A 111,671-nucleotide genomic window follows, 5' to 3' on the forward strand; every position below is an offset into this window, starting at 1 on the left:
GTGAGTATGTTTTTGTACATCACAATTTAAAGTCTCTTTCAGCTGAGTTTTTTACCATGTATGACTCGGACAAAAATGCAGTCCATTAACTGAAGCTTTTGCTTGGGAATATCACAAGTCTAGAGAGGAAATACATTACCACATAAGAATTCCCATTCACTAGAACTTTCTCAAGCATGGCTCTCCGCATACCAGTTTGGAAGTAATCTATTGGATTCTTACTCTGTAACCTATATTCAGATTTGGAAAGGGGCCCTTCTGGCACATTATGGCAATTATAAATGTATAGCTTTTCCGGAAAAAAAATCTCAGAGGGTAAGGTGACAATGGCAATTGTGCCAGCTGTGGAAGTGCATAAGGGTCCAACTCTTTTAAGCACTTAAACAGCAACTTTGAAGAGTGTACAACACTTGTTTTCCTTCCTGAATGAAACTGTCCAGCTTTCAAGTCTCCAAGCTAAATGCACAGTGGATGGTTGCCTGGGTGACAGCCCGTAAACTAAGCAGTCTCTTTGCAACTAAACTGAAGGGCTTGTGCACACAGAACCAGCTTTAATTATCTTTTTTTTTTTTTTCAAGTACTTTGGGAAATAATCAAAGAAAAAAAATCTAAATCTATGTTGCTTTTAAATGGATCCCTTGTTGAAGTGTGGGGGTTGACAGCTGTCCCAGAAAATCAGGGCCACGGTGAATTAGGATGATGTTGACTGATGTTTGGCTTGGTGTTTCTTCCATGGTATACCAACTTCCTCGGCAAAACATACCACAGGTAAGCCAAATCTCCACTTTTCATTATACTTTAGATAATACCCTATGCTAAAACTTTTTTTTTCTCCCCAAATGATGTCCCATAGGAGGACTATCAGGTAAACTGATACAGGAAAGTGTGTCTTAATCTCAAATAATTATATACTTAGAGTTGTTGTAATAAGGATACCTATTTACTTATGAGACAGATACTATTTTTGACTTTTCAAATATTGACATGATCCCTTCCAATATTTTATACAGACCATAGGCTAAACTGGTAAGGATGGGAAAAGTACACAAAAATACTGGTGTCCATTGAATTATATCCAGGGACCACCTTTTTTTTCTGTGCAAGGACAATCTTTTATTTTAGTTTAATCGCCTATATATGTGTTAACTTAAAGTGACATAAATTTTCTTGTATCACTCAGTATTGTATGTGTTCTTGGACATATTTTCTCAATATGAAAGGAGATTCCCATTGCTTTAAGTCTTAATTACATACTATTCCAAATCAAATGTACAGTGTAATAAAAAGATTTTGTTTTACGAGTAGATTAACCAGGCATGCAATTGAGGATAAAAGAACCAGGCTTCAATAAATGCCAAACCAGAAATCCCTGAGGAATGAAATGTCACGGCTTAAAAAAAAAAATCATTGATCAAAACAATCCTAAAAGAAAAACTGAGAAAAGTTTTTTAGGAAAAAACTTAAGACGGAAATGCACAGATTGAAGCTCAGAAGAGGAAATGGAGCTCACTAATAAAAAGCAGTATGGGTCTCTCTACATTAACCAAAAGAGCTACCTATGTATAGGATGATGCTATATGTCAATTCAATCTTCACTGTCTCCCTCCAGTCACTAGAGTGTATGAGACAGTAGATGTCACATAATGAACACATTGCTCAATATTGTAGCGATTTGATTTGATAACTCTTGGGTTGCCGTTGGTTTAAATCTTAATTTCATTTTTTACTTATGAGATAGATACTACTTTTGAAATGCTCTCACATAAAGGTTATATTATAGAGTTAAACCACAATACATTGTCATTTCATTGCTAGGGGTAATGACCTTGGGGGAAAAATACCTTTGGGTTTTATTTCTACTTTATAAATAAGCTGGTGCTATAAATATGTGGTTTTTTTGTCTCATTATTGTTTGACTATCTGATTTGCAGCTTAATTATCCTTTGTTCAGTTCATTTCTTTTAACTGAAATGATACTACAAATATTGTTTGCAATAATAAGGTGTATAAATCCAAGTTGCTGAACAATTTGCTGGGACAGACCTGTATACTGGTTTTAAATTTTAGCGTGGCCTAATTTTGGAGGTATCATTTACTCCCCTGCTTAATCTAACACTCCTAATGTTAATGATTAGCATAATGATAATTTAGTGACAGCAATCAATCAAATGTCTACTTCATTTAGAAGAGCTCGAAAGAAATAGACAAGCATTGCTGGATGAGGCGTAAATTAGTAAAGCTATTCTGGAGAATAATCCAGTAATATTTAGTGAAATAGGATACACTCGAACCATTCACCTTAGAGAAATTTTGCACAGTGCATAGTCAGGCCTGAACCAGGAATGTTTATCACAGTGTAGTATTCACATGTCAAGTTAAAAAATAAGTAACAAGCAGCAGGAATTAATACATTATAAATCAACTATACTTCAAGAAAAATAGCCATCAAAAAACCCAAGATCTATAGTACAATATCATTTGTGCAAACTTAAAATATGCACACACATGCAGTAACACCATATGCCTAATAAATATATCTATATAAAGATATCTATATCTAGATATATATCTGAGGATATGTCTTAGGCACATTAGATTGGGTTCCTGTGAGGCAGAGAGGAGTGGGAGAAAGGATCAATCAGAGCTGAAGGGGAAAAATATGAAATGAAACAAGAGGAAAGTTGGACATGACCCAATACTGCTAATGAGGAGTATGATTAACCCAACGACTTTTAAAGTCCAAACAAGGAAATAAAAATAGGCCTATTTTTACAAATAGTCCTTTAAATACTAGCTGCATTAAATCTTTGGAGCACTCACACCCATATCTCTCCAGCATAAAATTTCATTTTGCCTATGCCTTATTTTCCAGACTTACAAAATATAGATAATAATGCTACTGTTCTGATGATGTTGTTTGAAATTAAAAAATAAAATATATGTAAAGCATTTAGAATAGTGTACAGTATGTAGTAACCACTCAATAAATGTTGGATGTTATAGCTCTTATTGTATTATTGTTACTATGTCACATCACTTGAGCAAAGGTAGAGAAAAAACTGAGGAATTCCTTCTAAAGTTCACTTTGCTATTTATTAGAAACTTGGAGGAAAAACTGATTTTCTCCTAGGAACTTTAAATCAAAAGGAATACTTGGAGATGATAAATGCCAATTAGAAAATAAAGTGAATGGCAAGGAAGGTTGTGGACCAGATTCTTTTCACTAAGGCTAAGAATCAGCTGATTGCTCGAGCAAAAAAAAAGATACATCCTAGAGACAATAAAAAGATCAGTGGTTGTTAAGGATTGGAGGGGGCTTGAATAGGTAGAGCACAAAGGGCAGTGAAACTATATTATAATGGTGAATACATGTCATTGCACATTTGCCCAAACTCCTAGAATGTCAACACCAAGACTGAACCCTAATGTAAATTCTGGACTTTGGATAATACCGATGCATCAATGCTGGTTCATCACTTGTAACAAATGTTCTGTGCTGGTGCTGTGTGTTGATAATGGAAGACTGTGTGTGTGTGTGTGTTGGTGGGGGCGGTTGTCAGGGATGCTATGGGAACTCTCTGTACTTTCCACCAATTTTGGTGTGAGCCTAAAACTTCTCTAAAAAATAAAGTCTATTTTAAAAGAGTCTATAAAATAATTTTTAATTAAAAAAATGGAGTTCCTGTCATGGCTTAGCAGGTTAAGAATCCCACTATATCCATGGGGATGAGGGTTCAATCCCTGGTCCAACTCAGTGGGTTAAGGATCTGGCATTGCAGTGAACTGTAGTGTAGGTTGCAGACATGGCTCAGATCCTGCATTGATTGCTGTGGCTGTGGCATAGGCCAGCAGCTGCATCTCCAATTCGATCCCTAGCCTGGCAACTTCCATATGCCATGGGCGTGGTCCTAAAACATATATATATGTATCTTCCCAGCTTCATCCCAGACCTACCAAGTCAAAAGGAGCTTGGAAATCTTTGTTTACAACAAGGGGAAAACACAGTTCTGGTTTGGGGAACTGCACTGAGCTAAGGCCACATTTCTTTGAAATCCATGGAGACAAGACACTCTGCTTATGTTTTGGCTCTCCAGCTGACCTCATTTATTATGATTCTGTAAAAGCAAATGCCTGCCACCCCAACATCAGGTCTTCCCTAGTTTCCAGCTACATCCTTTTGGACCCATCTTTCATTTTCTATGGCCAATCAGTCACAAACCCTGTTAAGCTTTACTTTCAAATTTTTGTTTGTGCCTTCCTATTCTCAATCATTATAATCTTACTAAAGTATCATGTTCCTAGAAGGGACTACCCAAAATATTCCATGGGCTTCCCCACCTATTCAGGAGTAAAAGGATAATTCATACCGGTCCTCTTTCTCCTCCTTGGCCCTGGGTAACTTTTACTCATGCCCTTCTCCTAATCAAAACTGCCCTTTCTCCTTCACTCTGGCTCTCCAAATATTATTGATGCTTTTCTTTCCAGCCACATAGCCATTTCATTTCTCTGAAATCTATAAAATTCTTTGTTGTTTTACACCTTTTTTTTGGTATTTTATCTTAACTGTTTTATGCCATGTTCTATTGTGCAGGTCAGTGAAACTTCTGAAGGACATTTATCCTCTTAAATGAATGGATGAATTTATCAAATAGTACCCTATCTGGGGTGAAGTATATATTCTCTTTGAAAAAGAAAGCTTAAGTAGTCTGGCCCATGAATTCTGAAGGCTATTAGAATGTAAGACCAATTCTAGACATTTTCTTTATTTTTCTTAGCTTTTCTCCATAAAGTTGTACTATGAAATGGCCTTTTGTTCTTTTGCTTTCAGTCAAATACCAATTCACTGCAAATGCCCATTCAAGGAAATAATAGCATGTCCCTTCAGACAGTGACTGTTGGAATATAGAGTCTGACAAAGGATTTTGTACTGTTTCCAACAGTAAGAGGCTCCATGGGAGGAGGTAGTTTGGTGACTTCAAAAACTGCAATTTAGGAGATATTTCAATGATTTGGAAAACTGAGATGGGATATTTTAAAATTAGAACTTTCCTGGAAAACCTAGAATGGTCTCCACCATACTCTTTGATGACTCACACTGTACTAGAATTATGGTGGACACAAAAGTATAAGGCATGCGATTTTTGAAGTCGCCCATGCTACTGGGGAGTTTACAGTATTATTGGGAAGATAAGACTTTCCTAAAGAAAATAATTATAGGGATTTTAATAAACAACACTAAAGAAAATAAAATCCTATAATAATTTTCAACAACAGGATGTGCCACTGTTTTGCATATAGTATTTCAGATCCTCACCAACCATTTGATGGGATCTTATCATCTCCATGTTGGAGATGAGAAAATGAAGCTTGGAGAAGCTGAGTGAAAGGCCAAGGCCACACAGTTGGTAATCTGTGGCGGGGGGATTTGAACCCACATTCTGTCAGGCTCCAAAGGCTGTATTCTTTCCATTCTGGTACCCATCCATCCTTTCTTATTCTGTACATAGCAGATCTGCAAAGTGATGGTAAACTTACTATTGTTCCTAATTTAAAACATCTGTATAAAGAATCAAGAGTGATGGAAGTATAAGGTTTTTCCCTCTTTTCAAAATTATCTTTAAATCTGCTATAATATTTTACATGTAAAAGAAGGAAACAGGGACACTAAAGACAGAATATGTTATGTTTGAACCACCCACTACTTTGCTGGCTCTCATTTAATTACTTTGTTTCTTTTCTCTTTCAGGTGATTACATGGAACTAAAAAGATGAATAAAAATAAACTGATTCATGATTTCCTGGAAGTAGTTTCAAGAGGTGATGTGAAACTCATCTGTGACCATATTAGTAAAGTCCATTCCACCCTCGGAAACCTTAACTTTCAGCATCCAAAGACTGGGAATACACCTCTCATTACTGCAGCAGCAGAAAATCTAACAGAGGTAACTTGTGGTGTCTGAGACCCACGGGTAGTCTTCTAAGCTAAGGATTCCAAGAATGAGATGGTTAGGAACAGCACAATCACCTACCTTCATGAAAGAATGCCTCAGGGCACAGAGCAGGGGTGTGTAGTAGAAGTGGGGTGGGGATGGTGGGATGGGGACTGGTGGGAGGGAGCACTAGGAAACCTAAGTAATCCAGACATCACCATCTTTTTTCATTCCTTCACTCAGTCAAGAGACATTCCCGATATACCCAAAGAAATGTATTAGACTTCATGTTGGATACGATGGTGAATCAAACACAGATGTCACTCCTGAGGATCCTGTGGTCTAGTGGGACCACATCATGGAGCCTGAGTTTTTTCCTCCTTTTCCTCCTCACCCCTAGGCCCATCAGTATCTGGAAATTCGTTCCCTGTTCTAACAGATGCACATAATCCTGAAAGTAGGGAAAGAGGAGTAAATATGTAATAAAAGACCTAAAAAGTCAAAAGATTGTCCTCTTTGTTCTAGTTATCTATCCTGCTAAAGTGCCTGACACATCTGGGTGTTGGGTGTTTGGGTTTTTTTTTTTTTTTTTTTTGCTTTTGCTTTTTTTGGGAGGGGGGGACTGCACCTGTGGCATGCAGAAGTTCCTGGACCAAGGATTGAACCTGTGCCACAGCAGTGACAACTCCAAGTCCTTAACCACTAGGCCACTGGGGAACTCTAGGATATTTAATAAATATTTATTGGAGTTCCTATCATGACTCAGTGGTTAATGAACATGACTAGTATCCAAGAGGATGCAGGTTCAATTCCTGGCCTCGCTCAGTGGGTCAGGGATCTGGTGTTGCAGGGAGCTATGATGTAGGTTGAATATACAGCTTGGATCCCACATTGCTGTGGCTGTGGTGTAGACTGGCAGCTGTAACTCCAATTTCACCCTTAGCCTAGGAACATCTACATGCCTCGGGTTAGGCCCTAAAAAGCAAAATAAATAAATAAATATTTATTTATTTTATTAAATAGATAAACTAATGAATACATACTTCATTTGGGTCTTTGATCACTTATAGCATTTTGTGTGGGAACTTAAAGTATCCTTTTAAAGAATAGGTGAAAAAAAAGAATGCAAGTGATAGCAATATGAGCACTTGGAATTGGGAAGGAGCAGCAAGGAGGAGGCTGCAAAAGAAATAGAAAAGGGCTTAGAATGGGAAACTGGGTGAAAAACACAAATTTCACCCAAATGCATCCCTGAGTGCCTCTATAAGTTCTTAGGAGGCTGAAGGCAAGTAGACCCTCAGCCCTGATTGGCCACTTTTGCTTCCTCATTTAGCCTCTCTCTTGATTATAGTCTTAGCACTGTTTCTATTTTGACTCCTTTCTATTAACACTTTTTTTTTGTCTTTTTAGGGTCACACTCATGGCATATGAAAGTTCCCAGGCTAGGGGTCGAATTGGAGCTGTAGCTGCTGGCCTACACCGGATGCTAGTCAGGTTCGTTATTGCTGAGCCATTATGGGAACTCCATACTAACGCTTTTTAAACAAATTATAAAACATAGCATATATGGTTTTTTTAAAGGCTCATGTGGAGTTACTGCTGTGGTGCAGTAGGTTAAGGATCCAATTGCAGTGGCTTGGGTTGCTTGCAGAAGCAAGGGTTTGATCGCCAGCCCTGCACAGTGGGTTAAATGATTCAGCATTGCCGCAGCTGTGGCATGGGTTGTAGCTGCAGCTAGGACTCATTTCCTGGCCTGGGAACTTCCATATGTCTTGGGTGCTGCCAAAAGAAAAGAAAAGAAAAGAAAAGAAAAAGGATCCCATATGCACAACTCAAATAAAAATAATGACACTAGCACCTATGTATTTACCATCCAAGCCAAAAATTAGAGTATTACAGTGCTTCAAAAGCCCTCTAAAGCTCATCCTGGATTGTGTCCCCCACCCTTCATAATTATAATCTTGAATTTGGGGGGATACACAGTTAATACTCTTATACATTTAGAGGTAGAAGCCACAACAATAATAGTACATTGAATGGTCCAAAAGGCCAATCCCATTAGCTTTCCTTCCCCACTGCGAATCTTGCCCAAACCTCATTAGCTGAATTCAGATGACCACTTCCCCCAAGGGACTGGGCAGAGTGATGACTTGGAAAATCTGAATCCAAAGGAATCATAAAAGTTTGAATCTCTCCTCTCCCCAAAGCTCACCAACACACTCAGGTGGGTGGCTACAAACTCAGTTCCCTTTGAAGATAGGGCAGCTGAGGTTGAGGTATAGGGGGAAAGGAGGGGTATATAAAAGAGAGTGATTCCAGATCAGTAAGAAAGATATGCATACATTTGGTTTCCAGAAGCATGTTGCTCAACTAAATGATCTCCCAGTGTTTTTGGTTCATACAAAGCCCTAGATCAGGTGGCCAGGTCATTATTAGTGATACCATCCATTTCGTCTTCAGGAATCCCTTGACTCAATGGCTGCAGCCACATTGCTTTCTGACTGAAGCCGGGGTTTGTAGCCTTTGGTTAACTCAGGCTTAACTTTTATAGCAGGACTTTTTTTTTCTTTTAGGATTCTACCTTAACCTGAATAGTTTGCTGACCCATTGTCATGATAGCATTTTGTAAAATGCTGGTTTTAACACAAAGGCCAGGGGAATTTTCTGGGGCAGCAGGACTAATAATAAGAATTTTTTGTCTAGATTTCTTTGTGTCAGTTTCTCCCTCTTTAGTGGGTGATTTCTATCACCATTGTAACCCAGTTCAGGCCAGAAAGAACCTGAATTCCAGTTAATGCCTCATCCGTGGTTTACCATGAGAGTTTGCCTGTCTCAAATCTCCCCCAAAGGAGCAGAGCTCTCTTAAAGTAGCTAAAACCCACTGAAGGAGTTCTTTTTTTTTTTTTTTTTTGCCTTTTTGCCATTTCTTGGGCCGCTCCCTCGGCATATGGAGGTTCCCAGGCTAGGGGTCTAATCGGAGCTGTAGCCACCGGCCTACGCCAGAGCCACAGCAACGTGGGATCCGAGCCGCATCTACAACCTACACCACAGCTCACGGCAGCGCCGGATCCTTAACCCACTGAGCAAGGGCAGGGACCGAACCCGCAACCTCAGGGTTCCTAGTCGGATTCGTTAACCACTGCGCCATGACGGGAACTCCCTGAAGGAGTTCTTGTGTGGCTCAGCAGGAATGAACCCGATTAATATCCATGAGGACGTGGGTTCGATCCATGGCCTTGCTCAGTGGGTTAAGGATCCAATGTTACTGCGAGTTGCAGTTAAGGTTGCAAACTCATCTTGGATCCCATGTTGCTGTGGCTCCGATTCAACCCCTAGCCTGGGAACTTCCAAATGCTGTGGATGTAGCCCTAAAATAAATAAATAAATAAATCCCACTGAAAAAAATTCTGAGACCATCATGGATCTAAGGTTGTCAGCAGGAGGGGCTGAGCTGTAAGATAATTATTATCACTCTTCCTTAACAAACTTGGTGCATCCATATCCCAAATGAATAGGCGAAAGTTCAAAGTTTGCCTTGTTGTTATACATATCAGTCATGAATTTTCCTCCTTTCATGTTTAGTGAAGAAATGCACCTATGTAACTGTTGTCCAAAGGCAGAAGCATCTTTTGCCTGCCTGGGACAAATCTCAGCATTATTTCTTACAGTGGCATGGACCTGAGGCTGATTGACAGATTGGGGGGGAAGATAACACCCACAGAAGAGTTATTAAAAACCAGAGAACAGTTGATTTTGAACTTATTTCCTGTACTTAGCCTTGTAATGACCTCCCAGTTTCTTTCTTTCTTTCTTTCTTTTTTTTTTTTTTTTTTTTGTCTTTTTGTCTTTTTGCCTTTTCTAGGGCTGCTCTCTGAGGCATATGGAGGTTCCCAGGCTAGGGGTTCAATCAGAGCTGTAGCCGCCGACCTACACCAGAGCCACAGCAATGCCAGATCCGAGCCGCATCTGCGACCTACAACCACAGCTCATGGCAATGCTGGATCCTTAACCCACTGAGCAAGGCCAGGGATCGAACCCTCAACCTCATGGTTCCTAGTTGGATTCGTTAACCATCACACCACCACGGGAATTCCCTTCCCAGTTTCTTAAAATGCCATTTGTAGTCAATTAAGTGGAGGATCATTTATTGCTCAATTGATCAGGCATTTGGTCAACATATTTGATAACATTTCCCATGACATTTCCTTGAATCCCATTAATTCATCTTTGAAGCCCTCATTCTTCCTCTTTCATTCACTCATCATCTAATCTTTTGCAAAAATTATCAACTGTGAAGCATCTCAGATTTTTCCTTACTTGCAAGCTAATAAGTTAGCCTGCCACAGTTTCAGAGTCTAGCAGAAGACACAAGATTCCCGGGTCAGAGAAAATGGCAGTTTGTTATTCACAATAGTTATAGCCAAGGCATCATCATTTACTTTGGTTCCCTGATCTCCAGTTTCCACAGGGCAACATGCAGGGATGATACTTGCACTGAGCTTAGCAAACCTGAATCTTTTATCATGGACAGTAAGTATGTTTTTCCAGTTTCCAGAGGAAGACACTATCTCTAGCTTCCAAGGTTTTTCACTATACAATTATCTTTGAAAACAGTCTAGAACAAAAGCAGTCAGTGCCTCTGCTCACAAGACCTACATAAACCCCAATTTTTGGAGTTTCTGGGGACTTTTCTTTCAACAGTCTCTTTAAGGAATATCTCCTGGTCAATCCTCACTGCCTTCCCTTCCTCATGTCTTCAAACCACTGCAGTCTGGCATCTTTTCCTACCACTCCATTGAAACTTCCCTTGACAACATAACCTAAAACGTTGTTGATAACTGTCAGCTCTTAGCAGCACTGGAAACCAATTTTTCTTGAAATGCTTTCTTCTATTTTCCTCCTCACCTCTCTCGCAACATCTTAGTCTCATTTATGGATTCTTCCTTGTTATCCATTAAATATTGGTGTTCCTCAATAATGTGTTAATTGTGTAACTCAGCCCACATCACTCACCCAACTATACCTCCACTTCCATGTCACAGACATCCCAAACACAGCACATCCAATTTGTCTTCATTATTTTTCTTTCCAAATCTAATCCTCCCGAGGAATACCTGCATCAGTGTTTCCCGTTTTATTAAATAGAATCACCATCTATTTGCCTTAAATCATTCATTCACTCATTCACAAAATATTTTTTCGCATGGTAAGATCTCTTGACCTTATTAATTTACATTCTAATAAAGGTGAAAGACAACAAGTAAGGAAACAAAAAACACTTACTTAGATTACAAATTGATATTAATGCTTTGAAGTAACTAATAGAGTGAATCCTCTTTTGTGAAGGTGATCAGAAAAGTCTTCACTGATGTGATTACATTTATACTAAGACTGAAACAGTGATAAGGGGTGACATTTGAAGAGCAGTTGGGGTAGAGGGAATAACAGAGACAAAGGCTCTTGGTTAGGAAAACTTGCATATTTGAGTTATAGCAAGGTTGACTAGAGCTTGCAGAAAGAGGGCAAACAGTGGCACAAGATGGGGCTGGAAAGGAAGGCAGGGGCCAGCTCTTTCAGGTCCACAAAAAAATGTAAAGGAATTTTTTAAAAAGTCTTTTTAGGGGAGTTCCCGTTGTGGTGCAGTGGTTAACGAATCCGACTAGGAACCATGAGGTTGCGGGTTCGGTCCCTGCCCTTGCTCAGTGGGTTAACGATCTGGCGTTGCCGTGAGCTGTGGTGTAGGTTGCAGACGTGGCTCGGATCCCGAGTTGCTGTGGCTCTGGCGTAGGCCGGTGGCTACAGCTCCGATTCGACCCCTAGCCTGGGAACTTCCATATGCCGCGGGAGCGGCCCAAGAAATAGCAACAACAACAACAACAAAGACAAAAAGACAAAAAAAAAAAAAAAAAAAAAGTCTTTTTAGGACCACACCTGTAGCATATGGAAATTCCTGGGCTAGGGGTTGAATCGGAACTATGGTTGTTGGCCTACACCGCAGCCACAGTAACACTGGATCCAAGCCTGAGCCCCATCTTGACCTACACTGCATCTTGTAGCAATGCTGGATCCTTAACCCACTGAGCCACAGTAGGAACTCCTAAACAATTTTTTTTAATTGAAGTATAGTTAATTTGCATTGTGTGTTATTTTCGCAAGTACAGCAGTTTCAGTTTTATATATATATATATCCATAAAGAATATATATACTATATTCTTGTTCAGATTCACAAAGTATTCTTTAAAACCAGCTCTATTGAGATATAATTCACATACCAAACAATTCAGCCATTTAAAGTATGCAATTCAATGTATTTTTCAGTACACTCATGTGCATTTTAAAATATTTATATCACCTCACAAAGAACTCCCTTGGGATTTCCTTGGTGGCTCAGTGGGTTAAGGATCTAGTGGTATTGACACAGCTGTGGCATGGGTTTGATCTTTGCCTTAGGAGCTTCAGTATGCCATGGGTGCAGCCAAAAAAAAAAAAAGATAAAAACCTCATAAACTTCAACTGTCACTCCCTCTCCTTCCTCCCTAAGCAACCACTGATCTACTGTCTGTATAGATTCTTCATATGAGTGGAATCATACAGTATATGGCTTCTTTCACTAAGCATAAAGTTTTCGAGGTTCTTCCTTGTCATAGCATGAATCAGTACTTCATTTCTTTTTATAGCTCAAAATTTTCCCATTATATGGATATACCACTTTTAATTTATCCAGTTGTCCATTGATGGAAATTTAGGTTATTTCCATGTTTTTGGTTACTGTGAATAATGCTGCTGTAAACATTTGTGTACAAGTTTTTGTGTGGTCATATATTTTCATTTCTCTTTCATTTGACTCCTAGAATTCTTAGGAGTGGAAAAATTGGGCCATATAGTAACTCTATGTTTAATCATATGAGGAACTGCCAGACTATTTTTCAAAGTGGCTGCACAGCAGTTCCCATAGTGGCTCAGTAGTAACAAACCTGACTAGTGTCCATGAGTATTCAGGTTCAATTCCTGCCCTTGCTCAGTGGGTTAAGGATCCAGCATTGCCATGAGCTGTGGTATAGTCTGCAGACTCAGCTCAGACCTAGCATCACTGTGAGTGTGGAAAAGGCCAGCAGCTGCAGCTCCAATTCGACCCCTAACCTGGGAATTTCCATATGTCGCAGGTGCGGCCCTCAAAAGAAAAAAACAAACAAACAAAAACCAAAGTGGCTGCACATTTACAGTGGTGTGTATAAGGGTTCATCTTTGTTAAAACTTACTGCTATCTGATTATTTATTTATTTATTGTCTATTTAGAGCCACACCTGTGGCATATGGAAGTTCCCAGGCTACGGGTCAAATCAGAGCTGCAGCTGCTGCCCTATAAAACAGCAGCAATGTGGGATCTGAACCACGTCTGTGACCTGCACCACAGCTCACGGCAACACCAGATCCTTAACCCACTGAGCAAGACCAGAGATCAAACCTGCGTCCTCATGGTTACAGGCCCAATTCATTACTGCCGAGCCATGAAGGGAACTTCCGCTATCTGACTTTTTAGATTTATTTTATTGAAGTATAGTTGATTTGCAATGTTGTGTTAGTTTATGCTGTACACCAAAGTGATTAATTTATATATATGTATAATATATGTACACACAAATATTCTTTTCATTATGGTTTATTACAAAATATTGAATATAGTTCCCTGTGCTATACAGTAGGACCTTGTTTATCCATTCTATGTATACTAGCTTGCATTTGCTAATGCCAAATTCCCAATCACATCCCACCCACTGCCTCTACCACCCCGTGGCAACCAAAAGTCTGTTCTCTATTGACTTTTTAATTCCAATCATTGTAATGGGTTTTGTGCAAAAGTATTTGGAAATGGGAAGACCTATTAGAAGGCAGTTGCATTGTTTCAGGCAAGAGATCATGGATAGTGGGGAAGATAGTACAAAAGTGGACTGAAGTCAGAAACCTGGCAGTTATCCTTAATTTCTGGCTCACCCTCAGCTCCCACATCTAATCTACTTCCTAAATGTCCAAGATTATGCCCTCAGCCTCTCCATTTCCACAGCCACTTCCATTATTTGGTCACTATCATCTCTCCATGAGGCTATTGCAATAATCTCATTGGTTTCCCAACTTCCACTCTCACCCACATCAATCAATTTCAGCAACAAGAGTAATTGAATATTTGAAAATATTGATCTGATCATGTCTTTCCCTGTTTAAATCTTTCACTGCCTCCTCATTGCCCTGAAGATATAACTCCAATTTTTAAAAGAGGTTGGTTGGCAAGACCTTTTGGGATTTAGCTACTGCTGACTTCTCCACCACATTTCCTACCTCTCTCTCCTTCCCCTACCCTGAGCTCCAGTCATGCCTAACTCCTTCCAGAGTTTTGAATGTTATCTGGCCTCTTATCCACTGTATTAGACAGCTCAGGCTTCCATAATAAATATATCATAGCTCAAGAGGCTTAAAGAATAGAAATTAATTTTTTTATGGTTCTGGAGGCTGGGAAGTCCAAGACCAAGGTTCTGGCTGATTTAAATTATGGAGAGACATCTCTTTCCAACTTACAGATGGCTGTCTTCTCTCTGTGTCCCCACTTGGCAGAGAGAGTAAGCAAGTTCTCTGGTGTCTCATCTTATAAGGACACCAATCCTATCAAATCAGGGCCCCATCCTTATAACCTCATTTAAGCTTATTACTTTCTAGAGGCTCTCTCTCCAAACACAGTCACATCGGCATTTGGACCTTCAACATACAAATTTTAAGGAGACATTAGTTAGTGCATAGCATCCACACTTCTTAGTTCACACTATATTCTTTTTTTGAAACAATCTTTCTCCCAGTCTTTGCCTGGGACATGTAGTCTGATTCCTCAGTTCTCAGCTTAGGCATCACTTTCTCCAAGAAATCTTCCTGGATCCTACAAGAAACTTAATAGATTTTTTCTAAGTGTTTCCATCAGCTTCCTGTATTCACATCTTCGTTGCATTTATTACACTGGGTTGCAATTGCCTTTTTATCTGTCTTTCTTACTAAATTGTAAATGCCTTAAAGGCTGTCTACCTGCTTATTCATTGTTGGAGTCTCAGCACTGAGGACAGTTCTCAACACACACACTAGTCACTCAATCCACATTTGCTGAAAAAAATTACACCTTTACCTTTTTCTTTTCTCTGTTTTCTTTCTTTCCTTCTTTTTTTTTTTTTTTTTTTTTTTTTTTTTGGCTTTTTTAGGGCCACACATGTGGCATATGGAAGTTCCCAGGCTAGGAGTCAAATCAGAGCTGCAGCTGCCAGGCCTACACCACAGCCACAGCCACGCCAGATCCGAGACACATCTGCAAGCTACATCACAGCTTATGCCAACACTGGATCATTAACCCACTGAGCAAGGCCAGGGGTCGAGCCCACATCATCATGGATGCTAGACGGGTTCATTACCACTAAACCACAATGGGAACCCTGCCTTTACTTTTTTGAATACAGTTTATTCTCTCCTTAAAAATACTGTGGCAATACTTGCAACATTCAAGAGTCTGTAAGCCTGAATTGGGGTTTTATATCCTAAATAATAGATGATACTAATAGGAAGACTTAAAGGATTTATGTGGGTTTAACATAAAATATTCACAGACCTCTAGTTTAAAAAAAAAAAAAAAGGTATCCCTGAAGTATCCATATTATGAGATTTTTGTTTCCCAAATTTTAAAAAGGCACCTAGTAGTCACCTGAATTCAAATCAATCCTTCATTTTTATGCCTCTCTTACTCTCCTTTCCTATATCATGAATTAGAGTTGCACCCAGCTAAGTTTTCTACCCAACCCATAAGGCACTATTGTTTCTCAAAAATGCTAAATAAGAATGCTGTTGTGTTGCAGGTTGTTGGATTTCTTCTGGAAAAGGGAGCAGATACCACCCTTTGCAATTACAGCAATAAAACCGCAGTCCATGTGGCTAAAAGTGATGTTCAGAGGCAACTCCTGGCCATGACTGGAATCCAGGCTCCCCAAATGCAACTTCTACGAAGTTCGTGGCAAGGCGATCTTGAACAACTTCAGCACTTGCTGGTCAGTTAAACTGATGTTTGCTTCTGCCTTTGGGTGGGTGAGTGGGTGGGGGTGGGGTGAGAAGGGCACAGACCACATACAACTCCTTTAAAGAAAAAGAAGTTCTTTTCCAGAGCAGTCCAAGAAAGTTTCAGGCAGGAAATCTGAGAGAAAAAAGGGTCAAATGGGAGAGTGGGGTGGAAAACAAGATAATAAAAGAACATAGCAGCAGCCTATTTACACCTTCCTCCAGCTAGATGCTAGGAGAAGTCATGCAGCACCGCTGGGCAATGATGTGCTCCCGTGGATGCCCCTGGAGAACCACTGTCAACTTGCTCGGAAGAGTTCCCTTGACATCATTGCCGTTTGTACAATTGCTGTTTAGATCCCTGTGGACCATTTGCCGTTATTATCGTTGTCCTGAAAAGGGAATCAGAGAGCCTGTGTTTTGCGTAATATTTAGTGGTGACTAAAGAAGAGTATACATTTTTTTTTTTTTTTTTGTCTTTTTGCTATTTCTTGGGCCGCTCCCGCGGCATATGGAGTTTCCCAGGCTAGGGGTTGAATCGGAGCTGTAGCCACCAGCCTACGCCAGAGCCACAGCAACGCGGGATCCGAGCCGCGTCTGCAACCTACACCACAGCTCACGGCAACGCCGGATCGTCAACCCACTGAGCAGGGGCAGGGACCGAACCCGCAACCTCATGGTTCCTAGTCGGATTCGTTAACCACTGCGCCACGACGGGAACTCCAAGAAGAGTATACATTTTTAAACACTGTCTTTTCAGAGTATTGATCTTCTGGTTTAGATTTTCTGCCCAGATATTCTTTTCCAAAGTAAGTTGTAAAACTACATCATAATCGAAGACATTAATTATTGGTGAACAGCAACTGCCTACTCTCGGCATTTACCTTTGGAGATACTGTCAGATCACATGACCTTTCAACGGAAAGAAAAATCAATTGCTGCTAGGAAACAGTTTCTTCCATTCCCTTATGCTAGAAATTCAAACAAGTAAAGAAAAAGTAAAAGATATTCTGGTCACCTAGAGTTCAAGGAAATATACAACATAATCCAAAGGACTCAAGTTCTTTTGTTGTACTAAACAATAGTCTAAAATTGCCATACATTATCAACTGAGCTTAGAAATATTTTTGGAAGCCATTAAATTTTATTTTAATGGCATTTTCAGCAGTTGCTATAATTCAGTGTCTGTTTTCTCAACCACATTTTTCACTTCTAAAGATAAGCAGCCAAATTTTTGAAAAAACTGGTATCTGTACCTAGATCCAGAGCTTAATCCACAGATGCTGAGTTAATGTGCTATTGTAAGACTATTCTCAGCTCAAAACTTTCATGTTGGTTCTAACTAATAATAAACATTGATAGAAGAGGTGGTTTCTTTTCAGAGACTGAAAAAAAAAAAATACTAACTAATTAATTCCCACAGCACCCCTCTGAGGTAATATCATTATCTCTAGTTTGTCCCTGGAGAAACTGAGATAGAGACACTGATTGTATTGACACAGCATAAAGTGAAATAGAGATGGAAATTCATGAGTTACTTAGGTCTATAAAATAAATAGTTTTGAGAATTTGGTCTTCCAGTAGCTTATCAGTTCTGAATTATCCAAATTAAATTTTACTTTCATTAAAACAACAAATAACATCTATAGGTCCACCTCTCTTTGACTATATAAATACTGTTGAATAAGCTGTCTTATTACTGTAAACCATTCATTCATTCCGCAAATATTTATTAAGCCTGTATCAAATACTTTGGTCAGTGCTTTTCATAGTCTATCTCCAATCATCAAAACAACCCTGCAAGGAAGATATTGTTATTCCCACTTTGCAGCTAAAGACCCTGAAATTCAGTGAATAAGGTTGCCAGATTTTGCAAATGAAAATACCCTTATTTAAATTTGAATTTCAGATAAATACCAAATAAATTTTTAGTATGATTATGTCCCATGTGGAAATGATTCATTATTTAACTAGATGCCCCTTATATTATCAGGGCAATTTTATCAACCTTTAGAGTGTCCTTGATATAACCCTGTCGGGGGTTAAATAATCAGTTAAGAAGTTAAAATTCAAACACGGACTTATCTGAGTCTCAGGCCTGTGTTCTTTCAATTCATCAGCTCCCTCTCAAGACATTGAGGAAGAATATCTTGAAGTTAAAATGAGAATTTGGAGTTCCCGTCGTGGCGCAGTGGTTAACGAATCCGACTAGGAACCATGAGGTTGCGGGTTCGATCCCTGCCCTTGCTCAGTGGGTTGACGATCCGGCGTTGCCGTGAGCTGTGGTGTAGGTCGCAGACGCGGCTCGGATCCCGCGTTGCTGTGGCTCTGGCTAGGCTGGTGGCTACAGCTCCGATTCAACCCCTAGCCTGGGAACCTCCATATGCCGCGGGAGCGGCCCGAGAAATAGCAACAACAACAACAGCAACAACAGCAACAACAACAACAACAAAAAAATAAAATAAAATAAAATAAAATAAAATAAAATGAGAATTTGGCCAAGCAATGAAAATGCAAAGATTAGTATTAATAGTCATGCAGTAAAGACATACAGAATTAAAGCTTCATGTTTTTAAAAGGCATCCGAAGAGCTCCTAGATATAAATTTCCCGAACCAACATGGCTTGACTCCTCTGATGCTGGCTGTGAGAGATGTGGATCTGTTTGAGAGTCTTGATATGTTCACCCTCTACAGACCTGCAGAAGTTCTGTCTGAGCTTCTCAGGCATCATGCGTGAGTACAAGTGCTCAGTCAGCACCTGTGGGAGGGTGTCTCTGCCTGTATTACTTTCAAAGTCATTCGCGAACTTAGATATATAGATTGCTTTATATACACACACACACACACACACACATATATAATACATATTAAATTCTTTTTTTTTTTTAGGTTTGTACCAGGACATATGGAGGTTCCCAGGCTAGGGGTCAAATCAGAGGTACACCTGCTGGCCTACAGCACAGCCACAGCAATGTGAGATCTGAGTCATGTCTGCGAACTACACCACAGCTCGTGGCAAGGCCAGATCTTTGACCGCTTAGCGAGGCCAGGAATCAAACCCGAATCCTCATGGATACTTGTCAGATTCATTTCTACAGCACCACAATGGGAACTCCTTAAATTCTTTTTTTTTTTTTTTTTGTCCTTTTTTGCCTTTTCTAGGGTCGCTGCAGCAGCATATGGAGGTTCCCAGGCTAGGGGTCGAATCGGAGCAGTAGCCACCGGCCTACACCAGAGCCACAGCAACGCAGGATCCAAGCCGCATCTGTGACCTACACCACAGCTCATGGCAACACCGGATCCTTAACCTACTGAGCAAGGCCAGGGATCGAACCCGCAATCTCACGGTTCCTAGTTGGATTCGTTAACTACTGCACCACGACGGGAACTCCTTAAATTCTTTATATATAAAAATACATAATGTATATAAGTGCCTTATATGTAGCATATAATGTATATATATGTATTACATATGTATTATATATATATGTATTATATATATATTGTGCCTTATATCTAAAATACATAAAGAATGTACATATATGAAATGCACATGCATGTTCATAAAAGGGACTCTGCAGCCGCAAAGTGATGTACAGATGTTAGAGGTTACTATCTATTATTCTTATGATATTGGCCCTTTGTTTTATTTGTTTAAATACTTAACTGTCTTGGTTGTTCCTGGGAATGTCAAATAATTCTTGAATATGTAGCTCTCTACTCCCAAAATATTACTGATAATTTTGGAAAGCATTGTCAATTATCAAAAACAATTTATAGTAGTGATTCCCAGTTATCTAAAAATTACATGTCAGCATGCTCTTTTGGAAAGGGGGAAGTAAACAAATAACTTTTTTTTTAAAAAAAGTGGGTTAATTAGCAGTCTTTCATGTCAGAATCTCAATTTCCTAATGCTATTTGTTACCTATTTCTCTTGTCATAAAATAAAAAGAGATGGCCAAAGCTCTTTCTCAGAATTTCATATGAATTTTTTGGGGGGAATAAAAAAGAAAGAGGGAACTTCCAGAACATATAGTCAAGAAGGTGACCTATTGTACAAGAATCAGTTAGTATAATAGGATGAAGATGGAAGTCTGAAAGTACCTCAGACTTCAGTGTTAAGCAACAGCTGAAGAGAGTGTTAAAAATGAAGATTACTGGACATCACCCCAGAATGGTGTTCAGTAGGCCTGGAGTGGGGTTCAGAATACAGGAGATCAAAGGACACCACCTGCAGAAACATTAATCAAGGCAGACGAGCAAACTGCAGTCCCAATGATTTATACGACTTGCTCAAGACCACATGTTAAGGTAGTGGCAGTCCTTTGATCCTTTGTTAATTCTTTTGAATCATGACATTTGAAGGAGAAAAGACCATAAGAATATTGTTGCAGATCGTAAAACATCACTCTGTCCCATGGAAATAAAGAGCTTCAATTCAAAGGTGTTAGGTTGGAGACTGTGATCAAATCACTCCTGGTCTGAGAACGTGACTAGTGAAGCAAGTTTAGTCATTTGTTTTCCTCACAACAATCTGGTAATAGAGTTATCATTTATCCTCTGGACCTCTCTGAGCTGATGTCTAATTCTAGGATTCAGCACAGAACAGAGAGGAGATTTGTGCTGATTCGGAAGAGCCTTAAGATCAGCCAGGTGGGCTTAACAATCACAGGGCGAGGCAGAAGGAATGAAAAAAAAAATCACAGAAACAAATTTTATAAGATCACTCCGCTCAACCAAGAGCCTGTGAAATAAGCATATCGGTTTACTTTCAATGTGAGATTCTATGCCATTCCACTGTTTTGAATAAGAGCTACCTGTTAGCACAAAGGAAAATAAAAATAAAAAGCAGTTAGCGAAACCGTTAGAAAGAAAAAACCAATCAAGCCAGCTATTTGGGATGATAAGACAACAGTTTATCAAAATATTTTTATCTTTACATGATATATGCATTATCAAATAATTATGAGATTTCTTATCCAAAATTGGGAAGTTCTGCAAATATTAGAATGTTTTTTAGAAGAGGTGTGGTATAAGATATACAGTATTTTCCTTTCATTGAAAAATCCTGAAAATTTGTTGCTTTCTATCTCACATATTTTGAAGTCATTATCATCATTCCAAAACTATGTTACTTACAAAAGATGTTACAAAAGATTACTTTTACTTACTTGGTGTTAATATTTTTCCACTCATGTTAGTCTTATTTTTCAATAGATTTAACTAATTAAATTCTATTCTTCCTAGAGATCCTAAGCTCTGTGACTTTAGTGGAAAGTCAGCAATACATTATGTGTCACAAATAGAGAGTTTCAGGAAACAGCAGTTATTGGACATTCTAATGAATTCTATGCCAAAACCAGGTAAATATTTCTATTCCACCTGCAGAATTCTCTGACTCTAAAATCTCTTTTAGAATTCTTCCTTTTTCTACATGTATTTAATGGATTCATTTAAAGAAACCAAGTTCACAACTGTTTATTGAGCAGTGATTTTGTGTAAGACCCAAGACTAGGTACTCTGAGGCATGCAAAGAAGTTTAAGACATGGTCCAAACTTTTGAAAGCACTACTAAGAAACCATAGAAATCCCTGAAAGTGCTCAGTACAGTCAGGTACGCATCACATAAGTCAGAGGAGAAAGCTTGTTGTGACCTGGAAAGGAGAAGAGGGACTTCCAGTGGTTCTTAAATGCTCAATAAGATATGGAAGGAGGAGAAAAAGAAAGATTTGACACACGGGGAGAGAAAGAGTCTGAGCAAGACAAAGAAGCAGCCACAAAGAAAGTGTCACTGAGCCACATGTTATTTTGACTTTGTTGTTCGATTGGCTTTCTGTTTGAAGCTTCTGGGCAGGGAACAAGGCTATCCCCAGGAAGTTTTCATGGAAAAAGTGAGACTCAATCTAGTCCTTAAAAAATGATGAGATTTGATTTTGTGGAGCAGAGGCCTCATGCGGAAATTGAGCATGGCTCAACCCAGAGGCAAATGGGAGACTAGAACCAGCAATTCATGTCTGGGAAAAGCAATACAGAAGATCAGATACATAAAGAAGCTGGGTCCAGGAGTTCTCCCTGTGGCGTAGCAGGTTAAGGATCCAGCATTGTCCCTGTAGCAGCTCAGGTTGCTGCAGAAGCTCAGGTTCAATCCCTGGCCCAGCAGTGGGTAAAGGATCCAGCATTGCTGCATCTGTGGCAGAGGTTGCAGCTGCAGTGCACATCAGATCCCTGGCTTGGGAACTTTCATATACTGAGGGTGCAGCCAAAAAAAAAAAAAAAAAAAAGAAAAGAAAAAGAAACTGGGTCCATTGAGGACTCATTAAACGTCAGGCTGAAGGACATCATTTTTTTTCTCAATTAAATGGAATCACTGAAGAATTTTAAGCCAGGGAATGATGAAAGCCATGTTTTAGGAAAATTAAGTCATTGGATAAATATGAAGGAAGAGACTTACGACAGGGAAGCACCACTAAGAAACTATAGAAATCCCTGAGTACAGTTATAAGGACCAGGAAAAGAGCCCTCTGGCATGGTGTTTAGTGGGCCTGAGAAGCGCTGGGTGTGGTGAGTCTAAGAAACTGTGAAAGAATAAAGATTGTATATATATATATGTATAACTGGGTCACTGTGCTATACAGCAGATATTGACAGAACATTGTAAATCAATTATAATTAAAAAGTTTTTAAACAAAATATTTAGAAAAAAGAATTCACAGAATTTCATGATGTAGAGTTGATAGAGGAGACTCGGAGACAAAAGTTGAGAGAGTTGAGTTAAACATGATTCCTGGAGTTCCTCTTATGGCTCAGTGGCAATGAGCCTGACTAGTATCCATGAGGATGAGGGTTTGATCCCTGGCCTTGCTCAGTGGGTTAAGATTCCAGAGTTGCCCTGAGCTCTGGTGTAAGTCACAGACGAGGCTCAGATCCTACATTCCTGTGGCTGTGGCATAGATTGGCAGCTGCAGCTCCAACTGGCCCCCTAGCCTGGGAACTTCCATATGCCACACCTGCGGCCCTAAAAAGACAGAAAAAAGAAAAAAAAAGGAAGAGAGATTACAAAGTCGATGTGAGAAGTGAGAGTTTCAATATCAGGATAGAGGCAGAAGATAGGTTGCAAAGAGCAAAGAAAGAAAATACAGTGAAACAATGTGATATGAGCATAGATCACTTGTTGAATTTTATTTCAATTATAAGATCAACAGAAAAACTTTTGCCAGGGTAGGTTTTCAAGGAAGAGCCTGTGCTTATTTGAGGACATAAGGATAGCAAGAGAGGGATGCATAGGAGAGCAATGTTCCCCAGTAAGTAACTGGGGATCTACTGTTTGCTGTTCAGAACTCTGTTAATTTAACGCGGCTTCAGGTGCTAGACAGAAAGTATGCTCGGAGCAGCTGAGTGTGTTTGTCTCTGGCAACTATAGAACAAATATATTTCCCATCCCATTGTAAGAGGTTTCACTTAGCCACTTTACCCACTTTTTAAAAACAAACAAGCAAGCAAAACCCCATTCATTCTGTGGACTTTTGTTGTCCTCACATCTTTCCCTGCAAAGATTATGGCCCAAAACTTCATCAGGATCCCAGACCATTATTTCAAGAAAATCTCTGACAAAATGGAGCTGATTTTAGAACCTAGAGCTAGATCTTTCAGTGAAATTGCTGGAGATGCGTTTCATCAACATACCTTATTATGTTTCTTTTGGCAGAAAGACATGATGAACCATTACTTGACATTTGTCAGGATACAAACTCTTCTCCAACCGATATGATAACAGTTACCAAAAAACAAAATATAATCTTGCAAAGCATCAGTAGCAGTGAGGTAAGAAGCTCTTTTTAAAGGAATTAACCAAAAAATGGATAACTTCCTCCATCTACATTTATTTACCTCTACTTTATTTGTGTTGCTTGAATATTTTATAATAATTATATCACAATTATATATTTAAATGTTATCATCAAGAAACTTAAAGCATAATTAATGACACTCTAGTGAGGTTTTTTGGTTTGATTGTTTGTTTGTTTGTTTGATCTCACCCATGGCATCCTGAGCCAGGGGTCACACCTGTACCACAGCAGCAACCTGAGTTGCGCAGTGGCAACTCAGGATCCTTAACCCACTGCACCACAGGAGAACGCCAACAGTTTCAAGAGTTTAATCTCAGAGCAGTAATGAGCTAGTCAACTCTGAGTCTCATGCGTTGTGTGTGTGTGTGTGTCTAATACCACAGAATATTGATGCAGTTTAATCCTTACAAAATAATAAAAATGTAGTTGGAGTTTATGTATGTAATTTGGAAAAAGGAGATCATCATTAATCTGATTGTGTCAAATGCATCACAGGACACTATATAGGAGGTGCCTCTTCTTGGCCCTGGTCATCATCCCCTGCTCTTGGTAAATAACTACACAAAGTATAGTCACAGTACTAGTAACAAATTCTGTGATCCACAGAAAACTGTGGAATGATTTTCAAGGCCTACAGTAAACTGTTAACAGTGGTCGCCTAAAGGGACAGAATTGGAGATGAACTTTGCACTGGATTCTCATTTGGACCTTATGAATTTTTATCAAATTAACACAGCCCAAACAGTTAAAAGTATTGCTAGTGTAGGAGTTCCTGTTCTGGCTCAGCAGGTTAAGAATCCAACTAGTGTCCATGAAGATGAGGGTCGATCTCTGGCCTTGCTTAGTGGGTTAAGAATCTGGTGTTTCCATGAGCTGGGGCATAGGTTATAGATGTGGCTCGGATCTGACATTGCCGGGGTTGTGGCATATTGGATCCCTAGCCCAGTACTTTTCCATATGCTGCAGGTGTGGCCCTAAAAAGCAAAAATAAATAAATACATAAATAAATACATAAGTAAATAAGTATTAATAGCCTGCATTTTATTGGTGAGAAAGAATTTGACCACAGAGTGTTCGTTTTTAAAAGTTAATGAGGGATGGACTCTAATATGTTTAAATGATATGGAGCATTTTGGAGATGGTGGCGTAAAGAGCTTTCAGTCCCTTTCTAATTCCAAAAAATCATCCCCAAACGACAAAGAAAACAAACAAAAATAAAAACCACAAAAACTTAAATCAAAAATTAGTTTGAAATAACTACCGATTTACAAGTACTGATGAAAATAATATGGAGAGGTCCTGTATAAACTTCACCAGCTTCCTCCAATGGGAGTTACTATCATCACTGCAGCTGATTGTCAAAACTGGCAAACTGACATTGACACAATACATTGAACTCGACTACAGACCTTACTTGGATTTCACTAGTTTTTGCACGCATTTCTTTTTCTTTGTTTCTTTCTTGCATGCATGTGTGTGTGTGTATGTGTGTGTGTATACAGTTCTATGACATTTTATCCCCTGAATCATCATGATCAAGATTCAAAACTGTACTGTCACCACAAAGGAACACCCTTTTACCACCCTCTTCATAGCCACATCCTCCCTGCTTACCCCTAGCATCCACTGATCAGTTCTCCACGTCTATAATTTTGTCATTCCAAGATATTATATCAATGGAATTATCACACCTGTAAGTGTTTTTAAAAAATAAATTTTATTGGAGTATAGTTGGCTAACAATATTATGTTAGTTTCAGGTGTACAGCAAAGGGATTCAGTCATATATATACATATATCCATTCCTTTGCAGATTCTTTTCTCATACAGGTTAATTAAACAGTATTGAGTAGATCAGCCTGTGCTGTAAAGTAGGTCCTTGTTATCCATCTATTTTTTATCTAGTAGTGTGTATATGTCAATCCCAACCCCCTAATTTACCCCTCCCACCCCACATTTCCCCTTTGGTAATCATGAATTTGGTGTCAAAATCTTTGAGTCTGTTTATGTTTTGTAATTCTTTTGTATCATTTTTTGCTAGATTCCACATATTCATGATCTCATATACATTTGTCTTTCTCTGACTTACTTCACTTAGTATGATAATTTCTAGGTCCATCCATAGTTGCGGCAAAAGGCATTACTTCATTCTTGTTTATTGTTGAGTAAACTTTTGAGATTGATTTTTTTTTCTACTCAACATAATGCTCTTGAGATAGATCCAAGATGTTGTGTGTATCAATAGTTTATATTGCTAAGTAGTATTCTATTAACAATTATGTTCTGTTCCACAGTTCATTTAGCCATTCACTTGTAGAAAGACATTTGGGATGTTTCTAGTTTGGGGCTATTACAAATAAAGCTACTAAGAACAGCCATGTGTAGATTTCTTTGTGAACTTACATTTTCATTTCCTTATGATAACTGCTCAAGAGTCCAATTAGTGGGTCATATGGCAAATGTACATTTAATTTTTTTTAATTTCCAATTTTTCAGAGTGGCTCTACCATTTTCTGTTCCCCCAGCAATAAATGAGAGATCTAGTTTCTCTCCACCCTTGTCAGCAAATGTACTGTCAGTATTTTTTATTTTAACCATTTAAAAAATTTTTTAACCAAAATAGGTATATGGTAGTATCTCACTGTGATTTTAATTTGCATTTCCCTTATGATTGATGTTGAATATTTTTATTTTACTTTATTTTATTTTATTTTATTTTATTTTATTTTATTTTATTTTATTTTATTTTATTTATCTTATTTGGTCTTTTGTCCTTTTAGGGCAGCACCCGAGGCATAGGGAGGTTCCCAGGCTAGGGGTCTAATTGGAGCTGTTGCTGCTGGCCTACAACAGAGCCACAGCAATGCCAGATCCAAGCCATGTCTGTGACCTACACCACAGCTCATGGCAATGCTGGATCCTTAACCCACTGAGCAAGGCCAGGGATTAAACCCCCAACCTCATGGTTCCTAGTGGGATTCGTTTCCGCTGCGCCACAAAGGGAACTCCTGAATATTTTTTAAAAATTTATTTGTGGAGTTCCCATCATGGTGCAGTGGAAACAAATCCAACTAGGAGCCATGAGGTCAAGGGTTCAATCCCTGGCCTCACTTAGTGGGTTAAGGATCCGGAGTAGCTGTGAGCTGTGGTGTAGGTTGCAGATGTGGCTCAGATCCCAAGTTGCTGTGGCTCTGGTATAGGCCGCAGCTGTAGCTCCAATTAGACTCCTAGCCTGGGAACCTCCATATGCCATGGGTGCAGCCCTAAAAAGCAAAAAAAAAAAAAAATTTTTTTTGTCATCAGTATAAATTATCTGTTCAAATATTTTGTCCATTTTCTGATTGAATTGTTTATTTTCTTATTGTTGGGTTTAGAGAATTCTTCATGTATTCTAAAAGTGTGACAGATATTTTCTGCTAGTCAATGAAAAAATTTTGTTTTTTTCACCTTTTAATAGTTCTTCTTTTAAACAGAAGTTTTTAATTTTTTCATATATGGGTCTTAATTTTTATGTTATGTCTAAGAAGTCTTTTACTTGATCTGGGCCCTGAATATACAAGTGTGTTCAGTTTGTAAAAATTCATGAATCAATATACTTAAGTGCATTTTTCTGAATTTGCGCTATACTTAAAGGTAAAGAAAAGGGAAAAGATATGCCTTTAAGTATCTGAGAAAAGAACATGTTTTTTGGGAGTTCCCGTCGTGGCGCGGTGGTTAACGAATCTGACTAGGAACCATGAGGTTGCAGGTTTGATCCCTGGCCTTGCTCAGTGGGTTAAGGATCCAGCGTTGCCATGAGCTGTGGTGTAGGTCACAGACGCGGCTTGGATCCGTGTTGCTATGGCTCTGGTGTAGGCCAGTGGCTACAGCTTCAATTGGACCCCTAGCCTGGGAACCTGCATATGCCATGGGAGCAGTCCAAGAAAATGGCAAAAAGACAAAAAAAAAGGAGCATGTTTTTCAACCTAGGATTTTATATCCCAGACAAGCTATAAATCAAATATTACAGTTGAAAAAAGACATTTTTCAGACACACGAATGTTCAAACATTTTGCATTTCATATACCTTTTAGCGAATCTACCCTGTGCTCTATTAAATTAAGGGAGTAGATAAAAATAGAGGAAAAATTGGATCCATGATTCATGGCATCTGGAACCTAACATAAGAGAGGACGTAATCCTTGGAATAAAGGAGAAGCCAAGTCCTGGGGCTTCAGCCATGTATCTAGAGAACAAAAAGCTCTGACCATTGGAAGGAGTGAGGGATAGCAGGGTAATGGAAATTTCCAGGAAGAAAGTGGAACTGATTTATTATCATGTATATCTAACCAAGTGGAGAAACCACTGGAGGTGGGAAAGATTTAAGTTTTTAATAGTAAGAAAATGAATGAAATATCAAATAAATTTGTGAATGAAATATCAAATAAATTTGTAAATGAAATAAAAACAAGGTTTGGGGTTTGTGCTAAAAAAGAAGTTATGCAAGAAAGACTGTATAACTTATTTATAAAACAGAAACAAATGCACAGCATTTGAAACCAAATTTATGGTTACCCAAGGGGAAACCAAGGGTGGGGAGGGGATAAATTAGGGAGATGGTATTAACACATACACATTACTTAAGTCACAAATGCAGCTGGTATCTGGCATTGCTGTGCCTGTGGTATAGGCTGGCAGCTGCAACTCCAATTCGATCCCTAGTTTGGGAACCCCCATGTGCCAGAAGTTCCTAAAAAGTAAGCAAGCAAGCAAACAAACAAACAAGAAACATACACACATTACAATATATAAAATAGATAGCTAATAAGGATCTATGGTATAGCACAGGGAACTCCACTCAATATTCTGCAATAACCTACATGGGAAAAAGGAATGGATATATGTATATGTATAACTGATTCACTTTGCTGTACACATGAAATTAATACAACATTATAAGTAAACTATATTCCAATAGTTATTTTAAAAAAAGAAATTATAATCATAACACACTACTATTGCTCTACTGCAATACATTGTATTGTATAGTACAATACTTAAATAACCGTAATTTGAAAATTTCCTGTTGATTTAACAAGAAAAAGAGGGTGAATTTACTAAGAGGGTGGGGGAAGTGTTTAAGAATATTAAATTGGCAACCATAATAATAAGAAGCCAACTGATAATCTATCACTTTAATGACTCAAGAGGTAGCAGGATAAACATATTACCTAGAGACAGGGGGAAAAAATACCAAAAGCAACAGTTAAGAGGCTGGAATGGGCTAACTATGGGGGAAAGAGTGGGGAAAGAAATTGATGACCTTCTTGTTATAAGGTATGTTTTTAAAGATTTTTAATTAAAGTATAGTTGATTTAAAATATTGTGCCAATTTCTGCTGTACAGGAATTTCTTATATTACCTTCCATCATGGTCTATCCCAAGATACTGATATGGTTCCCTGTGCTGTACTGTAGGACCTCATTGTTCATCCATTTGCATCTACAAATCCCAAACTCCTAGTCCATCCCACTGATTTTTGTTTGTTTTTTCTTTCTTTCTTTCTTTCCTTTTTTCTTTCTATGGCCACATCTGTGGCATATGGAAGGTCCAGGGCTAGGGGTTGAATCAGAGTTGCAGCTGCAGGCCTATTCCACAGCTTCGACAATACTGGATCTGAGCTGCACGTGCCACCTTCGCTGCAGCTTTCGGCCATGCAGGATCCTTAAAACACTGAGTGAGGCCAGGGATCAAACCCATATCTTCAGGGACACTATGCTGGGTTCTTAACCCACTGAGCCACAACAGGAGCTCCCCAATTTTTTTAACCCTAACTTGAATTTAAAAAAATGTTTGTTTGATGGAAATCAAAATTAATTAAAATTAAAATACAGAAATGATTAAATCATGACTCTTCTGGGGTGATGGCTGGGATGAGATAGAATGGAAACGTTTATTTTTTTAATACTGTTTGAATATTTTACCCTTGTGCATTTATAACTTTTCTAAACAGGTTAGCCTGCTTACCAGAGTTGCTTTAGTACAGTGGCTGGTTGTCAAAGGGGGGTGATTTCTCCCTCAGAGGGCATTTGGCAATGATTACATATATTTTGGTGTCACAACTGGGGAGGAAGTGCTACTGGCATCCATTGGGCAGAGGCCAGGGATGATGCTAAACACCCACAGTGCCCAGAACAGCCCTATCCACACAGCAAAGAATTTTCCAGCCCCAAATGTCAATAGCAGTGAGAAACCCTGCAGTGTAGTGGTTTTGCCACAGTCTTGAAGGCTGAATTGATTTGGGTAACTAATATTACAGAGTAATTGGAATAAAATACCTAAAGACCAATATTTAAAATGAAGATTATGAATCAGAAATTGACAAACAAAAACACATTCACTTTTCTCTTTTTGTGTATAATATAGTTAAGACTTTTCTTTCTAAAAAAAGACTAAAAATCCCTTCATATTAGTACATTTTTTATGCCACTTTAAGACATTTCTTTAATTCCACCCTATATTTTTCTTATTACAGTTGAAATAGCTTTGAACTCATTTCTGAGGGAGAAAAAGACTCCTTCATTTTTGAACTTGCCTCCTCTTCCCAAGTGTTTTCTCTAGGGTTTAAATTACACAACCCAAGGTCATCCTTCACTCTTGCTTTTGTCTGAAAGCTCGCTTTTCTTTTCGGTTGTCTGCAATACGTTTTTATAGTTTACAAATATAAGCAGCTGCCTGGACTGTACGATTGCTCCTGAGAGGCTCTTTTATATCTTCTCCCAATCTTTTTTCATCTAAGGAGAATCTTCTTTCCAAATTTAATTATGTTTGATTTCTATGCCTCTTTTCTCTGTGTTTGGCATTCTGTTGCCTGCAGATTAGAATGTTGTGCTCTCCAACTAGCTTACTGTCACCTCCCGCATCACTGTCAATGGTTTATGAACTCCATTTAGGTTTGGGATGTGCTATTCTAACATTTGCTTTCATTTACTGGCAACTGTCATTATTTCAATGTTCCTTCTTGTGGCATCCAAACACGCCTTAGAGTTATTCATATTTAGGCTTCTAAAAGATCTTAGAAAATTCTGAGCTGTTTCTCTTATAGTCATAATTTCCATGATAACATTTGAAGTACATATTATTTCCTTCCTCCTTTTTGTTTGTGATGCTTATGGTTTTTCAGTTTATTCTATGGAAGAAATTTTTGTCAGGAGCTTGTAGGCATCACACATTTTATGTTTTCCTGTGCAAAACCTACAAATTAAGTTTGAGTATCCTTTCTATTGTTTTTGCTCAATGTTATGATGTTACTGATTCTTTTCTTTTTGGTTCTTGTTGAGACTCTCTGTTTCAAATTTTTCACAGTAAAAGAATAGATGTATGGGAGTTCTCTCGTGGTGCTGTGGCTTAAGGATCTGGCATTGTCACTACAGCAGCTCAGGTCACTGCTGTGGCACAGCAGCAGGAACCTCCACATGCCAGGGGTGCAGACAAAAAAAAAAAAAGAGTAGATGTATGTATATGTATAACTGAATCGCTTTGCTCTACAGCTGAAACTAACACAACATTGTAAATCAACTATACTTCAATATAAAATAAAATTTAATTTGAAAATTTCCAACTCTATGGAATTGGATAAATAAAAAACAGAATCTCTGTGTGATGGAATGCTAGGCATCTCTCAACTTGGTGTTGTTAAAAAAAAATTATTCACATAGGAAAATGAACACCATAAATTGTTGGGATCCAAATATAATTTACAGAACAGCATTTATAGGATGCAATCATTTATTATTATTATTTTTTTGCCTCACCCACATGTGGAAGTTCCTGGGCCAGGGATCAAACCCAAATAAGAGCAGTGACCTGAACTACTACAGTGACATTGCCTGCTGCACCACAAGAAAAACTCTGATGTAATTATTTTAAATAAAAAGTACGTTAACCTTAAAAAACATTTTTTTTTCATGGTAACAAGAAAGCAGAGTGGTTAAGAGCTTTGGAACCAGACTTCAGAGTCTGGGTGAGGATCCTGGCTCTACCATAGGCTAACTATGTGACCTTGGGTAATTTACTTAATTTCTCTGAGCCTCATGTATAAAAAGAGGATTATAGTTCTTACTTTTAGAGTTATTGTGAACATTAAGTTAGTTAATATGTATAAGGTGCATAGAACAGTGTCTGGCCCTGTATTTTTAAGTGCTGGTCTTCGTTACAGGTTTTGTAGGTAGGTGTACCCACACTCTCTCTCTTCTTACTTTGCCTAAAGGACCAATTAATGAGTGATCTGAGCAGTTGAGACCGACCACAACTCATTAGTCAACACAGAAACCTGAAATGAGAACCAGTTGTATACTTACCACTTCTGGGAGTTCCCGTCATGGCAGAGCGGAAATGAATCCCACTAGGAACCATAAGGTTGCGGGTTTGATCCCTGGCCTTGCTCAGTGGGTTAAGGATCCAGCATTGCCGTGAGCTGTGGTGTAGGTCACAGATGTGGCTCAGATCTGGCGTTGCTGTGGCTCTGGTGTAGGCCAGCAGCCGTAGTTCAGATTGGACCCCCTAGCCTGGGAACCTCCATAGGCTGTGGGAGCAGCCCTAGAAAAAGACAAAAGACAAAAACCAAAACAAACAAACAAACAAAAAAACACTTCTGTATGAAGGCTGCTATTTTCCAAAGATTAGCATAAAAACTCCGTTGAATCACTGTAATTATATGAAATTATATGAAATGGTCTATATGTTGGCACATCACAGAGTGTTCTCGACTAAGGAACTGAACAAAAACTATATACGCTAAATAGAAAAATTCAATGGTTGTTAAACATCTGAAATATCTCCAATTTTTCTACTAGTCAAAGCATGCACATTAAACAACAATTAAGATGACCATATATCACATTACTAAAAATGAGAAGTGATGATCATTGATAAGGGAGAAGATACAGTGAAACATATTCATGCACTGCTGGGGGACAGTAAGTGTAAACTTTACTTTTAAAGCAATGTATGTAAAAAAAAATTCTATACTCAGATCAATAATTCCATATCCAAGAATCTACTTTAAAGAAAAAATGCAGGCAGCGCCCATTGTGGCTCAGAGGAAACAAAATCCATCTAGTATCCATGAAGATGCAGGTTTGATCCCTGGCCTCCCTCAGTGGGTCAGGGAACCAGCATTGTCATGAGCTGTGGCTTGGATCTCATGTTGCTGTGGTGTAGGCCAGTGGCTACAACTCTGATTCGACCCCTAGCCTGGAATCTTCCATATGCTACAGGTGCAGCCATAAAAAGCAAAAAGCAAAAAGCAAAAAAAAAAAAAAAAAAAGCAAAATTTGGGCATTACTTGTAAAGATGTTCACAATACTATGTGTAATAATGAAGAATTTTAAACTACCTAGTATGCATGATAGGGCTTATATTGAAAGACTTATGGGGCTTATTAACATTGTTATGCTCTTCTGACAAAAGGCTATTAAAATGATGCTTACTGGAGTTCCTATTGCAGCTCAGCAGTAACAAACCCAACTAGTATCCATGAGGATGAGGGTTCCATTCCTGGCCCTGCTCAGTGGGTTAAGGATCTGGCATTGCTGTGAGCTGTGGTGTAGGCTGGCAACTGCAGCTCCAATTCAACCCCCTAGCCTGGGAACTTCCATATACCAAGGGTGCAGCCCTTAAAAAAAAATGTTTGCATAGTAAATTGCTATGTAGTTTATATTTTTCTTAAGTGAAAAAGCCAGATACAAAATGATGCGATGCAACTATATATTTAAACACTTAGGAAAAGACAAAGAGAAACATCATTTCTATGTTAACAGTGTTTGCTTTTTATTGATAGGATTGCAGGTGATTTTTTTTCTCCTGCTTTTTAAGAAATACTTTTTTTTTTGTAGGTTGGTCATTCTGAAAATAGCAACCCTCACTCTATGTTTGTAATTAGACAGGAGGGAGAAGAATTTCCAGATAGTTGAGAATTTTGAAATGCACAGGCTAAGCAGTGAAATTAACAGTCTAGGATGAAGGTGAACACACCAGGTATCCCATCTACCACTGACAACAAGGATGGTCTGAGAGAGGGCCCCTAACCTTTGCTGGGAGGGGGAAAATGCTCTAAAAAGCATATACTGCTGCATTCAAGTATGATAACTAAGTTATGATTGAATACCTAAAATATTTTAATGGAGGTATAAATGGAGGGTTTTTTTTCCCCGTGATAATTAAAATGAACAAAGCAGAAATAAAAGATTCCCAAGCTCTCCTGGGAATTAGTGAATGAAACATCAGATGTTTTATGCCAAAGGCTTGCCAAGGTTTTTGACCTTGCCTGACAGGTATCTGCATTTAGGACAAAGACTTTTATCCAACGGTCTCCTTAAATAGGTGGTTTGCCCTGATCATAGAGACCAGAGAGCTAATTATAACATTGGGAGTAACAGGATATTTTAACTACTATTTGCATCTATCATTGCTCTAGCCATTTAAAAGGCAAAATCACCAGCAATAACTTCTAATGAAGAAATCTATCAACAACAATGAATTCTAATAAGAAAACCTTGCTTCTTTAGAGTTATGTGTACTTTTTAGAAATCAAGTGGTTTTTCAATCATGTTTTTCAGCATAGCAATTATTTTCTAGAGGGTAAAAGAGAAGTTTGAGAGGTTGCATTGCCATGATTAGATCAGGCAGCTGTCATAGTGAAAACTTTAATCAGCTTTGCTGCCTCCTTTCAGTCTAAGTTTCTATCTGCAGCTTCCATATGGGGCAGGGATTTCCACCCTCACCATTTGTAATGATGCCCCAGGCAGGCATTATGGCAAAGATTGTGTTTCCTTTGGGGTTGTTAACTGACTGTGGCCAAAGGATTCTTTCCAGTTACCCACCCAGATGGAATTTGTGGCAGCTTAACAGCCTGGGTGCGGACATGATAAAGTATAAAATATTGAATTTCTATGTGTCTATGTGATTTCAGCTTTGATCTTCATTTTTGATTATGCAATTAATCATGTTCATGTCTGTCCGAGCCTACTGCTCTGGAGGCGAATACTTTCCCATTGTTTTAGTTCTAAATGCTTTATCCAATTTAAAAGGAATCCACAGTGTGAAACTGTAGCCTAGAAAAAAGAATCCACATTCACTCTGCCAACCAAGTACCACATTGAACAGCTGAGTTCCTATTTTATGATATTTTAGGAGTTTGACCAAGATGATGACTGCAGTCATTCCATATGGACTGGTGAAGAAGGAAAGCCAAGTGGTGAAAGACAAGACTGGCCACCCAGGACGGAAGGTATCCATATTTTGCCCTTGATAAGTTTACAAAGATGACATTGATCACCTGGGTTTCCCCCCTAATTTCAGTAATGCTCAGTGCAGAATGTTGAAATTGCAGACGAGCACAAAGGAAAAGAAAAACCACTCATGATCCTATCCTTTAGTCCAATCTGTCTTGGCCACTTGCCCAGCCAAAATGGGTGTCCCTCTTCTATCTACCCTCTTCTTTCTACCTCACTCCCTCTCAACCTGCTGTTCTCCTCTCCCTTTTTGTCTGATAAATTCTTTTCCCTCATTTCTTTCCTCTCAGAACCTTCCATCAGCTCCAAGGATCTGTTCTCTTCCAGGACCAATCATTTCTCCATCAGCTGTTATCCCAGAGCTTTTCCCTTGAGGGAGAATCAGGGGGACTGAACAAAGAACTAAAGTCCCAAGTCTCAGTCTTGTATTCCAGGAAGCCATAAGTTTGGAATTTTCCAGAGAAACAGCCATTCTAAATGTCATCCTGTCCGACCCATAAGCACTCTTGGATTGAACAGACCATAAAGTATCTGCAGATTTTCACTGCAGAAAACAGTCACCGCAGCTATCATATTTGCCCATATCTTCGCCTATAAACTTCTTAAATTAAATGTTTATTTGAACTGCTCCAATCCTTCTCTGGCAATTTTCCCATTTCCATGCCTAATATTCCAGGGACGCTTCCTTATTTCAGATCTCTTTTCTCATCTCCGTCAACCAGCCTGAACGCTGCCCCGTGTCCTTGCCACCATCTCCTTCCGCCTCTTATGCGATGCTGCCCCCTCGTGGGAGGCCTCCTGTCTTGTCTTTGCCCTGGCTGAGCACGGAGAATAATTTAATAACATTTGAAATCATTAACATCACGGACCCTGAAAAACCTACTTAAAATAAACAAGGCCTGATCTCCTTCCAATAGTCCTTGAGATTTGCCTTTGGCTTGAGGCTTCAAAGCTGAGTTCTCAGAAGCCGAATTGTAAGGTCCCAGTCACCTTCTAAGAGGTTGAGATAATGTGTTTATTCTGCCCCATTTGGAGAAGACTTGCACTCTGAGGTGTTTATAAGTCTTTAAAAATCGATTTGTAATATTTGAGGTTTTCATATAGGAACCATCACAATTATGCAGTGTCTCCACTAAGCTCTTGAAGTTTGAAGCTTTCATAACTTAGGTTTACACATTTGAAAGAAGCAGTTATGTTTCTAAATTTTATTCTCATAGTTGATAAGAGTATTCAGTAGAGCTAGTTACTTTTAAGTCACAAAGTCTGAAATAAATATGTTTGGAGCATTACTGTGCATTGTATTCATAGTAAATAACGATACATCTGTTTAAATCCCATTTACATATTTCTGTCATACTCCAGGTTGCTAATGTCTAAGCACTGGCACATTTTATGAGGACTCTATTCCTATTCTATGTGACTATTTTGTTGTAGATATTCACATTTAATGGTTTGGTTTCTATCTGTTTGTCCATTGTGTTACTCTTTTTAAAAGGCAGCATCACCGATTTCCCTCGTGGCGCAGTGAGTTAATGATCTGGTGTTGTAACAGCAGCAGCCAGGGTTGCCGCTATGGTGTGGGATCCCTGGCCTAGGAACCTCCACATGTGGCATGCGTGACCAAAAAAAAGGGAGCATCACTAACTAAAATGTGTATAAACTCTATAATGTTTGAATCACTCCCCTGGTCTTTAACAACTAAGTAGTCCTGAAGCACCCATTTCCTTTCTTATGGGCTTTTCCAGATGGTAATTTACAAAATACAATTTACAGGAGTTCCCTAGTGGCCTAGCAGTTAAGGATCTGATGTTGCATTGCTCTGGCTCAGATCATAGATCCCTGACCCAGGAACTTCTGCATACCCTGGCAAGGCAAAAAAAATAAACAAACAAAAAAACAATTTACAGACCCCACCACCAACACCACCACCAAATCTGTCATCCTTTTCCTTAGTATAAAAATCTTCTTGAATTACTTAGCTATTTTCCTGGAACATATCAGACGCAAACCTTATAGACTGGAAATTGAGTGTGTAAAATTATTCTTTTCATGAGTGAATAAGAATTTGTTTCCTGAAATTGCTGGACTTAAAAATTTTTTAATCCATCAGGATTCTTAAGTGCAGATGAAAGAATCTACTTGGGTTAAAAAGGAAGCAAGCTTTAAAAGATACTGGAAAGTTCATAGACCATCAAAGGAGAAGAACAGTCCCTTGTTGGACTGCCAGAAATAATCCTTTTTAAAAAAATATAAATATATATATATTTTAAAATTTTTATTAGAGTTGATTTACGAGGTTCTGTCCATTTTTGCTGTATAGCGAAGTGACCCGGTCATATATATACAAACACTTCAGAAAGAATTCTTAGAACTACATCGAAAAATGGGCTACTGACCCCCCAGACCATGCTGCCTCAGCCGCAACTGGGAGCAGCTCCCACGTCAACCTTAGAACCTCTCTCCTCTGCTGACAATCACATCAGCAAAAGGATACCTCACCTTATCTTTTTCCATGTAACTCATGTGAATCCACCTCTCAAGTTAGCTTTCTGAACTCTAATGGCAAAAAAAGTCTGGAAATGTAGTTTTTTGTGTTTGTTTTTGTTTTTTGCTTTAAAGGTCCGCACCCTTGGCATATGGAGGGTCCCAGGCTAGGGGTCTAATCCGAGCTACAGTCACCAGCCTACACCACAGCTACAGCAACACCAGATCTTTAACCCAATGAGCGAGGCCAGGGATCAAACCTGCAACCTCATGGTTCCTAGTTAGATTAGTTTCCGCTGCGCCACGATGGGAGCTCCCCTGGAAATGTAGTTTTTAAAAATTCTGTTGAAATTCATAGATTGGGTGGCTATCAAAACATGGAGAGTTTATCAAAATATTTTAAACCTTGATACCCATCAATTTAAACAGAACTAGTCGAAAGCACAGGAAAGCGAGACATTTTTGGAGAAAATAATTTTTGTTCATTGAATACTCTGAAAAGGCTGGGCCAATTTTAACTTTTCATTTTAATAATTTAACACATTAACCAATTAATCATTGTATTCTCACTTGTATGAACGTCATTTGCACCTCTTTTGCAAGGAAATTATGTTTCTGGCTCTGTTTAAATATTGCCTTTTAGTTTCTCTCCACTCTAACAGTTTCTGGTGGGATTAATTTATATCTTCTTACTGGAAAGATGCACTTGGTTAGGAGCATCTATTTTACTTTTACTTGTGACAGTGTATTCTCTTTTCCTGGACTACTGAGTAGGGTCAGAGGCTCCCCTGAATACTCACAGTATCCAAGACAGGAAACGATTCCAGGGTCAAAATGTTTTATTTATTTATTTATTTATTTATTTTGCTTCACCCATGGCACATGGAAGTTCCTGGGCCAGGGACTGAACCTGTGCCACAGCAATGACAACACCAGATCCTTAATCCGCTGCATCACCGAAGAACTCCAACATCTTTGTTCCTTGGTTTTAAAAAAAGAAATCAACCAGTTAACGGATTTTGAGCACAGTCAATTTGCTTTAAAACATTCCAAGTTTATTAGTCCTTAATAATTGTAAAAAGTACAGTTATTCTTAAGAACGTGTTCACATGAATACACTACCCCGTTTTCTAACATCCACCACAGATACAAACTACCTTATCTTTACTGGAACATCACTTTCACTGACAGTTTAGTTATTAGGAATGTATGGTGTATGTTTTCCTTACTCTAACATGTCAGCTAGATGTTTGCCCTCAAAGATGACTGCAGGAATGATATAAAAGACATCCATCTTCCTTTCACTATAAAAGTGGCCCTGAGCATGTCATATAATCTCATGGCTGTCAGTTTCTTCATCTCTAAAATGAAGGTTTTGGATCAGAAGACCTCTAAATTCCTCTGGTTCTGTAATCCCAAGCCTCTCATTTTGTGCTAAATAGTATATTGATGGTATATTTGAAAAGTTTTTTAAAAGTTTCCAAGGAAACTTCATTTTTAGAGATTGCAAACGATCCTTTTCCTTTTGGAAATGTTCACTTTTTTGAAAAAAAAAAAAAAGCACAACTCTCATAAATAACATAGGCAGAACAATTAAACAATATAAATGCTTTCAATATGGTGGTTCCTAAATATTTGAAAAAATATCCCAAGTGCTTTAAAAATAATAAAAGCCGTAATTGAGATGATGCTGACAATGACAGCTATTAAGTACTTTCCCAAGTTCACCCCAGAAAGTGGCAGAGGAAGGAAGGAGACTCAGATCCATCTGATTCACACCCTGCTTCTTCCCTAGTGTTCAATCAGTGGAGCTGATTAAAACCATGGTTCTTCCAGCATTGTCAGACTGAATGAATGGCTCTGACACATACAGAGATAGGACTGAACACTAGGACAGGCTCTTTGTCCTTTTGGAAGGATACACCTCAGTGTTCCCTCACACCTTTTGTACATTTCTATCACAATGCTTATCTGGCTGTGCCTTTTTTTTTTTTGCATGTCTGCAACGTGTGGAAGTTCCTGGGTAACAGATTGAACCCACACCACAGCAACAACCCAGGCTCTGCTGTGATAATGTCAGGTTCTTAACCCACTGCACTGCAAGGGAACTCCCTTTGCTTTCTTATTTATAGTCCCTGCTAAGGCCACAACTTCACCTTTGTTTCTATATCTTTAGTACAAAGAGTTGCACTTGGCCTATACTTAATAAAAGCTTGTTGAATGAAAAAGCTGAATATATGAAAAAACCTTACAAGAAAGGCAATTGAGGGTATTTGGGCTGACACTAGTTTTTGCTATAAATTTTTTAATGTGTTCAATTGTAAGCAAGCATCCATTCTCTAAGTTGAACTTTCTGTCTTAAGGGTTATACTGGGAGTCATTCCCTGGAATCAGGAGATGATGAAATGACAAATATGAGCAAGTTCCCTTGGGGCAACATAAATGATCTCATTTAATTCTCACAGCAGTCCTGTGAGGTAGGTGAGATCAGTTACACTTTGCAGAAGGAGGCCTTGTTTTCTCCATCGAGGGAGGAAAGACCACTCATCATAAAATTATTTTACTTCTGGAAAGTTTTGTTATGCATTTTTTTTTTTTGCTCTATAAGCAAACATTTATTTGGGAGATGAAAAGATACAAAGATGGCTAAGCCTCAGTCCCTGGTTAGTGTTCATTTTGTAATTATTAAGAACACATGAGCCAAATGACCAAAAGTTAAATATTCCATCCCCGGTTTACCCCTGGAATTCATTACTTTCTTCTTCCTCCTACTGTCATGTGTTTTTATAGGTGTTGAGATTATCGTTACATTTCCAAGAGATGTCAATCATCCCCAAGAAATGAGCCAAGAAGAATTACAAGAAAACAAGTAAGGAATACCCTTTGAAAGGTTAGATTGAAAATATAGTACATGCATGTGTGGTAACCTATATTTTTAGTCTTTTAACCCCCCCAACCAAGCACTTGAAAGCAAGGTTTATTACAAATATTATTGTGGCAAGAGCCACATAAATATTTTAGGTTCTGTGGGCCATATGGTCTCCATTGCAATGACTCAGCTCTGCAGTTGTAGCCTGAATGCACCATAGACTATATGTGAACAAATGGGTATGGATGTGATCCAATCAAACTACCAAAATGAACTCAGGCTGGATTTGGGCCAAGGGCCATAGTTACCTGACCCTGCAGCAGTGTTACTCAAAATGGAATTCTGTGGTCCTTCTGTTACCAGTCCATGATGAAGTCATAGAACTTGGAAATTTAAATGTTTAAAAAGCTATATAGAAATTTGACCAAGTAATTTTATGCACATTGAGCTGATGGTGGAAAAAATGGGGCTTTTTTCATGTTTTTGATGTTCATTTCATTTTTATAGTCTTTCGCTTTGATTACATTTTGTAGAAGTTTGAGCCCACAATGGAATGGCAATTTTAAAACTGATTCTTCACCAAAGATAGTTTAAGAAACACCGGGCAAGTCAGTGCCTTTGGAGAAGTTAAAAAGTCCATCCCCTATGTCTGCCCTTTACCCTTCTGGTTTCTCTGCTTGAGGAGATGGGGACGGGGAAAACTGAAGTGTGAGGGGCAGAGGGTAGATGAGGTGGAGAGCAAGTCAGAGGGTGGGGAGGTCGTGCTTTTTTAGAAATATGGTCATTCCACCCAGCAGCACCATTTGGAAATAGTCTTCCAAACTTTCTAGTGACGTCAGGCTGGGCTGAGAACTGGAGACACAGAAGATGCTAGGGGTCCAATCAGAGCTACAGCTGCCGGTCTGCATCATAGCCACGGCAATGCCAGATCTTACACCACAGCTCATGGCAACACCGGATCCCTAACCCACTGAGCCAGGACAGGGACCGAACCCGCAACCTCATGGTTCCTAGTCGGATTCGTTAACCACTGCGCCACGACGGGAACTCCAGAAATGACTTTTAAATCAAACCATTTCCTTCCTCTTTCAGTCAGATAACCTCGGTGCAGCAGGAGTGGGTACCAGCACATTCTGGTTCACTTCCAAATGAAATTGAGATGGGGGGCTCCAGGACAAAGACGGTGGCCACACAGCCTTTCCCTCTGAAGGGAGAGGAACATTCCAAAGAGCTCTGCAATGTGAACGTGGGCTTTTTGTTGCCGAGACCTTGCTTAGAACCGAACATCTCTAAGTCTGTAGCCAGAGAAGACGTTCCTCACTTCCTAAAGGGGCAGCAGAGAAAATCCGAAGGTGAGCTCATTTATTCCCTTTGGCGGGGCGGGGCGGGGGGGAGAGGAGGGGCTGTGCCCGAGGCACATGGAAGTTCCCAGGCTAGGGGTCAAATCAGAGTAGCAGCCTCTGGCTTATACCACAGCCACAGCAACACAGGATCCGAGCCTCATCTTCAGCCCACACCACAGCTCATGGCAACACCAGATCCCTAACCCACTGAGCAAGGCCAGGGATCAAACCCGAATCCTCAAGGATACGAGTCGGATTCATTCCTGCTGAGCCATAACAGGAACTCCTGAGTTCATTTAATTACATAGTGATTCCTTTATTCTTAGTCAATAAATATTTACCTTTTTCTGGAGCATCTGAAAATCTTTACAGTGAATTCCTATTTGGTTGATCATTATCTGTGGGAATTGGGGGGCCTGCACTGAGGATGCTTTCCTCCAAGATTGGATTTAGCCATTCTATCTGGCCCAAGACTTATTTACCAGTTAGCAGAACTGATGACAGTATTTCCCCTTAGGACATTGCAATCTTTGAACCTGCATCTTCATGGATACTATGTTGGGTTCTTAACCCACTGAACCACAGTGGGAACTCTAAGACCATGCACTGCGAATAACTAAGGCCTTGAATTGTGACTAACTGAAGGCCTGCACTGTTCCTAACGAAGGCCCTCACTGTCCCTGAATAGGACCACTGTCCTAAACCAACTGGCTTAAACCATCAGGAACAAACCTATAGTCCAAAAACTTGCACTTATTGGCTTATTGCAGTGATGGACAATGCATGGGAGAGGAAACATGAAGCATCTCAGCAAACAAAGGGAAAAACAGGATTCTTATTATTATAGGATTTGGGTGAAAGGGTAGAGCTTAAATGAAATTTGAATGCAGCAGTATTTCTTTAAAAATTAAAAAATTTAAATTTGTTGGGTAAAATGGATATAACATTAAACCTCCCTGTTTTGTTTTGTTTTGATTTTGGTTTGGTTTGGTCTTTTTGGCATGCCTGTGGCATGTGGAACTTCCTGGGCCAGGGACCAAACCTGAGCTGCAGCAGCAACTCATGCCACTGCAGTAGCAGTGCTGGGTGACAACCCACTGTGCAGTGGCAACCCACTGTGCCACAAGAGAACTCCTAAATTTGCTGTTTTGAAGTATATGGTTTAGTGGCATTAAACACATTTGCACAGTTGTGCAACAATTGCCACTATCCATCCCCAGATCTTTTTCATCTTGCAAAGCTGAAGCTCTCTTACCCATTCAGCTTGAACTCTCCTTTCTCCTTCCTCCTGCAGCCCCTGGTGGTAGCCACTCTTCTTTTCTGCCTCTATGAACTTGATTACTCTAGGTTCCTCATATAAGTGAAATCATAGAATATATGTTCTTTTGTGTGTGCTGATTTCAGTTCACATGAGGTTGAAGCTGCGTTTTGACAGGCTGTGTGTAAAGGTGTTCACATCAGGGCTAGACTGTGATGTAGACCCAGCCTTGGAATCTACAGGTTCACTTTCAACTCTCAGCAGCTTCTCGGCAGCCTCCCAACTTACCCTCTTCCTCTGCAGAGGATGAACATCAGTATCTTCAAATGTCTCCCATTCCCAGAGCAAATATATGAATATTTGCACATACTGTTTTCTTCTGCCAGAACATTAGGCTATCCTAGGGGTCTCCCCTTAGATATCCCTTCCTCCAGGAAGTCTTCCTGAACGTCCCCAAGACTGACTGACTCACCATGCCTTTGGACTCCCCTAGGATCCTGACCTTGTCGGTAACATAACACTCGTCATGCTGAATTGTCACAATCTTTTAATATGCTAGTCTTCACCAGATTACGAAGGCAAAAGTCATTGCACCTTTGAGAACCTAGCAACAGATCTGACACATAACTATTTTAAGATGTACATTGAAGAGTTCTCTTGTGGTGCAGTGGGTTGGGGTCCGATGATATCACCGCAGTGGCTCAGGTCACTGCTGTGGCATAGGTTCGATCCCTGGCCAGGGAACTTCTACATGCAGTAGATATGCCCCCCCCCGCACACCCACATTAAATTAATAACATCGTATGGCAATAACTGAGTGCCTATTACTACAAGATACAAATATCTACTGATGTAGCAGCATACTTGTTTTAGAAATGAGGAAACTGGGACCTAAGAAGTTTGCAGGCACACCCAGAGCACGTGGCTAGTGAGTTACAGAGGCAGGGTTCAAACCTGGATCCCCTTCTCTGAAGCCAGCTGCTTAAGCTCCGTGCCATGGGTGTTCAGAGCTCATACCTCAATCCCACTTTAGTTATGAGGGAAAAAAATGGTAAAAATATTTAGTCTTTTTTTTTTTTTTTTTTTTTTTTTTTTTGTCTTTTGTCTTTTTGTCTTTTGTTGTTGTTGTTGTTGCTATTTCTTGGGCTGCTCCCGCGGCATATGGAGGTTCCCAGGCTAGGGGTCGAATCGGAGCTGTAGCCACCGGCCTACGCCAGAGCCACAGCAACGCGGGATCCGAGCCGCGTCTGCAACCTACACCACAGCTCACGGCAACGCCGGATCGTTAACCCACTGAGCAAGGGCAGGGACCGAACCCGCAACCTCATGGTTCCTAGTCGGATTCGTTAACCACTGCGCCACGACGGGAACTCCAAAATATTTAGTCTTATAGTGTAAGTGAGTTTAGAGAAAAGGAGGGGCAGGTGGTGCAGGTACAAACAGGAGGAAGGATGGATGGAGAGATTGGACACCGTGGAAATATTCTTTACTCCTAGCCAGATCACAGGGAATCTTGAAGATGTTGCTAAAATAGCACATACAGACAAGAACAAACTGGGTTTGGTCAGTATTCTGTAATGGGAACTGCTCCATAGGTGTTATGATCTTGTCTCAAAAAGTCACGTGGGTTTACCAGTCCAGTGTTTGTTCTCTTTCTTTTTTTTTAAAGTTTAAGGCTTCTTTTTTTTTTTTTTTTTTTTTTTTTGTCTTTTTGTCTTTTTGCTATTTTTTTGGGCCACTTCCGTGGCATATGGAGGTTCCCAGGCTAGGGGTCCAATCGGAGCTGTAGCCACTGGCCTACGCCAGAGCCACAGCAACGCGGGATCCGAGCCGTGTCTGTGACCTACACCACAGCTCACAGCAATGCCGGATCGTTAACCCACTGAACAGGGGCAGGGATCGAACCCGAAACCTCATGGTTCCTAATCGAATTCGTTTCTGCTGCAACACCACGGGAAATCTGATGGAGGCTTATTTTGCCAGGAGCTGTTTGCTTACTTTCTAGGGGAAAAAATAAAAATCAAAAACAAACTAACCAAAAAAAAAAACAACAACAACAACAACAAAACAAAACAAAAAAAACAAAACCAAAAAAACCCCAAAGACACATTTCCTCTTTCTCCTGGAGATACAGTAAAGGTCTTTCTTAAAAGAAAAAGATAGCTCGGAGTTCCCGTCGTGATGGAGTGGTTAACAAATCCGACTAGGAAACATGAGGTTTCAGATTCTATCCCTGGCCTTGCTCAGTGGGTTGGCGATCCGGCGTTGCCATGAGCTGTGGTGTAGGTTGTAGACACGGCTCGAATCCCTCATTGCTGTGGCTCTGGCGTAGGCTGGTGGCTACAGCTCCGATTTGATCCCTAGCCTGGGAACCTCCATATGCTGCAGGAGTGGCCCAAGAAATGGCAAAAAAGACAAAAAAAAAAAAAAAAAGAAAGAAAGAAAGAAAAAGATAGATCAAACAACCAACACTCCATCAAAGCTCTGAGTCTCATAATTTTTGGGTATCCTCCTGTGGTGCAACCTTACTATCTGTGCAGGTAAACATATGGTTCTTATTGTGTCAACCTATGGGGAATTGGTGTGAAGGGAACTGGTGTCCTGTGAGTGACAAATGCTCTGTCTTCTGATTCAAAGATCTTGTGTTTCTAGAAGGAATATAAATATAAATAAATCTATCTGCAAATGTTATATTTATGACATAAATACATATATAACATATGTATATAAAAAGCAACAATGGAGAGTTCCCTGATGGCTAGTGGTTAAGGATCCAGTGTTGTCACTGCTGTGGCGTAGGTTCAAGCCCTGGCCCATGAAATTTTGCATACCACAGGAAAAAAAAAAAAGAGCAACATTACCCATAAAACAACCCCTTTCAGTGGCAGTAGTTTTCTGCAATCATTCCATATGCACCTCCATGTGGATTACACTTGGAAAAACTTCATTTTAACAACTTTTCCTCAGACCTCAGCATCAAGATCACTCCATTCCCCAAACCCTTGGCTTAAGGCTGACTGTGTTCACTCTATTACTAAGAATATCTGGTTATTGTGATATTTTTCTTGTTACAGAGTTTTCTACCTCTGATATGAAATATAGCAGCCGAAGAATTGAGGTAAGATTAGTCTGAGCATTTCTAACTTAAGAATTAAAAGCAAAGAATCTTGTTAGAGACAAATTCTATCAAAGAACTCAGAAACAAAATCTTTAGCAATGATACCTTGGAGAAAAAAAAAAAAACTCATGTCATTTATAGTTGGGAAAGTTGTATCTTGACATGTATATTACTTTTCTCAGGTATTTCCTGCTGTCCAGATAAGGAAGTGAGTAGCTCTTTTAGACACATTTAATGTGTCTTCTTTTAACATATTGAGAAATTAACAGATTCTTTTTCCATTGGTAGAAAGATTTTTCTAGTTGTCTAATTTGCAAGCATTTGGAAAGATGCTCTCAACTGTCTGACTCTTCTGTATCCTATGAGCCTTTGAGAAAATGCTTAGATACTGCTTAGTGTTGAAAAGAGCTTATTGGCCTTAAGAAAAAAAAATAATGGCCACTACTAGGGAGATCCTTAAGCACTGGGAGAACTTGTCTCTATGTTTGAGAGACAGAGGAAAGCTATCCATAAAACTAGGGGATTTCACTGCCTCCCACCTAGTTCTAATGCCTGGAAGTGTCAGGTTCCTTTCTTTTTCCTTTCTTCTTACATATAGGTGGCAACAGAATGAAAATTAAACATATAGCTCTCAGTTACCACTCAGGACCTATGCCCATAAATATTCTGGTATAATCTGGTATCAAGTCTGTGTACATGTGGGAAAGGCTACTGTGAAAAGTGTGAATTTGAAGAGTTTAGGATTTCCCTAGTGGTTTAGTGGCTGGGAGTCCTTCACCTTCATTCTAGCACTTTCACTGCTGAGGCCTGGGTTAAATTCTTGGACTGGGGTCTGAGATCCCACATCAGGCTGCGGCCAAAAAAAAAAAAAAAAAGAAAGAAAGAAAAAGAAAAAAACGAGAGAAAGAAAAAAGTTTATAGCTTAATAGACAAAAAAAAGCTGCATGTTATGTATTGGGTTACACTGACCTCTAGAGGTTGATAATGATATAAACTAGCTTAATTTGACAGTATTTGGAGGGCCAAAGAGAATTGAAAACCATTCAGAACACTAACACTCAAGGGTATTGGGTGGAACACCCTTAACAAAACAACATAGCCAAGGAACGAGGAGCAGTCGTGTTCCAGACAGCAACTCTGAGTTAGTCTGTAACCTAATCACTGTTACAGCAATTGTAACAGCAATTTTAAGCTGTTCTAAGTGGGAATTTTAAAATCTTGGATCAATTCTATGGAAAGTAAACAGAAAAGAGAGTATGAATAAAATAACTCACCTTTAAAAAAATACATAAAATAAAATAAAATAACTCACCTTTAAATTTTTAATGTTTACATTAATAGACCTTTATTTTAAATGTATAACCATGAATTTTTACACATGTTACATCCTGGTGCTACAGAGACACTGTTGAACCCATTGTGCCACAATTATTAGTAACTTCTAATATTGGCTTTGAAAAGTATTGTCTTACCTTGGTTCTAAAACAAAAAACAATAAGACAAAAACCCAGGAATGACATTTTAGTTTTTAATGTTGTGATCTTCAGGATAACTATGTACTTTAAAGGCCTTCCTAAAGAGAAACTTAAAATCTCTTCAGGTTGCTTTAAACCAGTTAACATAATAGGCACAAAATTCCTGATGTGGCTCAATGGGTCAAGAATCCAACTGCAGCGGCTCAGGTCTCTGCAGAGGTTTGGGTTTCATCCCCAGGCCCAACCAATGGGTTGGGTATCTAGCATTACCACAGCTGTGGTTGGTCATTAGCTTTTTCTTTCTTTCCTTTTAGTTCCCTCTGCCACCATTATCACTCTTGCCTATGAGATCTGGCCTACTTACAATCCCCCCAAGTCACAAGGATCAAAAAGAGAGAGAAATAAATATTCCAAGCCTCATAGCCTTCATACCGAAGCTCTCAGCATCTGTTAGCCAATCTGATGAATTTAAACCAACAAACATGCAGAAGGAAACACCGTTCAAGGTGTTAGTGGATCAGACCCTCAGGTCCTGGGATAACTCTATTTGGTCCAGAAACATGTGCTCTTTTTGGAAGGCTCACCGTCACAGACAACACTTGGAGGCCGAGGAGAATAGGAAACCCAGGGAAACCGAAGGATGTGTCAACATTGAAATCTCTCGCTTTGAGAAAGGGCACTCTTTGGCGTCCTTTGAGAATTTCAGGGAAGGCAATATTCCTTTAGAGAGGGAAATGGACATTGACTGCCATGGTGATGAACTGAGAAAAGCAGAAGGGAACTCTCAAACTCTTTCATCAGCAAAGAAAGAGGGTTCCGTAGCCAGAAACTGTGAACAAGATTCAGAAGTTGGATATACTCCACCAATCAAGTTCCAAGAAGCCCTGCCTTCACAAATAACTCTAAGCCAGGATGAAGGGACTAGAAATGATAGAGCTTATTCAAAAAGTGCTTCAGTACATAAAGGGGAAGCAATTGAGCTAAATCACTTTTCAGATGAGTACACTCTTCTTAAAAATTTGTCCAATGTATTCACTGATGAGCCCATTGAAAAGCTCCCAGCAGATCATAGCAGCATGGAGACCAACATAAAAATAGAGGAGGCAACCAAACCAGAAATTAATGGGATGGTGCCTCTGATCCACATCAATTTCCCTGGAGATGGAACTCCCAAGGAACCATCCATAACCAAACCAAGCCTCCAAAAAAGAAAGGGCATCCTCCATAACAACAGTAGCTTCAACATCCTTGTACAGCAAGAAAATGACAGGCATAAAGTGAAAATCCATAGAAATAAGTTGGATTCAAAGATCAAGACCAGTAACAGGACACCTCAGAATTTCACGATTTCAAATGACATTTCCATGAAGCCTCCCATGCATAAAACTGGCGTAAAAACCCAAGTTTTTCCTGCTCTGGGGCTCATGGACCCCAGACCTCGGCAATTACCCAAGTTTCAAAGGAGGATGCCACAGACAGAAAAGAAGCAATCAGCTTTCCGTGCTCCGAAACCTAAAAAGCAGTCATTCCCTTGCATCTGTAAAAATCCAGAAATAAGAAAGTCTTCTGTTCCTCTCTCTGTTCAACCAACAGAGCCAAGACTAAATTACTTAGATCTGAAGTATAGCGACATGTTCAAAGAAATCAATTCAACTGCGAATGGACCTGGAATCTATGAAATGTTTGGGACCCCTGTTTACTGTCACATGCGAGAGGCTGAACGGCATGAAAACAGATATTACCGAGAGATTTGCTCAGCTCCATCGGGCAGGTGTATCACCAATAAATGTCGATCAGTACACAGTGAGAGGACCAGCAATAGTCGAACAAGACTGTCTCAGAAAAGACTGCATCTTAAACCCCCAAAGTCTTCGCTTGGCATTAAACAAAAGCACAAAAGTTTGATTTCTAAAGAAAAGAGTTGCAAGACTGTAGGTAACAACCCACCAGCCACTGAAAATGGTGATGGTATTTCAGAACCAGGGTGGCAGGCAAAGTCTTCAGGAAAGGACTTTCTATCTTCCCGAGTTGAAGTTCAGCCCATGCACTTGGTTCAGACTCATGAGCAGTCCATTGAACAGAACGAATCCCTTCCCGTCTCAGATCTGTCCATTGTTGAAGAAGTCTCTATGGAAGAGTCTGCTGATGAAGAAGATGTTTCTAACAATCAGATCCTTGCCACAAGCCTCAGAGATCTGCATGAGCTTGAAGAGCTCCATCATCAGACTCCATGTGTCCTTTCAGAAGACAGCTGGGCAGTGCCCAGGGAAGAGAGTTCCAACAAGCATGTACTACAAGAAAAGCAGAACATGGCATCTCTTGGTAAAACAAATGCCAACCAAGTTTTAACTAATGATGTAGAGTTTGATAGCCTTTCAGAGAAGTCTAAGACATGTATGAATTTCTCTTTCCAAGAGAAACAGAATAGTGCCTCTTCCCAAGCATATCAGCATTGGGCATGTTCTCTGGATCATGATAGTTTAGCTAAGAAGTCAATTTCTTATGAAACATTTGGAAAAACTTTAAATGATGCAGATTCAATTTCCCAAGAAATCTTAGACTCTGTAAACAATGAAGAATTGACAGATGAACTCTTAGGTTGTCTAGCCGCAGAACTATTAGCTCTTGATGAGAAAGCTAACAACTCTGGCCAACTAATGACAAATGAAATGGATCCTGAAAACTTAAATCTTGTCCTCAGTCAGAGAGGAAATACCATGCAAGAATTAGGTGAAGAAACAACAAATGTCAAAATACAGGTTGGTATCATTAGAATCAGAGATTCATCAGAGTGGAAAGGGACCTCAGAGACATCTCCAGTTTGCAGAAATTGAGGTTTAGAAAGTCCCATTCTTTTTTATTGTTGTTTTGCTTTTTAGGGCTGCACCTGCAGCATATGGAGGTTCCCAGGCTAGGGGTCAAATCAGAGCTACAGCTGCCGGCCTGTGCCACAGCCACAGCAATGCAGGATCCAAGCTGTGCCTGCGACCTATACCACAGCTCACGGCAACACCAGATCCTTAACCCACTGAGCGAGGCCAGGGATCAAACCTGCAACCTCATCGTTCCTAGTTGGATTCGTTTTTGCTGCGCCAGGATGGGAACTCTGGGACAGGCATTCTAATTTCAGCTCCACACCCTACATTTTTATTTTGGCCTCACTGGCACACGTGCGTGTTCCTGGGCCAGGGATCGAACAGGGGGCACAGCAATGACAACACTGGATCCTTAACCCCCTGAGCCATGAGGGAACGCCCCCTGCCCCACACTCTTAATCACCACACAATGGGAATATTCCTTGTCCTAAAAGGCCAGTTCCATCTACATGATGACCTGGGTCTCTGCTGGGAGGCGGACAGAGAAGCGGATAGGGAGGCTGCCAGGCTTGGCTGGGAGATGGGGGTACATGTGTGCATGCCTGTATGGTGGAGATGGATCTACCAGCCTGCCATTTCAAATTCAAGAAAAGCTAACAAGCTAGTAAATACAATCAGCCCATAACCCTACCTTTCAATCACAGTGTCAAAAGCTGACGTTTTGTGATATTCTGTTTCCAAGCAGTTCTGAAATTTCATTTTGGATAGAAATGGGAGGGCCTGGGGAGGAGGAACCCAAAGAGCCTTTCGGAGGCATGGGCGCTCTTTCGCGAGGAAGGTGACCCCGTGGGATGTCTTGTTCTTAAAGGACCTTCACTGCGCCTCAACATCGACACTGTCATTTATTTTTAAGAATTTGGAGAGGAGATCAAAACAAAGTATTTTTGGTCCTGATCAATCAATTGGAAAACATGGTCTAAGCTCTTCAAAGAGATGCTTGTTCTGCAACTTCTAGGGCAGGGCTTCTCAGAGTTGACTATGGATGCACATCTCTTGGGATCATGCTGAAATGTAGGCACTGATTTGGTCTGTCTAGGGACCAAGATTCTGCAAGTCTAACAAGCTCCCATGGTATCTTGATTTAGTTGGTCTGCGGATCCTCCTTTGAGTAGCAAGGGTCTAGAGGACTATGAAACTTCAGTCTAATGCATCTGACCTTGACCACCAGACTGGTTTGCTATGGCTGTGCACACATGCATGTCTGTGTGAGTGTGTGTGTGTGTGTGCTCGTGCATGCAAGCATGTGTGTGAGAGTATCTATCTGTATGTATATTTGTGTGTAAATGCATGTATGCATGTGGAAGTGTATGCATATATGCTTACATATATGTGTCTGATGTTGAAATAAGTGAAGAACAAAGGCTGCTTATTCAGAGCTCACTATAGCAAGGGAGTCAATCACCATCACTTGCATTTGGCAGAGATTCAAAAGCAGGTGGAGAAGTAGGAAAGCATTTTAGAGGAAAAAAGTCTTCAGACATGACCTGGTTGGAGGCTCTTGTTCTAGGGAAGCTGTAGGTGGGCTAACCAGAAGGGGCCTCCTATGTAATTGGTTAAGCGTGCATATTTGGCCTTCTCTGGCTGGTCCTAAGTTAGAAGAAAGGAAGGCTTTATTCTTCACACTTTCTCTCCATCCCAAGGACTCAGATTTTTTTTTTCTTTTTATGACTGCGGTCACCGCATTTGGAAGTTCCCAGGCTAGGGGTCAAATCGGAGCTGCAGCTGCAAACCTATACCACAGCCACAACAACACCAGATCTGAGCTATATCTGTGACCTGCGCAGAGGCTTGTGGCAACACTGGATCCTTAACCCACTGAGCGAGACCAAGGACCAAACCTGCATCCTCATGGACACTATGTCCCACTGAGCCATAATGGGAATTCCAGCTCAGAATTGAATGATGACTTTTCTATTTGTCTCATTCTTCCAGAGATATGGTAATGGGTTCAGGATCTATGACAAAGAAGAGAAAATTTTCAACTCCTATGAAAAAATATTTTCTGAAAATAGTTTAAAATATGAAGAACCTGTCCTGTGGACCAAGGGTGAGATCCTTGGGAAGGGAGCCTATGGCACAGTAAGTTAAATGGGAAATGTTATGAAAAATTTTTTAAATCCCCATTACTCCTTGACGCCCCCTAACTTCTTCCCTATTCTTCCTGCGACCCTTTCCCACCCACATACCCTTTTACTTAGAACTCTTTCAGTTGGAAGTAATAGGAAACCCAACCCAAACTGGCTTGAGGAAAAAGATGTTCATTGCTTTACATAACTGAAGGGTCTAGAGGAGCTCTGGCTCTGGGCACAGCTAGTTTCAGAGGTCAAACCATGTCATCAGGATCTGGCCTCTCTCTATCCTGGTTTTCATTTTCAGCCTCCATGTGGTGGTACAATGGCCATTGTATTTCTAGCTTCTCATTCTCTGAGGTCCAAATCCTATGGGCAAGAATTCTCTTTGTTCAACCATCCAGGATATGTTACCAGAAGTTGAGAGAGCCATTGCTTACTAGCAAAACCCAAAAGATGTTCCTTACATTTTGTGAATTGCATAAAAAAACCATCTAAAGTCCTAGCCCATTAGTGTTTATGCAAATTGGTAAAGAAAGGACTGAACCCGAGCCTGAACCCAAGTTATGATATGCATGCTACTTCTCTCCATCTTGGCTCCACTGAAACATTCAGTTTGCCTAAGTACTTTGCATTTAATCCTTGTCTTTAGAGAAAGACAAGGATTGGGGAGGAGAAGGGAAAAGACATGCATCATCATGTATATTTAATAATAAGGTATTGGTTTGCTTCTAGGTATACTGTGGTCTTACTAGCCACGGAGAGTTAATAGCTGTAAAACAGGTGGCTTTGGATACCTCTGATAAATCAGCTACTGAAAAAGAATACCGGAAACTGCAGGAAGAAGTAGATTTGCTCAAAGCATTGAAACATATCAACATTGTGGCATATTTGGGGACATGTTTGGAGGAGAATATTGTAAGCATTTTCATGGAGTTTGTTCCCGGCGGTTCAATCTCTAGTATTATAAACCGTTTTGGGCCACTGCCCGAGACGGTGTTCTGTAAATACACAAAACAAATTCTACAGGGTGTTGCCTATCTCCATGAGAACTGTGTAGTGCATCGGGATATCAAAGGAAATAATGTTATGCTTATGCCAACTGGAATAATAAAGCTGATTGACTTTGGCTGTGCCAAGCGTTTGGCTTGGGCTGGCTTAAATGGCACCCACAGTGACATGCTGAAGTCCATGCATGGGACTCCATATTGGATGGCCCCAGAAGTCATCAATGAGTCTGGCTATGGACGGAAGTCAGACATCTGGAGCATTGGCTGCACTGTGTTTGAGATGGCCACAGGGAAGCCTCCCCTGGCTTCCATGGACAGGATGGCAGCCATGTTTTACATTGGTGCACACCGAGGGCTGATGCCTGCTTTACCAGAACACTTCTCAGAAAACGCAGCAGATTTCGTGCGGGTATGCCTAACCAGGTAAGAAGCTGAAAGCAGGAGGAGGAGGCTAAGTCCCCAAAGATTCCAAGCAGCTGCCATTTCCCCTGTAATTTAGGGCCCATTATAAACTCTGCTCAGGTTATGATATCAAGTAAAGAGTGACTCTGTGCTGAGAAGAATCATGACTAACAATATTGGGTGACTGCATCCTTGTTGTATCAGGATATGGGGTTAATGTTTCAAGTAGGAAGTGCCTCAATTAAATGTCTTGGGTTGGAGTTCCCATTGTGGCTCAGTGTGTTAAGAACCTGACATAGTGTCTGTAAGAATTTGGAGTTGATCCCTGGCCTCACCCAGTGGATTAAGGATCCGGTATTGCCCCAATCTGTGGTGTCATTCGCAGACGTGGCTTAGATAAGGTGTTGTCATGGCTGTAGCATAGGTCTGCAGCTGCAGCTTCTGATTCAACCCCTAGCCTGGTAACTTCCATATGCCACAGGTGCGGCCGTAAAAAGAAAAAATAAAAATAAATGTTTTATCAGATTCAGACAATACTTCCTCAGATAGGGAGTTCCTGCTGTGGTACAGTGGAAATGAATCTGACTAGTATCCATGAGGATCTGGTTGGGATCCCTGGCCTCACTCAGTGGGTCTGGAATCCAGTGTTGCCATGGGCTGTGGTGTAGGTCGCACATGCAGCTCGGATCTGGTGTTACTGTGGCTGTGGCGTAGGCCAGTGGCTACAGCTCTGATTTGACCCCTAGCCTGGGAACCTCCATATGTAGAGGGTGTGACTAAAAAGCAAAGGAAAAAGAAAAAAACAAAAATCTTCCTCAGATCAATGGGTATGCAAAAATTGCTGAAGATCTCCTTATTTGCCAATGATACATTTTCCCGGGGACCAGCCATGGTGAACTGAGATCACCTGTGCTTAGCTTCCATCCCCTCTCCGGGAAACAGTGCTCTCATTTCTCCCTAAAACCAGCTCTCTGGAAAGTATGTGAGAAATTCATTCATATCAAGGGGATGATATCAACTGATTGATGACTGACAGATTTAATGTATTGTTTCTCCAGAAATATGTGCATTTTAAAAAGGTGAGGGGGAGTTCCCCTTGTAGCACAGTGGAAACGAATCCAACTAGGATCCATGAGGATGTGGGTTTGCTCCCTGGCCTTGCTCAGTGGGTTAAGGATCTGGCATTGCTGTGAGCTGTGGTGTAGGTCACAGATGTGGCTCGGATCTGGTGTTTCTGTGGCTGTGGTGTGTAGGCCAGCAGCTATAGCTTGGATTTGACCCCTAGCTTGGAACCTGAATATGCTGTGGGTGCAGCGCTAAAAAGCAAAAAAGAAAAATAAAAAAAGAAAAAAGTGAGAGGAATCATTTTGAGCCAAAGGAACAAATCTCTAATTGGAGGGTTTCAAGCATCAAGTGGATAATGCCTGGGGAAGGAGAAAAGTCCCAGAAGGTTGCCTGTTTACTCCTGTCCTAATACTTGTGTTTTTTCTTACCTTTCAAAGAAATATACTTTCTTATTCTCAGTGAAAAATTCTAGTGCCCTAGCTTTCAGCAAACATGTATGGCTACCTCAAGCTCCCTGAATGGGTTCATTTTGAATTTCTTAATGTATCTCCAGAACTTCCAGTTCACCCTGTCTGTAGATGAATGTGTCTCTTTTAGACTTTCTGTCTCCTCTCCCAGCACATATGACTCAGCCTGTCCTGGTTGATTTCAGGGGATCACATAGGCCAAGGCAGCAAGCAACACAGACTCCAGGGGCAGTTCTGGGCAGAGATCTGTAAGTGTTCCAGCATGAGTTTTGCAGACAAAGCTCCAGGCACACACAAAAAAAACCTCACAAAAGGGACATGATGGTATTAGGAATATTATATGGACCAGTGCTAGATTTGAAGATTGGTCTTAGTTCTTAAAATTACTGTGGTTGGTTTGTTCTGAATTGAACGATTATCTATTGTTGATCCATAGAAACTACTTGCTATTCTCATTTTCTTTCAAGTTGTCATTGCTCTCTTTCACACACACACACACACACACACACACACACACACACACACACACACACAGCTTTAAAGGGAGAGGGTGAAATAGTTTTTATGGCTCTCCTTTCGATCTGTTGCTTCATAAACAAAGCAACATACAACTCACACCACTAATGATAAATTAATAGGATTGTTGTGAAGGTTAAGTGAAATTATGTATGTAAATTAGGGCTCCATAGTTAGTAACCTTTTGAAAGAATACTAATGCACTTTACCTAATGAGTGTCATATGCAAGCATACAATTGTCTCCTGAAATTCTATGGCAAAGACCCTAAGGACTCTAGAATCTTCCTAGTTGTCTATAATACTCCTCAGATGTGTGGAGAGTCATAAGTAAAGATTCAGAAGTAGAGATGGTCAGGTATAAACCAGGAATAAGAACTGAATAGAACCAAAATGAATATGGGAATTCCTGCCATGGCACAGTGGGTTAAGAATCTGACTGCAGCGGCCCAGGTCACTGCAGAGGTGTAGGTTCAATCCCTGGCCTAGGAACTTCCATCTGCTGTGGGTGCAGCCATTTAAAAAAGTAAATAAAGAAATGAATTTGGGGGTGCAGTAAGAAGCAAGCCTGACTGAGGGTACCCTTATGGGCAGGTCTCAGAAGTTCTGGGAAATCAGGTCATAGAATTTAACTTTGTTCTAGTAGGCAGTGAAGAGCAGGAGACTACAGAGGACTGGGGGCAGAGAATGCCATGAAGAAAAAGTTCTTTGAGGAGGCAGGTCAGATGGCAGATTCAGAAGAAGGACTTGGAATGGAGGCCATTTGGGAATCCACAGCTTGGATTTTGATGGTGATAGAAGCAGTGGAAGTGTAAAGGGGATTCTAAAACATTTCAGAGGAATGTGAATCAAGACTTGGTGATGGAGAATGATAGGGTCTCATGGTTTTGAGCCTGGATAATGGAAAAAAAAAAAAACAGGGACAGGGAGAAAGTTGAAGGAAACACTTGAAGCTATGGAATTGTTGCTCAGGAAAGCAAGTAACACTGGAGGTGCATATTGGAAAATTACAAGGTAGCCATAACCATGAAAAAATAAGCGGGCTAAAGAAAATGTTTTTGAAAATGCTCATGGGAGTAGATAACAAAATATTCATAGAATCAAGTCTATTACACACTGGAAGGAAGGGAGGGAGGGGAGTTGCCCCAGGGTGGGGGAAGAACAAAGAGAAAAGTTTCTTCTAAGACCAAGTAGATAGAGGTTGTTTCAGAAAGAAGGGGGCAGTGAGTACTTCAAATGCTACATAAATGACAAGGAGAATGAGCTCACTGAATTTGGTGAGGAGAGGAGTTCCTGCTGTGGCACAGTGGTTTAAGGATCTGGCATTGCTGCAGCTGTGGTATAGGTCACACACAGCTTTTTGATCCCTGATCTGGGAACTTCCATATACCAAGGGTGTGGGTGTGGAAAAAAAATTTCAGTAAGGAGAAAGTCATGGTTAGTTTTAAGAGGCAATTTGTATAAAAAGAAATAGGCCAGATGGTAAGGATTTAGGATAATAAATGTTAAGGAAAAATCACTGGGTTTGGCCAAGTTAGAGAAAATTGGCAGGAATAGAAGAAATAGGATGGCAGCTAGAAAAGTAATCATTTAAGGATTTTTGAAGACAGAAGAGATTTCTGCATATTTTTAAGGCAGAAGAAAGGGAGAGGGTTTTGTTTTTTTTTTTTTTTTGAAGGGGTTTCTGGTTACTTTCTTTTTAAAATATTTCCATTTTCAACTGGAAAATGCTGTTCTTGGTGGTCGTTTGCTTCCAAGATTATCAAGATAGCCAATTTAACCAAAAGAATGCCTTTGAGGAGTTCCCGTTGTGGTGCAGTGGAAACAAATCCAACTAGGAACCATAAGATTGTAGGTTCGATCCCTGACCTAGCTCAGTGGGTCAAGGATCCGGCGATGCCATGAACTGTGGTGTAGGTCGCAGACACCGTTTGGTTCCGGCATTGCTGTGGCTCTGGTGTAGGCAGGCAGCTGCACCTCCAATTAGACCCCTAGCCTGGGAACCTCCATATGCTGTGGATGTGGCCCTAAAAAGACAAAAGACAAAAAAAAAAAAAAAAAAAAAAAAAAAAGGATGCCTTTGAATAGGTCATGACACGTAAATATTGACTGGTTCATTGGTTCATTGACTAGCTCTTTGGCAAAAGCTTTATGATTTCTTGAGGGGAAAAAACCTAGACTCCAAAAGTACTAATTGAGTAACTGTCTCCCTTTACTTTATGCTCATCCAAGAGTGCACCAAATGGGATTTCAATAAATCACCAAAGCGCATTTAAATGTCTACTTCTTAAAGGCTTTTTAATCCTGGATACCAATGCCTCTAAATTTTAAGAGTAAATTTCATGGTAATTAAAAGTGAATTGTACACCTAAAAATGTGTGTTTTTTTTTATTTATAAATTATATCCCAAACAAATTGAGCAAAAGTACAATGGAGAAATAGTTACTGTTTTTGAATCATAATAGGTAATAATTTGAATTATTACTATATGATCCTCTTTATTATTTATTTATTTTCTTTTAAGGGCTGCACCTATTGCATATGGAAGTTCCCAGGCTAAGGGAATCAGAGCTGCAGGTGCCGGTCTATACCACAACCACAGCAACACCAAATCCGAGCCTTGTCTGCAACCTACACCATAGCTTACAGCAATGCCGGATCCTTAACCCACTGAGCTTGGCCAGGGATTGAACCCACCTTCTCATGGATACTAGTTGGGTTTATCACCACTGAACCCCAACGGGAACTCTAATGTGACACTATTTAAAAGCTGTATATACAGGGTTTTTTTGGCCATGCCCATGGCATGTGGAAGTTCCTGGGCTAGGAATTGAACCTGAACCACAGCATTGACCTGAGCTGGTGCAATTACAACACTGGATCTTTAACCCACTGCGCCACAGGGAACTACTATATACACCTTTTAAAAATTTTCCCCGAGTTAGATGTTATTGTTATCCTTTTACTGATGAGGAAAGAGTTGGAGGGAGTTCCTGTCGTGGCTCAGTGGTTAACAAATCCGACTAGGAACCATGAGGTGGTGGGTTTGATCCCTGGCCTTGCTCAGTTGGGTCAAGGATCAGGCATTGCCGGGAGCTGTGGTGTAAGTCGAAGATGTGACTCGGATCCCACGTTGCTGTGGCTGTGGCGTAGGCCACTGGCTACAGCTCCGATTAGACCCCTAGCCTAGCAACACCCTTATGCCAAAGGTGTGGCCCTAGAAGAGGCAAAACAAACAAACAAAAAGAGTCAGAATCACTTGCCTAAGATCACACAGCTCAAATCTGGATTCTGGACTCAACCCAAGTCTGTTTGGCTGGCAGAAGTTGTATTTCCATTGTGAAAACTGGCAATTTGAGTCAAGTAGATGTAGCTGGCAACTGTGTCATTGGGTACTGCGTATTCTAATGTGTTTTTCCTTTTTTAGGGACCAGCGTGAGCGACCTTCTGCTATCCAGCTCCTGAAGCACTCCTTCTTGAAAATAAGTCACTGAACATACATCAAAACATACTTTCCAGCTCTATTATAGATAACTATTGTTACTGCTTCATTGTGGAAATGATGGTTAAGGGATCTTTGTTTTCTTACTGGAAAGTCAATCTAACCCAATTTAACCAGATCCTGCAGTGTTGCTAACTGAAAAGTTTCAGTTACAGATTAGCCTCAGCTAATTAGCCTCAAGCTTCAGGAGCAATTACCCATGTATGAGAAACAACAAAAACCTATTCCAGTGTTTAAAGTTTTGATCATCCAGAAACTATAATCTCTATTGCTTTATATGACATTTCCTTCTATTTTTGCCCTGTCAGTTTTAACTGTAGAAACAAGAAGAAAATGTATTTTCTTGCTTGGTGGGTAAAGATGGCTTATTTAATTCTTACAAAGGAGAGTAGAGGAAGGTGAGAAATTTTTGTGTTTTTTGGGGTTTTGTTTTTTGCTGTGCCTGCGTCTTACTGAAGTTCCCCAGCCAGGGATCAAACCCGCACTACAGCAGTGACATGAGTGACAGTAGTGACAATGCCAGATCCTTAACCTTCGGAGGCACTAGGGAACTCCTAGGCAGCAATAGTGTTGCAGATTATAGGCGCCTCAATGTTAGCAGGAAGAGTTAAGGGGCTTGGCCTTTCATTATCAGAGGCTCCCCTAATTCCTCAAAAGTCTCCACTTACAAGAAGTTGGGCTATTAAGGTGGCTCCTTAAAACTCAGGCTGTCTTCCCTGTAATTTACGATTTGAGGTCTTATTTGCAAAGTGAATTAGGTCATTTGCACATTGAGAACCAGCTCAGCATAAGCCAGTTGATGAGATAAAAGCTCCATCTGTTAAGGGGTCAGCATATAAATTTCTCCAGGGCAGTTTGCTCACTTCACCTGAAGGAAGGCCATCCCCACTGAAGTCACTATTCACTTTTATCCTCGGGACACTGGAAAACCTTGCAAAAATGAACAGGGACATGTCACAATTACTACATAGCCTTCAGTTAGTTAAGTGTTCTTAAGGTTTCTGGGGTTCCCGTCGTGGCTCAGTGGTTAACTAATCAGACTAGAGAACCATGAGGTTGTGGGTTTGATCCCTGGCCTCGCTCAGTGGGTTAAGGATCTGGTGTTGCTGTGAGCTGTGGTGTAGGTCACAGACGGGGCTCAGACCCAGCATTGCTGTGGCTCTGGTGTAGGCTGGCGGCTACAGCTCCGGTTAAAACCCTAGCCTGGGAACCTCCATATGCTGTGGGTGCGACCCTAGAAAAGACAAATAATAATAATAATAATAAAGTTTTCTGTTGCTGTGACTCCATTCATCTACTAAATTTCATTGACATTTATTGTTTTGGCTGCACACGAGGCATGCAGAAGTTCCTGGCCTGGGACAGAAAGAGAACCACAGCAGTGACAATGCCAGATCCTTAACCCACTAGGCTGCCATGGAACTCCTGAACCTATGGTTTTAAGCTAGGTCTACAGATTCTTTTTACTAGTTGCTATCATGTGAAGATGGCATAACTTCAAACTAATTTTGGGTGTATTCTAACACGAGTTATCAAGCTTTCTCAAAAACAAGCTGCTGCTTCAGGAGTTTTTGAAATAAATGTGAAATGCAGTCCAGCTGAGGTAAAGATTTTACTTTGGCGGACATGCTTAGAAGTGTCTCTGTGGGTATACCTTCCTTGTCTCTCCCCAATTTGTATAGCTCTCCCCTTATATTTGATGAAATCTTAAGGGATATTGTCCCTTATTTTACTTACTTATCAACTTTTTTTTTTTTCTTTCCCTTTTTGGGGTTGTACTGAGGCATATGGAAGTTCCCAGGCAAGGGGTCAAATCAGAGCTGTAGCTGCTAGCCTACGCCACAGCCACTACCAGGACAGATCCAAGCTGTGTCTGCAACCCACACCACAGCTCACAGCAACACTGGATCCTTAACCCACTAATAGAGGCCAGGAATGGAACCTGCATGCTCATGGATACTAGTCGGGTTCCTACCCCACTGAGCCACAAGAAGTCCAAAAGCTTTTCATTTTTCACTTAGCCATCCCTTAAAAAACAAAATACATTGCCTTCCCTTCTACGATTATCCTCCCTTCTAAGCAGGCAATTCCCCAGTTTTCAAGCCCTTTCAAGTCATTTCGTTAGGTACTTGGACTGGCCTCAAGCTCAACAAAAGGAAATTTAACTCCTCAGGTAAAACCCTAAAAGTAGTTTCAACTCTAGAGCATCTCCTTAGCTTTAACCTACTTCAGCATTAATATGGTGGACATTTCTCAGTAGCTGAATTAAGAGTCACCAATGTAGAAAAGAATTTTTAAGCTCTGGAGTATGAGATTCCCTTTCTTGGCTTTACCCACTCTCCTGCTTTGTCCACGATGGTGATCCTGGGCCTTTAATGTAATGAGTAGCTCCTAGATAACCACTAAATCTGTTCAGCGAGCATCTAGTTTCCTTCACCTAACAGGCCATCTTTATTCCTACTTGTTGCACTTGCAAGGATTCAGTTTAAAGCAGCTATGTAATAAAGCAGCTTGCATTTGAAGTTTTGGGTGATTCAACTTGAAAGTACTGGGTGTAGGCAGCCTGTATATTCATTGATAATGAACATCTTTTTGTCTTTTCTAGGGCCACACCCACAGCATACAGAAGTTCCCAGTTTAGGGGTCCAATCAGAGCTGTAGACACCGGCCTAAGCCAGAACCACAGCAATGCGGGAACCAAGCTGCGGGTCTGTGACCTACACCACAGCTCACCACAACGCCGAACCCCTGACCCACTGATCGAGGCCAGGGATCGAACCGGCAACCTCATGGTTCCTAGTTGAATTCATTAACCACTGAGCCACGACGGGAACTCCGATAATGAAGATCTTTAAGTTTCGTGAGTTCCCATCATTAGGGATCTGGCATTGCCGTGTGCTGTGATGTAAGTTGCAGACACGGGTCAGATCTGGCAGCGCTGTGGCTGTGGCAGAGGCACACGGTTACAGCTCTGATTCAACCCCTACCCTGGGAACCTCCATATGCCAAGGCCCTAAAAAGATCAAAGACAAAAAAAAAAAAAAAGTTTTGTGCATGGCACTGTACTGTGAAAAGCTGAAATACCAAACACTCTTAAAAAAAAGCTGTAGCATTTGGTCTCATCATGACTTACAAACCTGTGAAAACCCATGACTGAATTCATGTCTAAAGCAATTGTTTCTATGGATTATGACTTGAAAGACCAAAGAAAATGATCCTGGGTATATGCTTGGATTTTTGTAAGGTCTCAATAAGCCTGTTAATTTCATGGCAATACAATTAAAACCCCTCATTTAGTAAAGCCCTACATTGCTTTGAGGAGTGGTGGTGGTTGCAGGAACAGGCAAGTTATAAAGTTAAAACAAAAACATACAATATTTTCCATTATATTAAAAATAGCGGAGTTCCCGTCGTGGCGCAGTGGTTAACGAATCCGACTAGGAACCATGAGGTTGCGGGTTCGGTCCCTGCCCTTGCTCAGTGGGTTAACGATCCGGCGTTGCCGTGAGCTGTGGTGTAGGTTGCAGACGCGGCTCGGATCCTGCGTTGCTGTGGCTCTGGCGTAGGCTGGCGGCCACAGCTCCGATTCAACCCCTAGCCTGGGAACCTCCATATGCTGCGGGAGTGGCCCAAGAAATAGCAAAAAGACAAAAAAAAAAAAAAAAAAAGCAGTGGGAGGGTAGTGGAGAAACTATGGAGTGGAGTGAATTACTAAATGGTATTATTAATTTTGGTTAAGTGGAATTACTTTGTAATGTTCTTAAATAAAACTCTTGTGATTTATTATATGCTAAAAACAAAAAGCCCTTACTGGTGTTTATCAACATAAAATGAAGACAAACTTCTAATGATGCCAAGACATTTATTTTACATTTAGGCTTAAAATGAATGTTAGAAGTAACTTTTCTATCCTAGCTCTATTTCATGAAAGCCACTGCAAGGCTGCCATTTTCTTTCAAGTGGGAGGTGCAGGAAAATTGCTGAGGGAGGAAAAAAGGCGAATGAAGAGAGCAGCAATATTAAAGCAGGTTATAACTAAACTTTTTACAGAATAAAAAAAAAAACTTTTTACAGAAAATCTCCCTTCTAGATAATTTCAAATACTCCTGCTTTTTGTCGGTGTGCTGCAAGAGGGCCCACAAGAAAATCGCAGTGCAAATCAGCATGAACAACTTAAATTCTGAAGACATGCAGTGTTTAATACACACTCAAGTTTATCACCCTTGGATTGGCCTTTGCCACTCCAATATCCATAATACACTTTTAAGATTCTCTCCAATGCCAACTACTCTATTTAACTTTCCTCAATCACCCAAGCCTTAAACCACATAACCCAATGAATAGGTACTATAACTGACATTTTGTAGATTAGGAAATCAAGGCGCAAAATCAAGTAATTTACTCAAGGACATCAGCTACTAAGCGATGAGGCTGAGATTGGGATTTGGACAGTCTGGTCCCAGTGGCCATACTCCTTGGATATGAAGTCACTCAAATAAGTAATAATGTTTATATTAAGAAACCTTATTTCCCACATCTCCCAGGGGCTGAAAGTTAACAAGACATGTTAGAGCCTTGGATTTATGTTGTCAATAAACAAACTTTATTAATAATTCCTTGTAATAGATACTGAGCTGAAATTCAATGTCTAATTGAATTCATGCCATATACACATACCCCTGTTTTGGATTTTTTATCAGCAAACATCCTGTTCAATAGTCCTTGGGGGTTTTGAGTACATTCAGAAAATGAAATCTCAATTATTGCTGACAAATGAGCACATGTGAAAACTTTCAAACTAAGTGAAACTGCTTGAAAAACACAACTTAAAAAAAGAATGTACTCATTACTTAACAGGCAAATAAAATTAAACCAAATACTAAACAAGTTTTAAGTGAGGCTTCTTCCCCAAACTTGGAAATAAAGGAAATTAGCTGTCAGAATTTATTTGAGATGAATGGATCACAGAGAACAGGTTAATTCACTTTTATGAGACCAGAATCACTCCTAGCCACACAACCTTCAATGTATCTTGCTTATCAAGCTACCTTAAGAAACTTCAGGCAAAATACATACCAATAAGTTAACAGAACGAGAGGAGTCACAGAAACAAAAGCTGGCTGTGCCCAAATTAACATTATGGAATAAAAAAACAGATGCATAGTATCAGATCTGAAACACTTGGAACATTCTAGACCCACTGGCAAGATCATTTCTATTGTAATGAGAGCAGATGTTTCAGAGGCAAACTTCTCTTACAAACAAACTTCTGATCATTTGGTTTATGTATGTGTCAGTTTAGAGCAATCAAATTTCATTAACATAGCTGTGAATTCTCAAGTTAACTCACTGCTACTCTATCTTGGCACCCTTGGAGGGCAGGAATAGAATGTGCTTTTCCAATGCAAAATTTTGCATTGCTTTTCCAATGCAAAATTCCCTACTTAGCCTGTCATAAAACTACCACGAGATTAGCATTTATCACCAAGTTTTCCCCACCTGTGGGATTTGTTGATCCTTCATCTGGGTAAATGTGGTTAGAGAATCCTACTGCCTCTCCAATAAGTGGAGACTGCTGAAATTAAGAATTTTTCATAACAAAACTCTCAAATTTTTCTCAGTAAAGGTATCTTAAAAATCATCTAGCCATTTAAGCATGGTAGTAGGTGAGAAACAGCTGCTTTATTTAGATAAAATTTGGGAATGGTGAGGTATCGACAATACAACTATTTTCCTTTAGAGAGATTACCACATTTTAAAAAATCCTTACTTGTTTACATAGTAAATATAAAACCCTAAACTATCTAATCAACCAAAGGTACTTAAGAGAGTATATTATAGTCTTGCATATATAAGCAGTGGTTTATTTCTAAGATTAGTTAAGGAAGAAAAATTAGTAATTTAAATTCTCAAATATAACCAAAAAATGCTTAAATGCTTTTAAGGCAAGACATTTGGTAACTAACAGAACACCTCAAATTTGGTTATCTGAAGTAGACCTCAACTAGTCATTTCTTTAGATCAAAGAGGATAGACAGGCCAGACAAGTAAGGAATCTACATAATTATAATCTGTTGGTACTAAGTAATGTGAGTACCCCTCATGACATTCCCAATGAAATCCAACTATCACCACGGTAGAAATTTTCTCTGACTCTTAAGAACTCTAACTGGAATGAATCTGCATACATAGAAGATCAAAGGTACTTTTCCTGCTTTCAAAGATAAACGTAGGGGTAACTATATGACTTCAAAGTATTTAAATACCTGTAACAAAAATGAACCTCAGGTTAAACAAGATAAAAGAACATTCTGTAAGGTCTTAACACTAGATACTACCATGTTTTTTTTTGTTTGTTTTTGTTTTTGGTAAAGTAGACCTTGAGAATGTTTCTTTGAAAAAAAAAAACACTCCTTTGCTTTGGTTCTGAAAATATTGTATTTTAAAACAGCTAAGGCAAATATTTAGAGGGCACAGCTCAATACTGGAAAATTAGTTGAAAGAGGTAGAAGTAAAGCCTTTCTATGTAATGTGCTTCTGCATAAAGGTAACAAATCTATGATCTAGGGAAAGCACAACTAAAAAATGAATCACTCTTTTATAGGATGTTTAAAGATAATGCTTTTTAATAGTTCAAATATTAAAAAAAAACTCATCAAAAATGTATCACCTTAACAGTACTTTGCACATGTGGAATTTTATACCTAAATTTGATACTATTTTGGTTTATTTATGGCTACTTACAAGAAGACTCAGTAATAATGTCCATTCATGGGAGTCTTTTTCTTTGGTTGAGCCTATTGGGACCAGGCTGATGAAACTACTTTATGCAAATGAGATGGTTAAATTCATGGCAATATGAATTATAAGGGTTCTCATTTAGTGGAAATGAAGCTTGAAAGAATTTCCATATTTATCCCCATTGTTTTGGAAGCTAATATCCTGTTCAGAGGTTAAAGAGTTTGAATAGCTCACACAATCCTGTAAAAATTACAACTGGCTGCCCTTTAATAAATAGTCATTGTAAAGAATTACATTTACAGAGTGAAAAGTGAATACACAGCATTTCAAATTCAATTTTGGAAGTACTAATAAGTACTGACCCATAACAATATACACTAGCTACCTTTTAAACTGTCCATCATTAGCACCAATAAAGATTCAACAAAATTACCTTTATTCTCACATCTCAAAACAATTCTGAAATCCTTAGTGAAGTTTAAGTATAGTCACAGACCTTAAATATTCACATTGTTTTTCTATGTCATACTGAAAATAAGCTCACTACTTTTCTGGATATTCTTTACAAAATCTTATTAAAATTCTTGGTATCATCACCCCCAATTATACAGTAGCACAACAACCCTATGTCGTTTCACATGATAGCTCCTTAGAGGTTTCACATCTAAATTACCAAGAAGAAAACCCTTCCCTCCCTCATCTTGCACTCATCTTAATTCTATACTAGTCCTTGGATTATGTACCACTGTAAAAGTATAACTGTATCAAAATTACCACGTTTATGGATACAATAATATGCCATACAGAGCAACAAAGTTACATGTAATGACAAAGATTACTAAAGTTATGCAAGACAAGAACAAAGTTAGGACATGCTAGCTAGGCAAAGTCCCTAGAAAGAGGCTCCTAGTATCCTAAGTTCAAATAACACTGACAAAATAATGAACAATTATCTTAAAAAAAATTAAAACGCTACTGGCAAATCAGGTAATTGCTAAATTAAAAGTAGAGCAAGAGATTAAACTCTCTAATATTTACAACTGCAACATACTTGAGTAAAATTACAATTGTGCACATATCAGTGGCTTTGTAACAAAAATAATTCATACACATAGAGGAAAGATTAAGACAGTTTTCAGTTGAATATAAGTTGAATTCAACCCATCTCAAAGATACTCAATAGCTCAAAGATTTACCACAGAATTGAAGATTAGCTGATAATCCAGAGCCATATTACTGGCATTTAAGACAAATTTTAAACAATTAAATTCTATCGTTTGTTCAGAAGTCAGAAGACTGTGCAAACTTGACCTCAACAGAATATACTGAGATGTGCAAACAAATGTAAAACCTCCACTAGCTGTTTACCTGGAGGCTTACCTTTTTTTCTCAGAGAGCTTCCTGGTAACAACCATAAGCTATAATATACAGGTACAATGCACAGTCAGTGATCTTTTTTGTTTTATTTATTGTTAGAATATGAAAGAACTGAGAGAGCAATAGGTTTAATTTCATTTTTATAAGGAAGACTGCGTTTACCTGAAAAAGAAATATGGCATCACACACATACACGCTTCAGGGGAGGAATATGTTTAAGAATATGGTGTCATTCTGAATGCTAAAGGAAAAGCGATTCCTGTTTACGGTTAAAATATATGTAGTGTTAAAGTTATTTAAGAAAAAACTTACTAATTCTTCACTAATGTAAGTTTTTGTGAATTTAGTTTTCAAATCACAGTAATCTACATAACCATTATTAACAGCTCCGTGTTTATAGTACTGCAACAAGCCAACAAACATTTAAATGCACTTCACATCAAGAGTATGTAAACTTTATTTTTGTCCTCTTCAAGCCTTCAGAAAATCAGGGGCTATTTCAGCAGCCAATCTGGTCAGAACCTCTGAAGGCAGAATCAGTGCCTCACAGTGAAAATGACCATCTGTGGCACTGCATACCCATCTGGTAGTGAAGTGTACCCCTTCAGTGGCTTCCAGTAAGGCCTAGAGTTTAAGGTTAACATGAAAAAGTGCCACCTTTGTTTTAGATTAGTGATGGACTCTGACAAGATAAAATAAAGTTATTCTGTATATTGTTATACTTACAAGCAGCTCCAATCCTGAGTATTTATGGTAATATCTAAACATACAAAAATGTATGTACATTTTTCTCCACTTTCTTGTAAACAGTTGTCAGTATACTGTTTTATCCCTTTATCATTGAAACATGCAAATCATACATACAAGTATAAATACACAGAAGAAAACAATTTACACTCATTCAAAAGCCAAGCAACAAAAAAAATAGCTACAGTATTCAAATTATAAATAATAAATGCTTGAGGCATCTTATATTCCTAGAAGCAGCCAGCCATTCACCCTAATGTTCTTAGCTGCAATTGTAGAAATACTGAGTTTTGCACCTTCCATGCTTTTACAGTATTTATAACACTATCATATGTGGAGATAAAGACTTGTTTACTATCATCTCTTCTTTTCAGAATGAAGAATAAAGCAGCACTTACAAATATTGAAGCAGTGGCAGCAACAGCAGGTGTTACCACTGCTAGATCAGGAGGAAGTTTTCCATTCTAACAATTTTTAAATTAAAAAAGTAAAGGAAAAATTGACCTAAACAAATGATTACATGTTCATTCCTTGGGCACTTAACAGCGAGTCCAGCATGTCGAATGTGTCTTTGTAGTCCATATGCTGGCTGTTTGTACTGTACTCGTGATTGACATCAGGACCGTTGGTCTCCACTGGCTTCTTGTCCAGTTTCACGAGGGTGCTGAGATGTCCGTAGCCCACCTGGTATGTGACAGGGGGAGGAGGGGGTAAGGGATGGTTAAAAACAGAGTTGTGAGAGGATATATACTGCTTAACAGAGGAGGAAGAACTAGATGAACTACCTGAACTTTTGGAACTTTTGCTCATTTTGGAGTGATGGTTGTGAGAGGCATCATTGATATGCAGCTTCTTCCTTGAAGAGCTGGAACTAGAGGAAATGCCATCACTGCTCAGGCCCACAGGACTCCTCAAAACAGTGGGTGGTATTCCATCAGCACTGTGTTTGCTGCCACCACTGCTGCTGCCACTATATGAGTGCGAATGCTTGTGACTACTGGGGTGGTGGCGGTTCGAGGGATGCTCCTTGTGCTTCTCCTTATGGTCCCTGCTAATATGTGGGCTTGAATGCTTGCTCTTCCCACTGCCTTCATCAGAAGAGCTGTGTCTTTCTGAGGAAGAAACTTTTATCTTCATTTTCAGTTCTTCTTTACTGATGCTTTTATCAGTAGGTGGTATCGGAATCCGTAACTTCAGTGATCCACTCTTTTCTTTCTTATCAGCCATATATTTGTCAGGTTTTTCAGCATTTGTAATGGGAATTTTCATTTTAATGGGAGAAGTTACAGAACTGCTGCTGGCTGCCTGCGATTGTCCATGTTTGTGTTGCTGTTCTACCTGGGCAGCTATATAATGATCCCTTACATCCAGATCAAGGGTTTCTAGCTTACGTTTTTCTCTATATTTATCTAAAGACATTTTCTGAGGAATTACTCCAGGAGTAGCAGAAATTGGCCCATGGTGTTTACTGCTCCCTGCTTTATGAGTATAATCTTGCTTAATAGAAGAATGATCAGAAATTTTGTCAGGTCTGTGATGTAATCCTGAATGCATTGATATAGATGGTCCCTGCTGGAAGTTGATGTTGTACTGGCTACCAGACAAAGATGTCTCCTGTTTTTGAGAATATATCTGTTCTGTCCTTGCTGACTCTTGATGTTGAGGCCATTCTTGGTGTGATGACAAACCATATGAGGTACCTGGCATTCCTGTTGCTAGCATTGACAAATTATCAGATGTATGGCTGTCTTGAACGGAAATATTTCCCGAATTTAGAGGTACTGGTGCAGGGAATGCTGATGTAGATGGTTTCTGAAAACTTGGATTTGTAGGCACACCAGTAACACTATCTACTAAAATGGAATTCTGGACCAGAGATGAACCAAGAAGTGGCGTTTCTGATACTTGTCCATCTACTTTTGGTTTCTTAACCGTCTGAGTAGCCTATTTAAATAAAACACAGAAGAAGCAATGACAGCAAAGGAAATTTAATACAGATTTCTTTGCTTATAAAAACCCTATCTTAAATACATGGAAATAAATCATCTGGGGTTTGAATTTATGCTGCCAATAAATAAACACCTTATTTAGATGCATAAAAAGAAGGCTACAAATAGTTGAAAGCACTGGTTCTAAATCAGATACAGGTTAAATTATTAGCCCAGCATTTGAGAAAGGAATTTAACTTGTCTAGCTTTAATGTCTCCATTTGTAAAATGAGAGTATTTCCACAGGAATCATTATGAGAATTAAATAAGTTTATAAAGTTTTTATAGCAAAGTCCACTGGACACAGTATTTGAATAAATTATGAGTACATGCAGCTTATGCTACACTATAATTACTTAGGCAAAGTGGAAGTAAGAATAACCACAAAAATTCAAACTGATTAGCTATGTAGTTGTTAGATAAGTGACAGTGATACTCAGTTAAACCTTGCTGATTCTCTTACCCGCCAGTTTCGAATCTTCTTCAACCTACTAGGCGTTTTCTCCAGTATTTGTAGAAATTCATGAGTTAGCTCTAAAAATAAAATTTAAATTTAAAACTTAGAAGGTACCTTTGGATTTAGAATACACTCAAGTGGGCAATATTAAAAAAGCTCAAGAGTTCTTCACTATCACCCTAATTCAACCATCAGAATATACAGTAGGAGGCACAGCTCTGAACTTGTATTTTCAAAAATGAGTTAAAAAAAAAAAAACACCAACTACTCTAAAATGTGGCACAAATGAATCTATATACAGAACACAAACAGACCCACTTCATTGAGAACTGATTTGTGGTTGACAGGGGGAGAAAAGAAGTGGGGTGGACTGGGAGTTTGGGATTAGTAGATGCAAACTACATTTAGAACGGGAGTTTCCATCGTGGCTCAGTGCTAACAGTCCCAAATAGTATCCATGAGGATGTAGGTTTGATCCCTGGCCTTGCTCAGTGGGTTAGGGATCCAGTGTTGCTGTGAGCTGCAGTGTACATTGCCAACAAGGCTCGGATCCTGCATTGCTCTGGCTGTGGTGTAGGCTGGTGGCTGCAGCTCCAATTTGACCTCAAGCCTGGGAGCTTCCATATGCCACAGGTGCAAACCTAAAAGAAAGAAAAAAAAAAATTTCATAAACACTGAGGTCCTACTATATATTATATAGCACAGGGAACTATATCCAATCTCTTGAGATAGAATGTGGTAAAAGATAATATGAGAAAAAGAATACATATATATGTATGACTGGGTCACTGCTACACAGCAGAAACTGACACAATACTGTAAGTCAACTACACTTAAAAGAAAAAAAAAAAACCTGAAAAAAAAAAAAATCATTCCTTCTACACCCTGATTTTACATCTTACTTAGAATCTCTGGAAAATTCAGGAGCATTAAAAAATATTCAGAGTTCCCATTGTGACTCAGTGGGTTAAGAACCCAACATAGTGTCCATGTATAGTGTCCGTGAGGATATAGGTTAGATCTCTGGCCTTGCTCAATGGGTCTTAACCTGGGTTGTTGCAAATGAGGCTCAGATACAGTGCTGCAGCAAGCTGTGAGAGAGGCCTCACCTGCAGATCCAATTTGACCTGTAGGCTGGGAACATCCATATGCCAAAGGTGCGGCCCTAAGATAAAAAAGAAAAAAATCTTCTCCCAAACAAAAAATCCCTCTAAGGCAAACATCATAATCAATACTGTTGCAGGCAAGATCCATCAATAGGTTCCTTGAAATTAGTAGGCAAAATTTTAAGGAAAAAGAGGATAACTGTATAATCCCACCATTCCTTCAAGATATTTATGAAGTGCAAAGAGAAAATCAGTAATTTTATGACTTTAACCAAGTTATCATGATTATCACTACCAGCAGTAAGACATACCAACATGATACCCCAGTGATAAGATGCACTGAGTAGAGCACAACCCATTCCTGTGTTATTCTTGCCAAGAACACATATCTTCAATCTAATGGTAATGGGAAAACATCAGATATCCAACTGAGGAATATTCTATAAAATAACTGGCCATTATTCTTCAAAGTGTCAAGCACATGAAAGAAAAGTAAAGACTGAAAAAACTATCATGTAGTTCCCACTGTGGCTCAGCAGAAACAAATCCATTATTCATGAAGACTCAGGTTCGATCCCTGGCCCTATGTAGTGGGTTAAGGACCTGGCGTTGCTGAGCGCCCTGGTTCAAGGTCGAAGATGTGGCTCAGATCTGGCATTGCTGTGGCTCTGGTGTAGGCTGGCAGCTACAGCTCTGATTTGACCCCTAGCCTGGGAACTTCCATATACCGCGAATATGGCCCTAAAAAGACCAAAAACAAAACAAAACAAACAAACCAAAAAAAAAAACAAAAAAAACACCAAAAAATCATGGATTGGAAGAGTTTAAAGGAGCATGCCAATCAAATGGAACATGGGATCCTAGAACAGAAAAACCAGGGAAATCTGAATAAAATACATTGTTAAAAGTAATGTACCAATATTAACTTCTTGGTTTTGATATTATTGTATAAGATGTTAACATCTGAGAAACTGGGTGCAGTGTGTAATAACAGCACAGTAACTGTACTATTTCACAATTTCTTTAAGTTTAAAACCACTTCAAAAGTTAAATGAAAAAACTCCTTTACTTATACTCAAACCTCCTAGCAATCAAAATTATTAACCTATCAGCAAACCATACCGGTTATAGTACTATGGTTTTTTTCCTTAAATTTAGGATTGTAAATGAGATGATTCACTTTTCCAAAGTGGTGTAGTTATGATAAATTACAGTTTTCTACTCCAAAATAATATCATTAATAAAGTTATTGGCCACTCTCAAGAAAAAGTCAAATGAATTGACCAATATTAATAATATTAGTCAAACTAATTACAATATTATGTAATATTATTAACACCAATTCAGTAGAGACCATACTGATTCATTTATTGTCCTTCGGTATAAACAGCAAGCTTCTCTATAAATTATTCTGGGCAAATGCTAAGATTAGTAATGAAAATTAAAACATTACAGAATTTGACTCAAAGAAGCAAATAACATGCAAAAATTTGGCACCACTATATGCTTACAAACTGTGACAACTAATTCCTGCTCAAGTCACAGGAGCTTTCATAAGCCAGTTTGGATGAAAAAAAATCTCATGCCTTTACTACCATTTCTTCATTTGAAAAAAAGACCATTTTTCTACTTGGACACTAGTGAATCTAGCAGATACATAAGGACTTTGGGTCCAAAATTAACAACAAATTATTTTGACCCAATTTCAGAAAAATTTAAAAATATAAAAGCACACGTGAGGGTTTGTTATTAATCATAAAAAACAAACACTCACCCATAAAACACTTTTACAGGTAGGCCAAATACAAGCTGATGTTTGGGGGGCAGTCATTAATGAATTATTTCAGACACCATGATAAAACTCAGATACTCTTTCTTAAATTTTATTACTTTATTTGTTGTGTGATCAAAACAAGCAAAGGGCTGCTTGCTACCTAGTATGTTGAAATTTTCACTGTGTTCAGTATCCAAGATTCCTATGCAAAGGTTCTCCAAATGAGTAATGAACTTGAGTTTTTCATAATAGAAGCAAAAGAGTATTTAGGTGGCCCCTGTTGTGGCAAAAACAAAACAAAACAAACAACAAAAAACCAAAAACAAACCAAAAAAATCCCACGAAAAACAACTTTAGCTACAATTTAAGAGTGAGATAAAAAGCAATTATTTGCTTTTAAGTACCATATAAACTATTTTTATTAGGATTATGCCCACTTTATCTTATCTATTGATTGCTAAATAAGATGGTGGCAGAGATACTCTCATTTCAAGTCACAGATGGAAAGAAAAAGCCCCCACTGTTTTTTAGGTTATTTCAAATCACTGAAGATTTCCTTCCACTCTGGCTAGACTTTGACAATGTAACGAAAAGAGGACAATCACATAACAGTAAAATAGCATGAGATACATACTCCAGAAGCAATTTTTCAGGGAGGGAAAAACCCTAGAAAAATCAAGAGATCTAAGAAGCATTTCACCAGAGGGTAGGTAAACCATCACCAGTGGACCAAATGTGACCTGCATTTTATTTTTGTAAATAAAGTTTTACTGGAACACAGCCATTCATTCACAGGTTGCCTGTGGCTGTGTTCCAGCTATGGTGACAGAGTTGTCTAATTGTATAGATAAGTAAAGTCCACAAACCCTAAAAATACTACTATTTGGCCCTTCACAGAAAAGGGGGCAGACCCTTAAAGAAATTTCTATCTTAAAGAAACATCTAAGATATTAATGGAAAATCACATTTCAAAGCTATAGGGGTCTTGCACTTTATGTAACAGATGTCCTGTAAATCTAAGTTTTTTCATTAGTTTCAATTCTATACAGGAAGTTGGGGCAAGTCCACAAAAAAAGGCTGAAAACCTAACATACCAGCTTAGGTGTATGTATATATCACGTGAGAGTGTTTCTCTATTTCCTTTCTAATAGTACTTGGTTAAAATGTCTTAATCTCTAAGAATCTCCGATCTCTGGCCAGCTTTTCCTATTTCTCGACCAGAAAAACTTCTTATCAGGCGACCCCCAGATTTCAGGTTCATAAATTTATAGAAATCACATTCCCAATTTTTCCTTGTCAATTCGTACTTACTAATGCAAGACAACAATGACACACTTCACCACCAGTGGAACAACAAAGCAAGGAATATTACCATGAAAATATCTTTAGTTCACTGTTTCACATCCTCTACAAAAGTAGGTGACTTTGGGTCTATACATTTTAATTTTTTTTTGGCCAATCCCATGGCATGTGGAGGTTCTTGGGCCAGGGATCAAACCCATGCCATAGCAGCAACCTGAGCTGCTGCAGTGACAACACTGGATCCTTAACGTGCTGCGCCACAAGGGAACTCCTATGTTTATATGTTTTAAACTAAACAAAATTAGTATACTTGAAAGTGGGTATTCTTGCAGTATCAACCTATAACATTATAAATCACATTTCTTTGAAAAGTCCTGAAAGGGCTTTAGATATTCAATGGTGGTTAATATATGTTCCAATTTTTTTTCTTTTTAGGCTAATGAATCATCATCTCATCCTGTTCATTTGATCAGGTAATTATACTCTTTAACTATTAAAATGAAATTATGTTCTTTAATGAAGTCTTTATCTTTTCAAATATGAACTAAAAAACAAATCAGACCTATGCCTCTGCAGTGACCTGAGCCGCTGCAGTCGGATTCTTAACCTACTGCATCCACAGTAACAACTCCCAAACTAAAATATTAATAGATGCAATGATACTTGGGATTAGCATCAAAGTAACTACATGGGGAAGGACGATGCTGGACTGGCCAGAAATGGTAACTGTTCAACTGGCCATGAGTATATGGGGACTCACTATTTTTTCAAACCTACACAGAAGTAGATAAAAATTTTAATCCACAATAAAAACAATTTTATATAAAAAGATTCATTTTTGTCTACTTACCATCTAATAATTCCAGAGTAACTGTAGGATCCACATATTCCCACCAATGTTTTCCATCGGTTGACACAGGAATCTCCCAATTGGACCATTTGCAAGCCAAATGAATGCATACACATGCTATCACTGTTGGTTTGTACTGAAGACAGAAGGTTGTAAGATGCAGACTGTTGTGGAGCAGGTTTGAAAATGAAGAGTCACAGAAATTCAAATATGTAAAACAAAGAAAAACATTTATCAATAAGATTAAGCAAAAACAAAATTATAAAGGTTTTCTTCTTTAAGTCTAGAGTAAAACCATTACTTTATGAAATTAAAAGCTCACATTATAACACTTTCTATGACTATGGTCATAAAAATTCAAATACTAAAAAACCATATAGATGATGAACATTTTTGCACTCTTACTCCCCAGAGTATATTATTATTTTATTTATACTAACATATTAATATCTGGCAAACTGTTTTTACATTTAATTTCGAAGTATTTTTTACTTCTTTATAGGAAGGAAGATAGTATATTTCCAATAATCACAAGTGTAACAATTTTTTAGTTGTATTTTTGTTTCATTTATAATGTCACAGCAAAAAAGTAAAGAAAAAGCAAAAGACTGTAAAAACTGACAAAGTAATTACAATTAGGGATTCTACAATTTGATGTGGCTTAACAAACTGTAATTCTCAAGTAAGCTGAGAATGCAAGCTATCTATGTAAGCTATCTATGTAAATCTATCTTCTCAGCAGAGCCACAGAGAGAACTTACCTTTTGCTGAACAGCTTCAAGACCCAATGTTGCTAAATACTACAAAAACAGTACCTCTCTCCTTTCATAACATGCCAAAAACTGGGCAAGTAACATGGCACAGCTAGCCTTCTCTAACCAGAGTTTTAAATTTAAGTGATTTATTGCCTTGTTCAGAATTTCTAGGGATAGAGGTTAAATCCCAACAACATACATCTAAGAAAATACATTGGTTTTTGCTAATCCAAAGCATTAAATAAAATTTAACAGTGACACAAGAAATTAAGGTCCACATAAAGCTGTTTTGGTCCACCCTCCTCCAATGATCCATTTTAAAAACAAATTTAAAATAAAAACAAATTTAACTAACAGAATCAGTCCAGAACAAAATTATATATTAGATATGAAAGGTTTTTAAAAACTATTTTTCCAGTTCAGTTTCACAATTGATGAAAAAATGCCTAATGACCAACCACAAACCCATACATTCTTTCTTCAAATAAACCAGAGAGGAAGTGTTAAGTAAAAATTATATTTATGCAAATCAAGGCACTGAAAGGACTTTACTACTAATTTACTTCTAATGGGTATTATCTGGAAGAAAAATCCAAGTTATATAAATTTATTAAAAAAACTTTAATGATTATTTTAAGGTTAAGATTGGATCAATTAAAATTGGAAGTTTAAAAAAATTGTCATTTAACTATAATTGTAAACTAGAAATAGCTTTATACTTACCAAGTTGCTCGAATTTCTACGTTAAGTTTAGCTCTTTGTAATCTTTAGCTGCTATTCAGGCTACCAATTTTAGACTTATGCACTCACAAATCGAGAATATGTCATAGAAAGCACCACTACACTTCACATTGTGCATTTAACCCCTCTGTGCCAAAAGTCCCTTGTACAATACACCGCAAAGCAGACAGGAAGGTACCACCACAGTAGATGGTCCAGTCTCCTGTTGCAACAAGGGTAAGAGACACATTGAGGGGGCCCTGCATTAAAGGAAGCTATAGTGTGCTACAACAGTGCAACAAAGAGGGTCAGGATAACAACCTGTTGGTAGCCATGAAATAGGATGTCTGTGCCAAATCCTTGCTTGCTGTAAGAAAAGAAAAAAAAACGAAGACAATACTATCAGCTTTAACATGCTACTATCGAAAAGTTCTCAACACAACAAAAACTTCAAAGATTTGTACACAAAAAGTAAATTTTACTTACTACTTACAAATATCACAAGAGCGCCATCATTTTCTATACTACTGAAAATCTTCAACAACATTCACTCAAATGTTTCTTGCTATCCCCCAAAGATCTGAGAAACAAGCCGATTTGCTTTTAGCTAGCCAGTTACAAGGGCTAAACTTGTTACTAAGTTAAGCATCTAGTCAGCTAAAAGGTGCAATAAAGCATTCTCCTGGATTCAAAAAAAAAAAGAAAAAAAAAAAGAAGAAGAAGAAGAAAAGATTTTGAAGTCTAATACAAAATACAAAGAGTTGCCTGCCAGACTTAATCCTCAGTCATCATATTTAAGTTGGTTTAAATACGTCCACCAAAAGAAAAAATGAAAACAAACCCCACCCCCCCATACACAGAGCACAAATTGCTCTGTTTTTCATTATGCTACCAAGCATCAATAGAGAATATATACTAAACAACCTAGAAACATCATAAGGATGTAGATAGAGAAAATGCTACTGTATTTTCTTAATCATATAATCCAATTAATGATAACTTTAGAAAAAATACAAGTACTCTAGATGGAATCACGATGGCTTCAATACTGGTCCTCAATAGAAAAGCAATTTTTAACAACTAGCTTCTTAAGAAAGACAATGAAATTGGAAACAGTTCCCAGCTCCCTTCTACTAACCTTCCCAACAGGGATGCCTTCATTCTAATTTCCTTTTTTCCCCAGTTACATTCATAATCACTGACCTACTTCCCCCTCTGCTCACTTACTATCACTTGATCTCAACTCACCCCTCTCTAACCGGCCTCCAATTCCTTGCCCCCCCCTCCTATTTTATTAGTGGCACCTGTAATTTCCCCGCTGCCCCATGTGGATCATCAACATAAAGGTTTACAAAAGGGATTTGGGTTTAGCAGAGTTGTGCTAAGGAAGAGTGTCAAAGCATCAGATGTCTTGGAGGCAGTGTGACTTAAGTAAGGCATTCTTTCCTGGTGGGGAGGGAAGGAGAAATCACAGAAATGAAAGGTCCCTGTAAAATGACATTAGCCAAATCTGCAGCAAAGTAGCATCACTTTCTCATCTCCAGGGGTAGGGGGCAGAGGAGGGCTTTAAAGAAATCAAACCATTTACCACTACCCATACCCCACAAAAGAATATAGGTAGAGAAGGAAGTAAAAACATTTTAAAATTGCCATTGCAATTTTCACCTCAAAATATATGCAAACTTAGTAATCTATTAGAAGTCATCGGAACAGAGAAGAACATAGGGAAAATTCTTTTGTTAGCTGGAAGTGGTTTTAGAGCAAAGGAAAATATACTGAACATGAGAGAACATTTTAAAAATGGAGTGAGATATAAATTATAGTTATTTGAAACGTTAGAATGAAGTTAAACATACGTAAGATTTTGTACTAAAATTTAAGAACTGGTCACATTTTAAACATTAACAACAACAACGAAAAAACAGACCTAAATATTTTGCTTTTAGATGATGTAGCAAATTTATAGTTTTTGTAAATGTTTAAATTTTACTATTCAATTTTGCAAATAAAAATGGACCATATCTCTAGCTTCTTTAGATAGGATTTAAGAGTAAGTGACTCAAATGTCACAATACTAAGTTGAAAATTCAGGTTCATTTCCTACTAAGTATACACATGGAGGTATTAATATATATTAACCTGTATTTAATTACCATCCTTCAATATCTTGGTTTGCTAAGGCAAATTAGTGAACTTAAGGCAAATTATATGGCTATTATTCAGACAAAACAGCTTACCCTTCCAAGTTTTCAGAAAAGCCAAACTTCTCTAGAGCTTTTTTCCTTAATTCAACATCTACACTAGTTATTTTTACAATTTATCTATACTACACTGTAACACTGAGGATGAAAAGGTGCTATAAAATGTATAACATGAGTAATAGGAAACATAACTAAATACGTTCTAGTATACAAACTTAACAGCTATTAGGATTAAAAAATATACAAATGAGATTTTTATAAGTTCAGTTCTTAACAATGACAAGTGTGGCACCAAGCAACAGTTTTTTAAGTTTAATGTATCCATTAACATAATAAAATCCTATCTAGGTATAAAATAAATTCAATTTAGAACGAATAAAAGAACACTGAGGTAAACACTAAAAACAAGGCCTTACCCATGTTGTACAGAATAAATCTAAAGAAGTCTGGTGGTAAAAGAATAAAACTGCAAGATTTTGTTTTCAAAAAGAAGTAAAAAAGGCACACTAAAGATTCCAAGTGGTTGCAATTAGTATAAACACTTCAAATGGTAAACAGGAAAGTAGAAGTAAGAAGTTGCACTGTATGCATCTGTGTGAAAAATATTTCTAGAGATACAACAAGGACACATAGGATTTATTATCAAGAGTAGAAAACATACACTACATGCTTTATAAGAAGTAAAGTGAATAACACAAAAACTTTGTACTGCTTATAAAAGGTTTAGTAGGTACATCACATGCTGTTATGTATCATGCTATATAATAATTTCCTCACTATACGGAAAAAGGAAACCATTTTCAGTAGTGGTAAAGAACTCTGAGAATTATATTAAATCAATTTTGTTCAAATAAACATGTGCAAAACATTCCTAAAAGTGACAAATCTGCTAAGACAATTTTTATCCGAAAGATCTGGAGTTGGCCTCCAAATTCTTATACTGTAATCACTTTTCAAGAAGTCAATGGAAGTTTGACATAAATTGAAAATTAGTACTATTTTCTGTACTATATATTAAATGGTCTGCATTTTAACTATTAATTAAAATGGGATGGGCATAGTCCCAAGGGAAAAGTAGAAAAGTCCTAATATTTGGAAGCCCTCCAATTTTTTTAGTGAAATGAGATTCTCACCTAAATTTAAAAGAAGCTAAATCACCAGGAAGAACCACAAAAAGCAGAGAACAGCGAGGTGTAGAGCACTGAAAAGCGATGCTTTAAAAGGATATTTTCCCCATTTTAATAAAGTTTAAGAAAGAGGCTAAAAAAACAAAATAGCATTCAAATGAACTACACAAAATAAAAAGCATTAAAACTTAACTTAAAAATTTCAAAGATCACTTACCTCTTACTAACTGGGTACATTTCACCACATCTGTGTGTGGGTGTTCAATGGTGATCTCAAAACCTGAAATGAAAAGCAGTTTTTTTGCCAATCACTTACCATTACAATACTAAGAAATGCCACTTATCAGGCAACCATAAATGTGTATTTTTCATTATTAAAAAAACCCCAAAGACAAAGTAGTTTCTTATCATTGAAATGATCATTATACCTCCAAATGCTAAGAAATAATATCTCAAAAATTATGTTACAATTATGAAAACTCAGTTATTTTTAGAAAATATTTATTCAAAGTTCTGAACTACAATTAGTTTGAGATTACCCTCAAGCTAAAGACAAACTAATATTATGACAAATACAATTATTAAGCTTGCCCCACAGTTTAAGCAGGGAATTCAACTACGTAACATATTTCTTAAACATATTTCAACTCTTTCTTTTCAGAAGATGTGAAAAGAACATTTTTCATAAATATAACATTTGGGCAACAGTGGTGCAAAATATTAAGTGATATGGTTCTCTTATTTCTCAGTGTTCCTTACTTAGATCAAAGAGTTTCAATCAATGAGCTAATCAAAGGTTAGCTAATAACTGCATTTCATTACTGATAAAAATAAAATTGATAAGGAAAGATAAACTCATAGGCCTCAAGATTAAACTACTGTTTCTAAAACCGAAGATGAAATATTGAAAAATTTTCAATGTCCAATCAACCCCTAGGGCAGGGTTTTTCCTTTAAAAAAAAAAAAAAAAAAAAAAAAAAAGAGTGGAGGTAGTTTTATAGTGTCTTCTGAGGTAAAAAAGGAATAACATCATAATAAATAGATACTCTGGATTTTTTTTTTTTTTTTGTCTTTTGTCTTTTTTTTTTGTTGTTGTTGCTATTTCTTGGGCCGCTCCCGCGGCACATGGAGGTTCCCAGGCTAGGGGTCGAATCGGAGCTGTAGCCACCGGCCAGAGCCACAGCAACGCGGGATCCGAGCCGTGTCTGCAACCTACACCACAGCTCATGGCAACGCCGGATCGTCAACCCACTGAGCAAGGGCAGGGACCGAACCCGCAACCTCATGGTTCCTAGTCGGATTCGTCAACCACTGTGCCACGACGGGAACTCCTACTCTGGATTTTTAAAAGTCACTGTGTGGCTGATTTATATTCCTGCTAATATTAAACCTACCAAATCATACTTTCTAATGAAAGCTATAGAATTTTATCTTGTAAACTTAATGTTCCTCTTAAAATAATGCTATTCATGGAGTTCCCACTGTGGCGCAGTGAAAACAAATCCGACTAGTATCCATGAGGAGGCACGTTCGATCCCTGGCCTCGCTCAGTGGGTCGGGGATCCGGTGTTGCTGTGAACTGTGTAGTAGGTTGCAGACGCAGCTCCGATCCTGTGTTGCTGTGGCTGTGGTGTAGGCTAGTACCTGCAACTCCTATTTGACCCCTAGCCTGGAAACTTTCTTATGCCACAGGTGCGACCCTAAAAAAAAAAAAAAAAAAGCTATTTGTTTTGTGTTTAAGAACCTGTCACTAACGATATGAATGATACAATGATTTTATACAATAAAAGAACTTTAATGATTTAGAATAGTTATTCCCTTCAACTTTCATTATATGAGTATTTTAAAAATTTCTTATTTGTATAATAAAACATTAACATGCTAAATCACTGAATGTAGAGGGACTAAGATTCTCACTTGCTGTGGTGTCACAGACACAGCTAAGGTCTGACATTGTTGTGGCTGTGGTATAGGCTAGCTACTGCAGCTCTGATTCAACCCATAGCCTGGGAACCTCCATATGCCATGGGTGCAGCCCTTAAAAAAAAAAAAAAAACCCACACAATTTTCAAGAAGTTTTATGTATTTCAAACACCTATTTTTGTAATAAAAAGAATCTGTCACAATGGGAAGCAATGAGATTTCTATTTGGGAATGAAGTATAAATAAGATAAAAATAACTACTATAATAACTATTATTTGTCTGGTCTCTTTTTAAGACCTCACCCACAGCATATGGAAGTTCCCAGGCTAAGGGGTCGAGTCAGAGCTGTAGCCACTGGCCTATACTACAGCCACAGCAGTGTGAGATCCAAGCCATGTCTGTGACTTACATCACAGGTCATAGCAATGCTGGATCCTTAACCCACTGAGAGAGACCAGGGATCAAACCCAAGTCCTCATGGATACTAGTCAGGTTCATTAACTGCTGAGCCATGACAGGAACTCCCAACTATTACTTATGAAACACACACTATGTGTCAATTTTAAAAACAACACTATCTTTCATCTTCAAATCCACAATGTTAAAGCAGATTATTCCACCTTGTACATAGAGAATGGAGGTATAAAAGGTAAAGGAACTTTAACCAAGTTTACAAAGTGAGTCAGAGGTCTACATATTTAAGTGTGTATCTCGATATAGCCTATGTTCTTTTCACCACACGCTGCTAGGCCCTTCCAGAAGTAATAGGACTCTACATAGTCAAAACCTTCTTAGACCTCAATCTCTTCGTAAGTTAAAAGACTAGAATAAATGATTTTCACAGATGACTTAAGTTGCACAAACCTTGCAGACAATATATTTTTAGAAAAGGATGATTATGTTTAAGTACTATGTTACATTAAAAATGATGTGATAAATTCATTAAATACCAATTATACGCCCTAGTACAGCATACACCATGTATGTTTATATACATTACAATCATATGCACAGCCCCAAAGGACCATTTTATTCCCCAATGCAAATCCAGAATGAAGCACAGTGTCCCAACTACCTGAAAATATAAGCAATTACACTGAAGGCTGTGTTTATTATTCAACTTATTATGCTAAATGGAATTATATTTTTAAATGGCTTCTTTATAACCAGGTAATACTATTTTGGCCTCAAACCTTATTTTCAAATGCAACTTTCTTCAATGATAAAATTATTCCAGAAACCTTTTATTTATAATACTGCACTGAAAAACACAAAAATAATATCTGACATAAGTACATACCTAGGGTTTGTAGCATTATGGTTTCAAGTAAAACCAGTTCTTGAGTCTGCTGTAGGTAAGCCTGCCAGGTAAAAATAATAACATTAAAAATGCTTAACAAACAACACTACTAGACTATAGGACTGTTAAATCTTATAAGAATTATGGATTGACTACAAACTACTACAATTAGTTTGAAAATATGAAGAAAATAAACTGAAGGTAATAGAGAAAACTTATTTTCTGTGATAACTCTAAACAGAATTACTTCTAATACAAGAAATGTAAACAAAGCAAAAAATCAAAACCAACCTAAAAGATAATGATAATATAAAAGGAGGTAGGTCAATTGAAAAAAGAGATCTTCAGTCTGTAATGTAAAACTTTATTGAGGCACTAGCATTTCAAGACAAATTAAGCACAGGAAGTACGAACTCCAGTAAGAGCATCAAATTCAAACCAGCCTTTATTTTATTTTGTTTTTATTTTTGCTTTTTAGGGCTGCACCCACGGAATATGGAGGTTCCCAGGCTAGGGGTCAAATCAGAGCTACAGCTGCTGGCCTACACCACAGCTCAGAGCAACGCTGGATCCTTAACTCACTGAGGCCAGGGATCAAACCTGCAACTCATGGCTCCTAGTCAGATTCTTTTCTACTGCACCACGACGGGAACTTTTCAAGCCAGCCTTTAAAGAAAAGGCTCTAGGATATTTCATGTGGTCATTCCTTGACTGTCACAGTAGGTCAGTGAATGAGTTTTTAGAATTAACTTCCTCTCTTCAGAAAACACAAAGTAAGATCAAAACAAACCCTCAAAAGCTCTAGATTAAAAAAAAAAAACTTTAGGAGTTCCCGTTGTGGCTCAGTGGTTAATGAATCTGACTAGGAACCATGAGGTTGCGGGTTCGATCCCTGGCCTTGCTCAGTGGGTTAAGGATCTGGCATTGCTGTGAGCTGCAGTGTAGGTTCACAGACGCAGCTTGGATGTGGTGTTGCTGTGGTTCTGGCGCAGGCCGGCAGCTATAGCTCCAATTAGACCCCTAGCCTGGGAACCTCCATATGCCGTGGGAGCGGCCCTAGAAAAGGCAAAAAGACAAAAAAATAAATAAATAAATAACAATGTAGCATACACATGTGGTGACAAAAATGAAGGATACTCTCTCTCAACTTCAAATAATCATTTCCCCTAATGCAATTACTCGAGGAATAAACACTATGAAAAACTTTCTAGGAGTTCCCATCCTGGTGCAGTGGAAATGAATCCAACTATGAACCATGAGGTTGCAGGTTCGATCCCTGGCCTCTCTCAGAGGGTTAGGGATCTGGCGTTGCCGTGAGCTGTGGTGTAGGTCGCAGACGTGGCTCAGATCTGGTGTTGCTGTGGCTCTGGTGTAGGCTGGCAGCTATAGCTCCGATCAGATCCCTAGCCTGGGAACCTCCATAGGCCGTGGGTACGGCTCTGAAAAGACAAAAAAAAACCAACAACAACAACAACAAAAAAACCAAAAAAACCTGGCTTCTCATTCTTAGATCATAACAATTGACTGAAATGATAAAACAATATATTATATGTTCACTTATGTAAAGACATATTTCTAAACTTAGAAAGTACCTTTTATTTATGCCCCATTTTGAAAAAAATCAGAGCTGAATTTTAAAAGATTCTTCTATCATTTAAATAACTAAGTATTCACAAGAAATAATTCTGAATTTGTAAAGTAATTCTGAATTTGTAAAGTTTATAGAAACAAGGACTATCCCTAAATAATTACACATTCTCCATTACTAAAAGGCTACATTAATATTTTAGACCCTTAAAGCTAACATCTAGGATAAAACTTGTCATTAATAAAATTGAATATATTTAATCTAGATCCAAATCAAACTGAATGAATATAGCGTGGTAGTCATTCAGCAGTTAACAAGTTCGCAATATATAGGAGTTCACTATATAAGTTCACTTATATAGGAGTGTGAGAAAAAGGATTTTAAAGGCTCAGAATGCTAGCTTCTGTTTTAAGATGTCAGAAAGTTTAAAAATGGTGTTTTCAAAAGAAGGTCTATTAAAATGTTGGTGATGAACAAGTTGTTGGAAAACAGGTATTACTTTTTAGGAAAATAAAATATTTTCAAAATGTCATTCATGAAAGCATGGTAAAATGCATCTTTATATATCAGAGATAACAAGTATACGTATTAGTAAAGGAATAATTCTATAGAAAGATTAACAACTGGTCTAGAGATAAATCCAGAGGTTTTTCTATTCTTTCACTTGCTGACAATTTTAAGAGACTTAACCTCTGGTCTTAAATATACCCAAACAATGGAGGTGACGTGACTTACCTGCTACGTATCTCACAGGTGTGCCGTGAGGATAAACAAAACATGAAACATTTAAAAGTACCTTTGAATTAAAGTCTTATATTATCCAGAATGACACTGAAATTCATGAACATAACATGAAATATGTTTCTGCCAGGTCACTTCCTGGCATTATATCCCTAAGAGGTAATAGAAATAAGCAGTATTGGAAGGCAACACTAATTGAATTATATTTTTATTAGGTCTAAATAATGTAAAGCTTTCAAATTCACAAAGAAAACCCAAAGCATCCAATTTCTACATACATCGCATTTTGTATCCAGCAGTGGCTCTAGGGGATGAAGACAAGCATGTGCTACTTTGATAACATGTTCAAGTTTTCGAGCCTGTTCTTCTACTTTTGCAGCCAAAAATAACGCGGTAGGTGATATTGTCTGCAGAAAAGATAAAATTTAGTAAGTTAAAAACAAATATATTTTGGCAACACCTTCTACTTTCTAAAGGGAGGGGGCGGCGTGCAAGAAAGGAATGCCATATTAATCATGTGAACAGAAGTCAGGCTATGACAAGATTGATGTATATTTTTAAATTATTCATTAAATAGTACTAGTTACCTCAGTCTATAAAATTTTTTTTTTGCAGGTAGAATACTAAAAGGGGGGAAAACCTAACACTTAGCTAAAAGAAATTTTAAATAATATTAATGTACATTGTGAAGGTAAAGGAAAAAATTCAAGCAAAATAATGCAGCCAAAGCTTAAAGAAAGGGAAAGGGGAAGGGGAAGGGGGAGGGAAGGAAAGGAAAGGAAAGGAAAGAAGGAGAAAAAAAGAAGAAAATAAAGGTGGGTAAAGTATACCCAGATTTTCCCTCTTTTGGGGCAGTCAATACTTACTAGGGTTCTTTTAATCAATGATTCACTGTGTGGCTAAGAGCTATAAATCTTGCTTATTAAGAAACAGAAAAAAAATCTACAAGGCAAAATAAGATTCTGAACATGAAACTGCTATCTAATATCTTACTACACACACACACACCACACACACACACACACACGTGCGTGGGCGCGCACACATCTTCAATACAGCAATTTTAAAAGTAGCTAAAAACCCAAGGAACAAACACATAAGACAAACCAATAGAGTAGAAACCTTGCCAATTGGAGATGAAGAAATTAATTTTTTTTTAAAGTTACGTTTTTCAAGTTTTTTTTTTAAGTTATGTTCTTGGGATAGAAATATAAGAACATAGCACTATAAAGATACTAAGAGAAACGCCAATTTTAAGCAAATATTTACCAGAAAAGTTAGTAATAAACCAAATCAACTGCTGACTCAGGAAACTGGCATACTTTAAACTCAAATAACATTCTAAGATTACATATAAGAAATCTGTCATGTAAGATAATTTCTAAATGCCAAGATTCAGGTACATTATTTTTCAAGGGATGAAAACATGACTCTTAACTGCATGGGGGGGGGTCATCAATCACTATACAGAAACAATGCCTAAAGAAGGAAGGAAGAAGGGGTGGCATAAATTATGATAAATGATTTGGATAGTTAACATAAGGAGAAAATTTCTGATACTGGGAAGGTGGAACCCTTTCTTCTAATAGCTTTAAAAAAACCAACTTATAAATATCATAAATTTAATCAATGGATTTTGGATTTCATATCCAAAGGAGCCTTTTCTAGTCCAACAGCATTTACAGATGAGTAAATGGAGTAAAAATGACTTCATGAGGTTCTCTTCCTGATGTATAAATCTTTAAAATGTACCTAAAATTAAGTGAGTTTGGCTTCAAACAACCAGAAATAATGTTACCTTAAAAGGACTGAATAATTCTACCCTGGGCTTTCAATTTATTTCCATTTTTTTTCAATTAAAATTATAAGGAAAAGGTCTAAAAAATTGAAAATGCACAAAAAAGCAACTTATTCTTAGTTTCATAGATACAAACAAATTGTTATTGTTTGCAATAGAGTTAATTAAGCAATACCAAAATTAGTTAATATTCTTAAAATTCCAGCTAAACAGCAGTCATGAGGAGGGGGTGTATGTGATTCCTGAGATATAGAAAGTATGAGTGAAAATGAGAGTGAATAATTATATCCTGGAGTTCCTGCTGTGGCACAGTGAGATTGGTAGCATCTCTGGAGCATTGGGAGGCAGGTTCAAACCCCAGCCAGACACAGTGGGATCCAAGCAACTGCAACTTGAATCTGATCCCTGGCCTAGGAACTCCATATGCTGTGGGGCAAAAACAACAGAAACAAACAAAAAATACCCCAAACACAATTACCCTATATTTGTTTTGTCATTTTTTCTACATATTGAAAATTTCTTATCACTGCTACCTACTTTGTCTGCTTGGCTAATTCCTTTTCTTTTTTTTTTTTTGTTTTTTTGTTTTTTTGCTATTTCTTTGAGCCGCTCCCTCGGCATATGGAGGTTCCCAGGTTAGGGGTCTAATCGGAGCTGTAGCCACCAGCCTACGCCACAGCCACAGCAACGCGGGATCCAAGCCGCGTCTGCAACCTACACCATAGCTCACGGCAACGCCAGATCGTTAACCCACTGAGCAAGGGCAGGGACCGAACCCGCAACCTCATGGTTCCTAGTTGGATTCGTTAACCACTGCGCCACGACGGAACTCCTAATTCCTTTTCTATTTAAAAGCTTAACTCAAAAGATCAAATCCTCCCAAGGTAAAATCCTGAGTTTGAGTTAACTGCTTTTCTTTATTCAACAGGAAACTGTGCATCCCTCTACCATTGTTCTTCTTCTGGTTTATTAATTTTGTCTGCCCTGCCATTCTAGAAGCAGCTTGAATATAGAGACTAAATTGTTTATTCATGTTCCCATTATCTAGCATTGTGTGGCTGCTGTTTAAAATACTTACCTAATGAATGACATGTGGATAATCCATATATTAATATAAAGCTACCAATATTAATTTCAAAGCATCCCATATGTCACAATAAAAGTCTAAGAGCCAATATCAAGGTAAGAAATGCAGAAATACTCAATAAAATGAAGATCTGTTTCACACAATCTTTCATTTACTATGACGTTTATGTCGAAGAGGGGAATGGCTAAGGCAACCTTGAAATGATAGAACTATGGGTCAAAAACTGAAGCAATACAGACTCAAGGGAAAAGTCAAATGAGACTGAACTTAATATTAATACTTAACTGTCTTCCTAACTGCCAGATAATCCAGAATTTCTCTTACTTGCCTAAAAGGCACTTCTACAAGTCTCCAATGAATTTTTCTTGGTAAAATCTCTTAGGATTCCTCCCCATCACAGCTTGATTCTTTCGTAAACTCAGTATCAAGAAGCACTTTGAAACCACATAGCTCTTTTCCTTAGGAGACAGTCTCAATGGAAACAAAACATGTGTACTAGTGAATGATTCTAAAATTCTACAAATAATTTTTAAAAATCAAGAATTAAAAGAGCTAAGCAATGATCTTCATGGTGTATTCCTTGTTTATTTACCCACACTCCTCACAGGAGTCTTTCTGTTCTCCCTCTAAATAGGGTTCAATTCTCATCCTCCTCCAGGGCAACACTAATACCCAATACTCTTCCAAAGTTCCTGGTGAAATCCACTAACTCCATTCACATTTCCTCCTCTACTGCCTGCAAACATTTTATTCCATCAGGGCTGTAAAAACAAAACAAAACAAAACACCTTTTTAGATAAATACTTTGTGAATATCCATGTGGGGCTTTAAATTTTAAGGATGACTAAGGAAGGTAATCAAACTACGTACTACTGCTTTTTGTATACAAAGCTGATTTTGTTGTGTGGCTTATTAAAACAAAAATAACTCCATAAGTTATAAATAATGACAATATTTCTAGTTGGTCTGTGGCCTTTTAAAGATGAGCACACTTTTGAAGGGAACAAATATTAGTAAACTTAGTTCAAAGTCAAAGAATTCACACCAGTATTGGAGGAAATACTCAGTTGGTTCGGATGACCAAACAATTACAAACTGAGATTCAGTTAGTTCAGTGGGGATAGGGACCAGACACTATCCATCTTTTGTGTCCCTGTACTTATTAGCTCAATAAACTTTAAGTTACTGTAACTAAAGGGAAGAAAAACTGATCTTTAGTGCCCAGAGTTTGTCGCTCTACCAGATATATAACTATTTCAAGGGATACTATATTCTCAAAACAAAATAAATTTCTACAGAAATATACCATACAAATGATGGAGAGGGGGAAGCAGAGGTGATGAAGCCAGCTGTAGCACAGTAGTCAGACTGCCTCAGTGGAATCCTGGCTCTGTTATCTGACTAGCCTAGGCAAATAACTTATTCTCTTTGTGGCTCAGTTTCCGCATCTGTAAAATGGGAGAAATAGTATCTGCTTATAAAGTTGTGGTGAGGATTAAGTGAATCAATATGATGTAAAGCACTCAGGAATAGTGCCCTGTAATAATAAGACCCAAATATTATTATTACGTTGAAAAATGAAACAATTGTGTATTGTTAGTGTTGATCTTAAATTTAAAAAATTGTTTAACATGGTTTTTAAAATCCCCTACTTTTTCGCTCATCTTTATTTCACGGTTAAACTCTATTTTTTAAAAGTTCCATTGTAGTCCCAACTAATAAGCAGATTCAAACACTGAAATTATGACACTTCATATTACTTCAATGATTACACCTATACTCCTCTCTTCCCTTCTCCCTCCAGTTGTCTTTACCCCTTCTCTTTTTCCATTTCTTTGTAGGTTTCATTCCTACCTCCTGATCTGACTCCCCTCCTTCTCCTGCCCATTCCTGGCCGCTGTCTCCCCTTTCTGCTCACGATGCCCCTACTGCTGACATTCTTCAGTCTCCACTGCTGGCTTCAAACTTGATGGCTGGAGGTAAGGTCAGTTTGCAATAACAAAAAGCTTGGAAGATTAAGTCACTAAAAATGGCTGTATTACAGTTGCAAATAAATCATTCTGGTCTTTATTCTTTTAGTAATTAATTTTTCTGAATATACTTTGTGAATACATTTGTATTTAAAAACTAGCTATAGCTGTTTTATTACTCAACTTTAAATTTCCTAACCCAAATAGAGGCAAAAAGAAGACATTCAAGTTTGGTTTCTACTTGCTAATACATGTTATCAATAAGCTTGTACTAATCCGTTCTTAGGTTTCAGCTTTAGGTCCTAGAGGCTAGCTAATGAGGCCATTTCTCCCCTGTCCCTTAACTGCTTCAATACTTCCCGTTCATGACTAAGACTAGGATTAACTATTTTCTGTGCCCCTGAAGAGGCATCATTAATAAATATCCAGCTAGTAGTTCTTAGATACCACAGCTCAAAATTTGGAAATCGCTTGCCTACCACTATAGTTAAAGAAAAGGTAATGGTATAACTTTAACAAAGACTCACTTGAAAGAGGATCCCAGACCAGGAAAAGTGAAGTAAAAACTTAGATATAAGGAAAAACAGCCAACCAACAAAGAAGAAAATGCAATAGGTCAAAATGTCCATTTGTTACTAAGAAAGATCACCAAGCTTGAACAAATCAAATCAAAATTCCTACAATGTTAAAAAGTGGTTTAAACCTTTAATTTTACGACACTAAAAAGACTGGTATTTAAGTATTACAGAAAACGTCATTAACTCTGGCATTTTAGTTGTTTCCGTACCCATACAATTATGTGTGAGTTTAATACTGTCAATGTAAGAAAACTTACATTAAGAATTAAAAAAACCTTCAGTCTGGATGTTATATGGGACATCTAATTATATTTAAAAGAGAGCTGGATTAATTAAGACTGAAAAATATTAATATGCAGTACTGCTGAAATACAGAAATGATGAAAAGAATAAGGCCTGATTTCCAGATTAATTACATTACATTCGAATATATTTAATATGCTTAATACAATTTGGCATGTAAAAATTTACTTAAAGGAGTACTCACCATTATGTTACAAAGATGAAAAAAAGTTTATAGTTTAAAAGACCCTCAGCATTTCAAAGGTTGGTGTCTACTCCTTTATATATTCAGCTCTTAGCAGCCCATAAAAAATAATCATATAGTACTACGAAATAAGAACATGAACGTTGCATAGGTATTCAAACATACCACATAAACCGTAAACAGACCTCTTTCTTTCTTTTGTCTTTTTAGGGCTGCACCCACGGCATACGGAGGTTCCCAGGCTAGGGGTCGAATGGGAGCTACAGCTGCTGGCCTACACCACAGCTCACAGCAACGCCAGATCCTTAACCCATTGAGTAAGACCAGGGACCGAACCTGCACCCTCACGGATGCTAGTCGGAGTCATTAACCACTGACACAGGACGGGAACTCCAAAGAGACCACTTTCCTTCAGATGGCTAAACAAGTAAAAACTAATGTTATAGAAAAATAAATACTGTGAAGATGGCAGTATCCCCCAAACTGATCTATAGATTCACACAATCCTTGTCAAATCACAGTTTCTTTTTTGCATAAACTGACCAGCAGATCTGAAAATTCATATGGAAATGCAAGGGACCCAGAATATCCAAAACAATCTTGAAAAAGAAGAACAAAGTTGGGAAGGCCCACAATTCCTGAATTCAAAACTTGCATTAACTATAGTAATCAAGACTGTGGTTCTGGCATAAAGACATACAGATCATGGAATAAAGAGTTCAGAAATAAACATTTATATTTATGGTCAACTGATTTTTCAACAAAAGTATCAAGATAATTCAATGAAGGGAAAACAGTCATAGTGCTGGGACAACTATAGATCCCCATGCAAAAAACCGAAGTCAATCCCTTCTTCTTTTAACACCACAAGCAAAAATTAACTGAAAAAGGATCACAGACCTAAATGTAAGAGCTAAAATTATTTCACACACACACACACACACACCACACACACACCCCCTCTTAGAAGAGAATAAATCTTCATGACTTTGGATCAAGCTATGCTTTCTTAGCTATGATATCAAAGCACGAATGACCAAAAAAAATTAATAACTTGGATGCATATGCTACAAATGACACCACCAAGAATGTGAAAAAGACAAGCAACAGAATGGAAGAAAATAGTTGCAAAGTATTCATCTGATAAGACCATTATCCGTAACATATAAAGATTCCTTACAACTTACATTTTAAAAAATAAATAACATACTACAGTATTGTAGGAAGTGCAGCTGGATGAAGCCACAGATGTAGAACCATGTATATGGAGGCTGGACAACTGTAAAGTTATATGCAGATCTACTATGTGGGAGTGGAGCTCGTAAACTCCGCAATGTTCAAGGGTTAAGCATACTCAAATAGCCAATAGACACATGAAAACATGCTCAATACCCTTAGTCATTATGGAAATGTAAATAAAATCACAGTGAGAAACTAGTGCACATGCACTAGAATGGCCATAATTTAAAAAAATATAGTAAGGGTAGCAAAGGTGCCAAGAAAGTTGAACCATTTTACGTTGTTTGTGGGAAGGTAAAATGGTATAAATACTTCGGAAAATAATTTGGCAGTTTCTCAAAATGTCTTTAAAATGCTATTCAAAATTACTGAGGTCTAGGATTACCGTACAACCCGCAATACCATCTCAGGTATATACCCAAGAGAAACAAAAACTCATGTCCACACAAAACCTTGTACATGAATGTTCACACCAACATTATTCACACTGGCAAAAAGCGGACGCAACCTACACGTTTATAAACTGACAAGTGGACAAATAAAATGAGGTATGTATCTATGTGATGAATGATAGTTACTCAGCAGTAAAAAAGAATGATATATCCTACATCATGGGTGAATCTTGGAAACAAGCTTGGTAAAATACCACATATTGTATAATCCCATTTATGTGCAATGACTAGAATATACAAATCTATAGAGAAAGAGGGTGGTTGTCTAGGATTGAGGGAGAAGGAAAATCAGTTAACTGCTAATGGGCACAGGGTTTCTTTTATCATAATGATGAAAATATTATAAACAGATTGTGATAATGGTTGTACAATTCTGTGAATACAACTGCACATTCTAAATGGGTGAGTTTTAAGGTATGTAAAATTTACATCATTAAGGTATGTAAAGTTTACATCAATAAAGATTTTTTTAAAAAGAAGCTACCATTAAAAATACCTGTTAAATAATGAGTGTACACATACCAACAAAGGAAATTTCAAGGAAATCAAAAGCCTAAGCACAGCACAAGTATTAGTAAACAATGTTCGTCTTAACCAAGTATAACATTATTGCACATTTTTTCTTTGTTGGCCACCTTGTGGCATGTGGAGTTTCCAGGCCAGGATCAGATCCGACCAGTAGCTGCCACCAAGTCACAGCTGTGGCAATGCCAGATCCTTTAACTCACTCACTGTGCTGGGCTAGGGATTGAACCTGAATGCTGGTGCTGCAGAGATGCCACTGATCCTGTTGTACCACAGTGGGAACTCCACACATTTGTTAATTTAAAAGGAGAATTAGGTTTTATTTTCAGAAAGTATATACCCATTTCTTAAATAGTGATTAACTCTGAAATCTGAATTACACAATCATTTCAGAAAATCATTAATTTGTTTGGTTAGCAAAAATAATTTGATCAGATTTTTTTTTTTTTCCTTTTTAGGGTCGTACCTTTGGCACATGCAAGTTCCCAGGCCAGAGATCAAAATAAGAGCTGCAGCTGTGGCCTACATCATAGCCATGGCAACACCAGATCCTTAAACCACTGAGGTAGGCCAGGAATCAAACCCACATCCTCAGAGACAATGTTGGGTCCTTAACCTACTGAGCCACAATGAAAACTCCTCAAGAGGTTTTTAGGTCTACAAAAAGTGATCCATATCATTTAATTCAAATACCTATTCCTACCAAACACTCAAAACACCAATCACTGAGAGCAATACAAACTATCTAAAACATCTATCTAAGGATGTGGGGAGCTTGTAAAAATCTAGTATCCCCTCTGAATCAATACACCATTTAAAGACTGTGTCCAGGAAGTTCCCTTGTGGCACATCAGTTTAAGGATCTGATGATCAAACTGCAGCACAGGTTTAATCCCTAGCAAACTTCAATTAAAAAAAAAAAAAAAAAAAAGACTGCCTTCAATTCTTCAGAACTTCCATCTTAGCCTCCCCCCCTGCCCCAAGCATAAAGTTACATCAGTTTTCATGATCTTAATATTCTTGACCAAAAAAGGATGGTCATTCCCATTTTTCCAACTTCTAAATGAGCCTTGGTTTAAGATTAGTTTGAATATGCACACTTTTTCATAGAACAAATAGTATAGGTGTGAATTCCAATAGTAATTTTATTTGTTCACAGATACAAATGTCTATTCTGTCGTTAGTCATGTTTGAGTTTACAGCCCAAACCGGCACTATCAAATATAAATGTAATGCGAACCACAAATGTAATTAAAAATTTTCTAGTAACCACATTAAAACAGTAAAGAAATGGGAGATTAATCACGGCTAGTTAGTGGCTATTTAGACCAATGTATTAGACAGCACAGGCTTAGGCCCATAGTTGGCATTCTGAAAAAGAAAATTCATTAAAATTACATTAAAATACTGAAGTGTATTAACGTGTTCACAGGCATCACAAAATAGCACAACTGATTATTGTTCCTAGTTATTCCCACATTAGACAGACAAGTTTTTTCTTCTTCCACTCAAATTTAATTTCCTTAAGGGAACCACAACTTCTCTTATATATGTACAAGAAAATAAATACTATCTTTGCATACTGCTTGTCACACAATATGCATTCAGTGTCTGTGGAATAACTATTGTCATATAAACATACAGACTGTCACTGAGCAGTGACACTTACTACATTTATGTCTTTAAGTATGACCACATAAGTACTTAATATGCCAGCTTTACAACTGGAGCCATAACTTTTAGTATAAAAGTTAATGCCAGAAATGCTGCAGGGTGCTAAGGAGGAGGTTTCTATCATTTTCCCCATTCCCTAGAATGTGTATATGTTTACAATAGAAGGTATAGTAACCTAATTTTCACTTTAAAAAAATTTTATGTGCTAAAAATATCTTTGTTCTGACTTCAAAGTCAGTTTATATAAATTACACGTCAGTCTTTATACAGACCTTTGTGGACCTTGGCTAATACAAATACTCTTTGTATATTTGAGACTTAGTTTAGATTACCAAATTGTATAAAATTTTCTTCGTTCTGCGACAAAAGAGCTAAAGCCACTATAGAAGCATGTGAACTATCAAGATTAACAGACACAAGTATATGTGTGCATAAAAAAAGGTTTGAGTTATTTGAATATTTTACAATCATCTAGTATCGGAGGAAAAAAGCTGCTCTAGAAGACTTTATAGTCAATAGATTCCATTAATTAACATATGTAATTAAACACATAGAGTGTCATGTTTCAAAAAACTACTAAAGCTTTGGAAAACTTTCTACAGTTTTCAGACTCAATTAGAAAAATACCTACAGAGTATATCACATATACTTTAATATCTATCAAACTCTTCCATATGCATCATCCACCTTGTTTAACAGAATGAACTTCAAGTAACTTAATTATTCCTAAAAAAATCATCCTTATCGTCCTAGGACCTATACCTTTTAAGTACATTTAAATTACGGTTTATTGTAGGGTGACTGGAAATTCACTCCTAAATATCATCTCCTAAAATGACTGAGTGAGGATATAACATTTAATGTCTTACCTGAAGAATTCTGAGAAGATAATGCCAAAGGTGATACCCAAATCTCCCCAGAAATATCAGGGTTAACTAATAAGATAGCAAAACTTAAGAATCTATGGATATTTATAACCAACCCATTGGATAAGGAAGCCCTAAAATACAAATCGATAAAGGAGAACACAGGCTACTGTCACAATACCTACACGGTGTCAGCATCTATGCAACGAGGAAAGGAAAGTAATGGGGCATGTGCTGGACTTGATAGTAGAACCCAAACTAGCCAACAAGCATTCACTGGAAATCATGGTGGACCAATCTGAGAACAGCAGCTAAACCTGGGAAAATTTTTGTCAACTCCAATTAAGTGGATTAAGCCTAGAGTAAGGCTTAAAAGGTTGAATTCTGAAATTAATCTCCATATTGAAGAAAATCCTCTGGCCTCAAAAAGCAAAACTGGCAGGATGGGTACAGGCAAACTGGAATAAAAATGAGGGAGAACACAGCCAGGAACTCCAGAGAGCAACCTGCTATACTTCTGAATATGATATAAAATAACAGTGAAGTTAGAAAAGCTCCTCTGAAGCACATCTATTTAAAGCTCAGGAAAACTAATCTCTCAAAAATGAGTTTGACAAAAGCATATAGGTCAAAGATATGGTAAGAAAAAAAATTAGAAGAGTTATGCTTAAGCAACAAAATCATACCAGAAAAGAAACGCTTAAAAAACAATTCAACAAATGGCATTGGAAAAACTGGATATCCAGGTTTGTTTTTTTTTTTTTTTTTGCAAAATTTGCGAAACAAAAATTAACTCATAATGGACACAAGACATAAATGTAAGAACTAAAACTATAAAACTTAGAAGACAGGAAAAAAGCTTCATAATTATGGATTTGCAATGATTTCTTGGATATGACACCAAAAGCACAGGCAACTAAAGAAAAAAATAGGTAATTTGGACTTCATCAAAATTAAAAACTCTTGTGCATTGAAAAAAATTTTGAAGTTGGCCTACAGAATGTGAGAAAATATTTGCAAATCATGCATCTGAAAAGGAATCGACATCCAGTGTATATGAAGAACTATACAACTTAACAAGATACCTAACTAAAAATATGGACAAAAGACTTGAGTAGACATTTCTCCAAAGGTATATAAATGGCTAATAAGCATCAGCAGTCATCAGAGAATTTATCAAAACTACAATGATATACCACCATTTCTCATCTACTACAACGGCTATTATCAAAAAACAGGTGAGGATGTGAAATTGTAATCTGTGTGTATTGCTAGTTGGAAAATGAGATGGTGCTGCTGCTGTGGAGAAAGTAATTAAACGTAGAATCACACTGTGATCCAATAATTTCATTTCTGGGTATATACCCCAAAGTAATAAAGCAAGGAATTGAGCAAGCATTTGTACATGCATGTTCACAGCAGCTGTCCATCAATAGATAAATGGATCAACAAATATACAATGGAATTATTACTCAACCTTAGAAAGGATGGAAATTCTGACACATGCTACAACAAAGATGAATCTTAAAGACATTATGTTAAGTGAAATAATCCTGATACAAAACCTCAAATATTTTAAGATTCCACTTACAGGAGGTACCACAAACAGTGAAATTCATAGACAAAGTGGGTGGTTGTCAGGGGTTGGGGGAGGGGAGATGATAAAATTCTGAAGATGGATGGTAGTGATGGTTGTGGTACCTCATGGCACTGAACTGTACACTTAAAAATACTTAAAATAATACACTTTATGCTATGCATATTTTATAGTTAAAAACACCAAAAAATGTAAAACACATCTCCAAACTAATAGACATTTAAAAAAGACTCATAATATAAAACATAAGTAAAAAAGATGAAATCACATATAGGAAGAGCACATCACCACTATGGAAAACAGTATGGAGGTACCTCAGAAAACTGTATACAGAACTATCATATGATCCAACAATCCCACTCCTGGGCATATATCCAGACAAAACTTCCACTGAAAAAAAATACATGCAACCCTATGTTCACTGCAGCACTATTCACAGTAGCCAAGATGTGGAAATAACCTAAATGTCCAACAACAGATGAACAGATTAAGAAGACGTGGGACATATACACAATGGAATACTATGCAGCCATAAAAAAGAACAAAACAATGCCATTTGCAGCAACATGGATGGAACTAGAGACTCCCACTTAAGTGAAGTAAGTCAGAAAGAGAAAAACAAATACCATGTGATATCACTTATATCTGGAATCTAATATATGGCACAAATGAATCTATCTACAGAAAAGGAAAAAACTCATGGACATAAGAGAACAGACCTGTGGTTGCCAAGAGGGAGGGGGAGGGAAGTGGGAGTTTGTGGTTAGTAGATGCAAACTTGCATTTGGAGTAGATAAGCAATGAGATCCTGCTGTATAGCACAGGGAACTATATCTAATCACTTGTGATGGAACATGATGGAGGCTAACGTGAAAAAAATAATGTACATAAATGTATAACTGGGTCACTTTGCTGTACAGAAGAAAGTGATAAAACACTGTAAATCAGCTATAATAAAAAAATTAAAAACAAAACAACAAAAAGAGCACATCACACACTTGGGCACATCAACCAAGAAGAACCAACATGAAGACATGGTGTAGTAAGAATCCTAGATTTTTATATGGAACAACAAAAGACCCAGAATTGCCAAAGCAATCCTGAGAAACAAAAACCAAGCAGGAGGCATAACTCTCCCAGACTTCAAGAAATATTACAAAGCCACAGTCATCAAAACAGTGTGGTGCTGGTATCAAAACAGACAGACCAATGGAACAGAATAGAGAACCCGGAAATAAACCCTGACACCTATGGTCAATTAATCTTTGACAAGGGAGGCAAGAACATAAAATGGGAAAAAGAAAGTCTATTCAGCAAGCATTGCTGGGAAACCTGGACAGCTGCATGCAAAGCAATGAAATTAGAACACACCCTCACACCATGCACAAAAATAAACTCAAAATGGCTGAAAGACTTAAATATAAGACAGGACACCATCAAACTCCTAGAAGAAAACATAGGCAAAACACTCTCTGACATCAACATCATGAATATTTTCTCAGGTCAGTCTCCCAAAGCAATAAAAATAAGAGCAAAAATAAACCCATGCGACCTAATCAAACTGAAAAGCTTTTGCACAGCAAAGGAAACCAAAAAGAAAACAAAAAGACAACTTACAGAATGGGAGAAAATGGTTTCAAATGATGCAACCGACAAGGGCTTAATCTCTAGAATATATAAGCAACTTATACAACCCAACAGCAAAAAAGCCAATCAATGGAAAAATGGGCAAAAGACCTGAACAGACTGTTCTCCAAGGAAGATATACAGATGGCCAGCAAACACATGAGAAAATGCTCAACATCACTGATCATAAGAGAAATGCAAATCAAAACAACTATGAGATACCACCTCACACCAGTCAGAATGGCCATCATTAATAAGTCCACAAATAACAAAGGTTGGAGGGGGTGTGGAGAAAAGGGAACCCTCTTGCACTGTTGGTGAGATGTAAACTGGTACAGCCACTATGGAGAACAGTTTGGAGGGAGATGCTTTAGAAATCTATACATAGGGAGTTCCCGTTGTGGCGCAGTGGTTAACGAATCCGACTAGGAACCATGAGGTTGCGGGTTCGGTCCCTGCCCTTGCTCAGTGGGTTAACGATCTGGCGTTGCCGTGAGCTGTGGTGTAGGTTGCAGACGCGGCTCGGATCCCGCGTTGCTGTGGCTCTGGTGTAGGCTGGTGGCCACAGCTCCGATTCAACCCCTAGCCTGGGAACCTCCATATGCCGCGGGAGCGGCCCAAGAAATAGCAACAACAACAACAAAAAAAAACACAAACAAACAAACAAACAAAAAAAAAAAACAACAAAAAAAGAAATCTATACATAGAACTTCCATATGACCCCACAATCCCACTCTTGGGCATCTATCCGGACAAACTCTACTTAAAAGAGACATATGCACCCGCATGTTCATTGCAGCACTATTCACAATAGCCAGGACATGGAAACAACCCAAATGTCCATCGACAGATGATTGGATTCGGAAGAGGTGGTATATATACACAATGGAATACTACTCAGCCATAAAAAGGAGTGACATAATGCCATTTGCAGCAACATGGATGGAACTAGAGAATCTCATACTGAGTGAAATGAGCCAGAAAGACAAAGGCAAATACCATATGATATCACTTATAACTGGAATCTAATATCCAGCACAAATGAACATCTCCACAGAAAAGAAAATCATGGACTTGGAAAATAGACTTGTGGCTGCCTAATGGGAGAGGGAGGGAGTGGGAGGGATCGGGAGCTTGAGCTTATCAGACACAACTTAGAATAGATTTACAAGGAGATCCTGCTGAGTAGCATTGAGAACTATGTCTAGATACTCATGTTGCAACAGAACAAAGGGTGGGGGAAAAAAAATGTAATGTACACATGTAAGGATAACCTGACCCCCTTGCTGTACAGTGGGAAAATAAAATAAAATAAAATGAAATAATCCTAGATTTTAAAGGGGAAAAAAAGTAGTTCCTGTTAATCTGGCCTGTCTCTGTGGCATTGCCAGGTTAATCACTGGCCTGGTAAAGGATTCAGCACTGCCACAGATTCAATCGCTGACCTGGGCACTTCCATGAGCAGGGAACTTCCATATGCTGTGGGTATGGCTGAAAAAGACCAAAAAAAAAAAAAAGAGAATAAATTTATAAAAAATAAAAGGGAAAAAAAAATCCTTTGGCCATTCAGACAAAAATAAATTTAAGAAAACTAGATCACCACCCAAATTGCCAGCAATGCTTTATACCAAGAAGCAGGGGGTGGGGGAGTTGTTAGATATTTTAGATATCTAAGAAAAGAAGGTATGAGCCAAGAATTTTTTTTTCCATTTTAGGGCCACACCTGTGGTATATGGAAGTCCCCAGGCTAGGGGTCAAATTAGAGCTGCAGCACAGGCCTAAGCTGCAGCTTGCACAAGGTGCTGAGGCCAAGGATCAAACCTGCTCCTCATGGATACTAGTTGGGTTCTTGACCGGCTGAGCTACAGTGGGAACTCCAAGTCAAGAATTTTACATCCAGCAAAACTTACCTTGGATATAAAGGGCACAAACTATTATCTATAGGCAAGGATGCAGACAACATTGTTTACACTATCTGCAAGAGAACTTCAATTAAAATGACCACAGTGACTTTAACATAAGCACTGGTAGTGAGCAATTCAAATAAAGTTACTTGCAGAACTAAGATTGAATGAAGATTAAAAGGGAGAGTTTTTTAATGGCTATCTATGACAATGTATACACAACTTTTAAAAACCAGGGGTGAGAGGGGAGAGCAAAGTAAAATTTTTGAAAACTGTTTTCAGTAATTATACTGATGGTGCTTATATTTGTTGTTCTGAAACTTGTGTAATGTGGAATAAAGCTAACAAGATATTATGGTATATTTAAATTCTATCATCCCATGTCCTTCAGAACTAAAATCTTTGGTGTGAAAGGGTCATCAAAATGCAATATAAAAGAGGTTAAGTAAAAAAACGCTAATGTTGCTTGAATGAGAATGAATTCCTAAAGAATTAATAAATGTATCTATATTTAAGGTAATAAATATAATTTATATATAAAACAAGCCCAGTTAACTTATACTTTGTACAATTCATATGCTTAAAGTATGAAAGACTAATAAACAATGTTGATTTGTATAGTAAATATATATTTACAGAATTATGTATTTCCTTCATGGAGGATGCCTAAAAACCAGGCAAACATAGTAATCTCTAGTGTCCAGGTTGTTATTTTGAAATATTACTTCCTACTAAAAGAAAGCAGTTTTTTAAAGAAATGGCCATTCCAGTTGTGGAGCAGAAAATGTACAAGATGAATCTGGAATATCTTGCCATAACATATGGAGGAAACCATCCCAGACGATAGGGTATGCAGAGTTATTATTTAGTCCAGCAATCTACTCCTGGGTATGTATTTAAGAGAAACCAAAACATACATCTACACAAAATTGTACATAAATGTTCACAGCAGCCATGTAATAGGCAAAGAGTAGAAACAACCCAAATGTCCCTTAACTGATGAATAGATACACAAAATGTGGTATAACGGCCATTCAGCAAGAAAAATACATGAAATACCGATATATGCTACAACACAGATGAACCTTGAAAACATTATGTATAACAAGAAAGAGGCCAGTCACAAAGGACCACACCATGAATGATTCTATTTACAGGGAATGTTCGGAATAGGCTGGGGACCAGGAGAATGGGGGGAGATGACTACAGGGTTTCTTCTTGGGGAGATAAAAATTTCTAAAATCCATGCACAGCTCTGTGAACATGTGCAAAAATCACTGGATTATACACTTGCAATGGGTGAAATACATGCTATGTGAATTTCATCTCAACAAAGGTGGTAAATACAGGCCAAAAATCAAGTATCTATTCCGCCTTTTCTCTAAGAACTTGTACCACCGGATATCCAAATAGTAAATGAATCATAGCATTTCACTATGAAAATATTACAATTGAAAATAAAGAAGAAATAATAGACTATCACAATGAGTGAAGTGACAAAGGCATTAAATGTCAACAGCTGCTTACACCACAAAAAGAGAACCAGACATTAGGTGCCTCCTGATGAAAGAATGTAACACAACCTGTAGCCTTGCCAATGGGACCTAATCAAGTCTCATCAAGTTTCTGAATCCAAATGGCAATTTCCAGGGAATACAATAACTAACGAACATGATAAACTGTACCATGAGTATACAATCAGCAAAACCCAGATAGGTAGAAACTCTACAGGTCTAATGTCCTAGGTCTGTCAACAGATTAAATCCAAATAAAAGAGGAGTTCCCGACGTGGCTCAGTGGTTAATGAATCCAACTAGGAACCATGAGGTTTTGAGTTCGATCCCTGGCCTTGCTCGGTAGGTTAAGGATCCGGCGTCACTGTGACCTGTGGTGTAGGTCACAGACGTGGCTTGGATCCTGCGTTGCTGTGGCTCTGGCACAGGCCAGCAGCTATAGCTCTGATTAGACCCCTAGCCTGAGAACCTCCATATGCTGCAGGAGAGGCCCTAAAAAGGCAAAAAGACAAAATAAATAAATAAATAAATAAGAGGGATGGAGAAGAAACCTCTACATTGACAGACCTATCAGTTTTCAACAATGGGCAAGGAATGCAAAGTTTTTCCCTCATGGTGGAAGAGAAAGGGTTGACATGGGGATAAGGCATGTGAAGGTGCTTCTAGGGTAGTCAGCAAAGTTCTTTACTTTGATTTGAGTTACAAACATGTTTGCCTTATAAATAATTCACTAACCTATACATTTGGTGGCTTTATATATTTGTGTTGCGTTCTACAACAACAATTTTAAAAAACTCATTTCATTTCATATATGAACAGTTATGTTATAGCACTAAAGGACACCGAGTTGATGAAATACAACAGGATATAACAGGACCCAAAGGATAAGGTCAGAGAAAGAAACTTAGAAGTCAAAGAGCAGAGTTATCTGGGGAATGCTTTATAGAGCTAGAACTTCACCTGAGTCTTACAACCTGACAAATTAGGCTCATAGGAAAAGTGAAGGGGAAAGCATCACAGAGAAAAATAGAGAAGCACAATGCATAAATGCAAAGAGGAATTTCAGGCCCAATTCAAAAGACAATCTCATTGGATATTGTCTACCGAGGTAAGCAAACTGAAATCTAAAGAGTATTTTTATTCCTTGTATTCTCATTTCCACCTTAGAAATTGCTGGCATCAATAGTGTGCTTTACTTCTTAAAACATATCAGGCACATTTCTTAAACATATTAGACAAAAGTGAGAATTACAGCATGGGATCAGACAAGGGATCTGAGTTCAAATGCCAATCACATGATGGCTACCTTGATTTTGGACAAGTCACTCAGTAATTGCATCTCAAGAGGATAATACTTCAGCTGCCTTAAGTACTTTATTACATAGTAGGATCTTAATAAATTTCCATCCATGCAATTTATAGTTGAAACGGAATTTAGAAATCACTGAAACTAATAATCTGAAATTTACAATCCAAGAAAAATGTGTTTGATGAGTATACATCATTTTGAACGGACAAGTACAGAATACGTCCATTATTGCAGAAAGTTACTGGACAGCACTGTAGTATTTCCCAGTAGCATTAATGGATTTTGAACATACGATTATTCTTAGACTAACTGCCTTATTAAATTAAAAGGTGGAAGTAGAAGTAAGCTGTAATATAAACAAACACTTGGATTTCAAAGACATTTTACTTTAGCAGGTAAAAGAATGAAACACATGCCGATTTAACTCCTACAAAACACGATCATTGTACAGTCAGCCCTCAGTAGCCATGGGAGGTGTGTGGGTGGGGTGTGTGTGTGTGAGGTGGGGATTGGTTAGAGGACTCTCCACAGATACCAAAAATCATGGATGCTAAAGTCTCTCACATAAAAGGGTATAGTATTGGTATATATTCTACACACATCCTTCTATATAATTTAAACCAGCTCTAGATTACTTATAATCCCCAATACAGTGCAACAGCTACGTAAATTATTGCTGATGTTAACTAAGTAAGGTTTTGCTTTTTGGAACTGTCAGAATTTTTTCCAAATATTTTTGACCCATAATTAGTTGAATCCAGATGCAGAACACAAGGATATGGAGGGCTGACTGCTTAACAATGGATTATGGGGGAAAATATAACAAGAGAAAATAAAATTTTAAACAAATAGCCTTCAACTTTAGCAAGCATCAGTATCACCTGGGAAGTTCGGAAAGGTAGAGAACCCCAGGTTGGACCACAAATATCTGATTATACTGATCTAAGGTACAGCCCACTAAAGCACATTTTAAAGGACCATTTGGTAATTTGCATGCAGGAAGTTGGTGACTTCAGACAAAGTATTTAAACTTTAAAATTTTTTCTTCCTTTTCTGCAGTAAGAAAGAGGCTATCAACCTTATTAAATAAATGTTTAGGAACCACATACCAAAATAAATCTAAGGAGAAACAAACAAAAAGCTCTTCCCACAAAATCAGTAAATAAACACTGGTAGACACTTATCTTCAGATAAACATAAAGGTAATGAAATAAAGCAAAATTAAAGGCTGGTAGGTTTGATCAGCAAAAAGAAATTTATGCCAAAAACCCCATCAACAAAATTAGAAAACAAACTACTAAAATATTTACTAACATGAAAACAAGAAATTCATAACAAGCTCAAGTAAGAGGCTAAGAAAGTACATCACGGAAAAGCAACATTTACAAACAAACTAAATTTAAATTTAAGAATACCAAAATTTAATACCAAATTTCCCTAAAGCCCAATTAGAAAAAGATTACAAACATGATCTTTGTTCTTAAGGTCTTTGAGTTATTATAGATGATAGGCAATTTCTTACTGGAAAAGATAAAATTTACCAAACATGCAAAATTAATCAGGTGATGATAACACAGCTTTAGTCTCCTTCGTAACTCTTTAGGTTAGCCAATGGTTTTCTCATCTCATCCAGGTAACCTTTTGTTTTGGGGGGCTATCCTGTGCATTGTAGAATGTTTAGCAGCATCCTTGCTAAATACTGGCATTACTATTAGATGCCAGTAATATCCCCTTCTCTGGTCATAACAACCAAAAGTGTCTCTAAATATTATTTATTTATTTATTGCTGCACCCACCCCACAGCTTGTAGAAGTTCCTGGGCCAGTGATCAAGCCTGTGCCACAGCAGTGACCCAGGTGCTGCAGTGACAACGCAGGATCCTCTAAACATTGTTAAACGTTTCCTGGTGGGTAAAACTGCCTTTGATTGAGATCTACCAGGTCAATCTACAATATCCTTTTCTGGGGTTAGACATCTAACCCCAGTCTAATTCTGTATGTTCTCATTGCTGCTGGGGATTGTGTATGCCAGATCTAAAAACTGTGAAAATAAACAAACAAAAAACCCTTTCCTGTGCTGAAAAAGATATATACATATATGCTTGCACCAAAAAAAAATATTTCTGAAAGGCCACACAAAAACTGCTAATAGCAAATGCTCCAGGGCAGGGGGTCTAGATGGGAGGGAGGTTTATCATATCCTCCCTTCTACTATTCTCATTTACCATATGCTTGTTCATTTTCAAAAATAAAACACTTTAGAGGAAAATGTATAAGAATTCATTCAACACACCTGTGAGCAAGAAGCTTTGATCTATTCTATTGACAAACCATTGCTGAATATCTATTCTGTGTAAGGTACTGGTGATTAAGCCAAAAAAGAAACAAACCGTGCCCCCTGTCCTTACCTTCTAGTTTGAATACAGGTTAAAGGAGGGTGGGATTTTTACATCTAGATTCCCATGTTTGAGAGAAATTTAGGGCTTCCATAATGAATATTTAAACAAAATATTTAGCTACTCAATTCTTTCAAAACATTAGTTTTCCTTCACAAATGGCAACTATTTGTGACAATTTTATGAGCAACTCTGAGTATAAAGAAGCAACAGTTAATGTAAACTGGATAAAATCTACTATTAAAAAATCCTAAATGAATTTCTACACAGATTATTATTACAAATTATAATGGGAGAATGCTATCTGACGAAGAACAGGGATTGTGGACACTTCTCCATATAGATAAAAGAGTGGCTTCCCTTTAATCATTTTTAAGTCTTTATAGGAGAAGGAAGGAATACAAAAAGAATATTTTTAAATTTTTGAATGATATCTACTAGTCGAGTCAATTGAAAAAAATTAAGACTGAAAGCAAAAAGTTGTAATCAATTTTTAACAAAAGCAAATATAAACTCCTTTATATGTATCAGCTGACTAGTCTAACATAGATGTATTCAATGAAACTCAGATATGACACAGATGATGCATCCTTAGAAGTCAGTGTAGTCATTCCTTAAAATCAGTAGTTCTGAATATTGCCCTTAACTCTGTACTCTTGATACCTTAAAAAAAAACCTAAATACATTTAAATTTGGCACAGTTTTTTAATTGCTGCAGCTTAAAAGAAGCAATGGAACCAAGGAAAGTGAGGAGATTAAAATGACCACATAAATTGGAGAGATGCTATGAAAATAGACCATGACCAACAAAAATACACTGAGTGGGCTCTTTACAACCCACTGTAACCAAACTAATGAACATCTTCTAGGAGAAGCTGGGTCAATATCTATTATATGATTTGACACTGGGGAAGATGCTCTCCGACAGTATATACTTTAGAGGCATTGCTGGTTCCAGGGCTTTTTTATACTTTACTAAATTTATCTTGTGCTTGATCCAGTAAGGCCATTCTTCAATTACTACCCTCAATTACAATTAATAAACTTCACTGCATCCAGCGAGCAAAGGATAGATTTATCTAACTAGGTTACATATAAAAGTTATTTCCTGCTGATAACATTCAATCTTCTGAAAGAGAAACAAACAGAACTCAATGATAAAAGCTCTATTGACACTAATTTTATTCTTAAATACAAGAGCGACTTGACTTTTACGGGATTTTTTTTTACTTTTAAATAAAATAAAACCATACAAATATTTTCAAATATTTAATATAATAAATGCCTACTGATTACAAAACCAGATATATTTTGTCACCAGCATATTAAAATTTAAGCTTGTTATGGTTTAATTTAACGAATGGTGTTTAATTTACTTTGTGGTGAAGATTTATGCTTTTCAAGTTTACTGTGGCATTTTTCTATAACCCTATAAGAAAAATGATGTGGGGGAGTATGAATTTAAAAGTGACTCATTCAATTTGAGACCATCCCCTTCACCCTAAAAGCATAGGGAAAAAAAAAAAAGAGTGAAGCAAGGGCATCAAGACAAATATTTAAACCACTTTTGTTAAAATAGCAAAAGTTAAAAAAAAAAAGCTTAGATATGAAGGGTGCAATTTACTCTCAAAATTAACATCAGATTTCAATTATCGTGCTAATAACGCAATGTAAAACAGTGAGGTTAACCTTCACACACGTAAGACAGAAAGTAGGGTAATAAAAATGAATACTCTGGCCTTCATATTAAATGATGGCAATTAAAGTTAGAATGCAGGTTACCTGGGTTCACCAGTCAATTTAAAGTTAACGCTGTGAATTTTGGCTGTAAGATATTTGTTTCAAACGCACACCAAGTAGGCCATAAAGACAAATTATGAAAGAGGGAGGGTTCAAAAAGAAAAATACAGTCTTACGGTGAAATCATCACCAAAGTAGAAAAGTAAGCAAATGAGACATCTGTAGCCACATAATTTCCAGAACTATTTTAATTTGTGATTCCTATCAGCATTTTCTAAGGCTACTTAAGGACAGTCACATAATATTAGTATTCGTCAGTTCACTACCACCTTAGGAGACAATATAAATAAAAATATAATTCTCTTAATCTAAATGTTATTACCAAAAGGCTTCCTCTCTCTTCCACAACACTATCACTGACTCAAGTTCTGTGTACAAGAAATAACAGGAAAATGTAAACAGCAAGAATCACAGAGATTTAAAAATGAGTAGAAGCAATGGAGACTGCAAGAAACCAAAACATACACAAAAATATATACTGTTTAAGATAAACCTCTATGCCAATCTGATAAACCCAATCAGATTTATGACCAGAAGAGATTAAAATAAAGGAGTCAATCTAAACTATGCGGCTTTCCCTTCCAACTCAAAAAAAGGACCTTTTAAAAGACCGTTTTCTTAAAAGGTTCTAATGACAATCCACAAATTGCATAGTCTTCCATGGTCCACTTTTCCAGACTCCTTTCAGAAGAGCATTCTAAATATAGGTGTGAGCAAAAATATGGTGAGAAATAGTTAAATATTTCTAAATAATATACAATTTTCTCTGTTAACAGGTACAACACAGTATGCATGTTTCTCTGAAAAGAATGAAGTGACATCATCTATAACTTAAAAATTTCAACTAAATGCCACTTCTCAATTTGTCAGGATTTACAGTTTATGTTCCAAATCAGTGCCTTAGTTTTGGAAGGTAAGATTTACTTAAAGTGTGAGAACAGGAACCTCTCACAACTTAAATTGTGTTAAATGAAATATTTCTGCTAAACGTTTAACTCTTTCAAAAGTATGTTACAATTACACTAAGCCCAATTCACAGTATTTGAAACAATATTAATTCAGTACAATTAAGATGTACAACAGAATGACTAGGTTTTTCCAAATTACACTGTACATTACTGTCTAAAATTGTTCAAATGTTGAGTATAAAATTTAAATGAATACCAATGTAATAACTTTTTGAGAAAAGAAATGTTTCTGATTTATCTTTTGGCTCAAAAGACTTGGCAGAGCTTGATACAGCGCCTGGCAACTTGTCATCACAAACTAAAAAACCAACCAACCAGAAACCTCGCAATTGAAGCAAAATGTTTATCACGCGATTCACCTTCACTGTTTAGTTAGAACACTAAATACAGCAGTAAAATCCACGACCATCGATCTGCGTATCGATTTACCTTAAAATTTGGTTGTAGGAAAAACAGGCAATAAAATAGTACTTACATATCTATTGAATTTGGTGAAAGAATGGTGCATATAAAACCTGTGCATATAAACAATCGCAGTGTTTATCGTAAGCTGAGAGCTGGAACGTAACATTTAGGAAATTAACTGAGAAAAAACAAGATTTCATTTCCAAAACAATTCTGAAGGAAAATTCCCGATCTACGGTTCTTTTCCAAAGCTCCCGTTCACTCAAAACCAATCCCAAATTGTAGTAATAAACAAATACCCGCAGGATGGTGGGTGGGGGTTGGGGGATAGAAAAAGCTCCACACCTACTACGTAGTAGTAATAATTACAGCAACTGCTAAGCATTTCACTCCAATACTGCTACTAAAGGAGTCCTGAAAGAATTTATCAATGGCTACAACTGATTAAACCTCAAATCAAACACCTCAAACGCGCGCGCGCACCCATACAAGACCACGCCAACAACATAAAGACCTCCGGTGCGCTCTCTAGATACAAGAGAACCGCCATCAACCTGGTGAGGAGAGCGGGGAAAGGCTGCAGAGAACACTTACGCCTTTAGCCATCGCCAACCCGCGAGAGAGAGATAACTGATGAGTAATCCACAGGAGAGGGTTCCATCCCTGGCCCCTCAGTGGGTTGAGTAGTTGGTGTTGCTGTGAGCTGTGGTGAAGGTTGCAGACACAGCTCAGATCGTGTGTTGCTTTGGCTGTGGTGTAGGCAGGCAGCTGCAGCTCTCATTCAATAGTCTTGTTGTTGGATTTGTTATATTTCAGATGTGTCTTAGACACTTAGGTAGGAATGTCCAGTAAGCTGTAGGTATGCTATTCTGGAGGGTTGAAGAGGGAAGGTGGGGGAGGCCATCAGGGTATAGAAAGTATTTAAAGAAATGAGACTGGATGAAATCACTAGAGAAAAGTAGAGCAGAAACCCAAAAGAACCCGAGACTAATTCCTGGAATTCACCAGCATTTGGAAGTCAGATGGAAATGGCCAGCACTGGAAGCTGAGTGATGCCCAGTGAGGGAGGAAAACCAGAAAAATGTGGTATTCAGAAGTCAGGGAGTAATTTGCAGGGAAGGAAACTGTGTTTATTCAAAGTATTCTAAACATGATTCCCCGTCAAAAGTCTTCTCCTTTTAAAAAAAAAAAAAAAAAAG

The 111,671-nt window shown here is 38.1% G+C and overlaps 2 protein-coding genes across 11 annotated transcripts; one reads left to right on the forward strand and one right to left on the reverse strand.

Annotated features, from left to right (window-relative positions):
* Positions 507-65,988, forward strand: MAP3K19 (mitogen-activated protein kinase kinase kinase 19). Of its 2 annotated transcripts, XM_003483595.4 has the most exons (14): positions 507-768; positions 5,747-5,942; positions 15,813-16,001; positions 18,588-18,742; positions 21,257-21,372; positions 23,715-23,830; positions 35,028-35,124; positions 40,403-40,481; positions 41,574-41,833; positions 46,157-46,200; positions 47,990-50,434; positions 52,484-52,630; positions 53,356-54,053; positions 59,506-65,988. In XM_003483595.4, exons 2-14 carry the CDS (start codon positions 5,769-5,771, stop codon positions 59,570-59,572), a joined length of 4,587 nt encoding a protein of 1,528 aa, XP_003483643.2. In that variant the 5' UTR covers positions 507-768; positions 5,747-5,768; the 3' UTR covers positions 59,573-65,988. The 2 variants fall into 2 exon arrangements, with proteins under 2 accessions (XP_003483643.2, XP_020931412.1); XM_021075753.1 differs by lacking the exon at positions 59,506-65,988 and having other exon boundaries at positions 52,484-52,598; positions 53,356-53,513.
* On the reverse strand, positions 63,754-110,683 carry CCNT2 (cyclin T2). 9 transcript variants are annotated; one of them, XM_021075759.1, is made up of 9 exons: positions 110,543-110,624; positions 86,557-86,685; positions 83,950-84,010; positions 80,943-81,005; positions 77,891-77,977; positions 77,719-77,764; positions 75,923-76,086; positions 70,897-70,967; positions 64,161-70,389 (listed from the first exon to the last, which is right to left on the reverse strand). In XM_021075759.1, the coding sequence occupies exons 6-9, from the start codon at positions 77,730-77,732 to the stop codon at positions 68,962-68,964; spliced, it is 1,677 nt and encodes a 558-aa protein (XP_020931418.1). In that variant the 5' UTR covers positions 77,733-77,764; positions 77,891-77,977; positions 80,943-81,005; positions 83,950-84,010; positions 86,557-86,685; positions 110,543-110,624; the 3' UTR covers positions 64,161-68,961. The 9 variants fall into 9 exon arrangements, with proteins under 9 accessions (XP_020931413.1, XP_020931418.1, XP_020931419.1 ...); XM_021075755.1 differs by lacking the exon at positions 77,891-77,977 and having other exon boundaries at positions 65,424-69,129; positions 69,231-70,389; positions 110,543-110,683; XM_021075762.1 differs by having other exon boundaries at positions 65,424-69,129; positions 69,231-70,389; positions 77,891-81,005.

This window comes from Sus scrofa, chromosome 15 (genome assembly GCF_000003025.6).
Source record: "Sus scrofa isolate TJ Tabasco breed Duroc chromosome 15, Sscrofa11.1, whole genome shotgun sequence".
NCBI lineage: Eukaryota > Metazoa > Chordata > Mammalia > Artiodactyla > Suidae > Sus > Sus scrofa.

Bases quoted from the DNA above. Each gene is read 5' to 3' on its own strand.
- MAP3K19 (XM_003483595.4), top strand. From the start codon at position 5,769: ATGAATAAAAATAAACTGATTCATGATTTCCTGGAAGTAGTTTCAAGA. The intron at 5,943-15,812 runs GTAACTTGTGGT...GTTGTGTTGCAG, and splicing joins CAGCAGAAAATCTAACAGAG to GTTGTTGGATTTCTTCTGGA. The intron at 21,373-23,714 runs GTAAATATTTCT...TTCTTTTGGCAG, and splicing joins GAATTCTATGCCAAAACCAG to AAAGACATGATGAACCATTA.
- CCNT2 (XM_021075754.1), bottom strand. From the start codon at position 110,638: ATGTTACGTTCCAGCTCTCAGCTTACGATAAACACTGCGATTGTTTAT. The intron at 77,765-80,942 runs GTAAGTGATCTT...CTTTTCTTACAG, and splicing joins ATGTACCCAGTTAGTAAGAG to CAAGCAAGGATTTGGCACAG. The intron at 76,087-77,718 runs GTTGTTATCCTG...GCTCCACAACAG, and splicing joins TATTTCATGGCTACCAACAG to TCTGCATCTTACAACCTTCT.